Source organism: Strongylocentrotus purpuratus, unplaced genomic scaffold (assembly GCF_000002235.5).
Source record: "Strongylocentrotus purpuratus isolate Spur 01 unplaced genomic scaffold, Spur_5.0 spur5_scaffold_1, whole genome shotgun sequence".
NCBI lineage: Eukaryota > Metazoa > Echinodermata > Echinoidea > Camarodonta > Strongylocentrotidae > Strongylocentrotus > Strongylocentrotus purpuratus.
The window spans coordinates 48,359,677-48,503,855 of NW_022145594.1; the positions used below are offsets into that span (position 1 = coordinate 48,359,677).

General features: G+C 37.0%; 6 protein-coding genes and 2 long non-coding RNA genes across 12 annotated transcripts in view; 6 read left to right on the top strand and 2 right to left on the bottom strand.

The window, feature by feature from the left end:
* The window catches only part of LOC115921410, a 3,255-nt gene extending 1,477 nt beyond the window's left edge, over window positions 1-1,778 (top strand). The window contains exons 3-5 of the mRNA XM_030978874.1: window positions 252-487; window positions 991-1,151; window positions 1,671-1,778. Of these exons, the coding sequence (XP_030834734.1) occupies window positions 252-487; window positions 991-1,151; window positions 1,671-1,778 (505 nt within the window). The remainder of the gene's footprint in view (window positions 1-251; window positions 488-990; window positions 1,152-1,670) is intronic.
* On the top strand, window positions 1,506-6,588 carry LOC115918198. The gene is made up of 2 exons (XM_030978401.1): window positions 1,506-1,799; window positions 2,091-6,588. The coding sequence occupies exon 2, from the start codon at window positions 2,111-2,113 to the stop codon at window positions 4,322-4,324; it is 2,214 nt and encodes a 737-aa protein (XP_030834261.1). The 5' UTR covers window positions 1,506-1,799; window positions 2,091-2,110; the 3' UTR covers window positions 4,325-6,588.
* A 7,443-nt stretch (window positions 6,589-14,031) lies between these two features.
* Window positions 14,032-17,128, top strand: LOC105446361. Its single transcript, XR_004062794.1, has 4 exons — window positions 14,032-14,307; window positions 15,801-15,894; window positions 16,321-16,463; window positions 16,995-17,128. It is a non-coding gene; the product is annotated as an uncharacterized LOC105446361 (long non-coding RNA).
* Window positions 17,129-30,438: 13,310 nt separating this feature from the next.
* On the top strand, window positions 30,439-62,603 carry LOC100893212 (NACHT, LRR and PYD domains-containing protein 3). 2 transcript variants are annotated; one of them, XM_030978402.1, is made up of 11 exons: window positions 30,439-30,550; window positions 39,197-39,278; window positions 40,277-40,575; window positions 41,646-41,696; window positions 43,165-44,711; window positions 45,523-45,711; window positions 48,950-49,114; window positions 53,143-53,277; window positions 54,407-54,786; window positions 59,403-59,496; window positions 62,105-62,603. In XM_030978402.1, the coding sequence occupies exons 2-11, from the start codon at window positions 39,211-39,213 to the stop codon at window positions 62,105-62,107; spliced, it is 2,931 nt and encodes a 976-aa protein (XP_030834262.1). In that variant the 5' UTR covers window positions 30,439-30,550; window positions 39,197-39,210; the 3' UTR covers window positions 62,108-62,603. The 2 variants fall into 2 exon arrangements, with proteins under 2 accessions (XP_030834262.1, XP_030834264.1); XM_030978404.1 differs by lacking the exon at window positions 41,646-41,696.
* An 8,024-nt stretch (window positions 62,604-70,627) lies between these two features.
* LOC105439879 (NLR family CARD domain-containing protein 4-like) lies at window positions 70,628-116,107 on the top strand. 4 transcript variants are annotated; one of them, XM_030978408.1, is made up of 11 exons: window positions 70,628-70,731; window positions 80,728-80,846; window positions 93,318-93,399; window positions 96,033-96,331; window positions 97,829-99,366; window positions 100,150-100,335; window positions 103,254-103,421; window positions 105,590-105,724; window positions 106,565-106,938; window positions 111,561-111,657; window positions 115,533-116,107. In XM_030978408.1, the coding sequence occupies exons 3-11, from the start codon at window positions 93,335-93,337 to the stop codon at window positions 115,551-115,553; spliced, it is 2,883 nt and encodes a 960-aa protein (XP_030834268.1). In that variant the 5' UTR covers window positions 70,628-70,731; window positions 80,728-80,846; window positions 93,318-93,334; the 3' UTR covers window positions 115,554-116,107. The 4 variants fall into 4 exon arrangements, with proteins under 4 accessions (XP_030834268.1, XP_030834266.1, XP_030834265.1 ...); XM_030978406.1 differs by lacking the exon at window positions 115,533-116,107 and having other exon boundaries at window positions 80,489-80,846; window positions 111,561-113,393; XM_030978405.1 differs by lacking the exon at window positions 115,533-116,107 and having other exon boundaries at window positions 111,561-113,393.
* Window positions 75,585-78,149, bottom strand: LOC105446275. Its single transcript, XR_973698.2, has 3 exons — window positions 77,227-78,149; window positions 76,356-76,443; window positions 75,585-76,086 (listed from the first exon to the last, which is right to left on the bottom strand). It is a non-coding gene; the product is annotated as an uncharacterized LOC105446275 (long non-coding RNA).
* An 8,852-nt stretch (window positions 116,108-124,959) lies between the features above and the next one.
* LOC115921184 (gastrula zinc finger protein XlCGF52.1-like) lies at window positions 124,960-127,164 on the bottom strand. The gene has a single exon (XM_030978409.1). It carries the CDS (start codon window positions 126,945-126,947, stop codon window positions 125,796-125,798), a length of 1,152 nt encoding a protein of 383 aa, XP_030834269.1. The 5' UTR covers window positions 126,948-127,164; the 3' UTR covers window positions 124,960-125,795.
* A 1,145-nt stretch (window positions 127,165-128,309) lies between these two features.
* LOC115921411 (gastrula zinc finger protein XlCGF7.1-like) lies at window positions 128,310-129,167 on the top strand. Its single transcript, XM_030978875.1, has one exon. The coding sequence runs from the start codon at window positions 128,310-128,312 to the stop codon at window positions 129,165-129,167; it is 858 nt and encodes a 285-aa protein (XP_030834735.1).
* Window positions 129,168-144,179: the final 15,012 nt, after the last annotated feature.

Consider the following 144,179-nt stretch of genomic DNA (forward strand, 5'->3'; position numbering starts at 1 on the left):
ATGAAATGGTGTTAAAAAACAATATATAGGTGATGTCTTTGACTTTATAATTTCAAGTGTTGGGCCAATATTAATGCAGAATAATAATTTCTTCATGAATTATAAAAAATAAGGCTATAATTTCTTTACCAGTTCATCTCTCATGGAACAGCTTAATATGTATGTTTATTACCGAATACATACCGGTATGCAAAATTGTTATGAAAATAAGGTTGTTGAAATCTCTCTTTCTTTTTTTTATTCCTTTTTAGACCGGATAAAGGCTATGATGTTTTGGTGCAATGGCATTTGAATGGTGCAAACAACATTGTTCATTCACCACTCCTTCAGTGGACAGGGAAGATGACAAAAGGGAAAGAGGTGATCATGGACTATGAAGGGACTCTGTGGCAAGGAATCGTTCTCGATTCAGAATATCTTGAAGATTCAGAATCGTCTGATGAGGAATTTGACATCCCCCTGGCACGACTTTCTGACAAATATGCAGGTATTACTCTCCTTTTCCTCTTTTTCCCAATTTGATATCATCTGAGTGTTAACCAGTTCTTGGGAGTATGAGAGTCTCGTCAAGAAAATGTTTACAATAATGAACTTGTGCATGAAAAAATGAACATATTTACAATAATGAATATGTATATACAAAAGAACGTAATTACAATTATGAATAAGAATGTTTGCATTATGAAAGTACAAGAATATAACAACAACAACAATCTAGACCAACTTTCCTACAAGATCTTAATGAGGAAAGACCGAAGCGCATGTTCAATATTATAAATGGATTCTTCTACATTTGTAAGATCTTTTTTTAGGGGGGAGGGGTGGGTGCAGGTTTGGGATGAGTCTTCTATTTGGGGGGGGGGGAGGCATTGGAACTAGTGTGTATATTTCACTATTGTAGTCTTATTCATTTTTTTTTTTGGGGAGGGGCATCTTCTTATGAGAGTTTAAAACTAGTGTTTATATTCAATTTTTGTAATCCTACCCCAGAAGCAAAACTTGGTCCTCTACCCGTATCATCGCCATCACTTCCTGAAGATTCAACAGGATGTGGATCTGGATTGCCTGAACCAATATCCATCGCAAGTGACCAGATAACACAGTCTGATGAGGAATTTGACATCCCCCTGGCACGAATTTCTGACAAATATGCAGGTATTACACTCCTTTTCCCAATTTGATAGATAAGATAAGATAAGATTTTATTAAACTCTATCGAACCCCGATCGGGAGTATGAGAGTCTCAACAAGAACATATTGACAATAATGAATTTGTGCATGAAAAAATGACCATATTTACAATAATGAATATGCATATACAAATGAACTTAATTACAATTATGAATAAGAATGTTTGCATTATGAAAGTACAAGAATATAACAACAACAACAATCTAGACCAACTTTCCTACAAGATCTTAATGAGGAAAGACCGAAGCGCATGTTCAATATTATAAATGGATTCTTCTACATTTGTAAGATCTTTTTTTAGGGGGGAGGGGTGGGTGCAGGTTTGGGATGAGTCTTCTATTTGGGGGGGGGGGAGGCATTGGAACTAGTGTGTATATTTCACTATTGTAGTCTTATTCATTTTTTTTGGGGGGGAGGGGCATCTTCTTCGGAGAGTATAAAACTAGTGTTTATATTCAATTTTTGTAATCCTACCCCAGAAGCAAAACTTGGTCCTCTACCCGTATCATCGCCATCACTTCCTGAAGATTCAACAGGATGTGGATCTGGATTGCCTGAACCAATATCCATCGCAAGTGACCAGATAACACAGTCTGACAGCCATGCAGGTAAAAATATCTTCCAATAATAGTTCATGACTATTCATAATAACATAAAGAAATCAGAGGACTGTCCACAGTACAAGGAAATTATACTGATGATAATAACTAAAGTGAAATTATATTGATACAGTTAGAATGGACAAAAAGCACACTTCATTTTATTGATTGTGTACGTGTTCTGAATATAAAAGGGATTTTCTATTCATTTATTCAATATCCTGATCAATTATTATCACACTTATTGTTTCTGTTGTGCTCAATATCATTGTTTTCCCTTTGTCTTTTTATCTTCTCCAGATTCTCCGCTCCATCCAAACATGCAGTGTGGTCAGAGAAATCCTGAAACATGTGACAATTTCATGTGTACTGATGAAGTTTGGGCAGCGTGTCCAGAGTGCTTGTGTTTCTTATGCTTCCTTCATTTTAACTTACGTGATGATTGCCTTTGTCATAATCTTGCATTCAATCTCAGTGAAATTCCACTTGACATCAGTTCAAGTGCATCACAGTACCAAGGGCTCACCAACGAAGAAGAAAGGAACAATGAAGACGAGGTTATGCCGTTAATGGAATCAAGAAGAGGAAACTTTGAAAACCAAGCCTCATTGGATACAAGAGTTGAAGAGAACGGAGATCAGGTACTGATGGCGACTCTGGAATCAAAACAATCCGATGCGACCGACTCATTAGATATTCCAGAGCATCTTGAAGAAGCTAGCCTTCCCCAGGAATCAGCTGATAATAGTCAACTGTCTCCTGAATCATTTCAAGTAGATGGGGAAAGAGCATTGGAAGTGCCAGAGCAGCCAAAGACGGTGAAGAGTAGAAATCAATTAGTCAAAGAACGGAGAAATGCTGGTTACAGCTATGAGAGTGAAAAGAGTAAGGAACTAAAAGCGGCGAGGAGATTTGCTAGCTACGAAACCTCATGTGAAAAGTGTCATTTCAGAGGACTTAGTTGCAACACATTTAGTTGCAACACTCGTGAAGCTATTAGATCAGCTTTTTATGACCTTGCTGATCTGACAAAGCAGAGAGAATGGATTGGACGGCACACCGAACAGATTCAAGAAAAGAAGTCAAGAAAGATCAGAAAATGTGCGTATTTCCTGCCCAATGCAGGTGATCCATGCATTAAAGTTCGTGTATGCAAAGCGATATTCGTGGGAACATTAGGTATATCAGAGAGGCAAGTGAAGACCGTGCTTGGAAAGAAGAGACCATACGGCTGCCTTGAAGGTGAAGGAAGGGGTGGCAGGCAGACGTCTGACAGAGACGCTCTATTACGTGAAGGGGTGAAGCGGCACATTAATCAATTTCCGCGTCAAGAATCTCATTATTGTCGGGCCAACAGTCGATGTGAATACCTTTCAGAAGATCTCAATCCTGAGATCATGTATCGCATGTACAATTCATCTACAGAAGGTACAGAGGAATGTGCTTCTTTATCTCTTTACAGGAAGGTTCTGAAGAAGATGAATATCAAGTTCCATCATCCGAAAAAGGACATGTGCCCCTTGTGCGAAACCTACAGACGTGGGAATCCCAAAGAGAGGGAAGAAATTGCAGGGGCATACAAAGTTCACATTGCTGAAAAAGAAAAAGTAAGAGAGTTGAAGAGTCTTGCTAAGGAAAGAGCTTCAGTTGACCACACATTTGTCTCTGCAGTTTTCGATCTGGAGCAGGTCATTTACTTGCCGAAGTCCCCACAATCTGACATTTTCTACAAACGTAGACTCAGCAACTACAACTTCACGATATATGAACTTGCAAGCAAGGACGGATGGTGCTTTCTTTCACACGAGTGCGAAACAAAAAGAGGATCCTGTGAAATTGCCTCACACGTCCATCGGTACCTTAACAGTCTAGATGAGAGGGGTGTGAAACAAGTAGTGTTCTACTGTGATGGCTGTGTCGGTCAAAATAAGAACTCTATCATCCCAACAATGCTGCAACATTTCATCGGAAAGGCTAAGTCCGTTGAATCGGTCACAGTTAATTACTTCCCTACAAACCACGGACAAAGTGAGGGTGATGCCATGCACAGCGTCATAGAACGAAGCATTAGACGTGTGAAAGAAGTCATGGTACCGACTCAATTGAGCACCATTTGTGCGATGGCTCGTCTTCACCCCCATCCTTATCATGTAGTAGAAGTCCAATCAAGAGATATTGATGATTGGAAGTCTGTTGGTCAACAGAAAGGTATTCTGCGAGTCCGAACCTCTGAGGGTGGACAAACCGTAGACTGGAAGAAATTCATGGCTATGAAGGTCGTGAAAGGTGAAGTGGATTCCGTGTACTTCAAGTATTCTCACACTGATGAAGAATTTGATGTGATCAGGACAAACCAGACACGGAGAGGTGTAGAAGAGGTCACTGAAGTAACACCCGAGCCTCTCTACAGGAATGGCCCACCAAAGCTATCTTTGGGTAAATATCAGGATCTCAAGGCCCTCTGCAGCGGCACTACACCTGCAGTCTGGCACCCACTCCACCAGGCTTTTTATGATAAGCTGCCTCACTACTAAACTATGCTACCCAAATGATATCAGTTAATTAATGCTTTCATATTCTTTGTTTCCATAAAAAGTAATCACTGACCAGTTCATATCTGAAATGTAGAGTTGAATCTGCTAGATTGTGACGAGCTGTGTTTGTCATTATGATACTTTGCGTATTTTCATATGAGCGATTTCAATTTTTGTTGAAAATCAAATCTTAAAAAAAAAAGAACTTGTTTATAAATGATTCACAATTGAGACTAAAAAAATACTTTTGCATGACATCGAAACGAAAATTACTTATTTCATTGGTATGAGATGTATCTAGCACAAGAGATAATATATCAATGACATATTAATTAAATGATTTGTATTGAATGATGCATTCTTTGGGATATTACATTCATAGTTACGAAATTAAGCTGGCTCATTTTATTTATTTATTTTTTTCATCTGTAAATATTGAAGTTTTAATATAAGGAATAGACTATAGAGATGAAATTATCAAATGAATTGACGAGAAATAATCAATTCTTTTGAATATTGTGTCAATATGATATTTATTGTACTCAAGACAAGTGATATTTTACCATTTCCATCTGTAAATAATGCAGTTTAAAAACAAAATGTAATACACTGAAATAATTAAATGAATTGACGAGAAATAATCAATTCTTTTGAATATTGTGTCAATATGATACTTATTGTACTCAAGACAAGTGATATTTTAACATTTCCATCTGTAAATAATGCAGTTGAATCTGCTAGATTGTGACAAGCTGTGTTTGTCATTATGATACTTTGCGTATTTTCATATGAGTGATTTGAATTTTTGTTGAAAATCAAATCTAAAAAAAAAAAAGAACTTGTTTATAAATGATTCACAATTGAGACTAAAAAATACTTTTGCATGACATCGAAACGAAAATTACTTATTTCATTGGTATGAGATGTATCTAGCACAAGAGATAATATATCAATGACATATTAATTAAATGATTTGTATTGAATGATGCATTCTTTGGGATATTACATTCATAGTTACGAAATTAAGCTGGCTCATTTTTTTTTTTTTTTTTTTCATCTGTAAATATTGAAGTTTTAATATAAGGAATAGACTATAGAGATGAAATTATCAAATGAATTGACGAGAAATAATCAATTCTTTTGAATATTGTGTCAATATGATATTTATTGTACTCAAGACAAGTGATATTTTACCATTTCCATCTGTAAATAATGCAGTTTAAAAACAAAATGTAATACACTGAAATAATTAAATGAATTGACGAGAAATAATCAATTCTTTTGAATATTGTGTCAATATGATACTTATTGTACTCAAGACAAGTGATATTTTAACATTTCCATCTGTAAATAATGCAGTTTAAAAACAAAATGTAATACACTGAAATAATTAAATGAATTTATGAGAAATAATACATTCTTTTCAATATTATATTTCTATGAGATGTATCTGGCTCTTTCAGAACATTGGTATTTCTTATCTGTAAATGATACAGCTTTAAAGAGAAAAAAATTATATGAAGATGAAATTATTTGATAACATGTGTTGAAGATAAATGATGTTTTCTTTGGAATAATACATTCCTATGAGATGTATCTGGCTCATTCCTTTTTTTATCTGTAAATAATGCAGTTTAAATAGAACTCTGAATTTACTACGGATATGAAATAATTACAATAATTAAAAATAAATAATGCATTTGTTAAATGATGTGTTGAAATTTAATATTTATATCCGTCAATAATGCAGTTTAGAAATAACATAATGAAGTAAACTTGGAAATGGAAAATACGAGATGTATCAAGGACTAGAATTTAATGTTTCTATCTGTAAATAGTGTAGTTTAAAAAAAAATAACAATGAAGTATACATTGGAAATAGAATAACTACATGAATGGAAGGAAAGTGATACATAATTTTAAATATTTCATTATTGTGATGAATCTGACTAAAGAGATCTTGGTGAAATTTTGATATTTCCATCTGCAAACAATGAAGTTTAACAAGATTCTATGGAAATCAAAATGAATAGAATGTGGAAAAGTTATATATCCTTTTGAATATTCCTAAGACATGTGCATAATTGAATATATTTCATGCAGAGTTGTGAGGAATAGGATTATTAAAATCCTCTAATTTGATGTCCAATATATCACTTTTTCATTAATAGAGACAAAGGTTTTACTTTATACAACTGATATAAAGAGTCAAATCACGAGGACTTCTTGATGACTGGATATGAAGAAACAAAAAAAAACAAAAATTGAAATAACATTCCATCATTGTCCATTCTTTTTTGTCTCAATGAGATCTAAACAAACATATGCCAAAATGTCAATGTGTGTGATTTTTTTTTTAAAGGAATTGTAATTCGTCTTGCCTATTTCAGATTTTGTTCTGTCTGTAAATATTTCTGTTAAATATGTTGCAAATACTATGGAATGAAATAATATGATGATTATTAAAAGATAAAAAGACACAATTGATAAATAATCTATGTTTGTTTATTTTTTTTAATATTTGAAGCAGGCAATGGACGTGTGTATCTAAATCCTTTGTTTCCATGCATGTCTGATTTATCTGATTTTCTTAATTTAAAGTGCCTTATGAAATTACTGCAGACAAATTTAAAAAAAGAAGAAAGAACGGAAGAAATAAAGAAAGAAAGGAAGAAAATTTGGTAAAGAAAGCAAGGAGGAAAGAAAGAAAGAAAATGTAAAGAGAAGGAAGGAAGGCAGACGAAAAAGTAAAGGAAGGAAGGAAGGCAGAAAGAAACAAAGAAAGAAGAAGCAAAGAAAGAAGAAGCAAAGAAAGAAACAAAGCAAGATTTACTATCAATCCAGAATTGGACAATGTTAAAAGAAGAGCATTTTGATTTCGTCCAGTAAGATAGCAATACTAATAAACTAACTAATAAATTTCAAATAAAAGAAAAAAGAAAAGAAAAAGACAAATTATTGCATGCAATGAACTGATTTCCAATAAACGAATTTTGCCTGTTATTCAGTACAAAAAAAAAAATCAATATTGAATTAAAATAACTATGAATGCTCACAGATCATACTTTAATTGAGATTTTCTTAAATATTCATTCGGTTTGTACACATCTTGTTAAGAGCGGACGGTTCGTGGTGAAATGGATTACTGTTGTAACGGAATTCATCTTTTTCACGAACCGTCTTCTCTGTTTATGAGGCAGTACGGACAAAAAATATTTCATCATTTTTGAAGAATTGATATTGAGTGAGAGTAGATGTGTCATTCTTTACTCTCATCATCACCCGGATTATTTCAACATCCCTAAAATGTTTGAAAATGTGAATTAGAAAACCGATGTCTGTAAACAACACTTTCCGATTCTCAGTCACTTCATCTTCCATTCATTTCGTACGGTTTTCAGTTGCGCGTAATAGGAGCGGACGGTTCGTGGTGAAAATAGCAATGCGCATTGTGCATTTCATCTTTTCCACGAACCGTCCGCAGGAGAGCGGCCAGTTCGTGGTAAAGACGCGAGGCGCGATCGCGCACTATATCTGTTCCACGAACCGTCCTCTCTGTTACAATGCTCGCTGTGGCGTAAATAATTAAGTTCAAGAAAATATAAAGATATGGGATGTAACTTTGGGACCTGAACTATCGAATGAAGTCATCGGTTTTTAATTTGCTCTACTTTTAGTTATAATTATTGCCGGTTTAAAAAAAGCTTTTCTTTAAATGCGTTTTCTGCGAAACTAACTTTCGCATCAAAGTGCGCAGAGAGGACGGTTCGTGGTGCAGGCGACGATATACATAATATATTCCTTTCCTTCTGTCGAGCTCTCTAGCCTATCAGCCTCTGTCATTTACATTACCCCTGTACCCCCTTTTCACTCTCTCTTTCACTCTCTCTCTTTCTCTCTCTCTCTCTCTCGATTCCCTTATAATCGACACCCCATCTTCTTTTACGTTTCTTATTTTCCTCCTCATTCCTTTCCAGTCTATTTTGCCTCTCATATTTTACAAATGATGCATGCGCATGAGTTCATTATACGATATATCCGCACGAAGCCGTTAGGCTGAGTGCGATAGATACACACAGCATCAACGAGAGCGGATAGATCGTATAATGAACGAATGAAAACATGCATCAATTGTTTTATACAACGAAACTCCTAGATCCTTGTTATTTGATGTAAAAAGAATTCATTCAAGATTGTTTCGTGACAGTAATAAATCTCAAGTTTAGTAGTAGTAGTAGCTGTCTGTCGCGAAGCGACAATGACCGCCTTCATTTTCACTTTACAGCTGTTCTCCATACAGCTCGCTGGCCTGCAGCAGTTGTCCAAGTCTTGGTTTCAATTTGCCTCCGCTTAAGGTTCCTCTTGATCGTGTCCTTGTAGCGAAGCCGTGGACGACCAATCCCTCTTTCGCCAGCGGGTAGTTGCGAGAATAGTACTTGCTTTGGTAACCTCTCGGAGGGCATCCTGATGACATGGCCTGTCCATCGTAGGTTCTTCCTGATGAGCAGGTCCTCCATAGAAGGAAGGTTTGCTCGCTCTAGTACCTCTTTGTTGGTCACCTTGTCCTTCCAACTGATTCTCATGATTGCTCGAAGGTGTCTCATCATGAACGCGTGAAATTTCTTTACTTGACTTGTGTCTCAAGTTTAATAAGGCTTAATTTAGTGCGCACACAAAGCTATAGATATAGCAAGCGCACTAATACCAATATACCCATTTACGCATAGTGCTGCGCAAGAATAGGCTCATGCTCACGCAGTATTAAGCGCTGTAACCTCTACGCGCACTACTGCGCTCTGAAAACGAGTTCAATAGTACTGGAAAATATTGCACTCCTTTTCATGAAAACGAGTGCAATAGGCTCAGTAAATGAATCACACGTGACCGCGCATGACCATTATTTGATTAGGATCTGGAAGTGAGGAGGTGTGGTCATTTAAATTTTCCTGTATCATTTTTTTTCTCTCTCTCTCTCTTTCTCTCTCTCTTTCCCTCTCTCCCCTAGATCCGACTGTATATCCCAAACTTTCTCTATGTTTTATCTCTGTCTCTCTCTCGATCAACAACATTAGAAAGAATGATAATAATACTAATATGGTACAAGATATGATCACAGTCTTAAATTTGATTTAATTTTGATTTGATTTAAAAAGGAAGTTCAGACGATGCCTATGTGTTTTTGTCAATACATCAATAAATACAAATAAGGCGATGTCAGACAAAGGCAAATTATCAAGATAATAGGCTATCTATCATCAATTATCCCGCGAAAAATCCCATGAAAAATCCTCCAACGAAACAAGAAAATTCTCCCTTTTTTTTTCCTCAAGGGATTTTCGCTGGATTTGTCTCTCCCCCCCCCCCCCCCCCCCCCCACTCCGGGGTCGGAATGACCGCATGCATGTTACCAAAATGTCCGGTAAAGGGGTACTTTTCACGCACCAAAGTCCGGCTAGTATATACACAAAATTGACTGTACACACCGGACTTAGGGGGTGTTTTCAAAAGGAGGGTACTCTATTAAAATAACACTGAGTTGGGGGGGGGGGGGGTATTTTTCTTTCTGTAGATGAATGGATGCATGGTGGTAAGGATGCACGGTTTCCTGCGTTCTGATTGGTTAAAACTGTTCCGCTCGTCATAAGTGCGTATTTGCACATAACATTTTAGGGGAATCCCCGTGAGGTAATTAAGCGTGCGCCTGCACGATACGGGCGTGTGGGATTACGGTTCGTATTCTCACTATTGACTGACGTAGAATCTTGACCTCCATCATTCAAGCTGCCCAAGGCCAAGTTGAAGACAGAAATGATACTTTCGTGAAACAGGAAACCTGCGACATTCGCCCCAATCTGATCCGCACAGTTAATAGCGCTGCATTTCACCAGAGAGGTGAGACTATAAATTAAATATACCGCACTTTCTATATTGACAATGGCATGATTTCCCACACATTTGTGTCCTTCTTCCCCCCCCCCCCCACCACCAAGTACTGTAGACCGTGTAGGCGCGTACGCAGGGGGGGGGGGGGGGTTTGAACCCCCCCTTTTTTTTAAATTATAAAATAACATGGCTGACCTAAAAAAAAGGTGACCTTACCCCCCCCCCCCCCCCAAAAAAAAAAAAAAAAAAAAAAAAAAAAAAATGTCCTCTTACCTCTTGTTCCACATTTAATACAGAGAAAAAGTATTGCACAAAATATTGATCATTGAGACGAGTATAGCCGTGCATTGGGCTATATCTGAGTGCCTACGTTTATTTCGCAAATTAAAGCCCCACTGCACCACTTGTAGTTACTTGCTCCCTCTATATAGAAAACAATGCCTAAGCGGTGCCCGTTAGTCCCCCATGATCCTCTTAAGTTAATTGAGAGCTGAGTTGATGAGATTTGGAATTCTCTAGATTCGCTAGTGTAGGAGATTTAAATGATTGAATTGTAGGAAAAGTACTCAGATACAATGGCAGTTGATATATTGAAGTTCCCTCCCCCCATTGTCATTCAAAGTAGTTTCTGGTAACAGACTAGGGTATCTACTTGTTGAGCGGAATGCCCTACATTTGCATCACAATGCCCATCAGGACCGACTCCGTCACGGATGAGCGAGATCGAAATATGTTTTCTTTTGTTTGGTTCGTTAGTTCTATATGTATTCTGCTCTGGTTTCGTTTTTGGCCGGGACCATAATAATAATCCGACTGACTTGCATCAGGTTCCTGCTCAATGTCACGTCACCAGACGGTGAAATACAAACTTACGCAGCCTTAGTCTTTTATTTCATTCTGGTTATCCGTCACTTCTACATGGAATCATGACTTGTGCAAAAGAAATTTGCATTAGATTGATTTCTAGATCATTTTCTTCGACACGCTGCATGTTTTGACATCTGTCAACCCGGATTCATGGCCTGGAGTCAAACTCTCCTCTTATCTTGCGAAAGAAACATTGTAAATGCCTTGATAAAACGTTCTAGAAGAGACCTCTCATGTCACTTGTTGCCAGTTTCTTTTATTTGAACTGTGTAAGATTATCTGTGAATCCTTTCAGCTCGGCTATATAATTGGATAACTATTTCTGAGGAGAGGACTCGACGCCTCATTCCACGATTCATTTCGCATTTATCAGGATCTAGGCAAATAGTGAGTATGCTAAATAATTTTTGACTCGTTACCTCTAAATTGTGTTGATCCCAGCAATAGCCACTGTATAAGCTCATCTGAATAGAGTTACATTTAATCCATGTATATAATGCAAAAACCCTAATTCTTAGTAAATATCATACACAGTTTGACTAAATATTATTTGTATTGTGAGAACGATGAGAAGGTGGCTATACCCACATTAGCATATAATAGTTTATTTATTCAGAAAGCAGATTGCAGCCCGAAGGCTGAATTGCACGATATTTTACAATTCTGTGACACAAAAACATGAGATTATAATGAACCTTGTATAAAGCGTTACACGAAATAATAACTGCATTAAAAAATTAGAAACATAATATATTCAACAAATATTCTTTTACATTTTAAACCGAAATAGCTCGACAGTATTAGATGGTATAAAGTCACATTAATAGATGATCAGATTGAGAGAGGGAGAGAGAGAATCAAGAAGGAAGAGAGAAAAAGTTGGGAGTCAGAGAGAAGGTGGAGAGAGAAAGAGGAAGATATAGAAAGAAAGAGGGAGTGAGGGACAGATGAAGATAGAGAAAGAGAGGGGGAAGTTTGATAGAGAGAGGGAGAGAGAAAGATGGACAGAGAGAGAAAAAGAAAGAGGGGGAGAGGGAGAAAAAGAGGATAAAATAGGAGTAATTGTACGTGAGAGAAGAATATCTCAAGCCGCGATATGATAGCAAGAGTAAAAGAGGGAGGTAGAAAATAAAGGAGAATTAAAAGAAAGAAGAAGAAGAAAACAAAGAGGAAGAACTAATGTTGGAAGAAAACTACCATTAGGGGAAAGTAAGAACTAGGAGTGACAAAAACCAGAAATAAGGCTTTAGGTATGTTTTTAAATGTTTCACGTCAGATGAGAGAGAGCAGAACCAGGTACAACTATTACATGTACATAATATATTGATATGAGGATATTGTAAAATAACATTAAGTCCGTCATTAGAAAGGTGATGCTTAAAATACTACCTATAAAGGTGAAAGTAGATAAATTATACACTATAGACAGATTCCTCAAAAAAATAAAAATAGGATATTATTTATATTTAAAACATAAAATATGTAAAATGTTGGATGCGAGGGAGTAGGAAATAACAAATGCATAGGCAGATATATATCTATATATAGATATATATATATCTATATATATACATATTATAGGATGTTGATAAAGTGGGAGAGCGAGAGAGAAAGCGAGAAAGAGAGAGGGAGAGAGAGAGAGAGAGAGAGAGAGGGGGGAGAGGGGAATACGATAGGAAAAAATAGTATGCGAGAGAACGAATAACAGAAGGGAGGAATGAGTAATATATAGTAATAAAAGAGAAAAAATGGAAGGAGGTGAAAGAGAAAGTCCAAATTCATCAATATCCACATCTAAGATATGGGTAAACCGAACATCATCCCTAGATTATAACTACATTGATACCAATATCCACGTATATGATATCATCAAAGGCAATCGTATGATTATTATTATCAGTCTTATTAGACTTTTCATGAGGTATTGTTTAGTATGTCAATAAAGAAGGGATAGGGCTTTTTCTGTACCTTTCTGTCCTACAGCGCATTTGTTGGTAGTGGGTTTTTATTTCTAAGTGATCGGGAACCTTCATATTGTCTCCTAAGGGGTAACCAGCTATTGAAGTGGCTAGATTTCGTGAGGGCCTGGGCAAATTTCTTACAAAGATGAATCCTTCTAACTTCAAGTTTTTCAAGTTTTTTGTATTCCAGCGCTCCGTCGTAAGATGAATAAGCAGAACCCATAATCAAACGGTGTCTTAAGTTTCTTAAGTCTATACAACTGGGCAAGAATAAGGCATTTTGGCTCTGGTAACGTATGGAACATCATCTTGTTCGAAGCAATTCCCTAAAGATTCCCGGTAGGATAGTGGACTTTGCATTTAATGAACCAAGAAGAGGTATTTCCGTTTAAGACTTGTTGTTGTTGTTGTTGATGATTCGTGATCTCATGTCGTTAGAGAACAATTTTCACATTCGGGCAATGTTGGGAAATTCGCATAATCTTTTAAGCCAAATGTTCCATGAAGATAATGCATGAAAGGTGTTTTCCTAGATTATGAAGGGAGTAGGACTCGGAGTACTTATCAAGAATATTGACAAAATATTAATTACCTTCCATTATAGGTTCACACTATGTGATTATTGCATGGTAATTTCAGGTCATTCACGTGCAACTAAAGTATCTTTAAAAAAACAAAGAAAATGCAATAAATTATCAATAATTAATTGCATTTTACCCCGGTCCCCAACCTAAAAGATTCCTCTGTAGGGCCATGCATTATGGTTCAAGGCATGCCCACATAGAGTATTTTTTTATGTTGGGGGTCGGGGCAAAATGCAATTATTTATTGATAATGTATTGCATTTTCTTCTTTTTTTATTTGTGGCCACTGCCCCCTACCCTATAGCCTTTAAACAAGGCCACATGCCTGATAGACGCCGAGCGACTAAAAAGAGACTAATCGCGAAAACCTGATGCGAACGCCAGTGCGAATTGTCCAGACCTGTGCAAAGACGTTTAAATATAATTACTAGACGGAAAGCAGCACGCGCGGAAACCATTACACGAATGGGATTAGGCTCCGCCTCTTTTGGATCATTTGAAGACAAAATAAGCACCCGAGGCGGCTTTTTGATTGGATAAGTGCCTCATGAATATGTATTTTATCGATAGTATCGTTTAAGAAACCGGATAATATATTTGACCTCATTGCGTCACTTTAATTATGCAGATTTATGCACGACGCTACTACACTCGCACAAACTGAGAAGAGTTAGTTCATTGAGAATGGGTGAGTAATTGATTGAAATATGAGTAGATTAAGTGAATTTAGTCATCAATTTTGAAAAAACTGCAATAATCTTCGTGATGTACGGTAATTTCGTTACATTTGGAGACCGTTCTCAACAGATTTTTGGGGAAAAGACTAGGAAATTATTGCTCTTGAAATTGAACTTTGATTTTCATCGTCATGAAGTAGTTTGACTGCGGTTTGCTGTCATTTCACCCTAGTACTCCAGTTAGGGGCCCGGCCGTTCCGGCAGGCCCACCCCGGGGAATTTCGGTGCTCATTTGCATCAAGATCAAACTTTCTAATCAAGTTTTATTTCAGATCTGATCGTCATCATGAATCTAATTCACCAATCATCGATTTAATTTAAATCTAGATTTAACGTTACACCTTAAAATAATCTACGAAGCATTATTTTTTTGATAATCCAAGTGGATTAATTCTTGTTAAAATCTTTAGTAGATGTGGACTCTGATGGCTCAGTGCCATCCGTTCGCTCAGTTGCATCATCGGTACGCGGTGCGTGTCAACTTTATTTAGACCAAAATTATCTGTGACCATTGATAATCAAACAACTCCAAATCCTATTCATCAAGATGTAAACCTGAAACTAATAAAATATATTTAAAAAATATGAACACTAGGATTTGTTTATTTAATATTTAGATTATGGTGGGTCCAGTATGCTTGTCAAGTTGTCATTATTTATACTAGTCTAGAGTCTAGACAGGCCTACTCGATCTAGATCTAGATCTAGACCCTAGCTATCAGTGGCGTACGCAGGATTTTTTCAGGGGGGGGGGTTAACATTTTGAAATCGGGCCAAAAACTTCGCAACGACCCAGCCAGCCGCTGAATAAGCGGGGGGGGGGGGGGGGTAAGAGGAATTTTTTTTTTTGGGGGGGAGTCATCTTTTTTAGGTCACGCATTAGATTTTTTTTTTTCTAGGATTTTTAAAAAAATTTTATTAAAAAAAAAAAATCAACACTCAAAAAGGGGGGGGGGGGGGGGGGAGGGGGTTCCAGAAAAACATACACATAGATCTATTAACCCCCCCCCCCCTGCGTACGCGCCTGACCCCTATTAATTCTTTTAATATATTAGAGATTTTTTTCTTCTCCAAATTGTGCAGTTCATGTTGATAAATCTATTTGTCTGTGTAAGAGAAGACCCCTAGTCCACAATTATGTTTACTTATGTAGTCCACTTCTTCTTGTCTTAATAAACCAATTCTACTTAAGACTACTTTATACATTGTATGTATAGACCTCTAGGCCATATAAAGCACTTTTGAGGCACAAGTTAAATCTTCCATTTAATTTTAACTTGTACTGTGGTCCATTAAATTGGAATGTTGATTTCCACACCATATTAAAATTAAGGCCAACCATGACATGAAAAATAGCTTTCATGCTAGATCTATTTTTATTTTGTTAAGGAGAAAGGGACGCCTTGATTGTCTAATTGATTTTCTTTTCTTTTTGTTCCAACAGATTGAAACTGATGAAGAGCTGGAAGGAGTTAACTGATGAGTAGACATTACAACATTTCTTATATTTGCAAGATGAAGCTGAAAGTCCCATGCAGGTAAAATTTTCTGGATATTTAGCACACAAATATTAAACGACCATCTATTAATTCACTAAAAAGGAAATGGAACTAAGTGTATTATAGTGGAGGGGATATTTTATTCTAGTTCTTCCCTTTCTTTGTTTACAAAGGGATTTGTCCTTATTTACAGGAGGTCCTGTGTGCAGAAGAACGATGTCTAATGCACATTCAAAGCACTACATAATAATAATAATGATCATATATGTAGGGTATACACAGGACCCCTCATTACTTTTTTTTTTTGTAAGTGGTCCATTCACTTCTTGAGCAAAGAAGATGAGGAAGAACACAACATAAGATTAATGAAAGTCTGTTTATAGGATGTATAATGTATTATGGTTGATATGTATCTATTATTATCACTTTTTAATTGAAGTACCTACATTGTTTTCTCTTATGTAGGATGATGCTTCTCTACAGTGGATGATGAAGGCATGCTGATTACAAACCCAGGAGAGGAACAAAGAACAGATATTGACAGAATCACTATATCTAGAGATGCGGGCCTACTACACTTCATACGAGCAAGTGTGCTAATATACAATGTAGGTACCCCCAATAAACTATTGTAGAACACATATCATGCAGAATGTTATAGATCTGACAAAGATATTTTTCATTGTCCGTTACTTGTAAAAGAATACTGAATATCACAATTGTGATTTAGATATAAAATAAAATTTTGATATAGATGAAATATAAGTCTACATTACGTATGCTTCAGTAGCATTATTTCCAGCACATTCACTGGTCCAAGTTGTTGGGTCATTTTATGTCCCATACTTAACCGAGTATTAATCAATTATGAGCACAAGTTCACAATACAAGTAAATTGTACACGTATTACTTATTTCATACCTTGTCTGATCCAAGCTCCAGCAGGCCTATCGTCAGAAATAATCTAAGATGTGGTCAGTAACTAGTTTTGTAGGAAAAATAGTTTAGGTTTGCCCACTAGAATCCCAAGTGAATATTAGTCCTTCCTCTTTTTGTCAGAGCAGGTATCATGGTGTATGTTATTAGTTGTTGTTTATTTTCTTATGCACTGTATCTTATTTTATTTTTCCATTCAACAGACTTGGGTTATCATCTCAGCCTTTTCTTCTGAAAACTAGCCTACATCTTCATCGATGAATGCATAAGACATCTACATGTACATGGGACTACGTCTTAAAGATGCCACCCTCATATAATGAAAGAGGACAGTAGAGATGGGTTTAAACTTGAATATTTACATACTATTTATTTATTATTTGTATCATATGTTTGTAGAATACCACATTTAAAAAGAGCTAATGAATTTATCATCTTGTCAACTTTCAAATAATTAAAGATAACTAATCATCAATGAATAAACATTAACATTTTAACAATGTCAACTACCATCTTATGGGATGAAACTGAGGGCTGGGCAGAAAGAAATTTCCTTGAAATTTGAGTGGTAAAGATCTATCAGTCTATATCAAAGATTGAATTAATCAATGATATTTTAATCATAATTATACATGTCGAAATTCATTTACCTCAGTCTATGGACTTCTGTATTTGCAGTTTTGTAGATTATTACATTATTGCTGCTTCAAGTATTGTATGTAAGAAGGTTTGAAAGACAACCCTCTAAATGCACCAAAAATATGAAAACTGCTAATTATCATTGCCTTTTGTATCCAAACTGCTAATTTTAATAGAATCATGTTTTCATACTTCCTAGCTTAAAAAACGGGGGGGGGGGGGGGCTTGTTATCCTCTTCCTGGTGCTGTTTCTACATGGACCATGTAATAGGTTGCAAAAGTGTAAAAAATATTATATTTGTTATATATATTAGAAGGATTTAGAAAATGAAAACGTTTTGAATTATAGAATTACTGTTGCTAGAAGAAATGGCAGTATTGATGTGTAAGGGAAGGGGGTGGTTTTCCCAGTGAAATTAACGGTATACCAATGTCAAATTGATAACAGAGAGAAAACTATTCCTAAAAATAAAATTATAAAGGACATGGGCCTCCTAACTAACTAACCCTGGTACCACTTCTGGGTTTGTTTGTTTGTTGTTTTTTTTTTTTTTTTTAGGGGGGGGGGCAACCCAATTCAAAATTTCCAGTGTTAAATTACATTGTCAAAAATGATGTCAAGATGTTGAAAAACAATGTTTCACTTTCCGTTTTCAAGTTAGAAAATTTGAATAAAATGATTAACATATTTTCCGATCTCTCTGGTCTCTACATTAAACATGTTCAAAGCTCCTGCAAAGGCTGCAAAAAGGAAAAGTGAAGAATCCAAGTGAAATGTGGACAGTAATGGAGTGAATATGGAATGGTTGATTGTAGTTGATAACGAGTAAATGTAAATGAGTGGTAATAACACGACAGAAAGTGAGACAGAAAGGAACTACAACAGGTTGTTCAGTCAAGACAACAAACCGTTATGGGTCGAGAAAAACCATCCACTTTGCCACATAATTTGTTTGTCTAAAATAAGGAAACTTTATACATTAGCATAATTAAAATGTATAATCATAGTCAGAGAATGTGTTGTTATATGGCTTATAGCATGTTTGATTTAATAAAACAAAAACAGACCCAGTTATTGATAGACTAAAAAGGGAATAAGATCGAGACAATATCAGTATTTCTTATTCAATGAAGTTGAGGCCACTCCCCCATATTAACAAACAACAACAACACAACGAGTGGGACTTTCAAGGTCCACTTCCCGATGCATCCTGGGTACACCAGCTGTCATACTGGTGATCGATAATACAAGTTCGAGCGCGTATTTCACCTCATGGTGATCGCATCAGAATAATCCACGCTGATTCGCTGAATTACTTGCGTTGCGAGCGCGCAGCGTGATGAATAAATTACCCATAATTCCGTACAGTAGATTATTTGACCTCTCTAATTACGCTGATACGCGTATTGTCTTTTACCATGTAGTTAACATAATTCCAGTACACTTTTCGTGGGGAGCATCCTACAGAATGCATAATTCATAAGGCTCATGAATTATGCAAGGGGGCTTATTTTGGCTTCTAATGGATCCGGACAAAATGGCGGAGCTTGGGGGGCCTGGACCTGTGTCATTCGGTCGCGCGTTCACTCCGGGTATGTAGACTCATCTCAGCCGCTTAGCCAGAGTCAACGAGGCGTCATTCGGTCGCGCGTTCACTCCGGGTATGTAGACTCATCTCAGCCGCTTAGCCAGAGTCAACGAGGCCTTGTCAAAAGGCTACCTACCCTATAGCCCCCGCTGCGTACAGTCATGGTTTAGTGGCAAAGCAATGGTCACGTAACTGTGAGGCCCCAGGATCAACACCGTGTCGATATGCTTTATTAGTGCCCTTTTGTGGGGCATTAATCCTCTTTACTGTCATTTATGACTTAAGGGCATAGGTCCCCTAGTTGATAAACATAGTAGCATACACATACTTTAGCAGCCACGCGAAACAAACACTGGCAAATTGTTACTCAATAAAATCTGAGAATGTATACTATTATCTAGATCTATTAGGAATAAATCATTGTCAAAATAATTCCATGAATTGGGGTAAAACAAAAATATTCCAAATTTAAGAGCAACAGTATATTTCGTATCGAGGACGGGAGAATGTAATCTGACCATTTCAAATGGCAACAAGGGAAGTATTGAAATATGTACCCATGTATTTTTCACCGTATACATGGTATTTATGCCTAGATATACGTTGTCTACTTTTGGTATTCTTTTACTTATGTTCAACGCTGCATAAAGAAATGTTTCTGTAAAATTCAAGTATTCTCAATCTATTCAACATCAGCTTAACTGTTAATAGCCCTCTTAGGTTAAAGTATAGCATACCATACATAAATACATGAATGTAGTTCGGTATTTACGTTTTAGGGTTTCACTTATTTCCTGAATTACATAATGATACATGTATGTATATGCGAAATCTTGTTAAAGGTACAATGTCCCATTTGCAGGCCAAAAAAATGAAAAAGTTAAATTCCAACTGCATTTGAAAGATAATACTAATTTAGAACTTCCCTAAAAAAGGTGGGGCTTGAAAATGTCTTCAAGTGGGAAAATAACGACTATTAGTTGTCAAATCGACTTTAGGGCTATAGAGCCCAAAAGTAATAGTCTTGATTTTCAGACAATTGTACCGAATGGTCATACGTTTTATGCTGCGCAAAGATTCAATCAGTTTAATCTTGGCCGTCACAAGAAGTGTGTTATTGATGTAGACAAATGCTCATGTACCCTTTACAACTCTTTTCATGTATGTTATTACCAAAGAAGAAAAAAGCCAGTCAGTCACTCAATAGTGTCTGACAGTGAAGTCTAGCAAGTAAACGGGTTTCCTTGCATAATTTGAATATGAGGAAACTGCTAACGTTTAAATTTCACAGATAGGACATACATGACATATTCATAATTCCTGCAAAGTTCTACAGAATTTGAAGTTGGCTGCAAAAGGGACATAGTACCTTTAAGGGTGGTGGTCCTGAACATAAAGGTACTATGTCCCATTTACAGGCCAACAAAATGAAAAGGTTAAAATCAAACGACTTTGGAAAGACTATACTAATTTAGAACTTCCCTCAAAACGAAAGGGCTTGAAAATGGCTATTAGTGGGAAAAATGACCTTTAGTTGTCGAATCGACTTAAGTGATTGCAATCACCTGAGTAATAATCGTAAGTTGTGTGCTGCACACAGATTCAATCAGGTTAATTTTGACCATTACAAGTAGTGGGTTATTGACAAATGCTCATGTACCTGTTACAGCTCCTTTTATATATGTTATTACTAAAGATAAAATATGTCAGTCAGCCACTTAATAGTGTCTGGCAGTGAAGTCTAGAAGGTAAACGGACTTCCTTGCATAATTTGAATACTAGGACAATTGTAATGAATAAATTTCACAGACATACATAACATATTCATGATTCCTGCAAAGTTCTACAGAATTTGACGTTGGCTACACAAGGGACATAGTACCTTTAAGAGTCATAAAAAGAAGCCAAAATACTGTTTCCATTTTCCAGTATTATATGTCTGGTTTAGTTTTCTCGTATATTATTCAGCGAGGAATGTTTGTATCAAATCGGAACGAAGTAATACCAAATTTTGACATGTTTAGACTTCAAATAGTTTTCCATTGTAATTTGATTCTAAAGAATCTATTCGACAAACCTGTTTTGAGCTTCTAGGCACCCACGCGCTTCAGGTCACAATCAGTGATCATAATTTTTTTTTAATGCAAAACCTACCAGCGTGAACATCATTATAAATGATTTCAATCAAGGTACGTTTCCTTTCACAATATTCCTTTCAAATGCGTTTTTCTTTCTTCTTTTACCCTTGTCGCAAGCCCAGCCGTGTGAAATATCTTAGTCTCCTACGATTCTGTGACATGATATAAAGAGTGTACCAGTCCGTACATCGTGCATGACTATAATGGGGATCGGACATAAATTTGTGTGGTTGCCAGGCAAAGTCCCTCTTTTGTCTCTTTCTCTCTCTCTCTCTCTCTCTTAAAAAAAAAGAATCCAGGGTCCATGAGCAAACCTATATCCTTTACAAAATATATACAAAGAAGAAGGAAAAAAAAACACTACACTCAAAATCAGTAACAGAACACAATGATTTTGATTTAGGGAAGAAAAATCGTAAGGCTGCGAGCAAGGTCACTTGTCGAATCGTCAAATGTCGGGTGATGATTTTGTCTTGACATTAAAGGCACACTGTCCTACTTGTAGCTACTTGCTCCCTCTATATAGAAAATTTCACCAATCGGTGCCTGTTGGTCCCCATGATCCTCTTTTTCTTATGTTACATGAGAGCTGAGTTAAGGAGATAGCCACCTGTCACAGTGACCTCGCTGGTTCGCTGGATGGTCTAATCCCTTCTGGCTGAAGTAGTAAAGCCTGCCTTTAACATAGAGATCCTCCTTCCTACATGATGCTATAATTTCATAATTATTACATGGCTATAGTAATTTATAAATAATATTAAAATCATCCCTCTTACACATCAACATGGTCAATCAGACCAGCCATGTTGATCTTAGGCAGACTAAAATATAAGAATGGGTATTGCAGGAATTTCCATCTTGAAAACAAATGTCAAAAGGACGTCAGGATTCGCTGATTGTTTGCTTAGTGTATCACTACACAGGCACCAACCCACACATTCTCATTTTTGCTATTCCATAATGTGTATTTAAAATTTATTAAATATTGGAACAATACAAATAATTCTTCGAAATACATTTTTGTTCATCATAATAACATAATTCGATTCCCTCAATACAAGTACAATTTACAAACTAGAAATGCAATCGTGTCACAACGATGTGCGTGCAATGACGCCATGTTTCTACGTGTCAAACGAAGGAGCTACTCTCGGACTATCCAGAGCAATATGTTAGAAGTCTGTAGCTTCTGTGATAGTGGAGATAGTTAGGGCGAAAGAAAGGTCACCAAAACGGCCCGAAACGGAAAAAATAGTGCCTGGACGGTCACGCATGAGGGTTTCCGGAGAACGAAGAATTTAGTGACCTTTAAGGAATGCGCCTACGAATTTTGAAGGGAATTGGAGTAGAGGAAGGGATCTAGAAAGGGCTCGCAAGCACTGCGTGCAAAACCAATAGGACTTGGTGCATGATGAACATGTTGCGACGCGTGCTTTGGCACGAACGGCCGCCCATACTAACACAACCGAATAACAGTCTTCGGAAAACTCGTCGGAATTCGTCTAGTGACCCTTGTTCAAATGCGATTTACTCACAATTTTCTGCGTGAACATATACCATACTTGGTATCATTCGAAAGGGCACTTCAGTGCGGTCAGTTTGAAACCATTGTCATCTGCGCAAAACGTACTGCACGCATCAAACGCGCTATTACGTAAAGCATAGTAAATTCATCATTTTTGGCGATAACTTGGCGAAGAGAGTATTACAATTTACTAAACTTAGCAGACAGTTGTCACGTATATGGATACATGTGTTTGGCAAGTTTCATTGATGTAGGTATAAAGATCGCCGGTTTAGAGCAAGTTGAAGTTATTTTGGAATTTTCTTGAAAATGGCGAATTTGGAGGGCAATTTTCTCAAATTTGGTCAGTGATAGGGTATATAATTTTGTATATGGCTGGAAAGGGCATATCCTCAAGTATCTAAATCCAAAAAAAAGGGTACGGGTTTGCCAAGCCATTATGGAGATACGGCCACAGAGAGAAAGCCAATTCCCAGAACTTTAGAGGGCGCTATTTATGTTGTGCAAAGCCATTGGAGCGTGAAATTTGGCATGGCTATGTGCAATTATGGGATAAAGATACTGTGAGATTTAAATACAAAACAGAATTTATTTGAGAAAGTTATGGCAGTTTTAGATTATTTATGGGTCAATTTTTCAAGAATTTGAGAGATTTTTTTTTTGAGAGACGGAGTCGGTTTTAGATTTGAATTTTGAGTATAAAGATGGCATTTTGAAGGGCAGGTTATACGTCGCAGATTAAAGAACATCTCTTAGACTATCTAGAGGAATTTGTTAGAAATTTGTAGGATCTAGGATAGTGGAGATAGGAAGGAAGATAGAAAGGCCTTAAAATGGACAAGAAACGGACAAAATGGCGCCTGGACGTTTACGCATGAGTGATTTCAGAAAACGAAAAAGTAGGTGACCTAGATTGGATATCAGAGATTACGCCTACGAAGCTTGAAAGGAATCGAGCAAGAGAAAAGGACCTGGATAGGAATAACAAGCACTACGTGCAAAGCGAATGGGATTCCGGACGACAAGAAGAAGAAGAAGAACCAAGAATATTAATAAGAAGAATGTGAACGAAAACAAGGCAATGACGAAGGTCGTCATTGCAATAACGATCGATTTTTGTGTGGAATGAAATCAGCTATGATAAGAAAGAAACTATAACCTCTGCCTTTACTACTCAACCCTAACAAAACACACACCCTACAGCAAAGCGTTCCCCTCCACGCACACTCACAACCACCATCACTGGGGACAAAAATGAAGAAAAAAAAAGTAAGGCAAGGGCTACATTTCGCCTCTATATATATATATTTTCTGCTTCATCCGAATTCATACTTCGAAGTATTAAGACCTCGAATAGCCCGGCCTTTTTAGGGTTAAGCTCCTAATTTTAGTATAAATTTCCTTAGATTTAGATAATAATAAATAAACACATGTATAACGATTATAATAAAACGAAACTCAGATTCAAAATTTTTAAATAAAATATCAGATAGTCAGACTGGGAATATCAGACTGGGAAACCAAAACTTATATCCTCAACCATGTAAGTAGAATATGAAGTCACATAGTCACGGTCAAAGGTCATTTCAGGTCAACAAACTTAGACTATGTATGGGGGGGGGGGCTAAAGTATTTACGCTCAGGAAGAGCGTAGCAAACGAAGCGAGTGGAGCTGACGTGGGCTCCAGGGGCAAAGCCCAGGTGTGGGTCAAAGGGCGGACCCCCCGAAAGTTCAGGGGTTTTAGGCATTTTAATTACGGTCAGATGAACATATTTTGATACCTTAATTGTGACACAGGCAGGTCACTAATATGCGTGGGTCCGAGGGGACGGAGCCCCTATAAAAGCTCAGGGGTTTTAGGCAATAAATTACGGTCCGAGATGAGCATTTTTGATACCTCATTATTTTGGGACACTGGCAGGTCGCTATTCCTTCTTTCTTTCTTTCCATTTGTCTTTTTCAAAAAAGTGAGTGGAGGAGGGGGGGGGGGGGGTTCTAGCACCCCCCCCCCCCCGATTATCGCCGTTCCGCAGGTCCTGACATGTAGGCTTCTTAATAAGCATATGTTTGGCCCGACTGTATACTTGGGAATGAGTCATTGTCCAAACGCATACAAAAGTATACATTAGTGCGCCAGTGCCCTAACCCTAGTTACCCTCACGGCCTGAACCTAACCCTAACCATGGACCTAATACAAAACTAACAATGCGTAACTATTCTCTTTCCAGGCTTTTTCTCTACTTTGGGCAGAATCCGGAGAATTACCAAAGATTGGATTGTGATTTTTGGCCATGTATAATGAATTTTGATAATCGTTTTCATTAAGTTTTCACAATAAAGTCTAACTTTGAGACGGTGTAAGAGTGGTTGTAAATCTCTATCCCTATCTCCGCCCCCCCCCCCCGTCACTGTTATTTAGGTTACGTATATGCGCGTTCCTAGCAACCCCCCCCCCCCCTTGCAGCATAAGTCCGGTGTGTAAATTCAAAACGGGTATACCTTTTTCTTTCGTTATACGAGCCTTTTCAGCACCCCCATCCACCCTTTCAGCATATACATAATATATTCCTTTCCTTCTCTCACGCGCTCTAGCCTATCAGCCTTTGTCATTTACATTACCCCTGTGCCCCCTTTTCTCTCTCTCTCTCTCTCTCTCTCTCTCGATTCCCTTATAATCGACACCCCATCTTCTTTTACGTTTTCTTATTTTCCTCCTCATTCCTTTCCAGTCTATTTTGCCTCTCCTCTCCTTTATTCTACACATTCCAAGAGAGAAAGAGAGAGAGAGAGAGAGACAGAGAGGAGGTGCGGTCATTTACATTCTCTCTCGAGATAAATTGTAATGTAATGCATAAATAAAATATTTCCCCCTCTCCCCTACATCCGACTGTATATCCCAAACTCTCTCTATGTTTTATCTCTGTCTCTCTCTCGATCAACAACATTAGAAAGAATGATAATAATACTAATATGGTACAAGTTATGATCACAGTCTTAAAAACAATTGATTTAATTAGGTGGGCTGTATCTAATACAGACCACCTTATAATTTTGTTAAAATTGCCTTTATTATCAGGTGGGCTGTATATCGTACAGACCACCTTATAATTTCGTTAGAATTGCCTTTATTTATTTATTATTAAATATTTTTCTTATTTCTAACCACTTTTTTGTGAACAAGATAACACGAAAATGGCTCAATCAAAATCCTTGAAATTAAGCACATATATGTAAAGACATATGAACAAAGCACAGAAATGTTTTCAACCTTGAACTTGACTGATGACGTCATCTAGGCGCCATTTTGTAAAATTTTACGAAAATCAACTCATGATCATATCTTCATAACCAAAAGGTAATTCTCATTCATATTTATCATGATTAAGGTCAATATCCGTCCGGTTAATTTCAGCTCAAATAATGCGCGCGCAAAATTTTGAAATGCTCAAAATCGTCTCAAAATCATTTTGCATACGTTTTAGGCCATTCTAAGCATTTTATAAAAAATCGCGCACACGCCCATGCGCGCGCGTTTTCGCGCGTAAAACTATTACATAACATAGAATCGCCATTTTTTTTCTTTTATAATATTCCACATATATTTACAAACAAATTGATACCATGTTTGTCTCTTTATGACTATTAATAACGGAATGATCGACCGTTTAACATAAATCTCGGTGCGCGCGAGCTCTTGTAATACATAGCATATATGGGCAAAAACATGCCTATACAAAATCCATTGTAGCTCTTTAGGATGCAAGGTGACCCCAATTTGTTTTCATATTTTGATAGAGTATGAGTCGGAGATATTGTTTCATGTCACATTTGACCTTCAATTAACTCATGACGTCATCATAATTGCCTCCGAACTCAAAATTTCAATTTGCATATTATGACGTCAGCATATTTTTGGAAAATTGATTGTATCTCTGTAAATAGTGATTGATTTTCTTCTAAATTTTGAAATGTTCTAGCTGAGACAATTTTCTACAAATGAAGTCGTAACAATTGTTAATTTTGACAAATGGATCATGGCGTAATTTGCGATTAAAGGGGGCATGTCAATTTTCACATTTTGCGTGTATTCTCTAAGGGACATGATTTTTTCTCAAAACTGGATTCTACATTCTCGTCTTTCGCGAGCAATATCTCCGTCGTTTTATCTTTGTTTACGCTGAGCTTTGAGTATGTTGTAGCTGAGAAAATAAGCTATCACAAGTGTGCCCTTTATTTTTCGATCAGATGCCGAGATCATGCTCATATTTCACTTACAAAGTGGGATTTGATAATTCCATTTTCCGTTTACGTGTAATCTTTATGGGAAATGTTTTGGTATATCGGTAACGACCTCGAGGTCCCTGGTTCGAGTCCGGGCGTCTCCAACAATTTTTTTCTTCACTTTTTTTTCTTTTTGACCTTTCACTCTACCATCTCCTTTGAATATTTAAAAACGTACAATCGCAAATAATGTAATAAACAACCATATTTACTTTATTATTACCCTATTATCACTAGATACATTACTTTTGGCGTGTAATCCTTATGGGAGATGACTTTTTCTCAAATCTGGATTCTACATTCTTGTCTTTTTGCGAGCAATATCGCCGTTATTTCGGCTTGGTTTTTGTTGATTTTTGAGTATGTTGTAGCTGAGACTATACGCTATCTAAATGTTCTCTAATTTTGTTCAGTCTGATGTCATCGTGGTCTGTTGATGATAATCATCAACATCATCATGATCATCATCATCATCATCATCGTCATCACCATTACTATCAAGATCATCATCATGATGATCATCATGATGATCATCATTGTTTACATGTCTATATAACTTCTCCCTTTCTCAATATAGTAAATATTATAATCTCTCATAAGACTTGAAGACAGACCACCTAATTCGTCCCCATGACGAATTAAATTTCTAGTTTTGTCTCAATTTTTTGTTGGATCAGCCCACCTATACTTGTTCCAAACAAGTATTACAAATCTAGTATATTTTTCTTATTTCTAACCACTTTTTTGTGAACAAGATAACTTGGAAATGGCTCAATCAAATGCCTAGAAATTTGGCACACATATGTATAGACATATGTACAAAGCACAATAACGTTTTCAACATTGACCTTCACTGATGACGTCATCTAGGCGCCATTTTGTAAAATTTTACGAAAATCAACTCATGATCATATCTTCATAACCAAAAGGTATTTCTCGTTCATATTTATCATGATCAAGGTCAATATCCGTCCGGTCAATAAAAGGTCAAATAACGCGCGCGTGCGCGTACGTACGCGCGTCAATGCGCGCGCAAAATTTTGAAATGCTCAAAATCGTCTGAAAATCATTTTGCATACGTTTTAGGCCATTCTAAGCATTTTATAAAAAATCGCGCGTACGAGCATGCGCGCGCGTTTTCGCGCGTAAAACTTTTGCACAACATTGAATTGCCTTTTTTTTTTCTTTCATAATATACCACATATATTTACAAACATAATGATACCATGTTTGTCTCTTTATGACTATTAATAACGGAATGATCGACCGTTTAACATAAATCTCCATGCGCGCGAGCTCTTGTAATACATAGCATATATGGGCAAAAACACGCCTATACAAAATCCATTGTAGCTCTTTAGGATGCAAGGTGACCCCAATTTGTTTTCATATTTTAAAAGAGTATGATTCGGAAATATTGTTTCATGTCTCATTTGACCCTCAATTAACTCATGACGTCATCATAATGGCCTCCGAACTCAAAATTCCAATTTGCATATTATGACGTCAGCATATTTATGGAAAATTGATTGTATCTCTGTAAATATTGATCAATTTTCTTCCAAATTTTAATATGTTCTAGCTGAGACAAATTTCTACAAATGCAGTCAGTACTATTCTTCATTTTGACAAAGGTATCATGGCGTATTTTTGCGATTAAAGGAGGCATGTCAATTTTTCACATTTTGCGTGTATTCTCTATGGGACATGACTTTTTCTCAAAACTCGATTCTACATTCCCGTCTTTCGCGGGCAACATCTACGTCATTTTAGCTTCATTTACGCTGAACTTCGAGTATGATGTAGCTGAGACAATTAGCTATCTCAAATGTGCCCTTCATTTTGTCTAAAATGTTAGCTGGACCAGCCCACCTATACTTGTACCAAACAAGTATTACAAATCTAGTTTATTTTTCTTATTTCGACCCACTTTTTTGTGTGCAAGATAATTTGAAAATGGCTCAGTCAAATATCTTAAAATTTGGTACACATATGTATAGGCATATGAACAAGGCACAGCAAAGTTTTCAACCTTGACCTTTATTGATGACGTCATCTAGGCGCCATTTTGTGAAATTTTCTGAAAATCAACTCATGATCATATCTTCATAACTAAAAGTAATTTCACATTCATATTTATCATGATCAAGGTCAATATCAGTCCGGTCAATTTCAGGTCAAAAAACGCGCGCGTGCGCGTACGTGCGCGCGTCAGTGCGCGCGCAAAATTTTGAAATGCTCAAAATCGTCTTAAATTTATTTTGCATACGTTTCAGGTCATTTTAAGCATTTTATAAAAAATCGCGCACACGCGCATGCGCGCGCGTTTTCGCGCGTAACACCATTACAAAACATAGAATCGCCATTTTTTTTGCTTTCATGATATTTCTTATATTTTTTCAAGGAATTTGATACCATTTTTAACTCTTTATGACCATTAATAACAAGATGAGCGTCAATTCAAGATAAATGTCAGTGCGCGTGAGCTCTTATAATACATAGCATATATGGGCAAAAACATGCCTATACAAAATCCATTATAGCTCTTTGGAATGCACCGGGATCCTCAATTTTTTTTCATATTTAGATAGAGTATGAGTCGGAGATATGATTTCATGTCTCATTTGGCCATTAAGTGTATCGTGACATCATCACAATGGCCTTGGAAATCAAAATACGAATTTGCATATTATGACGTCAGCATATTTATGGAAAATTGATTGTATCTCTGTAAATATTGATCAATTTTCTTCAAAATTTCGATATGTTGTAGCTAAGACAATTCTCTACAAGCTTTAAAATAACCATTTTTCATTTTGATGACGTCATCATAGTGAAAATCTCGATTAAAGGCCTCATGTCAAAAGGCCTTCATAATTTGCCTTATCCCTATAGAAGGTGAATTTCGTTCACGTCATGAAACTACATGATATTGTTTTTTAAGAATTTTTAAGCAGTATCTCGCTTATTTTTGCTCTATTTTGTCTCAAATTTAAGTTGACCAGCCCACCTATACTTGTTCCAAACAAGTATTATATGTCTAGTTTTGATTTGATTTATAAAGGGAGTTCAGAAGATGCCTATATGTTTTGTCAATACATCTATAAATACAAATAAGGCCAATAAGAGGCCAATTATCTAGAAAATAGTGATCTAGACAATTTAGTAATCTAGATAAAGAATTATCCCGTGAAAAAAATCCCATGAAAAATTCTCTAACGAACCAGGGAGGTGTTTATCCCTGAACGAAACAAGAACATTTTCGCTGGATTTTTCTTTCTGTAGATGTATGGATGCATGGTCTCCTGCGTTCTGATTGGTTAAAACTGTTCCGCTCGTCATAAGTGCGTATTTGCACATAACATTTTAGGGGATTCCCGTGAGGTAATTAAGCGCTCGCCCGCACGATACGGGCGGTGTGCGGGATTACGGCTCGTATTATCACGATCACTAATCTTGACTTCCATCATTCAAGCTGCCAAAGGCCAAGTTGTAGACAGAAATGACACTTTCGTGAAACAGGAAACCTGCACCATTCGCCCCAATCTGATCCGCACAGTTAGTAGCGCTGCATTTCACCAGAGAGGTGAGACTATAAATTAAATATACCGTACTTACCCGGTACTTACTTGACATGATTTCACAAAATTTGTTTCCTTCTAAATCCCACCACCACCCAGTACTGTAGACCGTGTACGGTATAAGTACTACTTGTAGTACACACAATTCACAAGCTTGCTTGTGCCTGCGGACGAACGCGTGGTTTCGAAAAAGCAATGTAATATACATGTAGGTACCGCAAATTACCATCTTGTAAGTATGGGAAATCTACCATGCTAACATTTGTTAACTAATGTTTGTCAATAATGGCAATGCTAGCTGATGGTTCTTATGCTTGCTTACATATTTGTCAACCTTCTATTGTTGACTCCAGTGGCGTACGCAGGATTTGTTCAGGGGGGGGGGAGGTTTTTTTTAAATCGGGTCCAAAATTTCGCAACAACTCAGCCAGTCGCTGAATAAGCAGGGGGGGGGGGGGGTCTCGAAATTTGAAAATTTGACATTTTGTTCCATTGGGGGGGGGGTTAGGTCAGCCATTGACATAATTTTTTATTTTTTTTTTAAAATCAAACAAAAGACACAAAAACAAAACAAAAATTAAAAGAGGGGGGGGGGGGGGGGGGGTCCCCCAAAACATACACAAAACATACACATAAAAAAAACTCAAGGGGGGGGGGTTAACCCCAAACCCCCCTCCCCTCCCCCCCCCCCCCCCCCTGCGTACGCGCCTGGTTGACACATCATTCTTGTAAATCGTAATTAGTTTTGTGTACATTTCATTTTACCTTTAATTACCCAAGAATCTGGAAGAATGCTGTTGAGCTGAGTGCAATCAGGTAGTCAGGCTTCCAGTAATTCCAACAAAATCGCATGAGGTGAAATATATGAAAACTATAGAGCAAAGCGACAGAGCTAAGCATCAGCAGGGAGGGAGCGGGGGTGGGTCTGGGAAGGGGTCAGAACCCCCTCCCTGAATAGGAATCATTTGCAACTTTAGAACCACATATTAGGTGCATTTTCAGGCACTAATTCCTGGAGTAATATGATGTTTAATAGCTCTTTCCAACCCCTCCAAGAGTAGTGATCTTTTGCAATATGAGAACCACATTTGGCGCATTAATGTCCATCAGCACGTCCTGGTAAAAAATGAGGCCTTCTGATTGATTAGAAGTTAGAGAAAATTGATCTGTCACGTCGCGTAACATTGTATAATTATGCTTCGTTGCCCCTGTACAATGCACAAAGACGGTGGTCTGGTACTTCACCAGTAGTACTTGAAAAATTATCTCGAGTGTATATGTGGTGGACGATTTGGCGAACTAACTAGTTGCCCAAGACCCATAGTAATGACACCATGCACTGTAATTTGGTTATACACTGTAGCAGGCAAGGTTCAATCTGCGATTTAATAAAAGGATAAACAATAATAAGTCAACTTGCATAAACAGACATGAAAATAACATATCATGTATCAAATCCTAATAACTATCTGTTATCATAACAAAGGAAAACAAACAATGCTTTCTTCACTATATATCTGACTACGGTAAATACATGCAACAATTAATGACGCACCGACGGTGACTTTGTCATTCTTCAAGGTCATATCATTATACTACTACGTACATGTACATTTAGACGCACTACCGTGCACGACAATTACGTAACCTACATACACGTGTACAATCTTTCACTTGAACGACTCATTCATGTCATATTTCATCATCTCAAATTAGTGTCATAAACATCATATTTCATTAAGCGATCTAGCTGTAAAGACAATATAACTCATAAACTTCAAGATAACATATTCATTTCTACTTACATCATTGGGCTTGTATCACAAAATTAAACGAAAACTTAGGCAACTCTGGGAGGCAACTATCCCATGACGTGGAAAATCAGTAACACACAAAATCCAGTACGCCCTCAAGCGACCTAATCCATACACTTTCTACAAAGCGACGCCTGTGACATCACAAGCATCGGCTTCAAGAAAAACGTCATCCTGTACTCCACATTCCGGCCCTCTTAAATGAGAAGCCTTTCTGAACATTTAACAATACTTTGTTCATTTGAAACATTTCAAATTAAGTTTATCCACAATTGCTACTTGCAATGAATCATTGTTCCTTTAAATTCTTCAACTTCTTATACTGTTCAAGTGACCTTTTTTTCTTCACACCTTTAAATAACTAATCACCTTTAACCTATTTAATGATCTTGACCATTAATATCAACATAAAATATCTGAAGAGTTTCTTTTCAGCAACCAACTAAGTAATTTCAAAAGCTTTGACATTTTGCATAAAATGCCCCAAGTGTATATCAAATGCACTACATAAAGCAAATATCCTTCTCAACATCACCATGACAACCATATCAGAACTCCCAACACTCCTTGCCTGCTACAGTGTATAACCAAATTACAGTGCATGGTGTCATTACTATGGGTCTTGGGCAACTAGTTAGTCCACCAGCACGTCCTGGTAAAAAATGAGGCCTTCTGATTGATTAGAAGTTAGAGAAAATTGATCTGTCACGTCGCGTAACATTGTATAATTATGCTTCGTTGCCCCTGTACAATGCACAAAGACGGTGGTCTGGTACTTCACCAGTAGTACTTGAAAAATTATCTCGAGTGTATATGTTGTTATCAGGGGCGTCGCTAGACCATTTTCAGTGGAGGAAGAGGGGGGGGGGGGGTGTAGAGGCCACCAATTACCAACAAATATATTAATGCCAATGTCCCAATGTTTACAAATTTAACCCTATACACCCAGGGCAAGGAACTAAGTGATTTTTCAGTTTCCTCCCTCCCGCGCGAAGCACGGAAGCTATGACACTTCATCAAATTATTAGAGAAAGAAGACGATTCGTTGTACCGTTCTTGACTCTTAACTTCTTGTTTCGCCCCTCCCCCCGCGCAAAGCGCAGAAGCTATGCCGTTTCATTAAATTATTAGCGAAAGAAGACCATTCGTTGTACCGTGTCCTCGTCTGAATTCAGTTCCCCCCCTTTCCCGCGCGAAGCGCAGAAGCTATGATGTTTCATTTAATTATTAGAGAAAGAAGACGATTTGTTGTACTATTTTCGACTCTTAATCCTTGTTTGAATTCAGTTCCCCCCCCCCCCCGCGCGGAAGCTTTGACGTTTTTTTAAATTTGTCCCTATTTCCACGAAGTGACGGATGAGTGCGCAATTAAAAGAAAGTTTTGAATAAATCGCTTTCAAACTTTCAAACTATAATCTCAACCTCTTTAATGTATCAAGGGCAATTCAATGTTATATCCTGGGATTGAACATATCTCAGGTTTAGTTCTATGTTTAATTATTTCCGTAATTTCTTATATATTTGGGGGAAATGAGCTGTAAACTTAACCTTCACTTCGTGAAAACACGAAATTCAAGGACGCGCTGTGATTTTGTATTCACGAAGTGACGGCTCGTAGCCGCGCCCGTAAAACATACAGGATTTTTCTCTCGTGAATGGAATTCCCAAAATATGGAAAAGCGTTATGTGTATTTGATGTACAGATAAAATAACTCGAACTACAAGATGTTTTATTCATTCAAGTTCGAATGATCATAGTTCTATGTAGCTTGATATCATGGTAAGTTTGAGGAAAAAGCAGTCCAAGCAACGATTTCTAAATTGTAGCAACAAACGTTCGCCTTTGCTGCTCTTCAATAATACTAGGACCACCAGCAGTATTAATTAATATTTCAAGAACTCATGATAAAATCGTCTAACAGTTGATTACCCTCCCTTGATTCTTTTGTTCGGATTATTCGGCGGGGAGAAAAAGAAGTGAACGGTCTCACGCTAAACAACGTTGTATTATTATTCTCATTTGTTCATCGTCTCTACGATGCTCTTTGAATAAAAAACAGCTTTCATTGTTAGGCTTCCTGAAAGAAATTTCAATTGTTGTTAAGAAATTTTGGTTGCACTCTGTAGATTATGATGATGTGTTTGATATTGTTTTCAATAACCAGATCAAACACATGATGAAAATCTACTGGGTGCAAGCTAATAAGTTCTTTACAATAATAAACAAAATTGAGGTGCTATTCGGTATGGCGTACACATGGCAATCACATGGTAGATACAATTATGATCATCAGTACTGGGTCTAATAAATTAAAAATAATTGAATTTAAACCAGGGTCATAGGCTACCCCCCCCCCCTCTTTCTCTTTTGTCATTGCCCTCTCCCTCGCTTATTTCCTTTTTGCCACGGAGTATGTACATGTAATGTGCATGTGCAGGCGCGTACACTTCATCAATTTGTGTTCTCTTTTTTTGGCCCAAGGGGGGGGGGGGGGGATGTGCCTCTTAGTGAGGGGAAACGCTGAATAATTACAACGACTCGGGTTTTTATGGGAGTGTCAGTTTATTTCAAAGTCATAACCATCAAGGGGGATGCACTCTGTCTTTGATGAACAAATCTGTTATCTTTACTCCTTCCACAGCTCTATTCCGTTCTTCTTCCCTTCACTCCGTGAAAACTGTACATGATAAAGCATAACAGGAATGCATAACAAGTACGTGCTCATGAATATAAGTTTCACAATATTATAGCAGCTATTTTAAATAGCATACTACTGAATTCAGTGTTTAACTCCTTTCCATGTTTGCTTGTAAAGCTTATAATTATAAGTCAGACACATGACCAATCTCTGGAATTTCATATAGAATGTCACAGCTAACACACAATTAAACTTATATCATCTTTATCATGTCTAAATCAGAATTAACACGTTTTCAACTCAAAATGTGACTATATTTAGTGAGCTTGAATGACTTCATCATAGTCAAGGAACACAATAACAAAGTCATAACCTTGACCTGTCATTCACACAAATATGCTAACATTTCTCATCCATTTTCACCATAGAATGTTTTATTCTGCATCAAACATTTTACTTGACTATTTCTTTCAACTTTAAGTAAAAATAAACATCAATTATAGATGTAATGACATATAAGATATTCAATAGATATCTCCGGTAAGGTAATTGTACTATCATATGTGTTAGTACACAGTTTACACAGGTTATACATTTGCTATACAAATTACTGCTGCTACTGTGTATGTTTCATACCATGTAACAACTTTAAAACTACCTTTTATACATTGATTTCATAATGTTCAAATATGTGTTTTAACTAACCACTATGCCTCCATAATACTGTAGAAACAGTTTTCAGGAACAAAGGATGCTCCAGAAAACCACAGATTTTCCTCACAAAACAGAAAACATGTTGCAAACATGATCATTGCAAATCAGCCAACAACAGGTGGCGCCAAACCTGTTTTTGACCTTCAAACTAGAAAAACTTAAGAACTGTCAAAGTAATCTTTGACAAAACGCCCTCTGTAGTTCTATAATGGTAATGTCAAGCCAAATCAATACATACTAAATAAATTGACTTTAAAGGTAAAGACCAGTATTGGAAACGCCCCAATTTCAAAAAATGAAATGGAAGCTCTCATTACCAATCATGTGAAAGAATGTGTTTGACTAATACATGATGATAAAAAATTTGCCGGGAAACCGCCTACTAATTCATATATTTGGTAAATTTGTTTCTCTCATGGACTGTGAGAGATATAGGGTAGTCCCATATACATCTTTCTGTGTATAGTGGTTGTAACTTTACTAAGAATGGGCCAAATTTCTTATCATTTTGATGATTCCAGAACCTTGCAGATGCTAGATGCTAGATGATCAACCTTTTCTGATCGATTCCACAACGTTTCTTTCACAATGCAATCGCATGACCATAACTGGTATTTACCTTTAACTGGCAAATACAAACTTACAACTTTCACAGGGGGTGTGCTCAGTAGAAGAAGAAAAAATTGTTTAACAGTTGATTCCCCTAGGTTGACTCTTTTGTTCGAATTATTTGGCAGGGAGAGGAAGTAAACGGTCTCAAGCTTTTATAGTTAGGCTTCCTGAAAGAAATTTCAATTGTTAAGAATGGTTTGGTTGCACTCTGTAGATTATGATAATGTGTTTGATCTTGTGTTAAATAAGAAGATCAAACATATGATGAAAATCCACTGGGTGCATGCCAATAAGTTCTTTACAACAATAAACAAAAATGAGGTAAACATACATTTAAAATATCAAATAATGCATACCAAACATATATCATCAATTATCATCAATACTACATTGCATTTTGAAACCGTACATTTAGGGTTTACAGTAGGCTTGCGGATGCACCAAGTGAGTGAGAGGGAGGATTGAGGAGTCACATGGTGCATCAGCAAGCCTACTGTATATCTACATCACCATGCAAGCCAATACTTACAAGCAGCATTTAGGGTTTTGGGGAAAAGACTCATCAGGTATATACATCCAAGGAATACGAAGGTTATTTCAAACATTATACAGTACTTGTAAATATGCTAAAAATGTCTTTATCTTTTGCATCATCTTCCTCATCATCTGCATAGATTGTTTACCTGAAGACAAAAGAGGTATTCAAAACAGCACTGTGTGGTATATAGTCTCTTTCTTGCACGCCATGGTTATCATGTTCTAGCTGAAAGGTTTATATGTTGATCGTAACAAAACAAGGCAGTTTTTGAAGAAAAAAAGATGGTACAGTTTTTCAATGGAAAATATGACTAATATAATCATCAACGTTACTTTTTTGTTCATCACTGTTTTTCATAAATGTTTTGTGAGTAGAGTATCAGAAGCAAGTCAGTTTACACAATCTCTTTGTAGGGTATTTCAATAAAATTTAGTACACAGTCTCAAACGCTCCAAAGTTTACCAATGCTAACGAGTGACGAGTGACTGTACTTATGCGCAAAGTTTAAATGTAATTTTGGACTTTGTCCCGGCAGCGTTATTTTTTTATGCGGCACAGATTGGGGCATGGCGCGTGTTAAACCTATGGGAAGTACGTTCTTTCCCTTCTGAATAGTGTCTGCACGTACGTGAGACTAGTCATGTTCGCTAGCGCTGCGAAGAAGTTTGTATATCCATCGCGAACTATGTGTTTAGATAACATTCCTCTTCGTTTAAGTTAGTTAAGTTTTATTGACTAATTATTGTGATGTTCTCCTTATTGACGTGCTGCCTCCTCTTCAGATTTCCAATTTGATTTTAATTGTTGATGTAACGATTTTCCATGCGGTAGTGGATTACATGTAACACTATTAAAAACAGACCTCTACTACTTATACCGTCTAGTACGCACACGACCAGTATTAGTCTGTAAATCAATACCCCTTTAAAAAAAAAACCCAATCTGTGCCGCATAAAAAAATATCGCGTCCCGGCAATGACATGCCCATCCCCTCGGGCCTGTCTAATTATGAACGTAAAATATCGACCATGAAATTATTTTTTTCAAGGCTCTTACAGACGGATTAGCCTATAAGGAATCCCCAACTTTGGAGCTGGATATTTCCTATTTAATGACATTTCTGGAGTCAGCAGATGGGTTGTCTTAGTTAAGATAATTGCTTTCTTTTAAAAATAGTTCTAACGTTGAGAAATGAGTAAATAAAATGTTAGATTTTGGTATTGGACTCCCTACTTCTATTGTTGACACATTATTGTAAATTGTTGTTTGTTTTGTGTACATTTCATTTTACCTTTAAATTACCAGAGAATTTGAATGAATGCTGTTGGGCTGAGTGTAGACCAAAATTTCTGTCTCTTTCGTTCGTTCGCCTCTGATTTGGGTAAGGTCGGCTCCTCTCTTTAGAGACAGAAGCCAACCTTAGGCACTCCTGTGCAAACTCGGTGGAACGGATCTGACCATCAAACTTGGCTATAGAGTTCCGTACCCCCAACTAAAACTAAAAACAAATATATTGATATGTTTCACAGTGATATACCTAATAATAATATTATATATAACACATGGGAAACTAGGGCTAGGGTTAGGGTTAGACAATGAGACAATAATAGAAAGAAAGTGTAATAATATTTAGCGGGGTACATAATGGAACTCTTTCCCCAAACTTATGCCCGAATACTATATTTTAGCGGATGCATATCAGACGCATTTATACTCCAATATTAGGCCTAGGCTAATCTACATCGGGTCCACTTACCAAAGTTGTTGACTATATAATCCGTTGAATGGTCCCTTTACAGGGTATGGGTCAAAATCGACATCCATGTTGAAAAACTTGCAGCCGTATTTTAAACTCTCGCTGCGCATGACGCCATCTAAATCTCATCCCTTCTAGTCTACGTGCAAGGCAAAATGATTATGAAGGAAAAACTGTGATAAATTGATTTATTGGTATGTTTTAGTAGAGTATCTCCATGTCGGAGTTACAGGTAAAAAATGGATACGAAAGTACACGAGCGCCAGATCTTGTACACAATTTGCAACTTTCTCAAAAATATCTAAGATATTCTAAGCAGTAATATAAATTGATCACCCGATACATTTTTTTGTTGGTGAAGCAATGTGTGTTTCAAAATACCTTGTCTGTTTGTCACGTACAGTGACCAGCGCATGTGAGTTAACAAAGTCTCTGAAAATTTAAAATTGTCTAGAATTTTACAGATATACTGTATACATATATATATATGCCCTAGGTAAACTGTGAACTGCCATATGGCGTTTGTGATTATTTTCATATATATGTATCTCTATTTATATGTTGACATTTCTCCTCAGCCTGAATACCATTCATGATGGCAAAGAGACCACGAACCGAAGAGATGACTGAACCCCAGAGTGATGACACACCAAGTAAAAGGTACAGACATGTTTAGCTGAACTTTAGTATATGTCCACTGTGCACTGTGATACATGTATAAGGCCCCCCCCCCCCCCAAAAAAAAAAAAAAAAAAAAAAAAAGTTGTTTGGTTCCCCTTGATTGCTTTTCTGGAGTAGGGGTGGGTTGGCGAATTTTTCATTTTTCATTTCTTTTTTATGTTAGTAAAACTTAGTACATGTACAAGTACGAGGCTAGGATTCGAACCCTAACCCTTGGATTAAGAGTTGTGTTAATGATCCACCATAACACCTCCACTTTCATCATTGGATGTACATGCATGTAGTGCCATAGGATCCAGGATTTGAGGGAGGGATACACACAAAATCTGAAGAGCAGGCAAACAAAACAATGAAAAGAACAGTTCTCATGTGCCTTTCGTTTCAAAATGTTGAAGAGGGACATTTGTGGGTGGTTGTAATATGGAGGGAGAGGGGGTATTACATGTAGCTATTTGCATGTGCCTCCTCCTCCCAATCTGCAAGTGTTATGAACTATAGAGGGTCTTTCTAATAACATAGCTGTGTACAACAGGATTACTTTCTAAATATCAACCGCGGACAATTTCAATAGCCTAATGCGTGAACAAGGCAATGAAGTATTATGTAATCCAACCATTTGAGTTTGTTTTTCAAAAGTAGATGTGATCATGTACAGTTGTATCTTGCTCATCAGAAATAGGTGTTTATTATATTTCATAAATATTCTTGAGTCATAGTTTGGATGGTACCATTGTAGAAAGACAAGTAATGGTAACGTGATGATGCTTCAGAACTGGGCAGAGATAATCAAACCATCCAAGCAACTTCCAATTCTTAGAGCTGCTTTCAAAAAGGCAGGCTTACTAGAGGTGGAAGAGACATGTTTCACAAGCAGCTGCAGCGACTTTTGCTGATGTTGTTGATGTTGCAATTTAACTATGTCATGATTACATTTAATCAACACAGTTTCCTTTCCTACCTATATATTCTAAATACAGAATGAGCTCAGTGGCCAATGTTGAGTTCGACGACATATTGAAGGAGATAGCCAAGGCCCTGTACAAAAATTCAGACATCGATGATCTTGGAAAAGCCTTGGGATTTGGGCCTGGAGAAATTGGTTGCAAGATTGCAGAAAACGACAAGCAGGGAGGGAATCATATGGGAACATTGGATTTGCTCAGGATGTGGCGAAAGGGACAACCACGTTCGACTGAAAAGGCGGCATTGAGGTCGGCACTATTAGAAGCTGGATTTGTTAACCTGGCTGACCAATATCTAAGCACTCCCATACCCGGTAAGAGATACTTTTTATACAATGGTTCAATAATGCGTTTCATACAGAAACAAAAAGAGAATCTGAATTACAATAAAAAATAACATTTTTTTCACTACCAGTACTCAAAAGTTTCAAAGCAGATCATGGACATGATAGTGGGGCGGCATAACGTTGAATTTAAGCCCAATTGTGCATCTTGTGATAAAAGCACCAACTTTGGCACACAGGTAGTCCAACATTTTTGAAGCAAAACTCAATGTTGAGACACCTCAAATTTGGCCCTTGGGGCTCGCTGTGCGTATGTTTCAAAATGACTCCTTCGGGGTACCTTTTCCGTGTATTAAACATGCTTTGTTTTCAAAATCATTATTGTCAATTTCCAACCAAGAACGTTCCTCCATGCTTATGGTAGCCATTATCTCTAATAGGAAGAAAAAGGAAACGTGGAAGTCAATGGTAATTTGGAATGTACTGTCTCTGAACCTAGATTCTAATTCATATAACATGGCAAATAAATGGCACATTGCTCTGTTAATCTACCTCTGTGCCAAATATGATGCTTTAATCACAAAATACACAATTGAATTGCTTTGCCACCCCGCTTTTAGCGATATCAAAAGACGAGCAATACATGTGTTGGTACATTTTTTTATTCAAAGCAGTAAACAGAAGCGTGTTATTCCTGTCTAAAGAAAATTAACTTGCCTAAAAACAAGAAATATGCACGCATGATAATTTGCATAAATCATATTTACTCAGAATAATGATTTTTTGTTAGTACCGAATGAAAAGTAAACAAGCGTAGTGTTGTCAGGGCTGGTAGTAGTTTTAAAAAACAATCAACAACACAAAAATATCAAATTTTCCTTAGGATTCACAATATTAAACGCTGTTAGAAGATTTAGGTCAAAGTTCAAATGAATCTTTTTTTGTGAAGCAGAGATACAAGAGAATTATAACATCAAGTACATGATAATAATATATTCAAACCTTTAATTTCCACAATAATAGAAATTGTTTAGGAAATCTATGAAGTACTCATTACAAGTCATTTCCTTTTACCGGTAATTTTTTGTTTACATCAGCAGAATCTGCACAATACACTATACAACAAACAGAGGACTGTTCCAAAAATAAAGGTGAGAAATCTATCTTGTTTCATATGAATATTAAAAGAGGGAAAACATTTTCTCTTTGTATTTGAGTATCTATTGTAAGCTCGATCCGTTCTCAGGGCAGTCCAGAGCCGAGCACTACGTTTGATTGCACATGCAATTATTCAAAAAGGTACTGGCTTCAAAAAATCAACCTGTCTATCATCGAGTTAACAGACACAAATTCTGGGAGGTAATATTGATAATGTTAACAAAAATATCTTTGATCCAATCTAGCTTTATTTACTAAAGATAGTGAATGCGCAATTTATGGACGAGGCACTTCCGGAATCGTCTTGAAATACATGTTAGGGGTAAATCTTTCACATCATTATAGAATTGACATGAAATTTTGCCATCAAGATCACGTGTTCAAATTTTTGGAATTTTTGGCTCCCAATGCTTTAAATCTCTCATTATTGTTAAAAATCATCAATTGATAGCGCTTATTAAGTATAATGTAATGGACAACGCTCATATTTTTGAGCTTGTGAACAGTTTCTGACTTTGACACCTGTATTTGCTTAAATAAATGTACTTTTAACAGTTTAATTGCTTTTACAGCGTTGTTGAGCAGGATACCTTTCATGATTTGACGTTTTTGAAATGTTTGTTTGAGAATTTAACAGATTTCCCCCATTTAATGTGTTTTCTCAGTTTTTCTCTGAATTCGCTTTTGTAAAGTTGTCAATTATTCAGCCACCTTCCTCATAATAACAATTAATTGAAACTAAATTTGGGAATACATTAAATTGTGAGATGTACTCTTTTCAAACTCACTTGTTATAGTAAGTTTTTAGTAACTTCGTACTGTCCTCCTTTCACACTGCACGGTGAAACAAATGACACACTATTATTGATAATTTATCTCATAAGGGTTGAAAAAGAGTCTCTTTACAAAGAGAGTATTGCAATAATGTGAGTTAGAGCTTTCAGAAACCATTTGCTGTCAATTCTCCCTAGAAACTGTTATTTCTAGTTTTCAGTCAATAACTGGTCAAAATGTCCATACACATGGCGTCTTGACAACCATTCTCTCACTCACACTGTCCTTGCTTTTCTTTTCCTACCCCTCTGAAATTGTGCTTTTAAAAGCAAAGTCCCACAATCACTAACTTATACGCTTATAAATCTGAGCCAGTGGCATATCCAGCTAGAATTGATAAACCAAGAGAGAATCACACCCAACTGAAAAACAGCTAGAACCTTGGCTGCCAAAGACAGCCCTGCATACCCACTGCAAATTTGATTTAATTAATTTCAAGGGGAGGGTGTTCAAACATACGGATCTGCGTCCGCATGCCGGGTTTATCCTTTGCCCATACTTAATCAGCAGAACCTGTTTAAACAGAAACAGCAATACATTATCAACTTCCTCGGCAGTGATTTCAAACCAAGAATCTAATTTTCTTACATCGTTATCTTGCAATAATGCTCTTCTCTTTTTCCTCAGGTGACGATGAGGCGATGCCAAGTGAAATGATGAAGTTAAGAGAACAACTGAAAAGAAGATATCGCAAGAAATTTGGTGAGATCAAAACATCACCTGTGGACACTCAGTCACGGACATGGCTTCAGCACATCTATGTCGATCTCGTCCTAATGTTGGGATTAGAAGGGGATAAGGAGAAGCCAATAGAATATGACGGGTTGTTTGAATTCATAAAAACTGACACACCGAAAGGTTTTGTAACACGATTAGCTTTCACTGGAGAAGCTGGTGTGGGGAAATCGACGCTGTTTGCTAAGATAGCTCTTGATTGGGCTGAGGGTAAAATTCTTCAAGAAATCAATCTGCTTTTTCTTGAATCATTTCGAGAGATTAAAGAGAGCAAAATCTTTGGGGATACTGTTATGGCGCATTTCCCAGATGACTCAGAAATAGAAGGGGAACGGGTGGATGCATATGTGAGGAAAAATCCGAGAAAAGTCCTAATCTTATTGGATGGACTAGATGAGGCACATATTGACATCAAAAAGCCAGACTGCAATGACGCTATCGTATCGATCGTAAGAGGAGATCGATTCATTGATACTCCAGTTGTCATCACAACCCGTCCTTTTGGAGCTGATCAGATCAAGACCATCATGACGATTAATGACCACTACACGTTTGGTAAGGTTAAGGGCTTCACAAAGGAAAACATGGCAACATATATTGAAAACTTTTTCAAAGATGATTCTCAGTCTGCTTGGACCCTCATTAACTTCATTAACACAAACCAAGTGGTTTCTGAGTACATGGCACCCTTCCCGATATTCTGCTGTATGCTATGTTGCCTGTGGAAAAAGCCATCTGAGCGGGAAAATATTCAGACAATGGAAACATTCTCGCAACTCTTGAAGCATCTTGTCTTTTCACTTCAAGAGCAATACTCTTCCAAACGAAATGAATTAGAAGAGGGCTATGGAAGCCGCATGAAAAAAGCTATTGAAAGTATGAAAGAGCTTGGTTGTATCGCATTTCAAGGTCTGTTGGATAAACAGCTCATCTTCGATGAAAACACGTTTCGCTTATGCACAGAAGCTGCAAGGACTGCATGCGAGGTCGGGATTCTTAGCATGGAAAAAAGACCAGCACCCTTGGAAATCAGAGAAAGTCAGCTGAAGCAATTCATCAAAGAATTCTCTTTCCCTCATAAGTTACTCCAGGAGTACATAGCAAGTTTCTACCTTGCATCGCTGTTCCACAAAGATCGTCAAAAATTCAACACAATCCTGGCAGACACTCTCATAAAAAAGTACAAGGAATTCAGATATGTCTTGTACTTTACTGCAGCTCATGGAGGTGAAGTAGGAAAGTCGGTCCTGGAAACTCTATGCAAGAAAGTCAATAACATGTCATTCATCATTCAGGTTGCTTTTCAATGTCATGATTCAGAAGCTATTGATCCCGTCAGGAATCTTTTGAAGGCGAAGGCACAACTAAAGTTCACTTATACTCATCCAATCGCTGCACTGGTCTTCACACTGGAGTCAATACGGAAAGAAGTAGTACCGGTAAGTTCTGTGAATAGAATTATAGACATATCTCATTTTCATTGATATGTAGTTGTGAAATGTTATCATGTTGAGGGAATACTGTCATCTGTTGAGCCTCCAGTGATTATATATGCAAATTTCGCTACAAAGAAAATACAAATACAAGAGACCTACACAATGCATTGTCTGTTTTTTTCTGTTCTACTGACCGACAATCATTTAGAACCTGCCATGTTCTCCTGTTGTTATTAGGTATTGTAGCAGACTGCAATGTGTAGTTATAGTCTCATACAAGAGCGAGAGTCATATCATTGTTTACCTCTTCCTCATATAAGTGTAAAACTTGACTTTCCTTTAAAAAAAGGAAGGAAAACAATATTACATGGCAATTTTAGAGCAATGAAACACACACACCCACACTCACATCCTTCACAGGAAATAGGTCACCCAACCAAACAAACTACAAATCTGATATAGGTCATGTTATATTTTGAATATGCCTTTATAATCGTTATCGTTCGTTCATGTACTTCATACATTCACATTATGATTATGTATACCGGTAACTCAAATTTGATTCAATTTATATTTTTCAAACATTTGATTCATTCTTTTCTTGGTCTTGGTATATTTATATCCATGGTATTTACACACATCCACGCCTTCTGTCTGTGGTGAAAACAATATACACCATGGTCTCTCTTTTTTTTTAAACTGTAAACTAGAAATGGACACACGCAAAACTACTTTAAAGTTTAAACAAAAATATATCGGAAATAAAATTTGCAGATCGAATGCTAAAATTATATTTGTTCTATTTGTTGTACAGGTAAGAAGAAGTTCTCCGATTCGTGAAACATTGGGTGTTAGCAAGTCCTTCAAAGATAACGTATCATCTTCACATGTAGCAGCAGTAGGCCTTTTCACATTGCCGAACTTACGAAAGTTGGACTTTTACAGCGTGCGCCTGGATGATGAATTCTACACAGGAATGTCTGCTGCAGCTTCACAGTCCAAGGTATAAGGGGCCTATTTATTGTATTATATCGATGAATCCTAAATCATAGCTACCATTATTTCTTAATCGATGCATACTCCTATTTGTTGCTTAATTTTTAAAAATACAATCATGAACAAAATTTGGTTATTCACACTCATAACTTTGTTCACTGCTTTTCACAAAGGTGGGAATCTACCGGTAAGCATTATGAAAGGCTTGTAAAAGGGTCTTGCTCTCTCTCTCTCTCTTCCTTTTCCTTTTTACTTATCTTAAATATGTATCTTTCTTTGTCATTTTTATCTTAATTTGTCACAATTTGGCGGTGCTTTGGACAGAGGTGGAAAATGTGACCCCAGTCAAAGTCTTTGCCCCCCCCCCTAAGTCTGTGAAGAAACAAATTTCACCATCTTCTTTCTCTTCTTTTTTCTTCTTCTTCTTCATATTTATTGTTTGTTTAGGTTAAAATTTGTTGACGATTTTCCATTAGGAATATAAGTTTATATGGGCTGTAATTACCACTCCACGCACTCTAGGATGTAGGATTAGATAGGAACAAATGTTCCCTTCACACCTTCTCTTGCCCACAGTGCGCCCCTACACATCTACCGGAATTCTAGTTGATACACACACACGCTCATTAGCATGGATAGCAGGGGGGGGGGGGGCTACATCCACCCTTCACTGAAATAAGAAGTCTATGCAGCTATTCTATTTCATAGACATTTCACAGTACATCAACTCCATGGGTATATTCTAATTATTATTCATTGGTAGGGAGACCACTACAAAAAACCTCCAGTGGATATATCCCATAGTGTACCCAGAATTGCTGCATTTTTTTGCAGTACTATTTCAACCATCTTCCCTCAGATTTGAAAGAAAAATCATGATATGGTATGTAAGCCTATTGTAAAGGCGGCTGGGTAGGGTATGAGAATATATTTGCACTTGAAATTCTTCCAAACAGCCAACGAAACAAAACGCAACAATAATACATAATCACCGCTGCGGCGCACGCGTCCTGCCGGCTGGTCGGACATCAGAGCATTGCATTATGTACACATCCCGCTAGGTTGCTACATGTAGTACCCCCTACACCGAGCGCTTGCAAAACGCATGCCGTTTGCACTTATTTTGCGCAAAATATTGTCAGTTTTCATCAGGTCCCGCCACATGTTTTGAATTCTTGAGCGAAAGGGGCCTGTACAGGGGGCAGTAGCGCCAAGCCTCCCTATCAGTACCAGATAATAGTACGTCAGCCTCTTCGCACTAGCCTATGTAAAGAGGGCAAGGGGGCAGTCTTACAGAGAAAATAAATTGCTTTTTCATTTCACTTGGGAATTATTGAAGGTACCGTAGTCAAATTATTGGCAGAAACTTTTTGAATTGTGAAAATGTTCTCACAAATTTTCTAGTGATGTAAAAGCCAAAACTTTCAATATAAAGAGAAGGGGCAACTGGATTCACATCTCTTGTAATATATATAGCCGAAGAGATAAAGCTGGACACCATTATTCTTATGTTAGAGGGAAAGTCGGTCTCTAATTATGATCATGATTGAACATAATTCCATTTTTACAGCTGTACTAGTGATTTTACAATATTGATAACTTTCAACAAGTTATATCGTATTTAAATCATATAACTGTAACTGTCAAATTAACAAGAGAGGATAAAACAGTGTCGTCCGCCGCCCTACCCCACCCCTGGCGACGTAAATGAGGGTCCAAAAAGTGAATTTCATGCTGAAATAAATGGATCACCATTGGCTCTGATTTTTTGTCCCCCCCCCCCCACACCAAGATTTCTGTTTTTGTTTCTGTTTTTGTTTCTGACGCATTTTAGGCTTTTCTTACAATATATCGAGTAAATTCTACATTAATTGGCAAACGAGAAAAGGCACTGTTGCGCAACTTTCTTCTACAATATTAACGAATATGAGATTAACCTGAAAAGGAATTTAAATTTTCTTTACCTTCACTGTATTAGGTCATGCATATTGAGAAGGTAAAACACTATGACTATTATCTATATACCGGTAGCTGAGTATCTAATGAATACATAGAGACTCACATGAAAATAGCTTCATAAGATAAGAAAATGAGAAAGAATGTTTCTGCTGTGCATAATTTCCTCAGTAAACTGAAATTTCTTTTTCTTCCTTCGGGAAAATTTCATTTCTGAATATTTTACTCCGGCATTGGGTATGAAATATAATGATTTCTTTTTCATTATTTGAAGATCCGTTTTTTCTTTGAATCTGAAATTACATTTTATTTCATAATACATGTACATGTATGTGAATAGTGCATTAAGTTTCATTTGCTCAAACAGACCCTGTCCCCTCTCTTTTGCCATTTTTCTGAATGTATGTATCACAAATGCACATAATGTATCTATCACATTCTCACCTCATCGTTCTTTCTAGCTCTTACCACACCCCCTCTCTCTCTCTCTTTCTCTCTTTCTCTCTCGGCCATTGTCAATATCCCCCCATATTGCTTTATTTTCCTCGTTTCTCTACTTTAAAGAAATTGCCAAGTAGGAACTATTGATTATCATAAATCAGTTTGCTTTATTTTTCATATGGCATATGACAATAGAACAATTATGTAATGATTATCAATTATCAATAAGTTCTCATCGTCTCGCACATTATTATCTTCTGTTATCGTACATTTAATTAATATCTGTTCATATTATTGAGTTGTTATACTTGAATGGAAGAACACACTCTTTTATCTTTCTATTTGATAAAGGTGAAAGAAAAATTCAAAAAGCATGCAATAAGTAGACTTTGAAGGAAAATGAATCACGTGAAATAGACTGGACTTTATTGTGACAAATTATTATTTGTATAAATGTGTGGTTTAGGAAATTATTCATAGTTTGTCAATAGTCTCAAGGAGATATTACATGTACACTGTAGATGGAAAGAAATAACAATCTTTATTCTGCTTGAACAGACACTCTCTTTTTTTCTTCCAACTATTCTTATCACATTGGACTTTCTTCATCTTGTGTTTCTTTTCTCTTACCACACCCATTTCACTTTTGGACCTTTTCTCTCTATCTCTGTCTCTGTCTGTTCGTCTATCCCTCTCTCTCTCTCTCTCATTTTCTCTTTCCTTTGCTTCAAAAGTCTAAGTAGAGGTTAATGATGTTACATTAATGACATTAAAAAATATTTAAATTAGACATGTCGTCGATACGTGATAATACTATTCACTCTGTTCAACCTGTCCTGTCACATCAGATTGAGGAGCTAACGCACTGTCACGCAGATCTGGGTTATGCTGCATCCTCTCATTACGCGAGAGGTCTCTGCTTCATGCCTCATCTTCAATCACTGGTGCTGCACGATGTGGAGCTGAGAGATGAGTTCTACTCAATGATGGCCTCTGAGGCATCAAAATCAAAGGTATACCCAAATACGATTTGTTTTTACCCCAACAGTTTTTGCAATCTTTTAACTGAACATATGTGGATAAATGTTTTCCACATTAACAACAAAAATATAAATTATTTTTTATCAATAGTCACTATTTTTGTCATATAAAACAAATAAAATAAAACTCTTGCAATACTGATAATAAGAAGCACGAGTCATGTAAATAGACTGGATTTTAGTGTCATTTTGATATCAATTTATATACATGCATATTTTTTAAGCATGTACCCAGTATCATATAAATAAAATGTTGCTTTTTGTTTCCAGAAATTAATTTTAGTTGTCAATAGTCTGAAAGAGATATTACATGTACACCCTAGATAGAAAGAAGTAACATCATAATTCATCACATTTGTTTGTTTTTATTCATCTTGTCTTTCATTAAATGCTCTTACCACCCCCATTTTTAATGTCATAATGATATCAACTCATATAAATGCTTATTTTTAAAGCATGTATCCTACAAATAGTACTTCACATATTTTTAGAAATTATTTAAATTTTGTCAATAGTCGCAAATAATTGATATTAAATGTGCATTGTAAATACAGAGGCGGCGGAGCCGGGGGGGCAGGGGGGCACAGTGCCCCCCCCCCCACTTTTTTAAATATCCCAAAAGTGCCCCTTTTTCCATAGGAAAAGTGCCCCTTTAACTTTCTAAGAAGCGCCCCTTTTTACATAAAAAGTGCCCCTATTACTTTGATAAGTGCCCCTATTAATTTTTAAAAGTGCCCCCTCCCCTTTCCACCTCTGATATGTGCCCCTTTTATTTTGACACGTACCTTTTTTCCCTGACAAATTCCCAGTTTTCTTTGCAATAAGTGTCTATTATCCATTCTCATAAGTGCCCTTTTTAATCTCTAGTAAGTGCCCTTGTTCGGGTACGAGAAGCGCCCCTTTTCACTTTTGTTAAGCGCCCCCTTCACCTCTGATAATTGCCCTATTAAAATCTTAGAGGTGCCCCTTTACTTTGACAATTGCCCCTTTTCCTTTGTAAGAAGTGCCCCTTTCCCTTTTAATAACTACCCCTATTTAACTCGGATAAGCGCACCTTATATTTTCACATGTGCCCCCTTTCCTTTCTAATAAGTGCCCCTTTTCACCTATGAAAATAGTCCTTTTTCATTCTCATACTAGTGCCCATTTTCATGTCTTTTAAATGACCCTATTCAATTCTGAGAGATACTCGTTTTATTTCGACAAGTGCCCCCTTTTCCTCCTGATAAGTGCTCTTTCCATCTCTAATAGCACCCCTTTTTATTTTGACACGTGCCCCTTTTCCTTCCTAATAAATGCTCTTTTTTCCTTCATATAAGTGCCTCTTCGCTTTTTCATAAAAGCCCCCTTTCACCTCAAATAAATGCCCCTATCAAAATCTGATCGGTGCCCCTTTTCTTTCAACAAATTCACATTTTCCTTTATTATTAGTGCCCCTTTTTCATTCTTATAAGTGCCTCTTTCATATAAGGTGTGTGCCCATTTTCAGCTCTGATAATTAACCTTGTTAACAATGATACGTGCCCCTTTTCCTTTCTTATAAGGAACCTATCCCTTTTTCATAAATGCCCCTATCAAAATCTGATGGTTGCCTCTTTTCCGTCGACAAATGCCCATTTTCACCTCTAATCATAACCCTTTGTACTTAGACACGTGCTCCTTTTATTTTCTAATAGGTGTCTTATCCCTTCGATAAGTCTCCCCTTTTCCTCTCATCATTAAACGTGCCCCTAATTTCAAGCGACTAAGAGCAATATCTCCCGAAGCTCGCTCGCTACGCTCGCTCACATTTATAGATGTTATAATTATGTTACTTATCAAAGGTCTTTTCAGTTTGCTGTTATAAGAATGTGCTTATTATTATAACCCGATGAGGATTGGTTTTTTCCTCTTTATAAGATGTAGTTTTCGCACTGCGACCTCACAAACCTTAATTTTTTTCCTCGCTCGCTTTGCTCGCTCCCATATAAATCTTTCGACCATCACACCCAACTGCAAGGTGTGATGCTTAAGCAATATTGTATACGATGTATAAAGAGAAACAAATATTGAAATCATCCCTGATAATGTAATTAAATTCTAGGGGTATATACCAATGTCTAAAAAAATTGCATATTTTCGCTTTTGAGATTTCCCTTTGTAGGTGCCCTTTTTTCCCCAGAAAGTGCCCTTTTTTGTTGGTGCCCCCCCCCCCACTTTGGAAGTCGCTCCGCCGCCTCTGAAATAGACGGATATAAACGCATGTTTTTAAGCGCATATGATATCCTGTAGATAGGCCTAGTATTCTGCTTTTTAATGTGGAAAAAAAAACTGTAGATTATTCATTGTCCCATTAAGATATTAATGCACAATATGTATAGACAGATATAACATTTTAATTTGCTTGACAAGACATGGTCTCCTTTTCAACTGTTTAAGACATTTGTTTGTCATTTTTTTGCTCGTACCACAGCAATGTCCCTTGGTGTTCTCTCTTTCTCTCTCTCTCTCTTTCTCTCTCCCTTCTATTGGTAATGATTTCCTTCATAATTTTATATAATGCATTCTCCAAACTAAACACAATATTATTTCACACTTTTTTTCGAAATAATGTTTGGTTAACTGTAAAAATCACGCTCATGATAAAACAATAGTCTGACCATGCTGTCAATCATGAAAGTGAATCATTTGAATTGAAATGACCTCAGTGTCATGATTATATAAATTAAATCGATTCTCACTTTCAGTCATTCTAGAATTTTTCTTTGGAACTACACATTATTTTCTTGTGATGATAGCTATATTCTTCAATTCTCTTTAGATAACAATGGTCAAAGTGAAATCGGGTATAATGCAAAGACAAACACATCTTTTTAAAAATATATATATGGGAATAAAGAAATGTGTATCATTTCGACAGGGTGGCGTGATCGAGGTCAGGTTTTGATACATCATCCCACAATTTGCGAAATTGAGACATGTGCCCTTCCTCCGACAGGAAGTGCCTCCTTCGAAGTGCCCCTCCCAAGATAGGAAAATTTCCCTCCTGAAATAAATTGACCCTCTTTTCTATTTGTGTGTCCCTGGTTTATAGCCGATTGTAACAACAAACAAAAAATGAAATAAAAAACATACCCAAAATAGAAACAACAACAAAACTACGGACAAAACTAAACAAAAATATGATAATACAATACAATTAAGACATTTCTATAGCGCTCTTACAAACTAACTGTTGTTTTACAGCGCTTTAACTATAAATTAGCAAAGAATCTATTGTTGATCATTGTCAAAGAAGAGAGTTTTGAGGCATTTTCGGAAGACATCCAGCAAAGGTGATAAACAAATAGAACGTGGAAGCTCATTCCAGAGTCAAGGAGCACATGCCTGGAAAGCATTGTCGCCAGCTTTAGTGTATGTTTGAGGAACGTGTAGCAGGGTGCTGTCAGTACAAGAGCGAAGGCCAGGACGAGCAGATTAGTAGGGTATGATGAGAGAGTTGAGATACACTGGAGCTTTGTTTTGGATGCACTTGTAGACAACCGTCAGGATCTTGAACGCAATGCGTTGCTTGATTGGGAGCCATTGTAGTTCTTTTATCAACAGGGTGACATGATCGTGCTTACCGGCCAAGTAGATCAGCTTTGCTGCATGATTCTGAACCTTCTGGAAACGCTGTATTTGTAATGACATGATCCCATAAGATATCATTTTGATGTAATATCTTCCCACCGATACAATAGCTTAAGTACCTCTTTTGAAATACATTGATCATGCCATGCATATTGAAATGCTTTCTCGTTTATTATAATACTGTATATTGTTTCATTTAAACTATAGCAGAAATCGAGACAACATAATCAGACTTGGTGAATGATTAAGTTCAATACTGAGATGCAGACTCATCTGATATTAGCTGTGATTTAAAAAGGTGTTTAATTATGTTAGTAAAGACAATAATTGGATCGCATCGTGGATTTCACTTTGATGTGAACTGATTCGGATAAATTATCTTTGCACAGATCCAGACGCTGAGTATTCAGAGGGGCTCCATGATGACTCCACGAAGAGTACACTCCATTCTCTCGCTACCACGCCTCCAGTCACTCACCTTGAGGGGTATCAGACGAGTTGACATAGACGATGGAGAGACACTGGTTTGTATCTTTACTGTTCCAAGATTTAATTCAAACTTTTTGTTCCAAGCTCAAAAGGAATGCGTTCAGAAAAAACCAAAGAGACTATTTAAAGGAATTGCCAAAAGGATAATGTATTTTGTTTTGAAATCAAGTTAAAACGTCATACTATGGGCTGTTAGTAAATCGATGGATGGTTTTATATATCAAATATATATTCATGCACAGTTATAGTTTTGTCATGTTGGGATGAAGTTTAACATTGCACATATTTGTTAAAGCTCATTAAATATTGATTGATAACTGATTGCCATTTGTTATTTTCCGTGGAGAATCCTGTTGCTTATTTTCTTCATCATCAACTTTGTAAATTCAGTTATGTGAAGTCATGTGATTGATTTTTTTTGGTAGTTTAGCTGAACTAATATCACAATAAAAAAAGATGATAATGAATACTCCAATTCTGTCGTCTTCCACTGTAAAAGAGGAAAAGAAAACTTTTAACAGAGGTTTTAGAAAAAGCAGACAAAGAATAAAAACATTAAGAAATTTTGGAAGTCGATAATGCTAATGATATACAACAACTCATATTGCCAATGCGATCATGATGTGTTATGCCATACAGGGAGAAATCCTCTTAATATTTTGTATCCAAAATACCAAAAATATGGTTTCCAAAGTCTTATGATAGACAAACCTATATTTAAATGGAGGGCAATACACGTTTAGGCCTAATGGAACATAATCTGCTGGATCTCTAAAATGGAAAAAAGAGAGGTATTTTTAATATTTTGGAAAAAGAAATTGTTGTAGTTCATCTGGAACGGCATCGCATGTGACTGCCAATAGAAGATTCTTTATATCATTTATAATCTCAGCATCCCAAAGTTCACAATTTTTTATTCTTTGTCCATTTTCTAAATACCTACCCATTTATTTATTTCTACTTAGGCAACTTACATTAAAATGATGAAAATCCTTTAGGTTTTATTAGTGTATATTTGTGAAATATTTACCATGCATGATATGAACAGTAAAAGTATTATTAAAACAATAATGTGTCTGGATATTCAATATCATTTCTTACATCAGCGTTGGTTTCCATTCATATCATATATAGTGAGCCTTTTTGCATCGTTGTTTCTTGTAGACTCGTCAAACATCCTCAGTAGATGAGCTTTCTGTGGATGGTAAGTATGTGATCAGCCTGTGGAATCTTGGACTTCATACATCATGTCCCCGAGTAAAAAAACTCAAACTGAACTACCAGAAAGGGGAGAATGTCTCATCAGGAATCGTCTCAATGGCCTGCTCTCCATTCCGTCATCTAACTCACCTTGACATCCAGGGAGCCCTGTCGCTTACATCGTCTACTAGTACACTGAATGATCCTGAGTCATTTTGTGATGCGGTTAAAACATCATGTCCTCGACTCACCAAGCTATCCTTTGCCTTCATTAGACTGAACAACGAGAAGGCAGCCGAGATCATCCAACTCATGAAGACTCATCCACACCTGACAAACATAGAGTGAGTCTCATTTGATTTACCAGGGTAATGAATGCCACAGTATGATCAAAATCTTACTTGTATTTATTGTGGAACACATTTTGGTTTACCTTTTACTCTGAATTTCTTCTCTTCATTTGCTGCTTTTCTCTCACCCCCTGTTACACCCACAAATGTAATAACGCCCACAAAATGTAATAACACTTTACCCACAAATGTAATAACACCCACAAATGTAATAACACTTTACCCACAAATGTAATAACCACTTTACCCACAAATGTAATAATGACTTTACCCACAAATGTAATAAATTTGAAGTGATATTTTGTCGAATTTGTTCAAAACTAAAACCCTGTAATAAAGCATGGGTATAGCGCGCAGTCTTCACTCCAGACCCGGTTATTTCAAAAATTTAAAAAATCTTCAAAACTAAGACCCCATAATCCTTTTCCTGTTGAATAACATGAGAATCGAGCGTAGTCTTTCCTCCAGACCCGGTTATTCAAAAGTAAAAAAAAAAAAAAAAAAAAAAAAACTTTTAAACTAAGACCCCACCATCTTCCAAACTAAGACCCGGTAATAAAGCATGGGTTTAGAGCGTAGTTTTTCTTCCAGACCCGGATACTTCAAAACTTTTTAAAAATCTTCAAAACTAAGACCCCGTCATCTTATTCATGTGGAAGAACATGAGTATTGAGCGTAGTCTTTCCTCCAGACCCGGTTATTCAAAAGTTTTTGTTTTTTTTTAATTAAAAAAAAAAAAAAAATTAAACTTAGACCCCTCCATCTTCCAAATTAAGACCCGGTAATAAAGCATGGGATTAGGGCGTAGTCTTTACTTCAGACTCGGTTATTAAAAAAAAAAAATCTTCAAACTAAGACTTCACCATCTCATTCCTGTGGAATAACATGGGTATAGAGCGTAGTCTTTCCTCCAGACCCGGTTATTTCAAAAGCAATAGAAATTTAAACAAATCTTCGAACTAAGACCCACGATCTTATTCCTCTTTTTTTTTCATTTAAAAATAAATTACATTATTACATATGTGGATACAGCACGTCACAAATAAATGATTGGTCGGCGGTCACACGAACTGACGAATCAGTCAAAATGGTCCATATATATAACACACAGAGGAGGGGCCGATTCGATGGTTCGTTGACCGTCGACGATTTTTTAATCATGTAAATATTCTAACGCCCACAAATATCCTGGAATTCAATGTTCGTAGAAAAAAAAGTTATCGAATAAGTGACCTTAAATGTATTTAAATATTGACGCCGATTGTTTTATGCATGTGATTATGAAATATATTAGATAGCTTAGACAGATACCGAGATGTGATTGGTCCAGAGCTCGTCACGTGATATCAATTGCGAGGATCCAAATTGTTATATTTTCCTGGCCGGTCACTTTTCGGTGTTATATTAACCAGCTGGTGAAATAAATATATTTTTAATCAATGCATGTCGCCCTCTTGAGGGCTGTATGTCACCAATTACACACATTACACCATTACCGAGGGTCATTTTTTTTTATAATTTTTTTTTTCTTTTCTTGAACTGTCTCAACAGATTATTTTCTGTAATTTTGATTGTCCCCGAAAAAAATTAAAATTTCGGGCAAAAAAAAAATGACCATGTTTTCCCTCAGCGCTGCGCGCTTCGGGAAAATATAACCACTTGGGAAATATAACTCCCTTCAGGTCCAAAGAATGTTATATTACACCCCCTGCCAGTCAATAACTGTATAATATGTACACTATTAGTGACATTGAAACGTTGGATTGCGATGTTATATTTTCATGAGTGCGTGAATGAATTACCTTTCTTCATGTGATGAACGTATCAATTACTTATACTGAAGACTACCAATTGGTACGCGGTACACGGTGTGAATTCATGAGAACAAAATTTATTCAAAGGCAAATACAAACAAAACACATTTATATTACAGTTTTTCCTACTTCTGAAATACTCAAGCAGCTATAACAACAAGTCTGAAATGATAATCGGTAAACAAGCAAATAACAACGCATACTTTCATATAACAAATCATAAATAGCTGTATAACGAGATCACGCGAAACATATTTGCATGTTTTGAATGAACGATTGCAGAACCCTTTGACTGATAAAATATCTATATACTCTCTCAATCAATGTGAGTAAATTGCAGAGGTTATGGTTTTATAGTGATGCAATGATGGATACATAGATTTTGTAAGATAGAAAGTATTTTATTCCAAACAAATGAAGAGGTTGTTTCATTAATATACAGACGGTAACAGAACCAAAATAATTATTATGTATAAAAAAGTGGAGTAACTCACATGTCTTTTACAAGCAAACAAGGTTACAATTTGGGCAATATTGAACCTGATAACATCAACTGAACTTCATATAAAAAGCAAACAACCTAACACGTGACAATTCTTCTAAGCTAGGAAAAACAAGAGAACAAGATGCCAAAATACTAAATGTACCTGGCTTTCTGTAACTTAGTATTCGTCCATATAAAACTACCGGGTCTTAATTTGGAAGATGGAGGGGTCTTACCGGTAGTTTAAAAGTTTTTTTTAAACTTTTGAATAACCGGGTCTGGAGGAAAGACTACACTCAATACTCATGAATCAACATGAGACCGGTCATTGTCCAAACTGTGAGCACCAAAAAGAAACAGTTAAACATTTTTTATGTAAGTGCCCACTCTTTCTTATAGAGAGAGCCATGCTTATAAGAGAATCTGGAATAGAAAACGAAGAATTAATCCCAATACTCCTGAAATCAACAGATATTAATCACCAGCAGGCTCTAGTTAACTTCGTAGTTAGAACTAAAAGGGTACACATGTACCCCTACTAACCACCTTGCACCGCACATAATTATTTGAGCCCAATATGTTTCGCTTTTTATAGTGAGTAATACATGTACATGAAGAAGAAGAGTGAGAAAGAAGGAAAAAAAATAAAAAATTAGAAGATAGAACTGTCTATATTAACGTTTAAAATCTTCATGTATCATGATCTATTTTTTATTGGTTTTCAGACAAAATTTTGAAGAAACGCGGTGGAGACGACTAGACATATTGGTGGACGTCGGAGGGCCTAGGCTCAGCATTAGGCTGAGTTGAAAAGCTTGTCACAACGTACCGTGTCCGAGTTGGTCCTTGGGCGTCCTATATAGCCGATAAGCCTTCTGCTCGCCAGCCACTGAATTCTTCAACATTAAATAAAAGTTTAGCTTTTAAAAATCCAATTTATCAAAATCTATATATCAAAAAAAGTAAATCTAATTTTAAAGGAATAAAAATCCTAAGAGAAGAGGCGTAAATATTCACTTCTGAATGAAAAACGCCTATAAACTAAAACAACAACAACAACAGTTCTTCCACATGAATAAGATGACGGGGTCTTAGTTTTGAAGATTTTTAAAAAGTTTTGAAATAACCGGGTCTGGAAGAAAAACTACGCTCTAAACCCATGCTTTATTACCGGGTCTTAGTTTGGAAGATGGTGGGGTCTTAGTTTAAAAGTTTTTTTTTTTTTTTTTTTTTTTTTTTTAACTTTTGAATAACCGGGTCTGGAGGAAAGACTACGCTCGATTCTCATGTTATTCCACAGGAAAAGGATTATGGGGTCTTAGTTTTGAAGATTTTTTAAATTTTTGAAATAACCGGGTCTGGAGTGAAGACTGCGCGCTATACCCATGCTTTATTACAGGGTTTTATTTTTGAACAAATTCGACAAAATATCACTTCAAATTTATTACATTTGTGGGTAAAGTCATTATTACATTTGTGGGTGATTCAAAATTATTACATTTGTGGGTAAAGTGGTTACTAGTATTACATTTGTGGGTGAAATTATTACATTTGTGGGTAAAGTGTTATTACATTTGTGGGTAAAGTGTTATTACATTTGTGGGCGTTATTACATTTGTGGGTGTAACACCCCCCCCCCCCTGCTCTTTCTATGTCCCTCTCGTTTAGTTATTTTCCTTTCTCTTTACTAAGTTCTCTTTTGATTCCTTCCTCCCACTTTTTTACCTGCATTTCCTCTCTTCTACTCTCTTTATCATCGCCTCTTTCGCTATCATACAACGACTCTTTGTAAAAGAGATTGTTTGAAGTTTGTTACTGCACGTTACAAACCTGTAAGCATATGTTTATGCCGTACACTTACACGATATTGATGCAGATGAGATATACCTGATTATGTTTGATCTAAAGAGGAAAACTAGCGTTGATTTAACCCAGTTGGTTCTTGATATCAAAAGGAAGTTGAATTGGCAAAATACTCTACAACAAGCAACCTATTGTCATTGTCACTGAATTTGATTTAATGATTTAATGATTTATTCATATCAATACGATTTTCTTATTATAAATGTAAATCAATACTTTATCTTATTCATCATGATGTATCCTACATACACAATGTTGATACCATGGTTATTTGCAGTCATGCAATATAAAAACGGAGCAATATTATGCAAGGTTGGATGTGTAATTGTCATCTATTCTCACACCACATAGCATACATCTCTGATTGCTTTTTAAGAGAGTATCGTACGTCAGGTTTGTTCAAAAGATCATGTATTGAGCCCCCGAAATGTACTGTTTTATTACTATAGGTTGAATATGTGTGCTACCGACGAGGATCTGGATCCACTGGTTTCTGAGGTGAACAGTGAAGGCAAGGTGACTGTCATCGTGAGGCATGGTCCGGTAAGATATAACACTAGATTACATGGCCATCCTCCGATTGATTCTTCTCCCTTTTTCTGGCATTCCATCGATTCAAAGTAGACTACTTTTTTAATTACCGGTATCCATATTTAACTCTGCCCAATTGGTACCCAAGAATAAACAATGCACATAATATAAGCTGTCTTTTATGTGTTAATTCTGGTTGATTAAATGATCACGTCTAGCAATAGATTTGTTCTTGATCTGTGTAATGATATATGAAAACTGAAATATAACAAACATAGAGAAAAAGACTCTTCACAACTATATGACATTTTTTAGTGAAAATGTACTTTTCCTTCACGCGCATGATATATAAGGCAAAAATGCTCATTGTACTTTGTCTTCTTTAAAAAAAAGTGATATGACCTTAATTTCTCATGAAAAGATTGAAATTTTCTCCTATCATATATATATATAGGTCTAATTGAAGAAATGTTTCAAATTATCATGTAGCATGCATCTTAGCAAAACTAAACTCCACTCAGCAACGTGACAAAAGTTAGATAGGTAAAACATGCTTCTTACAATAATCCATGAGTTCTATTTTTTTTCTAGAACATGTTAAAGGTTCTATGTCCCATTTGCAGGCCAAAAAAATGAAAAAGTTAAATTCCAACTGCATTTGAAAGATAATACTAATTTAGAACTTCCCTAAAAAAAAGTGGGGCTTGAAAATGTCTTCAAGTGGGAAAATAACGACTATGAGTTGTCAAATCGACTTTAGGGCTATAGAGCCCAAAAGTAATAGTCTTAATTTTCAGACAATTGTACTGAATGGTCATACATTTTATGCTGCGCAAAGATTCAATCAGTTTAATCTTGGCCATCACAAGAAGTGGGTTATTGATGTATACAAATGCTCATGTACCCTTTACAACTCTTTTCATGTATGTTATTACCAAAGAAGAAAAAAAAGCCAGTCAGTCACTCAATAATGTCTGACAGTGAAGTCTAGCAAGTAAACGGGTTTCCTTGCATAATTTGAATATGAGGACACTGCTAACGTTTAAATTTCACAGATAGGACATACATGACATATCCATAATTCCTGCAAAGTTCTACAGCATTTGAGGTTGGCTGCAAAAGGGACATAGTACCTTTAAAGATGAATAATGTTGTTTGTGACCTGCATTTTTGTATAATATGAACCTGTATATTCTCACTTCTGTAATTAAAAACAACAAATAACATTTCATGAAGAAATAATGTCATTAAGATGGGTGATAGCGTGTGTAGGCCTGTCTGTGTGTTTTCTTCCTCTGCCTGCTACCTTGGTCATGATAGTGACATCATGATATCAATTGATCTTCCCTGCCTGAAAGGTAATGCATGTAGTACCTTTCTGGGAAAAATACCTCACTAATATGTCTACAAATACTCTAGAATTATTAGGGTCTATGTTATCAATTTAAATCTAATTCTAGTATTACTAAATGATATCCTAGCATTTGATCATTATCAATTTCTCTCCAATTTGAATATACATGTATGATTGAATCCATTAGGCCTAGAAATAAAAAAATGTAGTATTGCCCTTTAGGTGCCAGCACCTGGGTTGGTTGGTCAATGTTTTTTTGGATTTTTTTCTCCCTCTTTGGGCTGATATTTCTCAGTTTTGAATGCTTTAATACATGTGTTTCAGCGACATCATTCCATTCATATCTTTTCACCTCGTAATAAACCATGGTTTACAATTAATGTTGTCTTGAGAGAACACTCTGTGCTTCTCAGCTGACAAAGTTGGTTTTCGACTACCTGTAAAACTTGGTAGCAATGTGAAGATTGTTGACAAATTTTACAGGTAGTCCCGGGCACAAAGTGGTCTCTTTACTAACCAAAGAAGGGACCAAAACTGACACAGAAAAAAAAGCCAGACAGTTTTGCATGCAAGAGGTTCATATCATAGCCCATAATATTACAAATGTTTGTACTTAAACTGGCCCATTTAATTGAATAGGCTCTCAATTCCTACTTCAGTTCTGGGGATTGTTCCCAGTGTACATTTTCTTGAGTCTGAAATGAGTCAAATCTGACAAGAAATTTAAACAATTCAAATACATGAATGTTTGAATTCATTGCATTGTATATACACGTACACGAGGCTGGGGTCGATCTACTTGCTTATGCTAGCAGGGTTTCGAAACTAGGGCAGAAAACGAGTGAGAATTGTGGAATAATTTGATGATTTTATGCATTTATAACTTTAAATTGTATATCCCATTTAAACAAACAAAATACATATTTTGTTATTCATTAAACATTTTTTTCTAAAAAAAACGGTAAAAAAAAAATGTAATAAAAAAGCCTTACCTTTTAGTTTCTGACTGAAGGTTAAATGAAATCAAACAAAACATCTCTATAAAAACGATTTTGAATAATCTATTCGTTAACACAAATATATGAAATCTGACAAATAAAAATTACAATCTCCGGACCGGAAGCTTTATTTTATTAATTAAATTCACAATATTATAGAAATTACAATTGCCAAATTTAACAGCAAATCATCCATTGTTTCTTTGAATGGTACTTTTTATATTCTTTTTATTTACACCTAGTTTTTATATCTTGTATTCTTATATAGTGATGCTGAATGGGAAGATAACGCTTGAGTGATATGTGGTTGCACCATCAAGCAACAACGTCAAGTAACAACATATCAACGTTTTGTACACATTGGAAGCTAGGTGACCCTCATCAGACCACGTGATGGCAGCAGACTACTACGGCCTTGAAAATGAAACCTGTCGAATGTGGATGTAACCAGGCTACCCGAATAACTAATTACTAGTATACTAATTGAAGGATCATTAGAGTTAAAATGTATGGAATACAGTATCTTATTGATTTTACCCTGTCTTGACACTTGTGATGAATAACTTTATAATAATGGTTGAGGCATATGGAGCTCCAAGGTAAGCAAAGGTTTGACGCCCTGTGTGCCCTCACCATTCAATATAATAAAAAAAGAGGCTTCCTGGTGAAGATGGATTATTATGTTAAAGCCTGTCTACACTTGTTTAGCCAGGAGGGATTAGACCTCCCTGAAAGATCATTGACAGGTGGTTACTCATCAAATCAGCATTAACATAAGAAAAAGGGGACCAACAGGCACCGATTAGGCATGGTTTGCTATATAGAGGGCGCAAGTAGCTACAAGTAGTGCAGTGGGGCTTTAAATCAATCTATGCAAAACAACCTACAACAAACAAGCTATGTTTTAACTTGGGCTTCTTCATGTCCTCATTTTCAATTTTACTGAAGTCCTTAGTTTATAAGTAGGCCTAACTACAAAAACATTGAAGTGATTTGATATACTTCATGAACTTCCGTGTATTCAAAATACGTCTGTACTGCAAGTATCATTACATTTCTTGTACATAAGCTGAAAATGTGTAACCTGAAATGTGAAATATGAAATGAACCGAACTGAACTGAAATGAATTTGAACATATCCAAATTCTCTGTTGATTGTTTAATAACAACTCCAACTGGTTTGAGTTCTCTCATATTGGCTATACTGTAATGATGATTATAATATATTACATTGCACAATCATAACAAGGTCATCAGGAATCTAATCCGTAAGGTTCAGTTGATATATCCTTCATCACGGTGATACATGTATTCTGTAAGAATTCAAAGGAGCTTTCCGGTATACCAGGATTTATTTAATTCACTACGGGTAAAGTAATTTGTATTGACATTTTCCTGTTTAACCAACAATACATCCATTATCAAGAAAGATTGATGAAAATATTGAGTGTAGAAAGTGTATACTTGATCTAGACAAGGTTTAGTCCTATTTCTGTCGTACCCGAGAAAATTTTGCTTTTGAGATTGAATATATTTTTCTAACTTTAATTGTTATAGTCACGTAGAGAACATTTTCATTTTTTTAAAAGATGTTCATGAACATGATAAAATATCTATGCATATATATATGTGTGTAAATATAGCCCAATTTATATATCTATTTTTAAGTTTTCGGGTTGTCCGTCCATCCCGTTCTCGTGATCTTGTTATCCTAAGAACCGATTAATTGGTTCCTGCCAAACTTGGTTCATGTATATATCTTGCAGAGTCAATGAACCGATTATATTTTGGGGTCACAAGGTCAAAGGTCACATGGCTTATTTTGTATACAAAAATAGCGTGTAATCACATTATTATTAGAACTGATGGACGGATTACCATCAAACTCAAGACATGCATGTATATCTTGCAGAGCCAATGAACTAATTAAATTTTGGGCTCATGAGGTCAAAGTTCAAAGGTCATGGGGCTCATTATGTATGCAAAAATAGTTTGTGATCCCATTATCATTAGAACCGATGGACGTATTACCATTGAACTCAAGACATGTATGTATCGTGCTGAGCCAATGAACTGGTTGGATATTTTGGTCATGAGGTCGAGATCAAATGGTCATACATGTATATGAAAAATAGCTTGAAATCACAATATTCTGAGAACCTGTTAATGAATTACAATCAAACTTGAATTTTAAAAATTGCTTCCTTTGGGTTTGTAAAATTGCTATATGGCGGAGGCATCATTTTCGACTGCACGCAGTCAAAGATCCATCTAGTTTTTAATCAAATTCTTCATTTTTTTTTCCTGCTCAGTCAAATGGAAATGGAGCATTCATACACGTGGGATTTGTGTTGAAATTATGCATTGAAAAATTATTCCCATATCTTGAACTACATGTCATGTAGGGCCAATACATCATTTAAATGTTGTTACAAGGTTGTTAGCCTGAGAATCTGTCTTCTGTCATGAACATACTAAGTTTGACGGGGAAAGAAAAATGTTGTAAACTTTGATTTTGTTTTGTGGAGTATGTATACATCCCTGCCAACCTTTCACAGCAAAAATTAGTCATCTCTCAAGGCAAAATTAGGAATAGAATCTAGTTTGTAAACTTTACACACAGAATATTCCAGAAAAAGAGAGGAATCTAGGGTTCAAAACAATAGCTTCAAGACCAAAAAATAGGATTCATTCCTTCACAATAGGATTGGTTGGTAGCTATGTGTATAGAGTGACAGAATAACAGTTTGTCTACTCTCTGTGTACTCTTACACATTCATTCAAACCATATAACCATATGAACTATACATGTTGTGCTATAATTGTTATTATTTATATCATGCACTCTTAAGTATTTTGAAATCATATCATTTCCCGGAACGGATATATCCAACTCATCATGACCCTCTCTTTCATATAATCTAGTCTAGTTTGTGACATGTATGTATGCATGTAACATTTATTGATGTAGTAACAAAGCAGAATTAGTCAGCATGATCTTGTCATAATCATGATCAGGGACCCGTTTCACAAAGCCTTCTTTCAATGACAAATGACACAAACCAGTGACAAATCTGTTGATGACCAATCAGAAGCAAGGATTTCACTAGCTTATAACAAAAACCGTCATTTGTCACTGATGACAAGTTTTGTGAAACGCCCTCCTGATCTTGCTCATTCTGTGGCATGAATGCAAAGGTTAGTGCTGTAGGATTAAGGGAGAGTCTACCTTATCTCGTTTTAATATTCTTGTATTCTTGTATTCAACTCATCATGCATGGTCAGATTTGTGGCTTCCCTGTCAAAATCATGTATGTAGCAAGAGAGAATAATTAGTCATTTTGACCTCGTAATAATATTCTTGTATTAAACTAATTAATCAAGATCAAATGATGTACCTACAATCTAGACTTCTTTTGAGACCTGCATATACAATGGTCGTTGTAGTTAGACAGAGAGTAAGACAGAGAGGAGTAAGACAGGGGTAGTAAGACGGAGAGAAATCTCCATTAAATGGTTTGGAAAATGGCGTTTGATGGAACACTTCTCTCGATTTACAGGATTATTGTCGTATTGTTTAGTGTCATTAGAATGTGTGCCTATTTCCCATCACAATGATGCAATGTAAGTTATGTTTATATTTTGTCTGTGATCAGTAAATCTGAATAGGATATGGACCCATGTGATATCTTATAAATTGTCAAAAGTTTATTCTTATCTACCATGACAATTTCTTTCAAGTTTTGTTCCAAACATCCATTGCTCCTGTACAGTGTATAAACCATTACATCTTATCAATGGAAAAGAGAAGTGGAATCTTGCAATGTGCGTTACGTTATACTCTCTTTGTTCGAGCTGTTTTTATTTAAGGCATTGTTGTTCTTGCCTTGATAAAATCTGGAATCATCTAAAAGCAAAGTGTGAGTTCCTCTTTTTGTTATATTTCCAATGTTCATCGATTTGCAGGACTGCTGTAATGCGTTATTGATATCTGGAATGTATTGACTATGTAAATATATATATATATATATATATATATACATGTATACTGTTCTCAGCTGAGGAATCACATTGCATTCATTCACGTCTTTCCACAAACGTCTTCTATATCTTAATGTATTTTTGCAAATATATATAAGAATGTATATTTTTGTATGTGAATAAAGTGTAAACACCCATAGCTCCTGTACAGTGTTTTAACCATTACATCTAATAAATGTATACCGGGTACTCTATTATAAATATATTTTCATTTATGTCTATTTTGTAATGATTGTTTCCATTATTACTCAAGTTGTGATGATTTGCCAGTTTGTGTGCAGTACACCTAAATATGGGAAAGAGAAGTGGAATCTTGCAATGTGTGTTACGTTATTCTCTTTGTTTAAGCTGTATTTAAAGCGAGGGAGGATGGGATGAAAATAGATGAGAAAAAATAAGAAGGGAGAGAGAAAGCCAGAGAGGAAGAGATATAAAACAGAAGATAAATATTAAGGAAGGTATAAAGAGAGGATAAAGAGAAAGATAGTTGAGAGGTGAAAATAGAAGAGAAAGAAGAAGAAGAACCAGAGCGAGGGGGAGAATGGTATGAAAACAGAGGATAAAGAAGAAGGGAGAGAGAAAGCCCGAGGGGGAAAAGAGATAAAAGGGAAGATAGTTGAGAGATGAAAATAGAAGAGAAAGAAGAAGAAGAGAGAGAGAGAGAGAGGGGGGGGGGGGGGTGGGGAGAATAGAATATAACATACCAGACGAGATACAATAGACATGTACAAACAAAAAGTATAAACCTGTACTCAAAACGACGAATGTTGTAAATGACTTCCCACAGTTATAGTTGGATGATTTATAACAAATGGCGTTTGGAATAGTAATCTTTGAGGTCTTGTGCCGAGAAGCTGTGTCAGTGCTTCTTTTCATGGACCACAGGAAATACCATAATTTGGCTCTTACAGGTGCTCTCTAAATCATAGTTTCAGCCGTACTCCAAAATTGATGTCTTCTTTATTGGTTGCAAAATTCCCTCGCATAATAACAACGACCTCCTATACATGTATAGCATAAATATTAGTCTTGTATATGAACAAATGTGGACAGGCAAAGACTGATTGTGTGCATGCAAAACAAATTTTATTTTTAAAGAAAGGGGCGTCGACCCAGGCCGAATCTTAAAGAAAACTGCCAACATTGCATGCTAAGGAGGGCGAGGAATGAAGAAGGGGGGGGGGGGTGGGCTTTGTAATGTTCATTATTTGAGAGCACCAGTGGTTTGAATCCATGATATTTGGCATGGTTTGAATCCATGATATTTGGCAATTTGCTGTTTCATGCAATTAACAAGTATTGCAGAATTATGAATATAATAATACATATCCACCCCCTGTACGCGTATGGCCTCCCATCGCAGCAGCTATCCTGACCTTCTTTTCTTCTGTAATTTCATAGCTCCTCTTCCATTCTGTAATCCTCACTCCAAATCTCAAATTTAAACTCTTTTTTACCTCCTCCTTCTGCTCTCCATGACATCCCTCAATCTCATTCTAATCCTGTCACTGTCTACTCTCCTTTCTCATGACCTCCCCCTTTTCCCCATCCCTATTGTAATAACTTTTGGGAATTCTTTTATAAGAAAATGGGGAATTTAAAGACTGCAGGGGTAGATGTTTAGTCTAGCCTAAATTAATGCTCACGCAAGGCCAGGGCCAAGTCATACACACATACAATTACAGTCTCTGAGAGAAAGGAGTTATCGAACAATGATTTTTAAGTAACTGATGTTTATTCACAAGAAACATGGTGGTGATATCCAATATATTTACTTGCCACAACCTAATAACAGTTACACTCAACTCACATTTATACTAGTTCTTGCCCTTTGGCTAATTGATGATGCTCCCGAGCAACATCCTCCCAGCTCCTAACTCTATATAGTTCTCACAAAATCTGTCTGTCTCAAAACTACCTCGGCCTCAGCTCCAAACTTTTACACACTCCCAAAAACCTCGCCCAAATTAAAGCTAGTCTCCAATTCAGACATCCCTTTTTAATCGTTCGAGCATCCAATTTCTGTAACACTATCAACTACCTTAATCTCCCTCACTCTCTCATTCTTTGTTACCTCTCTCTCCCACCCCAACTCTATCTCTACCTCGAGCTCTCTCTCACCCCCTCTTTCTCTCTCTCTCTCTATCTCTCTCAGTATTTGCTCCCTAGCTTCATTGCTAAATTTCTCTTCTTTATATCACCTTCTCACCCCGACTGCCCAACCCCATGTCTCTAATTGGCCTATATCAAATAGAATTGACCAGTTAACAAATGTATTTTATTCAAGGGAAACTCCCTCCCCCCCCCCCCCCCCAATGCTACATGTTCATGAGAGACTGAATCATTCACAGTGTATTGTATCTATAAAGCCAGGAGTAGAATCACAGGTTGATGATGCTGCTATATCTATCAATCCTAAATGTATGAATTTGGAGACGTTCAAATGCAATTCTGAATTGCTTGAATTTGTGAAATGGTCTCTACCTAGACACTCTTGTTCAGTTTACACAATCACACTCCCCATTGCACAAATTTAATACAATTGTACACAGAGTATAGACACACATATAAAAGTGCAATAATTTAATTATTACAATCCACAAGAGTACACTTGCTCGACATACTTTCATGTATGTTTCAATTCTGAATCATGATCCCAAAGGTATGTCTTTCACATATTAAGTAAAGTAGCCCCTGAAAGGAATATGAAATCATGAAGCAATCAAATGGGGGGGGGGGGGCGTTTCATCAACATTTGTCAACCGATAACTGTCAGCGCTGACTAAATTTGACCAATCAGAGGCCTTGAAAATAGTCAGTGACAATAGATTTGTTGGTAAAAATGATATTAGTCGGTGAAAACCACCGACTAATTGTTTCATGAAACGCCCCCAGCTTTCCAGTTTCTGTGTAGACTTGAATGAAATGAATTGATTGCACTAACTTCCAAGGAAGGATTTCATATTTTGATTTGTACATATCAAATGTGTAAACGTACATCACAGCTGAATAGTTGAAGAAAGGGACAAATAAAGTTTGGGAGTCCAGCTGTAAATGGAGATACAAAGCTGTTAAGCTTTTTTTTTCCGATCTGTAAAAACGGATGAAATAACAATGACAGATTTAGTACATCATTCATGTTTCACAAGAATGCATGATATAATATAAAATATCTGAATAAACCAACTAACTGTATCTATAAAGATTCATTTAAACACATTTTGCTTTTGTAAACTGTCAATCTTGACCTCGTCCTTTAACTAACAAAAAATCAGAGTAACCAATGGCTACAAAACCTTATGCATTTTCTAATATGCATTAGGCCTACTTTGATAAACCCATATTTTGAGAGTTTCTCAAACTGACCTGACTTTCCTTTAAACAGATTACTGCCAATTTGCATAAACCAAAATAACTGTTTAACATCTCTATCTTGTCTCCATACACAAGCATGTTTATTCACATCTATTTGCATATCATAAATTCGTGCTAAAAACATCAGTATTGGATTGTCACTTTAAATGTATTGTATGACCTTCCACTGACTTTGACAGGCACATAATTTCCATATTTCTGCTCGCCTATAAAAAACTGTCTTATAAAATGTCTTCTTTCAATTAAACACTGTTTGATGAATTAAACTTAAATATCATCTGACTTGCTCTAAAACTATGCAGTCAAGATTTTTTTTAACCACAGTGGCAAAGGTTTTTCCCAGTAATAATCTAGAGATCACACTTTATACAAAATAAAATATCTGTAATTTACATCTGTAATCCACACCTGCACTACAGCAAGCCTTTCCGAGTTTAACTCTTCAAATGAATAAACACTCTTCAATTCTTAGTCAAAATACCAAGCCAGAGATGCAAAGCTTAACCTTTTCAGCAAGTCAATAAATAGTGTTTTGTAACTTTTATGCAAGCTAGGCTAATTTAAATTCTACATACCAACTTTTGTCACCCACACAAGCTGCATGAAATCCAAGAATGTTAATAGTATATGCACAATAATAAACATCCTTTATCTTCAGGACTTCTATAAATATACACCGTATACTTTATAAATGACATAAAACTATATTTGCCTAATACTGTAATTATGTACGTGTTGTCAATTATTATTTAACTGAAAAAAAAGTTTTCCGTTCCAGCTAGGTTGATCCCCCCCCCCCCCCCCCCCTGGCTCCTGGCCCGGGCTATTACTCTCTCCCAAGCGATTGTGTGCTCTCAAAATGATAAGAGCAAACATTTTAGGGGATTCCCCGTGAGGTAATGAGCGCGCGCACCCGCTACTTCTACTACACGGGAATCTCAGAATTGGTGTCCATACATCGCTTAGAAGCACTAATGTCTAGAGGGGGTGTCATGTGCATTTTAAATTGATGCACGGTTCTTTTCGAGGCATAGTTTTGTGGTATAGCGAGAAAAACTTGATTTTACTTTTAAGGTCACCTTAGACTAGACAGAGAGGGGCCTGTGTACTTTGCCTCATTACGCATATTCAAAATCCACATACTAAATAGTCCAAATTGAGAGAGTTGTAAATATACTGAATCTGGATTGTTTATGGAAATGTAGGTTATTGATGGTATGTTTTATCAAACATACCTTTGTTTAGAAATAGTCAGGTTGCAGAAAGACTACATAATTGATTTATGCGGAAGGATATTAAGAGAGTGATTAGGCAGTTTGGGAAGAAACTTTCTTGTACGTACGTATATATCGTAGAGATCAGTGGTATTGTACGTCTACAGAAAGTTTAGGGCATTGTTCAACTAACTCGGTTAGAAGAGCTGATTGGCAATCAGAGTTTCGCAGTAGAGTATCCAGAATACTTCATGTTTCTGTCGAGGTATGTTAATTGAATTTTGTTATAGTATAGAATAAGGAATTTAGTCATGTTATTATTGATATTGAGTAGAAAGAATGAAGGAAAATTAAGTATTAATAGTGAATGGATCGCATCACTGTTTAGAGCACATACAATGTGTGGCCTAGTACAATACACAATGTAAATAGGCCTGCATGTAGTTTGTGTGCATGAATGACCCTGCGTCTTCTGGTTGTAGCAAGGAGGGTATCTCTTTGGTTGTAGTAGTAGCTTTGTAAACGATGTATTAAAGGCAGAGAATCTTATGTTTATTATAATGTTGATGAGTGTAAATACACATTTACTGTACTCATATAGCTAAGTGTTATTTAGTTGTGATATGGAGTGCACTGAGTGAAGTTTGGAGGGATTTGATTAGGCCCTACTGCCTGGTAGATAGATATGTTTGGGTTAAAGTCAGTCAAGACTGTGTTGTGCAGCTGTGTAAGCAATATTCTCAAATAAGGGGGGTAGGCCTACTCCATTGTAAACAAATAAGATGGCAGCCTCCATGGGATGGGTTTATGGTGCAGTATTAGTTAGACATACATGTAGGAGTCTACTTATTTCAGTAGATTGGTGTTGGTGCCTGATATAAATTATATCATACTTTTATTACTAGAGAGTAGAGTTTATTAGGAGTTGGTGTATTATTCATCCAAGAGTTCCTTTCGTGGATGGAGCTAGGGGTTCAATAACTCCAACACCGGCGCCACGCCCTTTAAACTGTAGTATTCTGGTAATTCGAGAGAAGGGGGGGGGGCGGTTGTCAGGAAGTATGCACTATCAGAACACAATTAGGACATGACTCAAAGTTGTAGGATATGAGCAGAATTTTATTTCCCACTTGAGCTATCTGCATAAAGTTTGATACAAGAAGGAAAAACCTCTGCAAAGGCAGAAAAGAAACAACAAAAGAAAGAACTTAAGTAAATACGTGTTCAAAATCTCTTCATGTAACAATTGAGGGTCAACAATAAATGTACATCACTTAAAAACCAAGTCAATGATACTTCAATATACATCGAGTGAGTAATTCAATGTAAAAGAAGAAAAATGTATTTCTTATCATTCCAAAATATTCCCTCAGCTATAGGTGAAATATGACGAATCAATTTCTTCACTGAAAGTATATGAATACAGGTCACTAAAATATGAAAGCATCAACTCTAAGATTAACATCAGAATAATCCACTGAAATATGCATAGTCATGGATATTCATTCTAATTAATGTATGTTGACTGCCTACCTACGATTCATTATTGCACATTGTTATCAACACCTGAAACAGATATAACAAGCAGTGTTCGTGTCCAAAACTATTTATCACGCTCTACCATCCTGACTCACCCAACTAGGACTGCTACCCAATAAACAGAACACTAAAAAATAACCTCTTTTGGGAGTGTATTTTAAGTGATTTTAAAGTATAGTGCCTTTTGAACTAGATTTAAACATTATCGACACGTGCCTTTTTTTTAAATTTAAAGGTACGTACTCCTGTTCGCGTTTTCATCGCACCTAAAAACCACCAATTTATCATGTGACTGGAGTAACGTGATTCCACTTACCTCTGTAAATCAAGTGTTTATGACCAAATAACCACTTGACCAAGCAACAAGATTTTTTTGTCCGTTAACCTATGGTGGTGATAAATAAATAATTATTTGGTCTTTTAAGCACCTTTATCGATTGGTTTCACAAGTTATCCAAGTTTGATGGTAATAATCACGTAACTTACACTGGCTAATCATCTTATTGTTCTGTCTGTGAATCCCTGGTTATATTAAAGTAGTAATTCTGTGGTGTCTTACACAGTACACACCTCTTTAAATGGTTTCAAAGTTACCATAACTTTCTTGGTTATGATCACGTGGCTCAAGCTAATTACTTATCTAAGCTGTGAATCTGTGATATTTAGGTGTGAAAAATTAGTACCGGTAATTATTAGGTGTCTTAAAACACCTATTTAAATGTTAGTCAAAGTTGCCATAAGTTCCGCGGTAATGATCTTGTGACTTAAACGGATTATTAATATAAGCTGGGCATCCGTGATTTCCAGGCGTGAAAAATTAGTATTTCTTAGGTGTCTGAAAACACCTTTTTAAATGGTGGTCAAAGTTACCATAAGTTCCGTGGTGATGATCTCGTGACTCAAACTGATTATTAATCTTAGGTGTAAATCCGTGATTTTTTAGGTGTGAAATATGAGTTGTTCTTGGGTGTCTTGATGGTTTCACAGTTACCATTTAAGTTCCGTGGTGATAATTCCGTGACTGTTGGCATATTTCCATTTGCAACAGAATGTGATAATTTCGTTTATGAAGATGTAATTTCATAACCAAACAAAAACAGGAGTATTAGGTTTACAAACCATGTTCTCTAAGGTACAGTGTAGGGATAATCACGTTATTATGGTCGTTTTGCAGTGACAATTGCGTGATTTAGTGTATGTGTGTTTTAAGTGACCTAGTGCAATAAACGTATTAACAAATTTACGTAAATGTCAGGTGTTTGGAGAACGTAAATCTCCTCAAGATCTACTGTACAAGTAAAGAATAGGTTTGAGTTGCTCATAGATGAAGGTGATTAAAACATGTGGGAGACGATGAGAAATATTCTGGTAGAAACAGCGGAAGAGTATGTGCCGATAAAAGAGAGAAAAAGAAGGAACAAATGGATGACAGAGGAGATTCTTTTAATGATTAGAGATGGACAGAAAATTGGAAATAGACAATGCAAGAAATATAGGGACCTAGACAAACAAATTAGGCAGAAGTGTAATGAGGCAAAAGAGAGCTGGCTAAACGAGCTATGAAACAATGTTTCTTGACTAAAATCGGCCGATTAGCTTTTCCCGTTTGGAAATTATATATCCCAACTACATATTCTGAGATTTTCATGGTCGCAGCTACATGTACCATTGTACAGCCATAGGCGCTATTTGAAATATATCAAAATTTACCGGGAGCACCGGTAAATTGTTATATTCAATTTTTCTCGAAAACAGAAGTGTTTTAGGGGCTAATTTTTTAAGTGCTTATAATACATCCACGGGGGCATCCAAACATATCAAAATTGTAAAGACTCACCATCCACCCAATTTCAAAATTTCCCAAAACTTTGTATTACCTTTAAGCCTCTGATACTAAAAAGCATTTGGAAAGTTGCGATATGTGGTTTTGAAGAAGAATGATGAGAATCCCCTGGACTGACAAAGTTACAACATGTAGTATGAGGAAGTTCTTACACAAGCTGGAGTGCAAAGAAAAATGATACATGAGATGTTGATTAGGCAGTTGAAGTTCATGGGTCACATTACATGTAAAGAAGGCCTAGAGAATCTTGCTTTGACAGGGTCTAGGAAAAGTAGGGGAAGAAGGAGGATACTTTGGATGGACAGTCTGCAGAAATTGTTGGAAGAGAGAGGAGTGAAAGTACTGGGAGTGGTACTAATACAGAAGGCTAGGAGCCGAGGGTTGTGGAACAGCATGATCGCCAAAGTCAAACGATATGGCACTTACTGTAGAGGGAGAGAGAAATCTCAAGTCGATACCTTGATATTGACGTGATTTTCATGTGATTTTGTTTATTGGGTAAACAACTACTTGTTGCTACGAAGACAAACAATAGAACCAGCTTCCTCAACTCAAACGCTGGAATCTAGAACAAAGACAATATCACTACTTGACATGAATAACTAGTTAACTATACCATCAAATTGTTATTATCAAAACATAATGCGATAATCTAATCACAACAATTTAAATCCTATTTACATGTATGAACGTAAAAATGCATCAAGTATGGTCATTTTCACAGTAAAGGGTGTAACTTTTCTCAAACAGGGTCAAAATTTTAAAATATGTTTTCATAATCATTTCTACTAAAATTATTTCAATAAATGTCTAAATTATGGATTTTTTTTGGTTCTGGAGCTTAAACTACATGAGAAACCTGGAAAAATAATGAACAACTGTGACAAATATGATAAATTTGAACAAAAACAACATTTTAATTCTATCAACTTAAATGACAACATTTGTTCTCCGAACATAATTCAATTGCAATTTTTCATTTGCTATTCTAATTTACTTGAAGGCTTATAAAGCTTTTTTGGTCAAACTTATTTGGTCTTTAAAAAAATTCAATGCGTTTGTCAAATTCAAGACAAAATATGAATTTGACATTTAATTTTTAAAATTTACCTATCTTCCAAGAGGGGGAGCAAAATAAAAATTATTCTACAAATACCATTCAGTGAGGGCTACATGTAATTACAATGCAAATTCCAAAGAAATCGCATTTCAAATGAGGAAGTTGAAAATTTCTTATGTGTGTGTTTCGGAGGCTTCAGGTTAACAATAATGCCTGTTTCGGAGGCTTCAATCATGTTAACATAAAATGTTGTCCATTACTTAGGTAACATATTAAGAAAAATTCAACTTAAAATGTTAATGATATGTTAAATTAGTAAATTACTAATATAACACCTAAAACATGTGTTTACAGAGTAAAAATACTTGTTAATATACAGTACGGTACATGTACGTATGTTACAAATTATCTTTACTTAATACAATGAGCTTTTTGTTCAGTACGCAAACATTGCAAAGTCACTTAATAGAATCCACGAGGATTTCAAATCTGTGCTGATCTGTGCTGAAATATATTGTCCAGTATGTAATTTCAAGGGAAACCACTTTTCTCATATCAAAGTTGAAACATTCAGGGAACATATACATGTACAGTATAGGATCAGTTCAAGTAGTGTTTCGGAGACTTCAAACATGTTAACACACTATATTGTCAACTACAAAGGCGAAATTTAAACTTACTTTTGAAGTTTTGATAAAATGTTGAACTGAAAGTAAAGTACTTAAAATAATTGTTCACATAGAAACCATTTATGTTAATTCATAGCAATGTATCATTACCCTTCACTTGCGTCTTTGTCATCATTTATTCTTAGTGCAAAGTATTACATTTCTGCACAGTGGCATCCACAAACTTGTTTGGTATGTGTTATAACATTTACACAGACATTCATATATTTGAAACCAATAGCATGGTAAGTATTTACAGGTTTTTGTCCTAGAACACAATTGTGTTCGACTTCTTATTTCAAAGAAATTTATCTGCCAACATGTCCAGTTCTCGTTCTTAAAAATTATAAAGGTAAGCTATGTCGGCTGGGGTCCTGGTTGGTAGAGTCATCTTCTGTATTACATCTTTTTAGGCTGATGGGCTTCACAGTCCTCTGTAAATTCATACAGACCATTGCTGTTCCGGCGTATGAATTTAACTTTGACATTGTCATCAATCACAGCTTTTACCTAGTAGCAAAATAAGAATATAGCAAATACAAACTTTCATTAAAACACAGAAAAACAGCTTCAGAATCCATTTCACTTCCTTGAAATATTTCACAGTCCCTTATATTATTTAATTCACCCTGTTAACTTTGTTCAGTACCACAACACCTGCTCATATACATTTTAGAAAAATCTTTATGTCTAAGTATTTCTCAAATAAAGAAAGTTGATCCTGTTAAATATTTTTTTAATAATCCGAGATCTAACATGGGTAATACTTACAAGTCTACAAGAGCCATGAAAACCACCCCATTTGTAGTCCTACTGCTAGATGAAGGTGCATCAAAATATATGGCCACATAATCGCTCACATTGATCCTGTAATTGGAGAAGAAAATAGGAAATTATATCTGAGCTTGGACACTAAAAACAATCATTTTTTATTTATTTTAGAAGTACATCTTGAATGTATATTTGCATGTGCATTACATAATATTTTATTATTTATCCATGTGTTGTTTAAGAATTAGTTCAGTAGTCTATATGGGCACCATCACTAAGGATGCTTAATGTGTACATTACACAAATCTTTAAGTACTAATTAATGACAGACTTGTTTTAATCTGTTCAAAATTGTAATATGTCTGAGGATTCCATTCATTGTTACTGGTTTACCATTGTGCATAGCCATAGACCTGTACATGTATATTATGTACACACATGTACACTGTATATCAGGAGTCTAATTTAAACATTTGGTACTGAGGCAAACCTTATGGGGTCAGGTGACATCCAAATATAAGTTGGTTTATGTTTATATGCTATTATACATACACCCTGTACATGTACCACTGTCTCTTGTTAGCTCACTAATGATTTACAGATGATGTCACAAGATGAATGAGATTTGGAGCATTTTTCTAGGCTGCACATCAACAGGAATCAAACTATATTTGGATGTCACCCGATCTTTAAAACTACAAACATTGATTATGATAAAGGTACATGTACAATGTACAATACAGATCGTAACTAGGCCTCACTATATTTTTAGTGACAAATCCAAACTTTAAAAACTTTCACACATCAGTTCCATTACAATAACCCATTTAAAAAAAAGTACAAGTTAAGTAATTTAAGGACAAAATATACAGTTCTTACCTCTATATTCTTGTGGATAACAGTAAGGAAATGAGAGAACTGTCTGCAGTGTTCATGCCTGTCTGGAAGGGATGCTATCTAGTATCAGATGTTGCTAGCACATGTTGCTGTAACCTTGTCATTATCTTCATGATCTTCATGGTCTATTGTCGTGGACAAGGTCCGCAGTTCGAGTCCTGCTGCGGCACTAATGTCCTTTGGCAAGACATTAATCTACATTTGCCACACTTGACCCAGGTGAGGTTAATTGAATACCTGGCAGGAATTAATTCCTTGAAAAGCTTAAGCGCCGTAATGGAAGCCATGCTAAAGCCGGGGTAATAATTTCCAAATTTGGAAGCGCATAGAGACGTTCAATATATGCTACACAAGAACCGAATATTATTATTATTATTCCATTGTCTTAAAAGGGGTTGTACACACTGCTTCCCTAACATTTCTAGAGGGTTCTTTACCCACCAAATTTCTCTCCTACTGTTACAAATGGTCCTTGGATGGCATGGCCTATGCCATTTGATCCTAAGGGGTTGGCAAAGACCATGATACATGTGGTTAACACTAAATGAAGCCTCCGAAACAAATTAGATAAATATTATGAATGTCTTATAATTTGGGAAAATATAGTGATTCATTTTAATACTTTATATATTAAAATATTCATAAAGCTTGGAAGATTTATATGTATTAACTTTTTTATTATTAGGTGAATGATTCTTACATTATCAAGGTTTGAAACAGGTGAATACTCCTATTACTGGTGTAAAATTTCTTTCTGAAATACTGACTACTTGTAAATCATTAAAAATACAAAAAGCCAATAACATCTAACACATTCCTGTACTTTATTAGACCAAAACCAAACATAAAATAGGAAAACTGTAAACAAACCCCTATCTATAAAACCACAATAGCCAAAAATATGGTGTTAAAGATAAACTCCAGTACTGGTAAAAAAAAAAAAAAAAATTCTCACAGAATCAAACGAAACTTACACTGAATGTTCAAGATTACAAATAAATGACATGTGCCAAACAATTTTGGAAGAAAATGTATACTGGCTGAGTAATGAGCATAGAAAGACAAGGAAATCAAGGTAGTACTAGCCCCGACACCATGTGTATTGTCCCATATATAGCTTTCTATGTGAGTGCTTGTTACTTTACCAAGACTCGGTCAAATTTATTATGATTTTGATGACTCCAGAACCTTGCAGTGCACACCAATACTTACATGCTACATGATCTACTGTTTCTGATCCTTTCCACACCTTTTCTTTCACAATGCAATTGCATTACCAGTACTAAAGTTTATCTTTAACTACAGTTTGAAGCCTCCAAAACAAGTTTTTTTGGTTATTAGTAAGTCTTGAAAAAAATTAACTGGATATCTATTTACTTTCAACTTCAAGGGAGCCTGCACATCCTAACATATGATTGCCATGCAGATTTAACATGAAACACATTGGTCTAGGTATTTAAAAAATGAAAAATAATCTTTTTGCTGTTTCGGAGGCTTCAAGTGTTTCGGAGGCTTCAAGTGCTAACGGAAAGTTTGTATTGTCTGTTATTCCGTAACAGTGAGGAATATCTCAGCTATTTATTGACAAGTGATTTAGGGGTTCTAATGCTACATTTTGATATAATGATTGGATAACTTCCTATATTCATATTTGTACAAGCTGTCTGAATAGTTTGTTTAGGAGGCTTCAATTCAGCTAACGAAAAAATGGCTCGTCTCAGTCAAGCTTTTAAAAAATTCTATCAAGTGTTATATCAAGAACAAATGAAATGGTAGAAAGCACTTTTCAAACCAGAGCTCTTCCCATGAAGTTTGTTAACGGAAAATGAAGTCTCCGAAACGACAAATAACAACACTCTGTTCTCTAAAATAGAGGAGCCGTCACAGTTTAAACTTCTTTGGCACTTTACATTGAACATCTAACTTCACATTCTGCATAACAAAAACAATCCTCACTGTTCCTGAAAAAAATGCAGGGCTTTACAAAAATGTCTATGTATTTTGTGTACATCAAAAGGGTCACATTTAGGGTACTTATGTGCCTGCCAAAATTTAACGAAGTAATCCCTGAAGAAGTTTATGCTACCCAAGGTAGCACCCAAGTAGGTTACTCATATGCCAAAATATCTTTGAATTCTGTAGCTTTATGAGATCACTAGAGAAAAAAATGTCCAAATTTCAAAGTTACACCCTTTACCGTGAAAATGACCGTATATCAATACACAGATGAATAATGTGGTATCTATACTCTACTAAAATTGTCACTCTTCATTATAGAATAACTGAACTAATTAAATCAAATACTCAAACAAATGAATCAAAAGTTAAGTAAAATGACAATTATTACTTCAACTTCCAACATTAAATATTAAGAAATCTAGATAACAGATATATAAAAATGTAAACAAATGCTTTAATTTGTCATACCTCCAACAAGCACCAGAACTATTTCTCAATCCAAAACCTGGTCAATCAGTCACCTCGACATCTGTTGAACCCCTAACTCCAGGAAGCTCTAACACCTGCGCCGGTGTTGGAACTTCCTGGAGTTACTGTGAATTGATATACTTGATGCATTTTTACGTTCATAAATAGGATTTAAATTGTTATGATTAGATTATCGCATTATAATTTTTTTATAATAACAATTTGATGGTATAGTTAACTAGTGATTCATGGCAAGTAGTGATATTGTCTTTGTTCTAGATTCCAGCGTTTGAGTTGAGGAAGCTGGTTCCATTGTTTGTCTTCGTAGCAATAAGTAGTTGTTTAGCAGTCCTAGTTGGGTAAGTCAGGATGGTAGAAAGTGATGAACACGAACACTGCTTGTTATATTACTTCTGTTTCAGGTGTTGATAACAATGTGCTATAATGAATCGTAGGTAGGCAGTCAACGTACATTAATTAGAATGATTATCCATGACTATGCATATTTCAGGGGATTATTCTGATGTTAATCTTAGAGTTGATGCTTTCATATTTTAGTGACCTGTATTCATATACTTTCAGTGAAGAAATTGATTCGTCATATTTCACCTATAGCTAGAGGGAATATTTTGGAATGATAAGAAATACATTTTTCTTCTTTTACATTGAATTACTCACTCGATGTATATTGAAGTATCATTGACTTGGTTTTTAAGTGATGTATATTTATTGTTGAATCTAAATTGTTACATGAAGAGATTTTGAACAAGTAGTTACTGAAGTTCTTTCTTTTGTTGTTTCTTTTCTGCCTTTGCAGAGGTTTTTCTTCTTGTATCAAACTTTATGCAGATAGCTCAAGTGGGAAATAAAATTCCGCTCATATCCTACAACTTCGAGTCGTGTCCTCGTGTTCTGGTAGTGCATTCTTCCTGACAACTTCCCCCTTTCTCTCGAATTACCAGAATACTACAGTTTAAAGGGCGTGGCATTACGGTTGGTACTATACATTCTCACTACTAGAATATTGACGTAGAATCTTGATTTCCATTATCCAAGCTGCCCAAGGCCAAGTTGTAGACGGAAATGACACTTTCGTGAAAAGTACAGGAAACCACCATTGCACCGATCCGATCCACATACACTGTAGCTAGTTAGCACTGCATTTCACCAGAGAGGTGAGTGAGACTAGACATGAATACATGATTTCACATACATTATTTTGTTTCCTTCTTCTTCCCACCACCGCCATAGACTCTACACACAAGCTTGTGCATGTGGACAAACGCGTGGTTTCCAATTCCAAAACCAATATTGAATATAGGCACAGAAAATTACCATCTGGAAAGTATGGGATATCTTTCTTAATCTTAAATACCTACCTATTTCACATTTGTCAACCTTCTATTGTTGACACATCATTCTCGTAAATCGTAATTTGTTTTGACATTGTGTACAGAATCTGGGCAGCGTTTCATGAAACTGTCATAAGTACAGCTTAGATTTAATAGTAATCATTTTTAGCCACGAGATCATACCCAAGAAAGTTATGGTAACTTTGAAACCATTTAAAATGGTGTTTTAAACGACATCCCATTGAAACGCATGTTAAACGGTTAAACGGTGTCGGTGAACTTGTACTTCCGTGAGACGCTGCCCAGGAAGAATGCTGTTGTCTAGTTGAGCTGAGTGTAGTCATGGACAGGCGCATAGCCGGGGGGGGGGGGGGGGGGGGGGGGGGGGGGGGGCAGTCGCCCCCCAAAAACCCCGGCCAAAAAAAAAAAAGAGAGAGAGAAAGAGAAGAAAAAAAAGTAAGAGGACTTACATGTAGGAAGAAAAAGGGAAAGGTACAATGAATCGTCTTCTTTCTCTAATAATTTAATGAAACGTCAAAGCTTCCGCGCTTTGAAAGAGGGGGACTGAATACAGATAAGGATTAAGGGTCGGGAAAGGTAAAACGAATCGTCTTCTTTGTCTAATAATACGTCAAAGCTTTCGCGCTTCGCGCAGGAGGAGGGGGGAGGAGGACTGAATTCAGACAAGGATTAAGAGTTGAGAACGGTACTTTGAGTCGTCTTCTTTCTCTAATAATTTAATGAAACTTCAAAGTTTGCGCGGGAGGGGAAGAAACTGAATTCAGATAAGGATTAAGAGTGGAGAACGGTACCTCGAATCGTCTTCTTTCTCTAATAAATAAATGAAACGTCAAAACTTACGAATACAGATAAGGATTAAGGGTCGAGATTCGAGGAAGGTACAACGAATCGTCTTCTTCGTCTAATAATACGTCAAAGTTTCCGCGCTATGCGCAGGAGGGGCGGACGGAATTCAGACAAGGATTATGAGTCGAGAAAGGTACAACGAATCGTCTTCTTTCAAAGAACTCCCCCCTCCCTGCACCCACCCCCACCCCCTAGGGAGTGCGCTATGCGCGCTCTTTAAGTGATTTGCACGCTTCGCATGCTCACTACCGCCCCCCTAAAATGAAATCCTGGCTACGCGCTCGGTCATGGACCTAGACTACTACAAATGGACGTTCGACGAAGCAGTTCCTTTGATCCCCAGTCGCACCTCCAGCAGATGGGGTCTGATGAGGGCAGGTCCAAGCTATTTGCTTTGTGACGTACGGGACATTCAGAGACTTTAAACAAGAAATAACAATGGATGACATTATTTATATGACTATCTTTTGGTATGAGTCTGTGGCTATTATGGGCTAGTTCATTTGTGGAAAGTTTTAGTTCTGACCAATTCATAAATTAATTTTTAATGTAATTAATGTGCTGCGTGACGTACGGGACCAGAGAATTTCTGACTTTTTCAAAAAAAAGTTCATCATAAAAGTTCTCTGAATTTAGTAAGTTATGAGATTTATGGTAATGATATCTTAATTCATTATGGAATCAAGAATTAATCACAACTATTACCATATTTTTCTGACCTTTCGTTATTATGTAATATACCAAAACATAAATGTGTGCATGTGACGTACGGGACAACTTTTCCCTATGGGAAAATGCATTGAAATGAAGAATTTTCGTCAAAATTTGTTAAATGTGAACAATTTTAACTTAAATCAGTGACAATTAGAGTGTTTTAGAACCCAATTAGATCCTCTGACCATCACTTAATATCATCTGTGTTAATTTATGAGGTAAATCAATACAAATATTACTTTAACAAAGAAAATAAATTGAATTAATATTCATACACACTACATTACCATTTTTATTCCATTTACCCATCTATCATGTGCAGTCATGCTTCTTTTCTCATTTCTTTTATCCATTCCATTCAACATTGCAAAATGTTTTTAAATAACAATTAATGAAGAAGATGAACTTGAAATTGAAAAGTTTTATTTAAACTTGTTTGAAACACAGGGGCACACTCGGCACATCATATTTTGTCAAAGAACATTTATTATGCTTTAAGTGTTTGTGAACAAAGATACATTAAAAATATGAAGTCTTTTCTTCATAGCTTGTTTCAATTACTTGATAGTAATATCATAGAATGTTGAAGGAATTCAAAGATAATGCTGGACATATTGTCTTTTTTATATCCTTTTATCACAGATTAGAACATGTATATGTTGCTGTCATATATTCAAGAATTTTGATGTACATTAATGTAGCCTACATGTTTGTGAAAGATGGATACAAAAATATAAATCTTGAATGTATTTTGTACTGATTAAAACATCTTATTAACACCACCAGATATAAGAAATTAAAACCCTAAAGGTTTGTGTGACCTTTTTCACAATTCAAAAGATTAATTTAAAGCAAAATCAACAAAAATGCATGGGTGTAAAAGTGATAAAAATCTTAAGTGGGTGAGAGTGTGAAATACTCAAAAAGGCTATTCTTCCTTAAAAGTTATGATTTAGTTTTTAGGAGATCATAATTCCCGAGCTGGCTCCATAACATGTACAGTGTATGCTGTAATCCTTTACCATCATATATGACATTTAAATAAAATATCAAAAAACCTCACATGGAGAGCTTGATAGAACATGTGCTATTCTTACCTGCAGCATCTATGAGTTGTAAAAGCCAGCTTCTGGTGCATCCACTACCATATAATTTCATTAGACTCATTCCAGGAACTAGTACACTATTATGATTTACATATTTAGCATCCTGCCAATGTTGGGGACATCAACTGGCAAAATACCACAGTTGATAATACCAGGGGTCTGGCTTGAAGACTAATTACATTAACAACAATTACATAAAACAACAACAAAAGTACAAACAAGTAAATTCCTAGAAGGGACCCAGTTGGAATGTTCATATATCCCTGTATACAACAAGTTTCCTAACACATTATATATTCTCCTTTTGGTCATTTCCTTTTTCACATCTTGCATTGGTTTTATATGGGGTTGTCCCGTACGTCACACACTTGTCCCGTACGTCACATTTCTTAATTTGATTATGTAATCAACACAGAATTTTTGAAATTTTTGTGAAACCTATTTTTTTTTAGGTATTCATCTAAATTAGAACTTCCTAGAATATCTTTCAAAAAAAAAATTATTTTCATAATTAAAATTAAACAAATTATGATCAAATTGTGACGTACGGGACATCACACTTTGGAACCTACCTCATTTGCATAATTAATTAATTTTGAAAGTTTTAGCATGATGGTCTTCATGTCCTGAGATATTTAATTTTAAACAAATAATTCAAATGAGATACAAAAATAAAAATGTAATGTCCCGTACGTCACGCTAATTTATACAAATCTAAGTTTGTGACCTTGGCGCTCTTCGTATTTTGATAATTTTTTAATTTTTTTTATCAGATTCATAAAATTCATAGTTTCAGCTTTAAAATGAGGTATAGTTTGTTAAATATATATAAAGATGAAATTTGACCCCCAGAGGGGACAATAGCTTGGACCTGCCCATGAATGAAAAGAGAAAAGGTAGCACATTGAAACCTATCTCTGTTGTAACATTATAAAGGTCTTGCATGAACACTGTGATTAAACACATGAAATGAAATCATTGATGGAAAAAATGTGAACAAAAAAATGACATCCTCAAGGCTCAAAGTACCTTAGCTGTAGGGGATGGGGGGGGGGGGGCAAACATTCATGGGGGCTCACCTTTCAGGGGTAATGGCGTAATGAGCAAAAACGTTTGGGGGGCAGAAGAAAAATTTGCATCACCACCACACTCGTATACACATGCAGGCCCCGCGGAACGTTTTTCAAAGTGGAGTATTAACGATCAGGTGGAGCGTAAATTGGCGTGGGGGTTAGGGGGCTTTTTTTTTTTTTTAATTTGGGCGCTTTTTTGTTTACTTTGGGCAGAATCTGGGCAGAATTATCAAAGCATGGATTGTGATAGACCAAAAGCTTCAGACTCTCTATATCGTTGGTTGTTCCACTGGGGAATGTCAACAAATGTCAGTTTTATTAAAGAAATGACCCATACAGACGGTTATTTCTGTCTAGGATTGTGAATATATATATATATATATAAACATGTATAATCTAGTTCAGTGCAGTGACACAGTATGTGCTTGCTCCGCAAAAGAGGAGATAAAGGGAAGGAAAGAAAAGAAGGGGGATATCAGTTGCAGTTTTCCCTCCAACAAGTTGGGGATCGGGGGGGGGGGTGGCAAATGGCTCCTGCCTCCCCCCTTTCACAGCAAACTTAAAAGAGAGAGAAAGGAAGAGAAGGGAAAAGGAAATAAAAGAAAGGGACAGGAGATCAATTGTGATTTTTCCCACCAATGCGGTGTGGATCGGGGGCGAAAGGCCTTCGCCTGCCCTCCCCCGGTCCCTCAGCAAACAAAAAGAGAGAGAGAGAGAGAAGGAAGGAATAGAAGGGAAAGGAAGAAGAGGAAGAAGAAAAGAAAAGGGGAAAAGAAGGAGGTCGGGGGCGAAAGGCCTTTGCCACTCCCCCCCCCCCCCCTCTCAGCAAAAGAGAGAGAGAGAGAAAGAAGGAAGGAAAATAAGGGAAAGGGAAAGAAGAGACAAAGGGAAAGGAAGAAGAAAAGAAAAGGGGAAAGAAGGAGATCGGGGGCCGAAAGGGCCTTGCCTCCCATGCTGTTCCCCCCCCCCCCAACAAGTTGGGATCGGGGGGGGGGGAATGGCTCTTGCCTCCCCCCCCCCCCTTCCACAGCAAACTTAAAAGAGAGAGAAAGGAAGAGAAGGGAAAGGGAAATAAAATAAAGGTAAGGGAGATCAATTGTCATTTTTCCCACCAACGCGGTGTGGATCGGGGGCGAAAAGTCTTCGCCTGCCCTCCCCCGGTCCCTCAGCAGTGATACAGTTGACATATTTGTGATTTTCTTTGAATTTCACCTTTAATCTTATGTACCTACCTATTTAACATTTGTCAACCTATTGTTGACACATCATTCTTGTTGAGTAAACTTAAAGGTAATACAAAGTTTTGGGAAATTTTGAAAATTGGGTGGATAGTGATTCTTTACAATTTTGAGATATTTGGATGCCCCTGTGGACGTATTATAATCACTAGAAAATTTAGCCCCTAAAACACTTCTGCTTTCGAGAAAAATTGGATATAAAAATTTACCGGTGCTCCCGGTAAATTTTGATAAATTTCAAATAGCGCCTACGGCCATACAATGGTAGCTGCGACCATGAAAATCTCAGAATATGTAGTTGCGAAATATAATTAACAAACGGGAATAGCTATTCGGTCGATTTTAGTCAATAAACATTGTTTTCGAGCTTAATTAATATCTTGACCTTGAGAGGGAGCTATACAACATAAAGAGTTTATTATTTATAATTTCATAACTTTAGACTCGTTTTCAACCGCGACAACGATCACAGAATATTGTAGGGTCGCATGTGTTTCCAGTAAGTTCATTTGAACCAAATTCATGACCCCATACCAAAACTTTGTAATACCTTTAAGTTAATACTGGCATTTCAATGGGATGTCTGTGAGGTGAGTGTAGTCATGGACCTACTATGAATGGACGTTGAACGAAGCAGTTCCTTTGATCCCCAGTCGCACCTCCAGCAGATGGGGTCTGGTTGATTAAACTTGAAGAGGTCAAGTAGAACTTAATAGTCCATGTTGAATGAAGAGAGAAAAGGTAGCACATTGAAACCTATCTCTGTTGTAACATTATAAAGGTCTTGCATGTACATTGTGATTAAACACATGAAATGAAATCATTGATGGAAAAAAATGTGAACAAAAAAATGAAATCCTCAAGGCTCAAAGTACGTTAGCTATATGTGCAGGCGCACCTGAAGCAGTTTGGGATGGGGGGGGGGCAAACATTCATAGGGGCTCACCTTTCAGGGGCAATGGCGTAATGAGCAAAAACGTTTGGGGGGGGGGGGAAGAAAAATTTGCATCACCACCACACTCGTGGCGCTAGAAGAGAGCGGCCACTCGTAGTCGTACAGCAATTGTTACAGGGCTGATTTTGGACCATTTCCTCTTTTTAAGTCGCCCCCGTGAAGGCGTGAACGCATTTTGACCTATTTGAGTGGCTCTTTTCCCCGGTTGGTCTAGTGAACCCTCAAAATAGTTGTTAGATGGGACACAAGACCGACATCGTAGGTCATGTAGTCTGTAGTCTTAAAAATAATGAACATTGAAAGAGGCTATTGAAAAGTTGTCATTGATTTTTTTTGTTTAAAAGTTTGTTTTTTAGTTTTACGGTGCCAAGGCCTTTTGCTTCAATGCATACCGGTACTTTTTACATGTACTTCTTTGATCTTGTGCTACATCATAAAATGTTGTGTAAAAAATATTTAGGATTTCATTACCTTTTCTAATGATACGAAGAGTCGAATACAAATTACTTGTAAAATATAGATGAATTTCCTTTCAATCCTTTGTTTCTGTTTTTTTGTTTTTTTGTTTTTTTGCCATTGTTTACCATTGTTTACCATTATTTAATACTATAAATTGAATTTTGAAATGGTCTTGTACAAAATTTGGAATTCCTTCAAAAAACATGTACATGTATATATATATACAGGGCGTATCATAATAAAGGATATTGAAGTTTAATGACGATTTATATGAAAACTACTGATTTCATAATCAAGCATTTTATGTCTGTTGTAAAGGACAGAATGTCCTCTTGTTAATGACACCCCGATCATAGTACTACTGTCACAGTTGACTGAATAACAAAGCATTGCTGTCCACCATGTCAAAGGTGCACTGTGCCAAGTTTGATAACATTTCCTTCTTAGACACATAATCCACTCATTGTTCAGCATTTCAATATGTCTGGGCTGACACAAGCACTAATCTTTAGAATTTATCTGTGAATGCTAACTTGTCACAGTGCACCTTTCACATGGTGGACAGCAATGCTTTGTTATTCAGTCAACTGTGACAGTAGTAGTATGATCGGGGTGTCTTTAACAAGAGGACATTCTGTCCTTTACACAGACATAAAATGCTTGATTATGAAATCAGTAGTTTTCATATAAATCGTCATTAAACTTCAATATCCTTTATTATGATACGCCCTGTATATATATATATATATAGTTGCAACTTGCATAATTTAACAGTGTTATAAATTTACCCATTCATGATAATTATGCTAATTGTGTGCGCATGCACACTTTCTGTGAAATGGAGATCATTTATAAACACCAAGCATATGGTACATGCAGGTATATATATAGTTTCTGGCCTTTGTTTGTGAGTGTTCAGAATGTTAGGAGTGATTGGAACCAGTGACCTTTCATTTCCCAAACAAGAATCTGTCCTCATTCGTTTACCATTGTTCAAGATTTTGTTCACAATTTGCAACTTTCTCAAAAAATATATCTACTGTACAGTGTAGCATACTTGTCTCGATCATGCGCTAAGCAGTAATATAAATTGATCACCAAATACATGTACATTTTTTTGTTGGTGAAGCAATTTGTATTTCAAAATACCTTGTCTGTTTGTCACGTACAGTGACCAGCGCATGTGAGTTAACAATTAAAGGCCCACTGCACTACTTGTAGCTACTTGCTCCCTGCATGCGGGATCGTGATACACGATAGGAGGTTTGCGTGATTTGCATCATGTTTTTATCGTGAAAAGCATCGTGATTTGTATTCATCTCTATTGTGATTTTTTTTCTCAACTTGATCAACTCGCTAAATCCCGATGAATATCGTGATATTTCCTTTTAGTTTGTGTTATTAGCACGATAGAACTGCGCACAGCATGCTGTATTTATACGCTTGCTGAGAAACTGCCGTTGCGCGATACGCCAGCTTCCTTGAATGGCCTGCGCATCCTCAAATATACCGATGCGCGCTTGCCACTGACGTCACAATCACTTAATTGTTACATCACAAAAGCGTGAATGAATGCTCTTTTCATTGCATAAACACACGAGACGGTGTGCTACGGGGAATGTTTGGGATTGCGCATGCGGAGAGAAAAGTTATCAGATGAGAGAAGTGCAGAAACCAAGAACCAGGTGTCTTGGCCTTCCCCACGATACAAAATCTTTTTTTATTTGAGGGGGGGGGGGGAGGAGGAAACTTTGGGATAGCTCATGGCAGAGGAGATCCGAGAGTATATCAAGAGTTACAATACCGCCCAGAAGTTATTGGGCATGCGGGATCGTGAAACACGATAGGAGGTTAGCGTGATTGTAGGCGGGTTTTATCGTGTTTTTATCGTGAGAAACATCGTGATTTGTATTCATCTCTATCATGATTTTTTTCCTCAACTTGATCAACTCGCTAAATCCCCGATGCATATCGTGATATTTCCTTTTAGTTAGTTATTATCACGATAGAACTGCGCACAGCATGCTGTATACGCTTGCTGCCGTTGCGCGATACGCCTGCTTCTGAATGGCCTGCGCATCCTCAAACATACCCATGCGCGCTTGCCACTGACGTCACAATCACTTGATTATTACATCACAAAAGCGTGAATGAATGCTCTTTTCATTCCATGCATAAATACACGAGAGAATGTGCTACGGGGAATGTTTGGGATTGCGCATGCGGAGAGAAAAGTTATCCGATGAGAGAAGTGCAGAAACCAAGAACCAGGTGTCTGGGCCTTCCCCACGATACGACATCTTTTTTTATTTGAGGGGGGGGGGGGGGGGGAATGTTTGGGATAGCTCATGGCAGAGGAGATCCGAGAGTATATCAAGAGTTAGACCGAAAGCTTCAGTCTCTAATATCGACGGCTATTCCGCTTATGTTTAATCCGAGAAAGACTTGTCGTTAACATTATTTGTTGTGCAGCCATCTTGATTTGAGTTAATGAATGCTCATTTTTTTTTTCCGGACGTCCGATACCTACATGTACGTACGAGTCAGCAGGGCTTGACCCAGTGATATTTTGATATTCATAAACGCGTGATCTAATTCGCCTAAATTTCGCCATTGCAATTACTTGATTAAAATTTTAAGAATTTTAAGAAATATACATACTTTCTTATGTCCGATTTATTGATCGGAAAATTAGATCTAAATAAGGAAAAACGGGAAGAAAAGAAAGGCTCACCCCCCCCCCCCCCCCCCCCGTAAGGATCACCGTCTGTGTATGAGGAATGTTGACAAATGTAAGATTTATCAAAGAGTAATGACCCATATCAGACGGTTATTTCTGTCTAATAGAGAGTATTCATCATTACATGTACATATCAGATCTAATATGTGGGTAGAATCTTAGAATTTATGGATAAATGCGGCTGTTATTTCTAGAAAAATTATGTGTATGTTGTGAGATTTTCAGGAAGGCATGAAGAATTAAGGGAAGAGGAGAGAAGAGGTGGAGGGGTACCGTTAGTGTGACAGGGAGAGAAAAGAAAGAGGGAAGGGAGTGAAGAGTGAAATATATCAGACAAATATAATTAAGAGAGATAGAGAATTGAAAATTAACAGAATAAATAAAGGATCCGTAACTCCAAATAAAAAATAATTTATTTTTATTTTATTCATTCATAATACCAATCGGTTGACCCTGGCCCTACACATTACAAATTTTGCCACAGATCGCAAACAGCATTTTCATAAACCAGTATTATCAAAAACAAAAGCGACGCGATCTCGATCAGCCAATGTACCTCGTGGTCCACAAAGTAGTTGAAATTTGATATGTAGTGCGCGCGCTCAGGGATTCCCGGAATTCAGGTCACTGTTATTTTGGAAAACCCCTCGATCTCGATCTCCATTTTATGACATTCAGTTTGCATGCAAGCTAAATACATGTACACATACCTGGGTTGGCAAGCTCCCGTAATCAAAATTGGAGTAATACATAAGGAAATAACAACGAAATACACGAGGATTGAGGACAAAATATAAAATGATAGAAAGAAATCTAAGAAAAACAAAGTATTAAAACACATTAACGAAGGAAGAAACCAGAAGAATGATGAATAATGATAATAATAATAACAAATAATAATGGCTTAACAAAGATCTACATATGGTAGGAAATAAGGATAAACAACAAAACAATGATTGATCGAATTGATAGCAAGAAAAACAAGGAATTAAACGAAGGGGGTGATTGTGCAAGGGGGTAATTCTCCTTGAACCGTAAGGAACAAGCGAAGGGAATACATACACATATTTATATTTCGAGAAAATGTAAAACAAAGAAATAAAAAACAGAAAAGATGATGAGGTAAAGATTTTAAAAAATGCACGCGCTTAGTTTTCTCTCGAAGGTTCAGTCATCACTACTATGATCACATGATCTTACGGCGCGAACATCTGAGATAACCACATGTTGCCAGACACCTTGACTTTAAACCCATTGTTTAGAAACACTTGAAACATAATATGAAATGTACGCAAGCTCTCTTGTCATTTAAACATTCAATTCATTGGCGAAAAATGGAATTTCCAATTGATGAAGTTCTCTGCTTGTTTCGTGTGTCTATTTTATTTTCTTCTTCTTTTTCTACTCCTTCCTTTTCTACTCCCCCCCCCCCCCCCTCTGCTTCTTCATCTTCTTCCTTTTCTTCTTCCCTAATTCTTCTTCTACTTCCTTTTCTTCTCCCCCCCCCATCCTCTGCTTCTTCATCTCCTCCCCCTTCTTCTTTTTCTTCTCCCCCTTCTTCTTTTTCTTCTCCTTCGTTTGCCCTTTGTTTAGAAACACTTGAAACACATTATGAAAGGTACGCCATTTCTCTTGTCATTTAAACATTCAATTCATTGGCGAAAAAATTAGAATTTCCGATTGATGAAGTTCTCTACTTGTTTCGTGTGTCTATTTTATTTTCTTCTCCTTCCTTAGATTTTCTTCTTTTTCTTTTCCTTTTTGTTCTCCCCTTTTCTTTTTTCTTCTCCTTCCTTTTCTTCTCCCTCCCCCTCTGCTTCTTCATCCTCCTCTTCTTTTTCTTCTCCTTCCTTTTCTTTTCCCCTTCTTCTTTTTCTTCTCCTTCCTTTTCTTCTCTCCCCCCTCTGCTTCTTCATCTCCCCCTTCTTCTTTTTCTTCTCCCCCTCCTCTGCTTCTTCATCTCACCCTTCTTCTTTTTCTTCTCCTTCGTTTGCCCTTTGTTTAGAAACACGTGAAACACATTATGAAATGTACGCCTCTCATTCAATTCATTGGCGAAAAAATTAGAATTTCCGATTGATGAAGTTCTCTGCTTGTTTCGTCTGTCTATTTTATTTTATTTTTAGATTTACTCTTCTTCTTTTTCCCCTCCATCCTTTTCTTCCCCCCCCCCTCCCCCTGCGTCGCCAATGATACGAGTTTGCTTTTAAAATTATCATTGATTTTATATCCGATTGCGAAGCAGCAAACCATAAATGAATTGAAAGCAACATCAGGCAAATTAATTGTAAATATTATTAGTGCGAATAAACGTTGGAGGGACTAGAACAGGAGCTATTATTGTAAAACTGTCCACAAAAATAAAACACAAATTCGCGAATGATAGTAATACGGGTCTGCTTTTAATAATAAAATCTATATCATATTCTATTGCGAAGCAGCAAACCATGAATGAATCTAAAAGGTTGAAAGGTTTTTTTTTTAAATTCTTAATCTTTAATTGACTAACTATCTCTTAATGAATAATTGCGAATGTTAATCAAAGGCTGGACATACGAGAACATAATGAAATTCATCATCATGTACTTTGAGATCACATAAGGAACACAATTCTACAATTTCTAGAGGCTGACTTCAGTGACGGTCAGGTGCAGACGGCGGGGCAGCTTACTATTACCACATCGATATTTACAAAGAGATGTTGCGGCTCTGGAAGATAGTAGCCCCGAGATCACCTCGGCGATGATAGTTTGCACCATTACCCTCGTAGTTGATTAATATTTGCTTACTATCGGGGGATTAGGCGGGTTACACGCATCCCCCGATAGAGGAAGCCATCCACTAGCGTGTATTTTATCGTGTTTATAGTGATTTGTTCGGTATTTCATAGTGATTTTTATCGATATTTTATCGTGAAATACCCATCGGGGAAAACATGCCCAATAACTTCTGGGCGGTATTGTATGTTAATTGAGAGCTGAGTTGATGAGATAGCCACCTGTCAGTGACCACGCTGGGTGATCTAATCCCTCCTAGCCAATTTAGTACAGACAGGCTTTAAAATCTCTGAAAATTGAAATTTGTTGTGACTATTGTGTACCCCATGTTTGTGATTATTTTTCATGTTTACATTTCTCCTCAGCCTGAATACCATTCACGATGGCAGAGAGGCCGCGAACAGAAGAGATGACTGAACCCCCGAGTGATGTCACAACAAGTAAAAGGTACAGATATGTTTACTTGCACTTTAGCATTTCACTGTGCACTGTGATACATGTTTATTAAGGCCCCCCGCCCCGCCCCCCCCCCCCCCCCTCAAATTTTTTTTTTTGGTTGTCCTCGATTGCTTTTCTGGAGTAGGGGCGGGCGGGCTGATTTTTTTTTTTTTTCTGCGGCAATGCGAAACCTTGTGCTTGGGTCATGAGAATGGTCAGCGCATTTTGCCTGGGAGCCTCTACGGGTAGTACCAGCACCACATCATCATCCACTCTGCCATGGCCACAGGAATCCTGTAACGTTGAGCCGATGTCAATACTCAGCGCACTTATGCTCTCCCCTACTTTAACACTTATAATTTTAAGCTCATCTTTCTCCAGGAGATTCTCAATATTTGAATTGTACAAATCTGAAATTGTTGCATGTGTTGCAACACTGCAACTCGGTCAAATAAAATGTTTGTACTGAGCTTGCAGTGGGCAGACACTGTACAAGTCGCCATTTTGGTTGTGTTGCAAAGCAAACGGGCGTTGCGTTGAAGTGCGAGTTTGGTTAAAAATTTAAACATGAAAATATTAGTAAACCTAATTTTCTTGTGCTGAATGCAGCAAACATTACTTTAAATAATGTTTATGATGTTGTTGTAAAATAATAACGGAAAATATCAAACGTACATTAGTGGTTTTTTATTATTTTATCACGCTACTTTTTTAGTATAAATATAACATTCATTGCGTGTGCACTAGTATTTTAGGGAAATAATAGGGAATAATTTAAATGACAAACACCAACCCTCCAAGATACAACAAACCTTTTATTGGTACACTAAAAACAGGAACAATTATATAGGCCCTACATGTACAATTATCGCTCATTTTCGACTGCTCGCAGTCCGCGCAGTCGAAGTTCCATCTAGTTTTTTTTTTATCCGCTACTTTTTTAGTATAACATTCATTGCGTGTGCGCTATTATGTTAGGGAAATAATTGGGAAAATTTAAATGACAAACACCAACCCTCCAAGATACAACAAACCTTTTATTAGTACACTAAAAACAGGAACAATTATATAGGACCTACGTTTTAACATTTTTGAAAGGTAAAATATTAATATTAATAATAACAATATTGGATTGTTATTATATAGCCCACATATCGACCTTGCAAGGTCCTCAAGGCGCTCCAACAATACCAGGCTATGCTAGGCTGCCGATTTCGACGCTCATAGCATTTTAAGGAATTCCTTCCTACCGGTACCCATTTAACACATGGGTGGAGAATGGTAAACGTAGATCGGAGGCGCGATAGCTCAGTCGGTAGAGCATTGGTCTCGTCATCCGGTGACCCTGGTTCGAAACCAAGTCGATGCGCTTGTGCCCTTTGGTAAGGCATTAATCCTCATTACCAGGTCCCTCAGAGAGCTAGGACCTTAAGCCGTCGGTCTTCTGGTTATTGCTTTCTTAGCTGTCAGGTAAAATAACCACCACTATCACTAGATTCAATGTCTTGCTCATACCGCGGACCTTGTGATCGCAGTCCAGCTACGTATCCACTCATCCACGACACCTCTACATAATTTTTTCCTCCTTTCAATTTTGTCAAAGCTTTAGTGTGTAAACATGCAATTACTTATTATTTTTTTCGATTTCACTTTAATTACGAACATGCATGATTTTTAAAACAATATTCAAATTTTCCTTCAACACAATACCACTAAAAACTGATGCATGAACATGAACATACTTTGCATAAGGTACTTCATGTGTATGTGGGATAGGGTTATGGTATTTACCCAGGGAAGCCTCTCTTCCTGAGGGCCCTGCAATCTGTATTACCCAATCAGTTGCTAGGATACCCATTTGCACCTGGGTGGAGAGTGTCAAATGTGAATTAAGGACTTGGGGGGGGGGATACAAAAAAAATCTGAAGAGCAGGCACACAAAACAAAGGAAAGAACAGTTATGGTACCCAATTCTCTTCAAAATTTTGAAGGGGGACATTTGTGGGTGGTTGTGTACTTAAGGTATTCCACTTTGACTTAACTATGCGTATCTTTCTTGCTCCCTCAACGAGACGACCCCTACTCTCTCTCTCTTACTCCCCCCCCCCCCTCCTCTCTCTCTCTCTTACTCCCACCTTCTCTCTCAAAGGACCTCCTCTCTTTCCTCTCTTTAACCCCCTGTTCTTTTGTTTTCCTTTTTCTTTTCTTTTTCCTTTTCTTTCTTTTCTTTCTTTCCTCATTTTCTTTTTCCCAACGGCAGCGCAATTTTACAGACAATATCCTGACAGAGGGGAGGGGGGAGGGGGGGAGGGGGGGGGGATTGCCATTATACACCCCACACCACTCCTTTGCGACGCCCTTCTGGGAGTCCAGATTCCTGATATCAAACGGGCATTAGATACAAATTGGGCTGGAGGTAGAAAGACAAGTAATGGTAACATGATGATGCTTCAGAACTGGGCAGAGATAATCAAGCAACTCCCACCTCTCAGAGCAGCTCTCATAACGGCGGGCTTACTAGAGGTGGAAGAGACATGTTTCACAAGCAGCTGCAGCGACTTTTGTTGATTTGCAATTTAACTATGCCATGATTACATTTAATCAACACAGTTTCCTTTCCTACCTATACATTCTACATACAGAATGAGCTCAGTGGCCAATGAAGATTTCGACGACATCTTGACGAAGATAGCCAAGGCCCTATACAGAAATTCAGACATCAATGATCTCGGAAAAGCTTTGGGATTTGGGCCCGCAGATATTAATCGCAAGATTGACGAAAACGCCAAACAAGGAGGGAATCATATGGGAACATTGGATTTGCTCAGGATGTGGCGAAAGGGACAAACATGTTCGACTGAAAAGGCGGCATTGAGGTCGGCACTATTAGAAGCGGGATTTGATAACCTGGCAGACCAATATCTAAGCACTCCCGTACCCGGTAAGAGATTCTTTGTATTCAATGGTTCAACGATGCGTTTCATACAGAACAAAACAGAGAATCCGAATTACAATAAAAACAACATTTTTTTCACTACTCAAAAGTTTCAAAGCAGATCATGGACATGATAGTGGCACGGCATAATGTCAAATTTAAGCCTAATTGTGCATCTTGTGATAAAAGCACCAACTTTGGCACGCAGGTAGTCAAACATTTCCGAAGCAAAACTCAATGTTGAGACATCTCAAATTGGGCCCTTGGGGCTCGCTGTGCATATCTTTCACAATGACTCCTTCGTGGTACCTTTTCCGTGTATTAAACATGCTTTGTTTTCAAAATCATTATTGTCAATTTCCAACCAAGAACGTTCCTCCATACTTACGGTACCAATTCTCTCTAATGGGAAGAAAAAGGAAACGTAGAAGTCCATGGTAATTTGAAATATACTGTCTCTGAACCTAGACTCTTTACATCGTGAAGAAATGAATGGCACATTGCTCTGTTAATCTACCTCTGTGCCAAATATGGCGCTTTAATGGAATAGTTGAGTTCTGTTGCAGAGGGTGCTACACAAAATAATCTTTTGTGAGAAAATGAAAAACTGAGTGTCAAATTTGAAAGAACATACAATTTACATGACAAAATCATCTTTGTTTGATCAAAATCGGTTCAGAGACGGCGGAAATATCCATAAATATAACGATTTCTAATACTTGTGTACCACCACAAATATTTGATAATTTGAAAAAGCCGTTGAAAAAAGGAAATTTACGTCGTATATCAGCCTATGCCGATGTTGGCTTTTTTGTTCGCATTTTCGTGTTGGTTATATTACGCACAACCAGCCGGCCCATGTATTGTTATTTTTAATTTACAAATTGATTAACGGTCACCGTATTGTTTTTTTAAAGTGGAGCTTAGTTGGTAAGATCGTATTGGCTAAATTTCACACATTTTGGGGTCTAAAATTAACTTCATAGCAATTTTAGGTTCTATAGGGCACTAGAAATGTCATAGATAAGAATACGAGCAATAACCATGCACTTTGAAGGCATTCGCGGTCTGAAAACTGAACTCAACTATCCCTTTAAGCACAACATGCACAATTGAATCGCTATGCCACCCCGCTTTAAGAGATGTCCAAAGACAAGCATTACATTTGTAGGTACATATCTTCAGGCACGTAGCCAGAGTTCGATGTCTGGGGGGAAGGGGGCACATACATGTAATCGATCGAGGTAAAAAAAGGAGTCTAAAAAAGTTCAGCCGATCTTGGAAATTTTAGGGGGCACGTGCCTGCATATCTTGATTCACAGCAGTAAACAGAAGAGCTTCTTTCACAATGCAATCGCATGACCATAACAGCATGGTCTTTATCTTTAAACAGAAACAGCAATACATTATTAACTTCCTCGGCAGTGATTTCAAACCAAGTTGGTATCTATTTTTCTTGCTTACATCATCATTTTGCAATAACACTCGTCTCTTTTTCCTCAGGTGACGGTGAGGCGATGCCAAGTGAAATAATGAAGCTAAGTGAACAGCTGAAAACAAGATATCGCAAGAAATTTGGTCAGATCAAAACATCACCTGTGGACTCTCAGTCACGGACATGGCTTCAGCACATCTATGTCAGTCTCGTCCTGATGTTGGGATTAGAAGGGGAAAAGGAGGAGCCAATAGATTATGACGGGTTGTTTAAATTCATAAAAACTGACACACCGAAAGGTTTTGTAACACGATTAGCTTTCATTGGAGAAGCTGGTGTAGGGAAATCGACGCTGTTTGCTAAGATAGCTCTTGATTGGGCTGAGGGTAAAATTCTTCAAGAAATCCGGCTGCTTTTTCTTGAATCATTTCGAGAGATTAAAGAGAGCGGATTCTTCGGGGATACTGTCATGGCGCATTTCCCAGATGACTCAGAAATAAAAGGGGAACGGGTCGATGCATATGTGAGAAAAAATCCGAGAAAAGCCCTAATCTTATTGGACGGACTAGACGAGGCACATATCGACATCAAAATGCCAAACTGCAATGACGCTATTGTATCGATCGTAAGAGGAGAACGATTCATTGATACCCCAGTTGTCATCACAACCCGTCCTAATGGAGCTGATCAGATCAAGAGCATCATGACGATTAATGACCACTACACGTTTGGTAAGGTTAAGGGCTTCACAAAGAAAAACATGTCAACATATATCAAAAACTATTTCAAAGATGATTCTCAGTCTGCTTCGACCCTCATTAACTTCATTAATACAAACAAAGTGGTTTCTGAGTACATGGCACCCTTCCCGATATTCTGCTGTATGCTATGTTGCCTGTGGAAAACGCCATCTGGGCGGGAAAATATTCAGACAATGGAAACATTCTCGCAACTCTTGAAACGTCTTGTCTTTTCACTTCAAGAGCAATACTCTTCCAAACGAAATGAGTCAGAAGAGGACTATGGAAGCCGCATGAACAAAGCTGATGAAAGCATGAAAGAGCTTGGTTGTATCGCATTTCAAGGTCTGTTGGTTAAACAGCTCATCTTTGATGAAAAGGCGCTCGACTCATGCATAGAGGCTGCAAGGACTGCATGCGAGGTCGGGATTCTTAGCAGGGAAAAAAGGCCAGCACCCTTGCAAATCAGAGAAAGTCAGCGAAAGCAATTCATCCAGGAATTCTCTTTCCCTCATAAGTTACTGCAGGAGTACATAGCGAGTTCCTACCTTGCATCGCTGTTCCACAAAGACCGTCGAGAATTCAACAGAATCCTGGCAGACACTCTTTTAGAAGACTACAAGGAATTCAAATATGTCTTGTACTTCACTGCAGCTCATGGAGGTGAAGTAGGAAAGTCGGTCCTGGAAGCTCTATGCATGAAAGTTGCTGACATGGCATTCATTATTAAGGTTGCTTTTGAATGTCATGATTCAGAAGCCATTGATTCCGTCAGGAATCTTTTGAAGACGAAGGCAGATCTTTCGTTTACAGATCATACAATTCCTGCACTCATCTTCACACTGGAGTCAATAGGGAAAGAAGTAGTAAGTTCTGTGAATAGAATCATAGATGTATCTCATTTTCGTTTATGTCATTATGTCATTCGTTGATACTATCATCTGTTGAGCCTCCAGTGATTACATATGCACATTTCGCTACAAAGAAAATACAAATACAAGAGACCTACACAATATATTGTCTGTTTTTCTGTTCTACTGACCGATAATCATTTAGAGCCTGCCATGTTCTCCTGTTGTTATTGGGTATTAGAGCAGGCTGCAAGGTGTAGTCTCATACAAATACGAGAGTTGTATCATTCATTTACCTCTTCCTCATATAAGGGTAAAACTTGACTTTAAAAAAAGAAGGAAGTCAAACAATATTTCATGTCAATTTTAGAGCAATGAAACGCACACACATGGATCGACACAAACCCACTCACATCCTTCACGGGAAATCGTTCACCCAACAAAAGAAACTAAATATGTGATGTAGTTCATGTTATTTTTTAATATGCCTTTATAATCATTATCCTTTGTTCATGTACTTCTTACATTTACATTATGATAGTATATAACTCTAATTTGATTAAATTGATAGTTTACAAACATTTGATTCATTCTATTCTTGGTCTTGGTATATTTCATTTACACTCATCCACACCATCTTTCTGGGGTGAAAATATTATACACCATGGTCTATTTTCTCTAACTATATACTTAAAATGGACACACGCAAAACTACTTTGAAGTTTAAACCAAAGTTATATCTGAAATCAAATTTACAGATCGAATGCCAAAATTCTATTTGTTCTATTTGTTGTACAGGTAAGAAGAAGTTCTTCGGTTCGTGAAACATTGGGTGTTAGCAAGTCCTTTGATACCAACGCATCATCGTCACATGTAGCAGCAGTAGGTCTTTTCACATTGCAGAACCTACAAAGCTTGATCTTAAGCATGGGCCTGGATGATGAATTCTTCACAGGAATGTCTGCTGCAGCTTCACATTCCAAGGTATCAGGGGCCTGTTTATTGTATTACATTGATGAATCCTAAATCATAATTACCATTATTTCTTAATCGATGCATAGTCATATCTGTTGCCTAATAAAATAAAATACAATCATGAACAAAATTTGGTTATTAAAACTCATAAATTTGTTTACTGCTTTTCACAAAGGTTGGAAATCTAAGCATCATGAAAGGCTTGTAAAAGGGTCTCCTCTTCCTTTTCCCTTTTACATATCACAAATATGTATCTTCCTTTGTCAATTTTCTCTTAATTTGTCACAATTTGGCGGTGCTTCAGTGAAAAATGTGACCCCCAGTCAAAGTCGTTGCCACCCGGCAATCTATGAAGAAAAAAATTTCACTATATTTTTTTCATCTTCTTCCTCTTCTTCATATTTTTTGTTTGTTTAGGTTAAAATTTGTTGACGATTTTCAATTAGGGATATAAGTCTATATTGGCTGTAATCACTACTCCACGCACTATAGAACGTAGGATTAGATGGGAACAAATGTTCCTTAACACCTGCCCTTGCCCACAGTGCGCCCCTACACTTCTCCTACCACAATTCTAGTTGATACTCAAACACACACGCTCATTAGCGTAATGAGCCAAACATTTTGAGAGAGCTGAGCCAGAAAGGGATTCGGTGTCAATCTGTTGGAAAGCAGGGGGGGGGGGGGGGGGGGGGGGGGGGGGGTTACATCTATGAAATCTATGCAGCAAGTCAAATTATTATGCGAGAAAGCGTATTGACACAGAGAGACTGGGCCAAATTTCTTATCATTTTGATGATTCCAGAACCTTGCAGTACACACCAATACTTATATGCTAGATGATCAACCTTTTCTGATCGATTCCACAACGTTTCTTTCACAATGCAATCGCATGACCATAGCTGGTCTTTATCTTTAAATCATATTCTAGATTTAATTAATATTATTGAGTTGTTATACTGGAATGGAAGAACATACTTTTTTATCTTTCTATTTGAAAAAGGTGAAAGAAAAATTCAAAAAGCATTCAATAAGTAAACTTTGATTGAAGGAAAATAATTAGATTATATATGATCCATTTTACTCTCTTTTCCCTGTACACAATGTCATTCTTCTACAAAATATTTGGTTTACTCATTCTGTTTGTCTCTTTCAATTTAGCTTTGAAAAAAGCCCATCATAGTCAAAGTTTATATATATATATATATATATATTGATGACATATCATCATGATGTTAGAGTACCGAACTTCATTTAAACATGTTGATATGACTACTTTATTCACTTTATTCAACCTTTCCTGTCACATCACCTGACTGAGGAGCTAACGTACTACCTCTCGGATCTATAGGTGTGTTGAAAAGCACTTATCCTATACATATCGCATGTTTTTTGAAATAATTTATTGTCATGAGTCAGAAGCATGCTGACAAGAAAAATGAATCATGTGAATAGACTTTATCGTGACAAAGTATTATTCATATTAATGTGTGGTTTAGGAAATTATTTATAGTTTGTCAATAGTCTCAAGGAGATATTACATGTACACCGTCGATATAAAGAAATAACATCTTTATTTTGCTTGAACAGACACTTTCTTCATCTCGTGTTTCTTTTCTCTTACCACACCCCTTTCACTTTTGGCCTTTTCTCTCGATCAATCTCTCTCTGTTTCTATCTGTCTTCTCTCTCTCTCTCTTTCTCTTTCTCTTGCTTTATCCCTTACTGTACTGGGCTATTTTGAGCACCTCCCTGACTGGGGGGGGGGGGGGGGGGGGGGGGGGGCTGGGAGGTCCCCCCCCCATGATCTCTGCCGTCGAATGTCCGATGAACACGAACATTTGCATGTTTGTAGATATTTACGTAAGGAACAAGATGGTATAATTAGTTTTTTCCTAATATACAAATTTTTGTCTTTATAGCCTAATTAATTATGCAAAATGCTAATTTTATGCATTTTACAGAAAACTCATACATATTTGTCCGTAGACTTGTGAAGAATCTTGAAAATGTATTGAATAAATGTTTCCTTCATCTCAAATTCATGAGGTTTCATTATTTTTATGATATTTGAAAATGCATATGTTAATTTGCATAAATTATGGATACGCAAATTACGCATTCATGAATATCAAATCTGGAAATATATATAGGGACTAGAATCATAACTAAAATTGTCAGACTTCGCTTTTTTAATGTTGAAACTCATTCATATGAAACTTCTTTTCTAACACAAAATAGTTATTTTTATGTAATTAATAATGATAATTCATGCAAATTTGATGCGATTTTCAACTATTTATTTTCTTATGTATTTTATTGTTTTTTATTTCTTATTAATCTATTGTTTTATATCTAATGTATTCTTTTTTTCTGGAATACATCAAGTTACTTTGAGAAACATATAAAAGCAATTTGAATATATGCAGTTATAGCACTTTTTTTGATGACTTGCGCATACTAACTGTTATGTAACACCTTACAGGTATATCCGATTTCGACGAAAATGGTATCAAAATGTGCGTAAGACTTGAGGGAAAAAAGTCATGAAACGACAATTCAGAATTCCAAGCGGTTGCGGCGCAATCTCCGAAAATGTCGAGAGTACAGTAAGGGTTTAAAGCCCATAAAGTGAAGGGTATAATGATGTTACATTAATGACAATGAAAAATATTAAAATTAGACATGTCGTCTATACTTGATTTAGCCCCTCATCTCTCTCTCTATTTCTCTGTCTCTGTCTGTCTCTGTCTCTGTCTCTCTCTCTCTCTGTCTCTCTCTCTCCTTTTCTCTTTCCCTTGCTTTAAAAGTCTAAGTAGAGGTTAATGATGTTACATTAATGACAATGACAAATATTTAAATTAGTCAAGTCGTCTTTTGTTGATAATACTATTCACTCTATTCAACCTGTCCTGTCACATCACCAGATTAAGCAGCTAAGGCATGGGTTGGGAGAACTGGGTCCTGCTGCATCCTATCATTACGCGAGATGTCTCAGCTTCATGCCTCATCTTCGATCACTAAGTCTGATCAGTTTAAAGCTGAGTGATGATGAGTTCTACTCAACGATGGCCTCTGAGGCATCAAATTCAAAGGTATACCCGAATTTTTCCCCTAATAGTTTTGCAATCTTCAAACTGAACATATTATGTGGGTAAATGCTTTTCACATTTAAAAAAGAAATAGAAATCATTTTATTGTCATCATCCTCATATCAATATAATGCCCAATTACAATACCTACTTACAATAATGATAAGAAACATGAGTCATGTGAATAGACTGGATTTTGATGGCATAATAATATAACTTGAAATTCATATAAATGCTTATTATCCTACAAATAGTGCTTCCCATTATATTTTTATAAATTATTTAAATTTGTCAACAGTCGCAAGAAATTGGTTTTACATGTGCATTGTAAATAGACGGATATAATTGCATGTTTTAAGCGCATATCCTGTAGGTAGCTAGCCTAGTATTCCGCTTTTTGTGTGTGGATTATTCATTGTCCCAATAAGATATTACATGCACAATATATAATAGTCCGATATAACATTCTATTTTGCTTGGCAAGTCATGGTCTCTTTTTCAACTATTTAAGACATTTGTTTGTCTTTTTTTTGCTCATACCACAGCATTGTCTCTTGGTTTTCTCTCTCTCTCTCTCTCTCCTTCTCTCTCCCTTCTATTGGAAACGATTTTCTTCATAATTTTATATATTGCTTTCTCCAAACTAAAGATAATATTATTTCACAAATAATGTTTGGTGAATAGTCAAAATCACGCTCATTATATAACAATAGTCTGACCATGTTGTCAATCATGAAAGTGAATCATTTGAATAGAATTGACTGCAGTGTCATGATTATGATAAATTCAATCGATTCTCACTAGAATTTTTCTTTGGAACTACACATTATTTTCTTGTGATGATAGCTATATTCTTCAATTCACTTTAGATAACAATGGTCAAAGTGAAATTGGGTATAATGTAAAGACAAACACGTCTTTTAAAAGATATGTGAATATAGAAATGCGTATCATTTCGACAGGGCGGCGTGACCAGGGTCAGGTTTTGATACATCATCCCACAATTTGCGAAATCGAGACATGTGCCCTTCCTCCGACAGGAAGTGCCTCCTTCGAAGTGAACAAATGCCCCTCCCACGATAGGAAAATTTCCCTCCTAACATAATTTGCCCTTTTTTCTATCTATGTTTCCCTGGTTTATACCTGTTTGTAAAAAAAAAATTAAAAATAAAATAAAAAACATACCCAATTCAGAAACAACAACAAATTCATTCATCTTGTGACATCATCTGTCAATCATTAGTGAGCTAACAAGAGACAGTGTGTAATTTCCCCAGCTCAGCACATGCTCACAAAGGAATTGCATTCTTGCATACAATGCCTCCACATTACCTTTCTTTTCCTGGTGATGCTACAGCACGTCTAAGATAGCGACTCCTATGTTGGTATTGTATGGTCTATTGTAAACAGGTGGTCAGCTCTGGTGAAGCTACATACCACTGAATGTCTCTTGTTAGCTCACTAATGATCGAAAGATGATGTTACAATATGAATGAGATCTGGAGCATTTTTTTAGGGTGGAGCTTAGCAGCTAGGTCTGAGAAAATTATTTGAAGAACACAAAATGAGTTGTATGCAGCCCTGCACATCAACAGGAATCAACTTATATTTGGATTTCATCCCACTTTTAATGATTTTAACCGTATTCCACATGACCAAATATAAGGTAGCAACTATTGCCTAAGACTGTTCTTACAATTTTCTTGTAAAATACCGGTATACCTGATATCAATAATATGGCACAATGTCAATTCGCTTGCCTGTCCAGTGACAGATGTATCACATATATATCTAAAGCAATGTGTATTCATGCAAGTGTCCTTTGGTATCTAGTGAATTTAGAAGAATTATTAAAATACTACCATTTTGATGTAATATCTTCCCACCGATACAATAGCTTAAGAACCTCTTTTAAAATACATCATGCCATATGCATATTGAAATATTTTTTGGTTTATTATAATACCGGTACGTTGTTTCATTTGAAGTTGAACTAGACCTATATCAGAAATTGAGAAGATAATCAGACTTAGTAAATGATAAAGTTACTGAGATGCAGATTCATCTGATATTAGCTGTGTTTTAAAAAGGTGTTTATGTTAGTAAAGACAATAATTGGATTCCATCGTGGATTTCACTTTGGTGTGAACTGATAAATTATCTTGGCACAGATCCAGACGCTGAGTATGACGGATGTTTCCATGATGACTCCACGGAGACTACACTCCATTCTCTCGCTACCACACCTCCAGTCACTCACCTTGACGGATATCGAACGAGTTGACATAGACGATGGAGAGACACTGGTTTGTATCTGTACTGTTCCAAGATTGAATTCAAAATTCTCTTTTTGCTCCAAGCTCAAAATGAAGGCGTTCAGAAAAAAACCCGAAGAGACTAAATATGAATGATGAAAGAATTGCCAAAAGGATAATGTATTTTGTTTTGAAATCAAGTTAAAACGACATACTATGGGCTGTTTAGTAAATCGATGGATGGTGTTATTTATCAAATATATATACGTGCACTGTTGTAGTTTTTTTCATCTTGGGATGAAGTTTAACACTGCACATACTTTTAAAGCTTGTTAAATATCAATTGATAAATGATTGCCATTTGTTATTTCCCATGGAGAATCATGTTGCTTATTTTCTTCATTATCAAATTCAGTAAAGTGAAGTCATTTGATTGATTTTTTTCGTTAGTCTAGGTGACCTTATAAACACTGAACTAATATCACAATAAAAAAAGATGATAATAAATACTAAAATCCCGTCATCTTCCACCGAAATGGAAGGATTAACCCTCGAATAATAATGTTGGTGGAAACAGACAAAATAAAGAAAAAAATTAACGAAGGTTTCAGAAAAAGCGGAAAAAGAATAAAAACATTAAGAAATTTTGGATGTCGATAATGGTAATGATATACAAAAACTCATATTGTCAATGCGATCATGATGTGTTATGCCATACAGAGAGAAATCCTCTTTTTATATTTTGTATCCAAAATACTGAAAAAAAGTCTCATGATAAACAAACCTCTATTTAAATGGAGGGCAATACACTTCAATATCATTTCTTACATCAGCATTGGTTTCCATTCATATCATATATAGTGAGCCTTTTTGCATCGCTCTTTCTTGTAGACTCGTCAAACATCCTCAGTAGTTGAGCTTTCTGTAGAAGGTAAGGATGTGATCAGCCTGTGGAATCTTGGACTTCATACATCATGTCCCCAAGTGAAAAAACTCGAACTGACCTACCGGGACGAGGAGAATGTCTCATCAGGAATCATCACAATGGCCTGCTCTCCATTCCATCATCTAACTCACCTTCAAATCGAGGGAGACGTGTATCAATCATCTACTACACTGAATGATCCTGTGTCATTTTGTGATGCGGTTAAAACATCATGTCCTCTACTCACCAAGCTGTCCTTTTTTTACATTCCACTAAACAACGAGAAGGCAGCCGAGATCATCCAACTCATGAAGATTCATTCACACCTGACAAGCATAAAGTGAGTCTCATTTGATTTACCAGGGTAATGATTGCTACATATAATCAAAATCTTACTCGTATTTATTGTGGAACGCATTTCGGTTAACCTTTGACTGTGAGTTTCCTCGCTTCAGTTGCTACCTCTATCTCTATCTCTCTCTCGCCCATCCCCCCCCCCCCCCTTCCCTCTCTCTATGTCCCTCTCATTTAATCAGGTGGGCTGTATCTAATACAGACCACCTTATATTTTTGTTAAAATTGCCTTTATTTATTTATTTATTATTTATTTATTTTTCTTAATTATAGCCACTTTTTTGTTAGCAAGATAACTTTGAAATGGTTCAATCAAATGCTTTGATATTTGACACACATATGTATAAGCATATGGACAAGACACGGTAAGGTTTTCAACCTTGACCTTGACTGATGACGTCATCTAGGCGCCATTTTGTGAAATTTTCTGAAAATCATCTCATGATCATATCTTCATAACCAAAAGGTATTTTTCATTCATATTTATCATGATTAAGGTTAATATCAGTCCGGTTAATCTCAGGTAAAAAAACGCGCGCGTGCGCGTACGTCCGCGCGTCAGTGCGCGCGCAAAATTTTTAAATGCTCAAAATCGTCTCAAATTGTTTTTGCATACGTTTCAGGTCATTTTAAGCATTTTATAAAAAATCGCGCGTACGAGCATGCGCGCGCGTTTTCGCGCGTAACAACATTACAAAACATAGAATCGCCATTTTTTTTTCTTTAATGATATTTCTTATATTTTTTCAAGGAATTTGATACCATGTTTATCTCTTTATGACCATTATGAACAAGATGAGCGTAAATTCAAGATAAATGTCAGTGCGCGTTAGCTCCTTTAATACATAGCATATATGGGCAAAAACATGCCTATACAAAATCCGTTATAGCTCTTTGGAATGCACCGGGATCCTCAATTTTTTTTCATATTTAGATAGAGTATGAGTCGGAAATATGATTCCATGTCTCATTTGGCCATTAAGTGTATCGTGACATCATCACAATGGCCTTGGAACTCAAAATACGAATTTGCATATTATGACGTCAGCATATTTATGTAAAATTGATTTTATCTCTGTAAATATTAATCAATTTTCTTTAAAATTTCGATATGTTGTAGCTAAGACAATTCTCTACAAGCGCAGTAATAACCATTTTTCATTTTGATGACGTCATCATAGTAAAAATTTTGATTAAAGGCCTCATGTCAAAAACTTCATAATTTGCGTGTTATGCCTACAGAAGGTGAATTTAGTTCACGTTATGAATCTACATGATATTGTTTTTTAGAATTTGTAAGTATTATGTCGCTTATTTTTGCTCTATTTTGTCTCAAGTTTTAGTTGACCAGCCCACCGATACTTGTTCCAAACAAGTATTATATGTCTAGTCAGGTGGGCTGTATATAATACAGACCACCTTATATTTTTGTTAAAATTGCCTTTATCAGGTGGGCTGTATCTAATACAGACCACCTTATATTTTTGTTAAAATCGCCTTTATTTATTCTTTATTATTTATTTTTCTTAATTCTACCCACTTTTTTGTTAACAAGATAACTTGAAAATGGCTCAATCAAATGCCTTGAAATTTGGCACACATACATGTATGTATAGGCATATGAACAAAACAAAGTAATGTTTTCAACCTTGACCTTGACTGATGACGTCATCTAGGCGCCATTTTGTGAAATTTTCTGAAAATCAACTCTTGTTCATATCTTCATAACCAAAAGTAATTTCTCATTCATATTTATCATGATCAAGGTCAATATCCGTCCGGTCAATTTCAGGTCAAAAAACGCGCGCGTGCGCGTACGTCCGCGCGTCAGTGCGCGCGCAAAATGTTTAAATGCTCAAAATCGTCTCAAATTTATTTTGCATACGTTTCAGGTCATTTTAAGCATTTTATAAAAAATCGCGCGTTCGAGCATGCGCGCGCGTTTTCGCGCGTAACACCATTACAAAACATAGAATCGCCATTTTTTTTTCTTTCATGATATTTCTCATATTTTTTCAAGGAATTTGATACCATGTTTATCTCTTTATGACCATCATGAACAAGATGAGCGTAAATTCAAGATAAATGTCAGTGCGCGCGAGCTCTTTTAATACATAGCATATATGGGCAAAAACATGCCTATACAAAATCCGTTATAGCTCTTTGGAATGCACCGGGATCCTCAATTTTTTTTCATATTTAGATAGAGTATGAGTCGGAAATATGATTTCATGTCTCATTTGGCCATTAAGTGTATCGTGACATCATCACAATGGCCTTGGAACTCAAAATACGAATTTGCATATTATGACGTCAGCATATTTATGTAAAATTGATTGTATCTCTGTAAATATTGATCATTTTTCTTCAAAATTTCGATATGTTGTAGCTAAGACAATTCTCTACAAGCACAGTAATAACCATTTTTCATTTTGATGACGCCATCATAGTGAAAATTTTGATTAAAGGCCTCATGTCAAAAACTTCATAATTTGCGTGTTATGCCTATAGAAGGTGAATTTAGTTCACGTTATGAATCTACATGATATTGTTTTTTAAGAATTTGTAAGCAGTATGTCGCTTATTTTTGCTCTATTTTGTCTCAAATTTTAGTTGACCAGCCCACCTATACTTGTTCCAAACAAGTATTATATGTCTAGTTATTTATTTATTTTTCTTAATTCTCGCCACTTTTTTGTTAGCAAGATAACTTGAAATTGTCTAAGTCAAATCACTTGAAATTTGGCACACATATGTATAGGCATATGGACAAAACACAGTAAGGTTTTCAACCTTGACCTTGATTGATGACGTCATCTAGGCGCCATTTTGTGAAATTTTCTGAAAATAAACTCATGATCATATCTTCATAACCAAAAGGTATTTCTCATTCATATTTATTGTGATCAAGGTCAATATCAGTCCAGTCAATTTCAGGTAAAAAAACGCGCGCGTGCGCGTACGTCCGCGCGTCAGTGCGCGCGCAAAATTTTTCAATGCTCAAAATCGTCTCAAATTTATTTTGCATACGTTTCAGGTCATTTTAAGCATTTTATAAAAAATTGCGCGTATGAGCATGCGCGCGCGTTTTCGCGCGTAACACCATTACAAAACATAGAATCGCCATTTTTTTTTCTTTCATGATAATTCTCATATTTTTTCAAGGATTTTGATACCATGTGTATCTCTTTATGACCATTATTAACAAGATGAGCGTAAATTCAAGATAAATGTCAGTGCACGCGAGCTCTTTTAATACATAGCATATATGGGCAAAAACATGCCTATACAAAATCCGTTATAGCCCTTTGGAATGCACCGGGATCCTCAATTTTTTTTCATATTTAGATAGAGTATGAGTCGGAAATATGATTCCATGTCTCATTTGGCCATTAAGTGTATCGTGACATCATCACAATGGCCTTGGAACTCAAAATACGAATTTGCATATTATGACGTCAGCATATTTATGTAAAATTTATTATATCTCTATAAATATTGATCAATTTTCTTCAAAATTTCGATGTGTTGTAGCTAAGACAATTCTCTACAAGCGCAGTAATAACCTCTTTTCATTTTGATGACGTCATCATAGTGAAAATTTTGATTAAAGGCCTCATGTAAAAAACTTCATAATTTGCGTGTTATGCCTATAGAAGTTGAATTTAGTTCACGTTATGAATCTACATGATATTGTTTTTTAAGAATTTGTAAGCAGTATGTCGCTTATTTTTGCTCTATTTTGTCTCAAATTGTAGTTGACCAGCCCACCTATACTTGTTCCAAACAAGTATTATTCGTCTAGTTATTATTCTTTCTCTTTTCTAAGTTCTCTTTTGATTCCTTTCTCCCACTCTCTTTCCAGCATTTTCTCTCTTTCACTCTCTTTATCATCGCCTCTTTAGCTATCATACAACGACTATTTGTAAAAGAGATGATTTGAAGTTTTTTTTACTGAACGATACAAACCTGTATTAAGCATATAACTTATGCCGTATGCTTTCATGGTAATGATAAAAATGGTAAACCTGATTATGTTTGATCTCATAAGAGGAAATCTAGCGTTGATTTAACACAGTTGGTTCTTGATATCAAAAGGAAATTGAATTGGCAAAACACTCTGCCCAACACACAACCTATCGTCATTGTCACTGAATTTGATTTCATGCGGGGTCAGGGGTAGCTGCATTAAGGTTTTGAAATGACTCTCAGATGGTTAAGAAAGTGCATACATGAGTGTGTTGTCTAAAAGAATAGATGATGGGGTGCTGTATAGGGGATTTTACAATGGTTTACATGATCTGATGATCTCTTCATTTCAGGATATATTCATATCTATATATGATTTTCTTATTATAAATGTAAATCAATACTTTATCTTATTCATCATGATGTATCCTACATACAAATTTGTTATACCATGGTTTTTTGCGGTCATGCAATATAAATTCAGAGCAATATTATGCAAGGAATTGGATGTGTAACTGTCATCTTTTCTCACACCACATAGCATACATCTCTGATGGCTTTTTAAGAGAGTATCGTACATCAGGTTTGTTCAAAAGATCATGTATTGAGCGCCTGAAATGTACTGTTTTATTACTATAGGTTGAATCTGTGTGATACCAACGCGGATCTGGATCCACTGATTTCTGAGGTGAACAGTGAAGGCAAGGTGACTGTCACCGTGAAGCATGGTGATGGGGTAAGAAAGAACACTAGATTACATGGTCATCCTCCGATTGATTCTTCTCCCATTTTCTGGCATTCCATCGATTCAAAGTAGGCTATTTTTTAATTATCCATATTTAACTCCGCCCAATCGGTACACAAGTATTCTGGCATTCTGGCCTGATTAAAAATGATCACGTCTAGCAATAGGTTTGTTCTTGATCTGTGTAATGATATCCAAAAACTGAAATATAACAAACATAGAGAAAAAACTCTTCACAACTATATTTTCCAAAATTCTGTACAAATGTTTTTTGTTAAATACACTTTTTTTTCTTCAAAAGGCCAGTTTTATTGAAAAATGTCCTGTTTAATATGAAAAACTCTAATTCAATTAATACTTTTAAACGATTGTATACATCCAATCTTTTATCATTGTATTCAATCTGAAATTAAATGACGTAACGCACTTAAATAATCCCCCTCCCCTTCCCCTTTTTTCCTTTTGTATTGGGGTCCAGGTTTTCTCTGCATTTCTTTTCCTTTTTTCTTTTCTCAACAATACAGTATATACTTTTTAAGGGGTTGACGTTCATAAGGCCAATTGCCCTTTTTGTTAACCCCACATTCCCTTAAGATTTTGTTTGCTCCTTTCCCTTGTATTTTTCTTGTAATCAATCTTTTATCTGTATATCATGTATATCATGTATATCATGTTATATGTTAAATGTTTTTATGGAGAATGGAAATATGAATAAAAACAATTAGATATGAACATTTGTAGGGAAAAAGTACTTTTCCTTCACGTGCATGATGTAGGCAAAAACGCTCATTGTACTTTGTCCTCTTTTAAAAAAAAAGCGATATGACCTTAATATCTGAAGAAAAGATGGAAATTTTCCCTTATCTATATAGGTCTAATTGAAGAAATGTTTCAAATTATCATGTAGCATGCATCTTAGCAAAACTAAACTCCACTCAGCAAGGTGACAAAAGGTAGATAGATAAAAACATGCTTTTTACAATAATGCAATATCCATGAGTTCTAATTTTTTTTCTGAACATGTTAAAGATGAATAATGTTGTTTGTGGCCTGCATTTTTTTTATAATCAAACTTCCTGTATATTCTCACATCTGTAATTAAAAACAACAACAAATAAAATTTTCATGAAGCAATGATGTCATTAAGATGGGTGATAGGTACGGAGTGTAGGCCCGTCTGTGTCTCCTCTTCCTCTGCCTGCTACCTTGGTGAAGATAGTGATATCATAATATAAAATCTTCCCTGCCTGAAATGTAAAGCTTTCGGGGAAAAATACCTCACTAATGTCTACAAATACTCTAGAATTATTAGGGCCTATGTAATCAATTGAAATGTAATTTTGGTTTTACTAGATATCCTAGCATTTGATCATTATCAATTTCTCTCCAATTTGAATATACATGTATGATTGAATCCATTAGGCCTAACAAAAAATGTAGTACCAGTATTGCCCTTTAGATGGCAGCACCTGGGTCGGTCTGTCGATCGGTCAAACTTGTTTTTGTTTTTTTAATGGACCGAAAGTGACCATGAAAAGACAGCAAGAGGTTCAAATCATAGCCTATTACAAATGGTTGTCTTTAAACTGGCCCACTTCATATGCTCTTCATTCCTGTTTCAGTTCTGGGGGTTCCCTGTGTACGTTTTTATGCCTCCGCCACCGAAGGTGGTGCCGGAGGCATCATGTTTTCGGGTTGTCCGTCCGTACGTCCGTCCGTCCGTACGTCCGTCCCGTTTGACCGTTATCACAATATCTCAAGAACCATTTAAGATTTAAACTTAAGACTCGGGAATAGTATTTATCACCATAGGAAGACGATCTGATTAGAAAGGTCAAAGGTCACAGGGCTCATTATGTATGCAAAAACAGCTTGTGATCGCGTTATCTGAACAACCGATTGATGGATTCCTGCCAAACTTTGGTCATGTATGTATCTTGCAGAGCTGATGAACTGATTAGATTTTGGGGTCACGAGGTCAAAGGTCAAAGGTCACAGGGCTCATTATGTATGCAAAAACAGCTTGTGATCGCGTTATCTGAAGAACCGATTGATGGATTCCTGCCAAACTTTGGTCATGTATGTATCTTGCAAAGCCAATGAACTGATTAGATTTTGGGGTCACGAGGTCAAAGGTCACAGCGCACATTGTGTATGCAAAAACAGCTCGTGATCGCCTTATCTCAAGAACCGATTGATGGATTCCTGCCAAACTTAGGTCATGTATGTTACTTGCAGAGCTGATGAACTGATTAGATTTTGGGGTCATGAGGTAAAGGTCAAGGTCATGCGGCTCATTATGTATGCAAAAATAGCTTGTGATCGTATTATCATTAGAACAGATTGATGGATTCCTGCCAAACTTAGATCATTTATGTATCTTGCAGAGCCAATGAATGGTTCATAAGATCAAAGGTCATGGGCTCATTATGTATGCAAAAATGGCTTGTGGACGCATTCTCATTAAAACTGACAGATGGATTACTATTTAACTCAGGAAATCTTGCAGAGCCAATGAACTGAGTAGATTTTAGGGTCATGAGGTCAAAGATCAAAGGGTCATATATGTATATGAGAAATTGCTTGTAATCACGATATTCTGAGAACATGTTAATGGATTACAATTGAACTTGAATTTGAAAAATTTCTTCCGTTTCGGTTTGTAAAATTGCTCTATGACGGAGGCATCATTTTCGACTGCGCGCAGTCGAATTCCATCTAGTTTGAGTCTGAAATTAGTCAAATCTGACAAGAAACAATTCAAATACATAAATGTTCTGAACTCACTGCGTGGTATGTACACATACACGAGGCCGGGTCTACTTGTTTATGCTAGCAGGATTTCGAAAGTAGGGCAGAAAACGAGTGAAAATCTGAGAATAATTTGATGATGTTTTTATGCATTTATATCCCATTTAAACAAACAAAGTACTATTCATTAAACATTTTTTTTCTAAAAAAATAAAAAAATAAATAAAAAGTCGACAGTAGATTTTTGGGTTGGTCGCAAAGGGCAATACAACCATTTTTTAGGCCTTGCCTTTTAGTTACTGACTGAAGGTTAAATGAAATTTAAAAAAAAACATCTCTATACAAATAATTGTAAATGATCTATTCGTTAACACAAATGTATGATATCTGACAAACAAAATTAACAATCTCCAGACACTTAAAGGTAATACAAAGTTTTGTATATAGGGTCATGAATTTGGTTCAAATGATTATTGGAAGCATATGCGATCCTACAATATTCCGTGATCGTTGTCGCGATTGAAATCGAGCCTAAAGTTATGAAATTGTAAATAATAAACTCTTTATGTTGTATAGCTCCCTCTCAAGGTCAAGATATTAATTAAGCTATACAACAATGTTTCTTGGCTAAAATCGACCGATCAGCTATTCCCGTTTGGAAATTATATATCACAACTACATTTTCTGAGATTTTCATGGTCGCAGCTACCATAGTACGGCCATAGGCGCTTTTTGAAATTCATCAACATTTACCGGGAGCACCGGTAAATTTTTATATTCCATTTTTCTCGAAAGCAGAAGTGTTTTAGGGGCTAAATTTTCTAGTGCTTATAATACATCCACAGGGGCATCCAAATATATCAAAATTGTAAAGAATCACTCTCCACCTAATTTTCAAAATTTCCCAAAATTTTGTATCACCTTTAATTTATGAAATAAATTCATAATATCATAGAAATTACGATTGCCAAATTTAACAGCAAATCCTCCCTCTCTCTCACATGGTGCACCCGCAAGCCTACTGTAAATCATCCATTGTTTCTTTGAATGGTACTTTTTATATTCTTTTCATTTACACCTAGTTTTATATGTAGAAATGATCTTTGTATTCTTAGGGATATCTGAGGCCACGATGATGAATGGAACATAATGGTCAAGAAATATGTGGTTTCGCCATCAAGCAACAACGTAGCTTGAACATTTTTAACACATGAAGGTGACCCTCATCAGACCGCGTGATGGCAGCAGACTACTACGGCCTTGAAAATGAAACCTTTTGAATGTGGATCTAACCAGGCTACCCAAGTAACTAATTACTAGTATACTAATTGAAGATATCATTAGATTAAAAATGTATGGAATACAGTATCTTAAAGCCTATCTGCACTAGTTTGGCCAGGAGGGATTAGACCTCCCAGCATGGCCACTGACAGGTGGTTACCTCATCATATTAGCTCTCAATTAACGTAAGAAAAAGGGGACCATGCATGGGGGGCGAATGGTCACTAATTAGGCATTGTTTGCTATATATAGGGCGCAAGTAGCTAGTGCAGTGGGGCTTTAAGCAATTATTGATTATACCATGTCTTGATACTTTTAATGAATAACTTTATAATTATGGTTGAAGCATATGGAGCTCCAAGGTAAGCAAAGGTTTGACGCCCTGTGAGCCCTCACCATTCAATATAATAACAAAGAGGCTTCCTGGTGAAGATGGATTATTATGTTAAAGCCCGTCTGCACTTGTTTAGCCAGGATGGATTAGACCCCCCTGAAAGATCATTGACATGTGGTAATCTTATCAAATCAGCTCTCAATTAACATAAGAAAAAGGCATCATGGAGGACCAATGGGCACCGATTAGGCATGGTTTGCTAATTATAGAGGGCGCAAGTAGCTATAAGTAGTGCAGTGGGGCTTTAAATCAATCTATGTAATACAACCTGCAGCATACAATACAAAACCTACAACCAACAAGCTGAAGTCATTATAACCCAAGTCCACTCCAAAAATAACTTACTTTCAATAGAAGCAGAAAAATCAGACTAACCAATCAAAACAAGTCTGAGCAAAATTGGATAACTAATAAGAAAGTTTTGAATTGTTAATGACATTAAAAACTTTGAAAATCACTAGACAAATTGGCAACTCACTCATGAGTCTGTGACGTCATGTCCTTACTATCCACTAATTATTTTCTTTATATTGATGATATAAATTTCCTATTTTCTCCTTAAGAATCAATGATTATGAATATACAATATTTAGAAAATGGTATCAATTCTTCAAAGTTCATACGAATCTCCCTGTCACGGTTTTTCCATTGTCTTAAAATTGTTTGTACGGCGTTTGTTGCGGTTCGTAATGTCATTTGTGACCGAGGCTTAACCTGAAAAGGAAATATGAAAAGAACCAAACTGAACTGAAGTGAATTTTAACAAATCCAAACTCTCTGTTGATTGTTTAATAACAACTCCAACTGGTTTGAGTTTTATCATATTGGCTATACTGTAATGATGATTATAATATATTGCATTGCACAATCATAACTAGGTCATCAGGAATCTAATCCGTAAGGTTCTGTTGATATATCCTTCATCACGGTGATACATGTATTCTGTAAGAATTCAAAGGAGCTTTCCGGTATACCAGGATTTATTTCATTGTCTACGGGTTAAATAATTTGTATTGACTTTTTCCTGTTTAACCAACAATACATCTATTATCAAGAAAGATTGTTGCAAATATTGAGTGTAGAAAGTGTATACTTGATCTAAACAAGTTTTAGTCTTATTTCTGTTGTATCCAATAAATTCTTGCTTTTCAGATTGAACATGTTTTTCAAACTGTAATCGTTGTCACGAAGAAAATATTTCATTTTGTTTACATGATGTTCATGAACATTATATAATATCTATTCATAATATAATAAATGTATGTAAATATAGCCTAACTCATATATCGTCTATTTTTTATGCCTACGCTCCTTCGCCGCTTTGGGTGTTAAAATGCTATATGGCGGAGGCATCATTTTCGACTGCACGCAGTCGAAGATCCATCTAGTTTTTAATCACATTCTTCATTTTCTTCCTGCTCAGTCAAATGGAAATGGAGCATCCTTATATGTGGGATTTGTGTTGAAATTATGCTTTGAAAGTTTGTTCCCATATCTTGAACTACATGTCATGTATGGCCAATACAACAATTAAATGTTGTTACAAGGTTGTTAGCCTGAGAGTCTGTCTTCTGTCATGAACATAATACTAAGTTAGACGGGGAAAGAAAAATGTTGTAAACTTTGATTTTGTTTTGTGGAGTATGTATACATACCTGCCAACCTTTCACAGCAAAAATTAGTCATCTCTCAAGGCAAAATTAGGAATACAATCTAGTTTGTATACTTTACACACAGAATATTCCAGAAAAAGAGAGGAATCTAGGGTTCAAAACAATAGCTTGAAGACCAAAAAATAGGATCCATTCCTTCACAATAGGATTGGTTGGTATCTATGTGTATAGAGTGACAGAATAACAGTTTGTCTACTCTGTGTACTCTAATTCCATTCAAACCATAAAAAGATATGAACTATACATGTTGTGCTATAATTGTTATTATTTATATCCCCCTTAAGTATTTTGAAATCATACCATTTCCCAGAACGGATATATCCAACTCATCATGACCCTCTCTTTCATATAATCTAGTCTAGTTTGTGACATGTATGCATGTAACATTTATTGATGTAGTAACAAAGCAGAATTAGTCAGCATGATCTTGTCATAATCATGATCAGGGACCCGTTTCACAAAGCCTTCTTTCAATGACAAATGACAAAAATCAGTGGCAAATCTGTTGATGACCAATCAGAAGCAAGGATTTCACTAGCTTATAACAAAAACCGTCATTTGTCACTGATGACAAGTTTTGTGAAACGCCCCCTTATCTTGCTCATTCTGTGGCATGAATGCAAAGGTCAGTTCTGTAGGAAGGGAGAGTCTACCTTATCTTCTAGTTTTAATATTCTTGTATTCAACTCATCATGGTCAGATTTGTGGCCAGCTCTCTCTGCGTCAAAATCATTTATGTAGCAAGAGAGAAGAATTAGTCATTCTGACCTTGTAATAATATTCTTGTATTAAACTAATTAATCATGATCAAATGGTGTATACCTACAATCTAGACTTCTTTATAGACATGCATACAATGGTCGTTGTAGTAAGACAGAGAGTAATACAGAGAGGAGTAAGACAGGGGTAGTAAGACAGAGAGGAATCTCCATTAAATGGAAAATGGCGTTTGATGGAACACTTCTCTCGATTTACAGGATTATTGTCGTTTTGTTTAGTATCATAAGAATGTGTGCCTATTTCCCATCACAATGATGCAATGTAAGTTAGTTTATATTTTGTCTGTGATCAGTAAATCTGAATAGGATATGGACCCATGTGATATCTTATAAATTGTCAAAGGTTTATTCTTATCTACCACGACAATTTCTTTCAAGTTTTATTTCAAACATCCATTGCTCCTGTACAGTGTTTTTACCATTACATAATTGTATACTCTATTATAAATATATTTCCATTTATGTCTATATTGTAATAATCGTTTCCATTATTACCTGAGTTGTAATGATTTGCCAGTTTGTGTGCAGTACACCTAAATATGGGAAAGAGAAGTGGAATCTTGCAATGTGCGTTACGTTATATTATCTTTGTTCGAGCTGTATTTAAAGCATTGTTGTTCTGGCCTTGATAAAATCTGGAATCATCTAATTATGGGAACTCCTCTTTTTGTTATATTTCCAATGTTCATCGATTTGCAGGACTGCTGTAACGCGTTATTGATATCCGGAATGTATTGACTATGTAAATATATATATATATATCTATACATGTATACTGTTCTCAGCTGAGGAATCACATTGCATTCATTCACGTCTTTCCACAAACGTTTTCTATATCTGAATGTATTTTGCAAATATATATAAGAATGTATATCTTTGTATGTGAATAAAGTGTAAACACCCATCTTGCAATGTGTGTTACGTTATATTCTCTTTGTTCAAGCTGTATTTAATGCGAGGGAGGATGGGATGAAAATAGATGAGAAACAATAAGAAGAAGGGAGAGAGAAAGCCAGAGAGGAAGAGAGATCAAACAGAAGATAAAGATTAAGGAAGGTATAAAGAGAGGATAAAGAGAAAGATAGTTGAGAGGTGAAAATAGAAGAGAAAGAAGAAGCAGAGAGAGAGAGAGAGGGGGAGAATGGTATGAAAACAGAGGATAAAGAAGAAGGGAGAGAGAAAGCCCGAGGGGGAACAGAGATAAAATGGAAGGTAGTTGAGAGATGAAAATAGAAGAGAAAGAAGAAGAAGAGAGAGAAAGAAGGGGGGGGGGAATAGAATATGACATACCAGACGAGATACAATAGACATGTACAAACAAAAAGTATAAACCTGTACTCAAAACGACGAATGTTGTAAATGACTTCCCACAATTATAGTTAGGATGATTTATAACAAATGGCTTTTGGAATATATCTTTGAGGTCTTGTGCCGAGAAGCAGTATCAGTGCTTCTTATCATGGACCACAGGAAATACCATAATTTGGCTCTTACAGGTGCTCTCTAAATCATAGTTTCAGCCGTACTCCCAAATTAATGTCTTCTTTATTGGTTGCAAAATTCCCTCGCATAATAACAACGACCCCCTATACATGTATAGCATAAATAATAGTCTTGTATATGAACGAATGTGGACAGGCAAAGGCTGATTGTGTGCATGAAAAACAAAGTTTATTTTTAAAGAAAGGGGCGTCGACCCAGGTCGGGTCTTGAAGAAAACTGCCAACATTGCATGCTAAGGAGGGCGGGGGATGAGGAAGGGGGGGGGGGGGGGGGGGCTTTGTAATGTTCATTATTTAAGAGCACCAGTGGTTTGAATCCATTAAATTTGGCTGTTTGCTGTTTCATACAATTAACGTCAAGTATTGTGGAGTTATGAATATAATTACATATCCACCCCCTGTATGGCCTCCCATCGCAGCAGCTATCCTGTCCTTTTCTTCTGTAATTTCATAGCTCCTCTTCCATTCTGTAACCCTAACCCCAAATCTTAAATTTAAACTCTTTTTAACCTCTCTCCTTTTGTAACCCTACCTCCCTCCTGCTCTCTATGATATCCCTTAATCTCCTTATCCCGTCATTGTCTGCAACATTATCTAATTCCCTTTATCCCAGTTCCTAATAACTACCTTAATCTCTCTAGCTCTCTCTCCCTCCTCATCTCTATCTCCACCCCCTTTCTCTGTAGCTCTCTCTCTCTCTCTCATTATCTGTTCCCCAGCTTCAATGCTCTTACACCCTCTCAATTTCCCTTCTTTCTATCCTCTTCTCACCCCTACTGCCCAACCCCATGTCCCTAATTGGCCTATATCAAATAGAATTGACCAGTTCACAAATGTATTTGATTCAAGGGAAACTGCCCACCTCCACCCCCCCCCCCCCCCCCCCCCCCCCCCCCAATGCTACATGTTCATGAGAGACTGAATCATTCAGTGTATTATATCTAAAAGGCCGGGAGTAGAATCGCAGGTTGATGATGCTGCTATATCTATCAATCCTAAAGCTATGTATGAATTTGGAGACGTGAATTGCTTGAATTTTGTGAAATGGTCTCTACCTAGACACTCTCGTTCAGTTTACACAATCACACTCCACATTGCACAATTTTAATACAATTGTACACAAACTAGACAAACATGTAAAAGTTCAATAATTTAATTATAACAATCCACAAGAGTACACTTGCTCGACATAGTTTCATTTATGTCTCAATTCTGAATCATGATATCAAAGGTAATATGTCTTTCACATTTTAGGTAAAGTAACCCCTGAAAGGAATATGAAAACCATAAAGCAATCAACAGGTTTCCTTTTTCTGTGTAAACTTGAATGAAATGAAATGATTGCACAAACTTCCAAGGAAGGATTTCATATTTTGATAGCAAAGATGTTTCCATACCAGTATTTTCAACACCATGAAGATACAGTGTCTCGAGCCAACTAAGTTGGCAACCAAAAAAAAAAAATCAGGATTAACAATAATAGTACGGTAATAATGATAAAACAGTCAAACCTGCTTTAGTGACCACCTGGATAGAAAGACCGCACCTGTCTACAAAGACCGCATTTTTGTTTCCCCTTGAAAATGGTTTCTCATTGAAACATGTAATAAAGGAACCTGTCTATAAAGACCACTTGTTTCCCTTGGGTGGTCTTTGAAGACAGCTTTCACTGTAATAATAATGGGTTCTTGTATAGCACTCATTTGTATGGTGGCCCTGAAGGGACATCGCGAATAGACTAAATCGTGAAAAATATGCGATAAAATTCACGATATCGTCAATTTTATCGCATATTTTTCACGAAGAAATTCACGAAATTGACGATATCGTGAACTTTATCGTGAACTTTTCACGATGAAATTGACGATATCGTGAATTTTATCGTGAAAAGTTCACGATATAAAGTTCACGATATCGTCAATTTTATCGTGTACTCTATCGTGTACTCTGTGTGATCTATCGTGTACTCTCCTGATGGGCGCTTCGTAAACAAAACCAGCCCTAGCTGGGGGAGACAGAGAGAAGGAAAAAAGGGAAAGGGAAAGAGAAGATAAAAGGAAAGAAAGAATAATAAGAAGAAAAGAGGGAAACGGGGGGGGGGCGAAGGGCTCTTGCCTCCTCCTCACTCCCCCCCCCCCCCTCCCCGCCAAAAAATAAATCAGAGAGAGAGAGAGAAGGGAAAGGGAAAGAGAAGATAAAAGGAAAGAAAGAAGAGGAAGAAGGAAAGAGGGAAACGGGGGAAGGGCGAAGGACTCTTGCCCCCCCTCCCCCCCCCCCGCCAAAAAATAAATCAGAGAGAGAGAGAGAAGGGAAAGGGAAAGGGAAAGAGAAGATAAAAGGAAAGAAAGAAGAGGAAGAAGAATAAAAGAGGGAAACGGGGGCAAAGGGCTTTTGCCTCGTCCCCCCGCCCCCGCCAAAAAATAAATAAGAGAGAGAGAGAGAAGGAAAGGGAAAGAGAAGAAAGAAAGAGAAAAACGAAAAAGAGGGAGAATAGGAAAGAAAGGAAAAGAAAGAAAAGAAAGGAGGCAAGAGCCCTTCGCCCCTGTTTCCCTCTTTTCTTATTCTTTTTCCTCTTCTTTCTTTCCTTTTATATTTTCTTTCCCTCTCCCTTCTCTTTCCCTTTATGGCGGGAGGGGGGAGGGGGAGGTAAGAGCCTTTCGCCCTTCCCCCGTTTCCCTCTTTCCGTCTTCTTCTTCTTTCTTTCCTTTTATAATTTCTTTCCCTTTCCCTTTCCCTTCTCTCTCTCTCTCTCTCTCTCTCTCCTATTTATTTGTTGGCGCGGGAGGGGGGGAGGAGGCAAGAGCCCCTCTTTTCTTCTTATTCTTCCTTTCCTTTTTTATTCTCTTTCCCTTTCCCTTCTCTCTCTCTCTCTCTCTCTCTCTCTCTTATTTATTTTTTGGGCGGGGGGATGCAAGAGCCCTTCGCCCCCGTTTCCCTCTTTTCTTCTTCTTCTTCCTCTTACTTTTTTCCTTTTATCTTCTCTTTCCCTTTCCCTTTCCCTTCTCTCTCTATCTCTTATTTATTTTTTTGGCGGGGGGTGGGGAGGGAGGAGGCAAGAGCCCTCCGCCCTTCCTTAGTTTCCCTCTTTCCTTTTTATTCCTCTTCTTTCTTTCCTTTTATATTTTCTTTCCCTTTCCCTTTCCCTTCTCTCTCTCCTTATTTTTTTTTGGCGGGGGGGGGGGGAGTGAGGAGGAGGCAAGAGCCCTTCGCCCCCCCCCCCCCGTTTCCCTCTTTTCTTCTTCTTATTCTTTCTTTCCTTTTATCTTCTCTTTCCCTTTCCCTTTTTTCCTTCTCTCTGTCTCCCCCAGCTAGGGCTGGTTTTGTTTACGAAGCGCCCGTCAGGAGAGTACACGATAGAGTACACGATAGAGTACACGATAAAATTGGCGATATCGTGAACTTTATATCGTGAACTTTTCACGATAAAATTCACGATATCGTCAATTTCATCGTGAAAAGTTCACGATAAAGTTCACGATATCGTGAATTTCGTGAATTTCTTCGTGAAAAATATGCGATAAAATTGACGATATCGTGAATTTTATCGCATATTTTTCACGATTTAGTCTATTCGCGATGTCCCTTCAGGGCCACCATACATTTGACACTCCTAGACCAACTGCACATAATTGCGGCTACTTTAAAGCTGAATGAGAGCTAAACAGCAGATGTTATCACAGCCATGGACAAGGTACAGCAGATCCCTCGAGAGCGCCAGGGAAGATGAATCAACCCCGGCCCCAGTGTTATTTAGGGTACGCATATTATATGCGTGTCCCCTCCTTTTGAAAACACCCCCTAAGTCAGTTTTTGTGTATGTACTAGCCGAACTTTGGTGCGTGAAAAGTACCCCTTTACCGGACATTTTGGTAACAGTATGCAGTCATTCCGACCCTGGAGTGGTGGGGGGGGGGGATCGAGGGGGGGAATCAACCTGGAGGAAGCTAATGGGAATGCGGAGGGGCCAAGTGCTTCTGATGCGGCCGAGAAGGACATCTCACGAAGAATTATAGGAATTATCCAGCGAAGGGGAAAACTTGCAAGAAGGACACGTTGCGTCTGTTTGCGAAATGCTGCAAATCAAAGGACAATAACAAGCATTTTTGGTAAGAGAAAACCAGGGGAACAAGGAGTGAATAACGTACTTGAGGCCGACAATGAGGACAACTAGGACAAAAGAGAGACGATTCTTGTTGTTTCAATGTGGGAGGTACAGTAAACCATTTCTCTCACTGTGGATCAATCTGAGGTAGATATACATGTAATTGTGGACAGTGGGACGGTATTCTATTCAAGTATCTGGGTTAGGAAGACAGCCAATATAGAGGCAGAGTTCTACGTCATAAAAGGAAAATGGTCAGCATTACTAGGCAGACATGTAGACAGTTATCAAGCTAGGCGTGTCTAAAATAAAAATAGAAGTCAATTTTGTAGATGGTGTACATGAGTACCCAGAAGTAAAGTGACCGACTACAATCTAGAACTACATGTTGACGAGACTGTGACACCTGTAGCTCAACGCATGTACAGAGTACCCTACAGTATGTGACAAAGAGTAGATAAGCTTGCATCATTGAACTATAGATCGAGGAGCCTACATCGTGGGTGAGCCCAGTCATGGTACATGTAGTACCTAAACCTAATGGATATTAACATACATCTCAATAAATCATAAGTACTTCTTAATGTATGACATTGATCTACATTTGCCACACTCCACCCAGGTGAAGTAAATGGGGACCGGTAGTAGGGATTCCTTACTACTGTGAGCACCAAAAGTGGTAGCCTAGCAGAGCCGGGGTAATATTGGAGCACTTTGAGCACCTTGCAGGGTGGATAAATTGGATATGTGCTCTATATAAATATCGAATATTATTATTAATATTAGTTGAGCTGTCAGTGTACTTAAATGTTTGTTGTAGTTGTTCAGTCTGTCCCGGAGGCTCCTCACCCTGAATCTTGTGTCTGAACATGTGAGATGTAAAGCTATGATTCAAGGTGAATGTCAGTCTGTCCAGGAGGCTCCTCACCCTGTACCTTGTGTCTGAACATGTGAGATGTAAAGCTATGATTCAAGGTGAATGTCAGTCTGTCCTGGAGGCTCCTCACCCTGAACCTTGTGTCTGAACATGTGAGATGTAAAGCTATGATTCAAGGTGAATGTCAGTCTGTCCAGGAGGCTCCTCACCCTGTACCTTGTGTCTGAACATGTGAGATGTAAAGCTATGATTCAAGGTGAATGTCAGTCTGTCCTGGAGGCTCCTCACCCTGTACCTTGTGTCTGAACATGTGAGATGTAAAGCTATGATTCAAGGTGAATGTCAGTCTGTCCTGGAGGCTCCTCACCCTGTACCTTGTGTCTGAACATGTGAGATGTAAAGCTATGATTCAAGGTGAATGTCAGTCTGTCCTGGAGGCTCCTCACCCTGAACCTTGTGTCTGAACATGTGAGATGTAAAGCTATGATTCAAGGTGAATGTCAGTCTGTCCAGGAGGCTCCTCACCCTGTACCTTGTGTCTGAACATGTGAGATGTAAAGCTATGATTCAAGGTGAATGTCAGTCTGTCCAGGAGGCTCCTCACCCTGTACCTTGTGTCTGAAGATGTGAGATGTAAAGCTATGATTCAAGGTGAATGTCAGTCTGTCCAGGAGGCTCCTCACCCTGTACCTTGTGTCTGAACATGTGAGATGTAAAGCTATGATTCAAGGTGAATGTCAGTCTGTCCAGGAGGCTCCTCACCCTGTACCTTAATTGTGTCTGAACATGTGAGATGTAAAGCTATGATTCAAGGTGAATGTCTTCAAGCAGATGTGGCATGTGAACGGTCTCTTCTCCTCATGCATACTCTGCATGTGAACCTGTAAACTATGCTTCACGGTGAACCCTTTCCCACACTGCAAGCACACGAAGGGTCGGATGCCCTTGTGGCGTCTCTCATGCTTGGTCAAGCCCCCTTTATCTGAGAACCCTTTGTTGAAGACAGGACAGAAGAAGCGCAAGGGGCGCGTCTGGTGCATCCGTCTCTTGTGCTGGTAGACGGCGTTCTTGACCCGGAAGCCACGTCCGCAGAGGTCACACTTGAAAGGCTTCAGACCGTTGTGTTCTCCTTGATGGTTGTTCAGAGCGGTCTCAGAGGCAAAGGATCGAGCACAGAGGTTACATCGGTACAACCGATGCTGCTCGTGGTTCTTGACGTGATCCAGGAAACGAGCTTCGTTCATGAACATCCTTCCGCAATCTGTGCATTTATAAGTTCCTTTACCTTCATGGACTTCCTTCTCATGCTCATACGCTTTGGTCTTATCAACATATCTCTTGGTGCAGTAGCGACATTTGAAAGGTCTTGGCTTGATGTAATAGTCGGCCGCTTTACCTAACATGTCTTGGGGCTCCTGAGGTTTATTTTTGGCTTTCCTGTTTCGAGACTGCATCGATAATCTTCCACTTTGCATTCTTGTTTTATTGCCTACGTTTGGAATTTCCTCTTCTTCAGGTACAGACGTTCTTTTTTCAATAATAGTATTTAAACTTCCAATAACATTTTTAATATTTTCATCAATATTCTCTGTCTGTTTCTTCGTTCTTTTTCCAATTTCTAGTTTCATCTTGCGGTCTCTCTTTTTAGGTGTGTCTACGACGTCCTTGAACTCTTTGTGTGTCATCTCGTGCTTCAAGCGCTCTAGCTTCTTGGTGAATCGTGTCGAGCATATCCTACAAGAATGATTCCTAACCACCGGTATACCATGCAAATCACGCTCATGTCTGTACAGCGCACCTCTGGTCTTGTACGCCTTGTCGCACTTGGTGCATGCACTTATGAGTCCTGCTGACGTGTCTCGATCGCCATGTGTTTCGTCAGCATGAAAGTATTCCTCTGCTTTTCCCCGCACACCGGACATGTATGCTCTTCTGTGAATTCATGGAACATGGCATGAGCTTCGAGCCTTCCGTCCGAAGGGAAGTTCTTCCTGCAGACGGTACAGACATAGTGCTTAACCAGCTCAACTGTGTCTTCTGTCTCCGTCAGTTTCTCAAAGCCAGGCTGATTACTCTCAACTTCATTCTTGGTTTTCACCTTCCACGTGACGATGGGACATAGTTCTTTGGATTTTTCGGTCTCATGCTCATCTTCTTAGCAGACGGAAGCCTGGTGCTGAATTGGTTGCATTCAAACTCATCATCCTCTGTTGAAAAAAAGAGAAGAAAAAGAAGGATCACAACACTAAAGATACAAATACATTCTACAAAATTTCCCTCCCCCCCCCCATTCCTAAACTTGTTACGTAGGCGGTTTAAAGCCCATCTGTACTAGTTTACGGGAGGGATTAGACCACCCTGCAAGGTCACTGACAGTTGGTTATCTCATCAATTCAGCTCTCAATGAACATAAGAAAAAGAAGATCATGGGGGACCAATGGTCACCGATTAAGCACCGTTTGCTATATAGAAGGCGCAAGTAGCTTTAAGTAGATCGACTGGTAAAAGAGAAATATAATTCCATTGTTCACATGAAAGTACTTTAACTTTCTAAGAAAGTACAAACGCTGGTTGCATTTTGTTAGGGTGTACTTTGACTTGTCTTCCCAAGACAGCTTCAGTTGTCGATTTCTGTGCCTATGTTTATATAACTTTCAACATTCTCAATGGTATCATCATTAGAGTATGTCTATCAATGGGTTCAATACATTTCTTTTGCCTAAAGTCAAAAAAGATTTCTTTTGTTTTCTTTGAGTTCAGCAGTAAATGGGTGTCCCCTACACCAATTTTCGAACATTTAAATGGTAGCTCTGTAATCAAATTCATTTTCATTTTCAATCAATCCTATTACTGTATCATATGCATATTTAATTATGGGAAAAGATGGGGTATTTGACAAACATTCATTGGTGTACAGGGTAAATAGGGTCGCAGAGAGGACACACCCTTGTGGGGTACCAATTGTGATAAGTTCGTCAGAGAGAACACCGTTGACCTTGACATTCTGTGTCTTTTCATGGAGGAAGTCTCGCAGCCACAATAGAGAGGGCTGAACTTTTAGATGTTGAAGTTTCTGTGACAGGGGGTTCATTTCAGAATGTGGACTTACAAGACATATGTCGATGCATATAGTTGTAAAGCGTTTCAAATGCCCAGAGTGCAATAAAAGATTCACACGCAAGAGAGACCTACGGCGCCACCTCAAACATCACGCTGGTCTAAGGCGTTATGACTGCCCACAGTGTAAAAGAGGATATTGGAAAAGAGAATATTTGGTGAAGCATATGGAGGAATACAACCATGGAAAGCGATGGCAGTGTACGACATGTGACAAGTCATACGAGTCTGAAATAGCATTTAAAGTGCATATGAACAGCCACTCTAGGGTCAAGCAGTACGACTGCTCTGTGTGCCATCAGGCATTCATGTATAAGCAGTCTCGCGATAAGCACATGAAGAAACACCAAAAACATCACAAATGTGGCGAGTGTGATGAGGAATTTCTGTATGAAAAGACTCTTGAGAAGCACATGAGGAAACACAGCGGTGAGAAGCCTTTCAAGTGTTCTGAATGTCAGAAGGAATTCATGTTTCAAAACAATCTTCAGAAACACATGGAAGGACACACCGCCCCTAGACCCCACCCATGTCCGAAGTGTGACAGAGGATTCTACTTCAAGAGTAATCTGAACAAGCACGTGAGAAAACACACTGCCCCAAAGCTCTTCCAGTGTTCTTTCTGTAATAAGGGATTCAATTTCAAGCGAGATCTGAGGAGTCATACCAAGTCTGCACACCCCGAGGAAGATGATCTTCAATGTTCTGAGTGTTACGAGTCATTTACTAGCTCTACATCCATGTATACCCACATGAAAACACATTTTGACGAGAGTTCTTATGCGTGTCCCAAGTGTATGAAGAAACATCCCTCTAAATTTGCCCTCTTTGTACACATGAGTAAGCACATTAAGATCGCGCGTCATAAATGCAGGCAATGCAAGAAGATGCTGTCTACCAGGCGTAAACGCGTTGGGAGTAAGCTTCCCACGTGCTCCCAGTGCGAGAAGAGGTACAGAACCAATGGTGAGCTGATCCGACGTGAAAACACACGCAGCAAACAAACAGCCTTCGGAATCGGGTGAGCACGTTCAAGACGTCCTCCCCTAGTAAAACTCAGTAAAATATTGCAAATTGTGTGTATGTCATTTTAAAGCTGAAACCGTAACTGTTATGATCCTTTCATTCTCCTTTTTCTTCTGGTAATCTTCAAAGGGCTTTGCAGCCTATTTTTTGAAAAAATTGTGTGATTATGGAATCCTATGCTAATTATTCAAAATAAATATTAATTAGTGTGACGTACGTGATATTTTCATGTATGAAAAGGCAGATGAAAATAAGAAATGCATGTTGAATGTTATAATTGATCAATTGCAAAATAACTACTCTGCGAAATTTCTTTTGATTACTACAAAAGATTTCTTGATGAGACATTTGTTGGCTGTGTGCGAGACATGTACACCCATTAATAGTATTTCCACCAAGTCTGGTGTCAGCGGATTATGACCTACTACACATGGAAACTGACGACCTTTAAGTTCTTAGTGGATGAAATGTGCTGCCACAGTAGATATAAACTTTAACTAATTTGACTTTAGTAGTAATGTATTTATAATACTTGTTCTTATTATAGTTAGACGTGTACATACATAGCATGCTTACTGCAGAAAAAGTAGTTGCCTGAGAATATATTCTGATTGACAATATAACGTTCTAAGTGATTGTGTTACTAAAATTAAACCTTGCAGATTTATAAGAAGGGATACTGGTGAAAAAAGTTGATAATGTACATGTACAGGTATACATATATTCAACTCTGATTATACAAATTTATACAACCCTTTACAAATTATCATTGAAATTCAACTTTTACTCTTATTCATACTTAATTAAAGTCATTATTTTTCCTACAATTCCAAACCATTTTTATATATCATGTATTATGAATAAATATTCATATTCTGTTTTTAATTAATTTTAGTTCCATATTAAATGACTTACTTATATGTACATACTGTAAGTACACTTTTTATTGATATTTCGTTCATCAAGTAGTATATATTTTCGCTGTATGTATTATTATTTTCAATGTTAACTCACTGGACTGTATGATTTGTTACAGGACCACAATGCAAAACAGCCGTGTGTTGATTATATTATCTTGTTGAAATATGTTAATAGAAATAAATAGATAGTTTAAGAAATAATGATTTGCAGGTGATAAGAATTGAAATAATAATAATTCCTCTTGGCGATGAAACATTTGAAGTCTAGAGGCTGACAAGATATTCATAACAAAAACAGCAATCTTCAATCTTTAATGATTTATTTATTATTATTATTATTTTATTATTATTTTTATGGGGGGGGGGTAGTGGTTTACATTTTATTGCTGGAGCTCTCATTTGAAATTAAGGTTTCATTTCATTTCATTTATTTTGTCCATTGTTCATATTTACATTTACAATCTTGCTTCAGAGTAATTTCACAAAGACAACATCAGGGCCTAAATTAATCCAAGGCCACCAAGGCCATAGCCTTGGATGCCCTTTTGATTGGCCTCAATGCCCCTCTCATTGGCCTTTTAGATTTTTTGTGCCCTTTCCAATTCTTCCTATTTGTGCTGTAATATAGGAATGTGCCCTACAGAAAAGTGGCCTTGCCCTAAAAATATTGAAATTTAAGGCCTGCAACCTATAATTGACAATTGTAAGTACTTAATTTAATACATGTGAATTGTATATTTTTCTTCACAATAAACACATAGTTCATGTTTGTCTGAAATTTGTTCAACCTTGCTTCTGAATTAGTCTCAATGCCCTGTTTTGAGTATACACTTAATATACATGATCATGATGAATATACTTTTTACTTTCTTTCTTCTTCTTCTTCTTCTTCTTCTTTTTCTTCTTCTTCTTCTTTTTCTTCTTCTTCTTCTTCTTCTTCTTCTTCTTCTTCTTCTCTTTCTTTCTCTCTCTCTCTCTCTCTCTCTCTCTTCTTATATACCCTCCCTTTTCTTTTATTCTTCTATTCTCTAATCTGAAGTAGGTATTTTAACTTTTTCTAATTATTCCTTGATATGGTAAAACAGTAGGGGGTACAACAATAAGTAAGTATACTAAAACATCAATTCGTGTAACATGTCTATAAGGTATTTTACCGGTACATAGTTTTCCCATTCTCTACCGTTCTTGTCTTCGTTTAGAACTCTTCTCTCTACTGGATTTCATTAACAACTCTTATGGAAAGTGGAATGAATGAAGTAATTCGGCGACTAGTTCTTGCTTTTACAGATCTCAATCTTTGTCCGCTTCTCGGGTGTATGTACTGGTCATTAAAGGGGTGGGTTGGATCAAACATAATGGATAGGGCCTACTCTTTCCTTACAGACTTCATGTAGGTCAACAGTATGGTTTATTATTTTGCTGGCTTGTTTTACAACCCTTCTCAGCTTTTGTTTGTCTCTTTGCTTTGCATTATCAAATGTGATAGTACTCTGAATGATCGACTGTTAAAAGAGAAACAGAATTCTATTGTTCACATGAAAGTATTTTAATTAACTTTCTAAGAAAATCGAACGCTGGTTGCATTTTGTTAGGGTGTATACTTTGACTTGTCTTCCCAAGACAGCTTATTATCGATTTCTGTGCCTATATATATGTATATATAACTTTCAACATTCTCAATGGTATTATCATTAAAGTATGTCTATCAATGGGTTCAAAACATTTCATTTGCCTAAAGTCAAACAAGATTTCATTTGTTTTCTTTGAGTTCAGCAGTAAATGGGTGTTCTCTACACCAATTTTCGAACATGGAAAAGGTAGCTCTGTAATCAAATTCATTTTCATTTTCAATCAATGATTATCAATCCTATTACTGTATCATCTGCATTTGTACAGGGTAAACAGGGCCGTAGAGAGGACACACCCTTGTGCATGGGGTACCAATTGTTGTGATAAGTTCGTCAGAGAGAACACCGTTGACTTTGACCTTCTGTGTCCTTTCATGGAGGAGGTCTTTGCAGCCACAATAGAGATAGCCTTTGGACAAGGCCTCGCGCGCTGCTTGTCTGCCGAACAGGGTCTGAAATTAGACTAACGCAGTGTGGCTTTACAGCAGTGATAGCTGGACCGAGCTAGTCTGCAAGCACAGACCCTAATATGACACTTTATCAAAAAATCATTGTGCCTTGAGAGAAGCCTAGCCCAGCTACCTACTGGTTGTGTCAATATCAGGAGCAGCTACAGTAAATGGCCTATGGTAGTCTTATAGTGCAGACTCACTTTTACGACTGACCATGGTTTGTGCTTGCAGACCAGGACCGAGCCTCTTTATGCTGACAGTCGTCGCGCGATTAGTCTATGTATTCAGGCGCGTTTAGGGAAATAGCACGAGTGCCTTGACTAAAGGCTACAATAGAGAGGGCTGAACTTTTAGATGTTGAAGTTTCTGTAGAAGGATAAGGGGTTCTATAGTGTTAAATGCCGATGAGAAGAAAATGCAAGTTGCTCTGGCATAAAAACCTTGCCTTATCCATTAAAGTGTTCGTACAGCATGTTTGTCAAGGTGAGAACTGCATCAGTATAACGGAACGCTTCGCTTTATATACAAACTGGTTTACATCGAGTAGCGGGAGAACTGAGCTTCATGTCAGCTTTGCAAGCTAGTACCAGTCTTTCCAGGCTTTTCATAACAACCGATGTCAGCGCGATAGGGGGAAATCCCCATTTGCGTTGGTGCGATTGTTCTTGTCATAATTATATGTCACACCGTCGTAATACATTATTTTGGCGGTTTGAGTGTGAGAGAGACAGAGAAAGGAAGACAGAGGGAGCAGACGAAAAGAATGAGAGAGTGAGAGAAGAGAGAGCGATGACAGAGTGAGGGAGAGAGGGAGAGAAAGATGGGAAAGAGCGAGACCGATGAATTAAGAATGGGAGAGAGATCGAGAGAGAGAGAAAGAGGAAGTTTTAACAATATGCCATTGAAGGGCCGGGCACTACTATCAAATCCACATCAAAAAGAGACACATATTCAATTTCTTTTGAGATTATACATCACAATTAGATTTTCGATATAAAACCATGCATGGTCAATGGTTGAAACATTAATGAGCCAAAAGAATCATTATAAGTTTGTTCCACATTTAATACAGAGAAAAAGTATTGCACAAAATATTGATCATTGAGACGAGTATATAGCCGTGCATTGGGCTATATCTGAGTGCCTGCGTTTATTTCGCACATTAAAGGCCCACTGCACTACTTGTAGCTACTTGCTCCCTCTATAAAGAAAACAATGCCTAAGCGGTGCCAGTTGCTCCCCCATGATCCTCTTTTTCTTCAGTTAATTGAGAGCTGAGTTGATGAGATTTGGAATTCTCTAGATTCGCTAGTGTAGCTACATGTAGATTTAAATGATTGAATTGTGGGAAAAGTACTCAGATACAATGGCAGTTGATATATTGAAGTCCCCCCCCCCCCATTGTCATTCAAAGTAGTTTCTGGCAACAGACTATAGGGTTTCTACTTGTTGAGCGGAATACCCTACATTTGCATCACAATGCCCATCAGGACCGACTCCGTCACGGATGAGCGAAATCGAAATATGTTTTCTTTTGTTTGGTTCGTTAGTTCTATTTATATGTATTTTCCTCTGGTTTCGTTTTTGGACCATAATATGATCCAACTGACTTGCATCACGTACCTGCTCAATGTCACGTCACCAGACGGTGAATTACAGACTTACGCAGCCTATGTCTTTCATTTCATACGGGTTATCCGTCACTTCTACATGACCATCTGATTGAACGAAGCACATTTGTGCAAAGGGAATCTGCATTAGATTGATTTCTGGATCATTTTCTTCGACACACTGCATGTTTTCACATCTGTCAACCCGGATTCATGACCCAGACAAACTCTCCTCTTATCTTGCGAAAGAAACATTGTAAACGCCTTCATTACATGTTCTAGAAGAGACCTCTCATGTCACTTGTTGCCAGTTACTTTTAGTTGAACTGTGTAAGATTATATGTGAATCCTTTCAGCTCGGCTATAATTGGATAACTATTTTTGAGGAGAGGATCAACGTACTCGACGCCTCGGATTCATTTCGCATTTAGCAGGATCTAGGCAAACAGTGAGTATAATATATAATTTTTGACTCATTACCTCTAAATTTTGTTGATGCAGCCACTGTATAAGCTCATCAGAAATAGAGTTACATTTAATCCCTGTATATAATGCTAAAACCCTAATTCTAAAATATCATACACAATTTGACTAAATATTATTTGTATTGTGAGAACGATGAGAAGGTGGACTATACCCACATTAGCATATAATAGTTTATTTATTCAGAAATTGCATGTAGGATGGTAAAAAGGCACAGGGATTAATAGATGATCAGATTGAGAGAGGGAGAGAGAGAGAATCAAGAAGGAAGAGAGAAAAGGTTGGAAGTCAGAGAGAAGGTGGAGAGAGAAAGTGGAATATATAGAAAGGGAGAGGTAAAGATGAAGATAGAGAAAGAGAGGGGGAAGTTTGATAGAGAGAGTGAGAGAGAAAGATGGACAGAGAGAGAAAGAGAGAGAGGGGGAGAGGGAGAAAGAGAGGATACAATAAGATTAATTGTACGTGAGAGAAGAATATCCCAAGCCGCGATATGATAGCAAGAGTAAAAGAGGGAGGTATACTAGAAAATAAAGGAAAATTGAAAGAAAAAAACAAAATTTAAAAAAATGAAGAACTAATTTTGGAGGCAAAATACCATTAGGGAAAAACTAAGAATCAGGAGTGACAAAAGACAGAAATAAGGCTTTAGGTATGTTTTTTAAATGCTTCATCGTCAGATGAGAGAGCAGAACCAGGTAGGCCTACAACGATTACATGATAGACCTATATTGGTATGAGAATATTGTAAAATAAAATTTAGTCCATCATTAGAAAGGTTATATACTACCTAAACAGGTGAAAGTAGATGAATTATACACTAAATACAGATTCCTAAAAATAGGACATTATTTACATTTAAAACATAACATATGTATGTAAACAATTTTGGGGGGTTAGCGGACACTTTTTTTTTTTTTTTTTGGAGTCCAAAAAAAAATCGCAACTACTCAGCCAGCCAAAAAGTCGTTCAGTGGGGGGGGGGGGGGGGGGGGGGGGGGGGTTAGCGGACATTTTTTTTTTTTTTTTGGAGTACAAAAAAAATCGCAACGACTCAGCCAGCCGAAAAGTCACTCAATGGGGGGGGGGGGGGGGGGGGGGGGGGGGGGGGGGTAAGCGGACACTTTTTTTGGGGGGGGGGGGCTCTCGAAAATTTGACATTTTTCGTCATTGAGGGGGGGGGGGTGAGGTCACCTTTTTTAGGTTCGCCGTGGGCATAATTTTTTTTTTTTTTCATAATTAAAAAAAAAAAAAAAATACCAAAGGGGGGGGGGGTTGAACCCCCCTTCCCTGCGTACGTCCCTGAAACGATGTCTTAAGTTTCGTAAGTCTAAACCTGGGCAAGAATAAGGCATTTTGGCTCTGGTAACGTATGGAACATCATCTTCTTCGAAGCGGCTCCCTAAAGATGTCCGGTAGGGTAGTGGACTTTGCATTTAATGAACCTAGAAGAGGTCTTTCCGGCGTCGGCGTCGGAGCTTCCTGGAGTTAGTGTATTACAAGCTTCTGAAGGGAGTAGGACTCACCTCTGATGTTTGTTTTGTAATTTAACGCCATGTTTAGGTACTGAAGTTCAAGTAAAAATCGGAGAAGTTATCAAGAATATTGACAAAATATTAATTATCTTCTATTATAGTTTCACATTATGTGATTATTGCATGTTAATTTTAGGTCAGTCACATGCAAAGTATCTTTAAAAAACAAAGAAAATGCAATCAATTATCATTAATTCATTGCATTTTACCCCGGTCCCCGTTCATTTTTTTTTTTTTTTCAATTAAAAAAAAAAAAAAAAATACCAAAGGGGGGGGGGGTTGAACCCCCCCCCCCCCCCCCTGCGTACGTCCCTGAAACGATGTCTTAAGTTTCTTAAGTCTAAACCTGGGCAAGAATAAGGCATTTTGGCTCTGGTAACGTATGGAACATCATCTTCTTCGAAGCGGCTCCCTAAAGATGTCCGGTAGGGTAGTGGACTTTGCATTTAATGAACCTAGAAGAGGTCTTTCCGGCGTCGGCGTCGGAGCTTCCTGGAGTTAGTGTATTACAAGCTTCTGAAGGGAGTAGGACTCACCTCTGATGTTTGTTTTGTAATTTAACGCCATGTTTAGGTACTGAAGTTCAAGTAAAAATCGGAGAAGTTATCAAGAATATTGACAAAATATTAATTATCTTCTATTATAGTTTCACATTATGTGATTATTGCATGTTAATTTTAGGTCAGTCACATGCAAAGTATCTTTAAAAAACAAAGAAAATGCAATCAATTATCATTAATTCATTGCATTTTACCCCGGTCCCCGTTCAATTTTTTTTTTTTTTCATAATTAAAAAAAAAAAAAAAATACCAAAGGGGGGGGGGGGGTGAACCCCCCCCCCTGTGTACGTCCCTGAAACGATGTCTTAAGTTTCTTAAGTCTAAACCTGGGCAAGAATAAGGCATTTTGGCTCTGGTAACGTATGGAACATCATCTTCTTCGAAGCGGCTCCCTAAAGATGTCCGGTAGGGTAGTGGACTTTGCATTTAATGAACCTAGAAGAGGTCTTTCCGGCGTCGGCGTCGGAGCTTCCTGGAGTTAGTGTATTACAAGCTTCTGAAGGGAGTAGGACTCACCTCTGATGTTTGTTTTGTAATTTAACGCCATGTTTAGGTACTGAAGTTCAAGTAAAAATCGGAGAAGTTATCAAGAATATTGACAAAATATTAATTATCTTCTATTATAGTTTCACATTATGTGATTATTGCATGTTAATTTTAGGTCAGTCACATGCAAAGTATCTTTAAAAAACAAAGAAAATGCAATCAATTATCATTAATTCATTGCATTTTACCCCGGTCCCCGTTCAGAAAAAAAAAAATCCTCTGTAGGGCCATGCATTATGGTTCAAGGCATGCCCACATAGAGGATTTGTTTATGTTGGGGGTAGGGGCAAAATGCAATGAATTATTGATAATTGTTTGCATTTTATTTTTTTATTTTTTTACTTGTGGGAACTGCCCCCTACCCTAGCCTCCGCTGCGTACAGTCATGGTATAGTGGCATAGCAATGGCCTCACGATCAACACCGTGTCGATGTGCTATATTAGTGCCCTTTTGGGGGGCATTAAGATACAAGATACAAGATATTTTATTTGGTCTTTGCAAACAAGTTACATAGAAAATTGTTTTCCACTGGCGTTACAGTCATATTCAACAAAATACATAATTACAAGAAATAAATACATCACGTTTATAGAATGAAATAGATGAAATAAGGAACAAATACATGCAAAAGATAATGAAGCGACAAAAATGGTCATTGGTACATGTACTTCAAATCATGAGTTTCAGAATTAAGCCTTGGTCATTGGTATTTCAAATCATACAATTAATTTCCGACGCAGAAGTTTAACGTTTAACCTGTGAGTTGAATTTATGAACAGAGTCGGGTACAAATGAATATCTGAATCGTGAAAGCCGGGTTGGGGTGGGGCGAAGTCGGATACCAGAACGATTAAATGAATAAAATAAATGAAGTGGATGGGTATTGTTTTATGCTTTTGTTTGACTCTACATAATAGGCAATAAAGTCTGTTTAAAGTTTACAACTTCAACTGGTTAGTGCTTTATTCTAGTAATCTTCATTCTGGTTGTCAAGTCAGTACATAACACAAGAGGGCGCACTGCCACTCTAAACCATATATAACAGGTATTGTCTTTCATGATTGCACAGACCTTATCAACAATTTGCTCAGTACAAAGAGACTCGACAGAAGCTAATTCTACCCCAATTATGCGTTGTGCTATTTTACGTGGCCTTTCCAATTTCCTCTTGTCCTGTTTTGAGAGATTGCCAAATGAACAAATAATATTGAAAAGCATATTGAATTGTAGAACAGGGTCAGGATAGTTGCATCTATATGGAAACTTTTCAACTTACGCAGAAAAAAAACAACCTCTTGTTAGCTTTCTTATACACCGATTGTGTGTTATCCCTTTAATCCTCTTTACTGTCATTTATGACTTAATGGCGTAGGTCCCCTAGTTGATAAGCATAGTAGCATACACATGCTTTAGCAGTCACGCGAAACAAACACTGGCAAATTATTATTCAATAAAATCTGTGAATGTATACTTTTATCTAGATCTATTAGGAATAAATCATTGTCAAAATAATTCCATAAATTGGGGTAAAAAAAAAATATTCCAAATTTAAAAGCAACAGAGTATTTCGTATCGAGGACGGAAGAATGTAATCTGACCATTTCAAATGGCAAAAAGTGAAGTATTGAAATATGGACCCATGTGTTTTCACCGTATACATAGTATCTATGCCTCGATTTACTTTGTCTACATTTGATATTCCTTTAATTATGTACAACGCTGCATAAAGAAATGTTTCTATAAAATTCAGGTTTTCCCAGTCTATTCAACATCAGCTTAACGGTTAAAAGCCCTCTTAGGTTAAGGTATAGCATGCCATACATAAATACATAAATGTAGTTCCAATCGGCACTTACGTTTTAGGGTTTTCACTTGTTTCCTGAATTACATTATGATACATATATGTATATGCGAAATCTTGTTAAGGGTGGTGGTCCTGAACATAAAGGTACTATGTCCCATTTGCAGGCCAACAAAATGAAAAGGTTAAAATCCAACGGCTTTTGAAAGACAATAATAATTTAGAACTTCCCTCAAAACTAAAGGGCTTGAAAATTGCTATTAGTGGGGAAAAATGACCCTTTAATAGTTGTCGAATCGACTTAAGTGATTACAATCACCTGAGTAATAATACGATTTTTAGACCCTATTACTGAATAGTTGTAAGTTTTGTGCTGCACACAGATTCAATCAGTTTAATTTTGACCATTACAAGTAGTGGGTTATTGACAAATGCTCATGTACCAAGTATGTACCTGTTACAGCTCATGTTATATATGTTATTACCAAAAATAAAATATGTCAGTCAGTCACTCAATAATAGGGACTTTTAGATTTGCACGAAGACAATGTGGATTGCTACGGTCGACGTCCTTTTAATGCACTGCCTTGAATGGACGTCACACGTATCAGTCCATGCAAATCTAAAAGTCCCTAGTGTCTGACAGTGAAGTCTAGAAGGTAAACGGGCTTCCTTGCATAATTTGAATACTAGGACAATGTAATGTTTAAATTTCACAGACATACATGACATATTCACAATTCCTGCAAAGTTCTACAGAATTTGACGTTGGTTACAAAAGGGACATAGTACCTTTAAGTGTCATAAAAAGAAACCAAAATATTGTTTCCATTTTCCAGTATTATAATGTCTGTTTTAGTTTTCTCGTATATTATTCAGCAAAGAATGTTTGTATCAAATTGGAACGAAGTAATACCAAATTTGGACATGCTTACACTTCAAATAGTTTTCTATTGTAATTTTGCTCTAAAGAATCTATTCGACAAACCTGTTTTGAGCTTCTAGGAACCCACGCGCCTGACGTCACAATCAGTGATCATAAAATGATTTTATTTTTAAATTAAAAAAACCTACCAGCGTGAACATCATTACAAATGATTTCAATCAAGGTACGTTTCCTTTCAGAATATTCCTTTCAAATGCGGTTTTCTTTCTTCTTTTACCAGGCAAAGTCCATCTTCTTTCTCTCTCTCTCTCTCTCTCTCTCTCTCTCTCTTTAAAAAAAGAATCCAGGGTCCATACGCAAATCTATATCCTTTACAAAATATATACAAAGAAGAAGAAAAAACACACTACACTCAAAATCAGTAACAGAACACAATGGCCCGAATTCACAAAGGAGGTTTGTCGACAAACCAAGGTTTGTTTCGCCAAACCTCCTTTGTTCTTTACAAACAAGGTTTGTGAAATACGCGTGAAAACGCGTCATATATGACGTACGAAAACCAAGGGGTGTCGACAAACCTCCTTTGTGAATTCTGGCCTATGTTTTTAACTTAGGGAAGAAAATTCGTAATGCTGCGAGCAAGGTTACTTGTAGAATCGTCAAATGTAGGGTGATGATTTTGTCTTCAACTTGACATAGAGATCCTCCTTCCTACATGATGTTATACTTTAATAATTATTACATGGCTATAGTAATTTATAAATAATATTAAAATCATCCCTCTTACACGTCAACGTGGTCAATCGCCCCATGTTGTTCATTCCAATGATCTACTTTAAGCACAATGTTAAGTTGATTCACCCTCCCGCCACAAGTCAGGAAAGTAATTGCACACAATGTCATTGGCAGACTAAAATATAATAATAATGAGTCCTGCAGGAATTTCCATCTTGAAAACAAATGTCAAAAGGACGTCAGGATTCGCTGATTGTTTGCTTGGTGTATCACTACACAGGCACCAACCCACACATTCTCATTTTTGCTATTCCGTAACGTTTATTACAAAATTATTAAATATTGGAACAATACAAATAATTCTTCGAAATACATTTTTGTTCATCATAATAACATAATTCGATTCCCTCAATACAGGTACAATTTACAAATAACAATCGATTTTTGTGTGGAATGAAATCAGCTATGATAAGAAAGAAACTATAACCCCTGCCCTTACTACCTAACCCTAACAAAACACCACCCCACAAATGCAAAAGAACACATACACAAACACACGCACACGCACACAAACACACACACACACACACACCACAGCAATGCGTTCCCAGTCATGCACACTCACTACCACCATCGCTGGGGACAAAAATGAAGGGAAAAAAGTAAGGCAAGGGCTACATTACGCTTCGATATATATTTTATCTGCTTCATTCGAATTTCATGAATGAGTTCTCCAACATTGTGGGTCAATTATCGTTTGGTTTAAGCTCCTAATTTTAGTATAAATTTCCTTATATTAACAACATTAACAATTATAATAAAACGAAACTCAGATTCAAAATTTAAAAAAAAAATTAGATAGTGACTGGGAAACCAAAGCTTATATTCTCAATCACGTGAGTAGATTTGAGGTCACAAAGTCACGGTCAAAGGTCATTTCAGGTCAACAAACTAAGACTATGTATGGGGAGGGGGGGGGGGCTAAAGTATTTACGCTCAGGAAGAGCGAGTAGAGAATAAATTGGCGTGGGCTCCAGGGGCAAAGCCCAGGTGGGGATCAAAGGATGGAGCCCCCGAAAGCTCAGGGGTTTTAGGCATTTAATTACGGTCAGATGGGCATATTTTGATACCTTATTTGTGACACCTACTAGTCACTAATTGGCTTGGGGTACAGGGGCGGAGCCCCCAGAAGCTCAGGGATTTTAGGCAATACATTACGGTCCTAGATGAGCATTTTTGATATCTCATTATTTTGTGACACTGGCAGGTCGCTATTCCTTCTTTCTTTCTTTTCATTTCTCTTTTTCAAAAAAGTGAGAGGAGGGGGGCTCTAGCCCCCCCCCCCCGATTACCGCCGTTCCGCATGTCCTAACATGTAGGCTTCTTAATAAGCATATTTTTTGCCCGACTGTATACTTGGGAATGAGTCATTGTCCATCAAACGCATACAAAAGTATACATTATAAAAAAGTGAGAAAAAAAATCCGGAAAATCATGTCATTTCAGCAACATTTGTAAATCACGGGTATCGAATTAGAAGTAAACCACGTTTGAATTTCATTTGGGGAGTCAACTGCCCCCTCCCTTCAGCCCCCCCCCCTCCTTATCAGTGCGCCAGTGCCCTAAACCTAACCCTCACCTTCACGGCTTGAACCTAAACCTAACACTAACAATGCGTAACTATTATCTTTCCTGGCCTTTTCTCTACTTTGGGCAGAATCCGGAGAATTACCAAAGATTGGATTGTGATTATTCTGGCCATGTATAATGAATTTTGATAATCGTTTTCATTAAGTTTTTACAATAAATTCTAACTTTGAGACGGGGTGAGAGTGGTTGTAAATCTCTATATCCCTATCCCCCGCCCCGCCCCCAGTCAGTGTTATTTAGGGTACGCATATGCGTGTTCCAAGCAACCCCCCCCCCCCTTACAGCATAAGTCCGGTGTGTAAATTCAATACGGATAGACCTTTTTCTTTTGTTATACGAGCCTTTTCAGCACCCCCCTCCCTTTCAGCATATACATAATATATTCCTTTCCTTCTCTCGCGCGCTCTAGCGTATCAGCCTCTGCCATTTACATTACCCCTGTACCCCCTTTCTCTCTCTCTCTCTCTCTCGATTCCCTTATAATCGACACCCCATCTTCTTTTACGTTTTCTTATTTTCTCATTCCTTTCCAGTCTATTCTGCCTCTCCTCTCCTTTATTCTACACATTCCAGGAGAGAAAGAGAAAGAGAGAGAGAAAGAGAGAGAGAGGGGAGGTGCGGTCATTTACATTCTATGTCCTTCTGTATCATTTCTCTCTCTCTCTCTCTCTCTCTCTCTCGCTTTCCCTCTCTCCCCCCTCATCCGACTATATATCCCAAACTCTCTCTATGTTTTATCTCTGTCTCTCTCTCGATCAACAACATTAGAAAGAATGATAATAATACTAATATGGTACAACTTTTGATCACAGTCTCAAATTTGATTTAATTTTGATTTGATTTTAAAAGGAAGTTCAGATGATGCCTATATGTTTTGTCAATACATCAATAAAAACAAATAAGGCGGTGTCAGACAGAGGCCAATTATCTAGAAAATAGCTATCTTAGCAGAGAGGTACAGGTGACGGCGGCCTGCGGTAATGAGTTCCAGAGCCTGGTGGCATCTGGAAAGAAGCTCCTTTGAAGAACTTGTGTCCGAGCATATGGCACTTGGAGTTTCTGGTCGTGGCCTCTTAGCAAAGCAGGTAGTGATGGAGTCAGAACTGTCTGGGGGATGGATATCAGCGAGTTCTTGAAACAGAACATCATCGCTACCTTCGCCTGGGCTTTCCTTTCTTGCAGAGATGGCCATTGTAGTTGGTCGAGCATGGCTGTGACACTGGTTGTTCTGCGATGTTCATTGCAAACAAAGCGTGCATATCTTCTCTGGATCATCTCTAGCTTCCTGGTATTGGCTTGGGTAAAGGGATCCCAGATGATGCTTCCATATTCTATGACCGGTCTTAGTAGGGTGAGGTAGCAGAGTACTTTGACTTTTCGTGGGCATGACCTGATGTTCCTCTGGAGGAAGGCTCGGGTGGAGTTAGCCTTCCTTGTTACTTGGTCGATGTGGTGGTTCCAACTCAGCTTCTTGTGCAGATGAATTCCAAGATATTTCGCTGTATCTGCATGCTCCAGAGTTTGTCCATGAACGATGTAGTATTTGATGATAGGCTTGCGTTTTTTTGACACATGGAGGACCTGGCATTTCTTCGGGTTGAACTCCATTAGCCAGTCGGCTTCCCATTGCTCCAGTGAATTGATGTCTTCCTGGAGTTGTGCACTGTCAGCTTCTGACCCGATGCTGCGATAAACTAGGCAGTCATCTGCAAAGAGTCTAACAGTGGTGTCAGGAGACAGGTACTCTGGTAGGTCATTAATGAACAGCAGGAATAACATTGGGCCGATGATGCTACCCTGCGAAACTCCAGATGTTACTTGGGTCTTGTAGAGACGGTTCTTTCAAAGATTACCTGCTGCATACGATCACAAAGAAAGTCAGCTATCATGCATGGGTGCAATTACGTATGCCGTAGAAGTTCAGTTTGTGAAGAAGCCTTCCATGTGGCACCTTGTCAAAGGCCTTGGCAAAATCTAGGAGGATGACATCAAGTTGTTCCCTGTTATCTGATCCATATTATCCTGATTATCTTTTGCAAAACGTCTAGACGATAAACTCATGACAATTGACAATTTGTCATGAATCATTGTCTTTAAGCTTACCATTATATGAATCTGGCTCGAATTTTGCTTAGATCTTTGGTACTGGATGATATAAATGGTTAAAAATGAACTTGTGTCCTATTCATTCTAGTCTTATTGATTTG

Coding starts and splice junctions, on each gene's coding strand:
- LOC115918198 (XM_030978401.1), top strand. CDS start 2,111: ATGCAGTGTGGTCAGAGAAATCCTGAAACATGTGACAATTTCATGTGT.
- LOC105439879 (XM_030978406.1), top strand. CDS start 93,335: ATGGCAGAGAGGCCGCGAACAGAAGAGATGACTGAACCCCCGAGTGAT. Junction 99,367..100,149: donor AGTCAATAGGGAAAGAAGTA/GTAAGTTCTGTG, acceptor TTTGTTGTACAG/GTAAGAAGAAGTTCTTCGGT. Junction 106,939..111,560: donor TCACACCTGACAAGCATAAA/GTGAGTCTCATT, acceptor TTATTACTATAG/GTTGAATCTGTGTGATACCA.
- LOC115921411 (XM_030978875.1), top strand. CDS start 128,310: ATGGAGGAATACAACCATGGAAAGCGATGGCAGTGTACGACATGTGAC.
- LOC115921184 (XM_030978409.1), bottom strand. CDS start 126,947: ATGTCCGGTGTGCGGGGAAAAGCAGAGGAATACTTTCATGCTGACGAA.
- LOC100893212 (XM_030978402.1), top strand. CDS start 39,211: ATGATGGCAAAGAGACCACGAACCGAAGAGATGACTGAACCCCAGAGT. Junction 40,576..41,645: donor TCTAAGCACTCCCATACCCG/GTAAGAGATACT, acceptor TTACATCAGCAG/AATCTGCACAATACACTATA. Junction 45,712..48,949: donor CTGCAGCTTCACAGTCCAAG/GTATAAGGGGCC, acceptor CTGTCACATCAG/ATTGAGGAGCTAACGCACTG.